This window comes from Meriones unguiculatus (genome assembly GCF_030254825.1).
Source record: "Meriones unguiculatus strain TT.TT164.6M chromosome 13 unlocalized genomic scaffold, Bangor_MerUng_6.1 Chr13_unordered_Contig_2907, whole genome shotgun sequence".
Taxonomy (NCBI): domain Eukaryota; kingdom Metazoa; phylum Chordata; class Mammalia; order Rodentia; family Muridae; genus Meriones; species Meriones unguiculatus.
Genome location: NW_026843582.1, coordinates 1 through 110,000, shown reverse-complemented (window position 1 = coordinate 110,000; position 110,000 = coordinate 1). Strand labels below are relative to the sequence as shown.

The window sequence follows — 110,000 nt, the reverse complement described above, 5'->3', positions numbered from 1 at the left end:
GGTCCCCCTATAATCGCCAGGGTCCCCCACGATCGCCAGGGTCCCCCACGATCGCCAGGGTCCCCCCACGATCGCCAGGGTCCCCCACAATCGCCAGGGTCCCCCCACAATCGCCAGGGTCCCCCCACGATCGCCAGGGTCCCCCACAATCGCCAGGGTCCCCCCACAATCGCCAGGGTCCCCCCTACAATTGCCAGGGTCCCCCCACGATCGCCAGGGTCCCCCACGATCGCCAGGGTCCCCCCACAATCGCCAGGGTCCCCCCACAATCGCCAGGGTCCCCCACAATCGCCAGGCTCCCCCACAATCGCCAGGGTCCCCCACAATCGCCAGGGTCCCCCCACAATCGCCAGGGTCCCCCACAATCGCCAGGGTCCCCCACAATCGCCAGGGTCCCGGCCCCCCGGGGCTTTCCCGCCCGGCTTTGGGGGTCTCCCCCCCAGAGTCGCGGGGGGCCGGGCTGGGGGCACCCGCCCCCCCACCCCCACCCCAGCCCGGGCGGGGCCGGGGGCACCAGCGACGGGGTTTCCCTGAACCCCAGCAGGGGCGAGGCGCGAACCATCAACCCACGTACAGTCATTTACATTCATTTAATACATGTTCTACGCTGTTTACATATTTATTACATATTCATATGTTCACTCATTTGCATGTACTTATTATACATTGTAGATCACATGTATTATGTATCATACGTGTTACATGTTCATATATTCACTCATTTACATGTATTATACATTATAGATCACATGTATTACGTATCATACGTGTTACATATTCATATGTTCATTTACATGTATTATACATTATAGATCACATGTATTACGTATCATACGTGTTACATATTCATATGTTCATTCATTTACGTGTATTTATTATACGTTATACATCACATGTATTATGTATCATACGTGTTACATATTCGTATATTCATTCACTTACATGTATTATACATTGTAGATCACATGTATTATGTATCATACGTGTTACATGTTCATATATTCATTCATTTACGTATATTTATTATACGTTATACATCACATGTGTTATGTATCATACGTGTTACATATTCATATATTCATTCATTTACATGTATTTATTATACATTATAGATCACATGTATTATGTATCACGTGTTACATGTTCATATATTCATTCATTTACATGTATTATACATTATAGATCACATGTATTATGTATCATACGTGTTACATGTTCATATATTCATTCATTTACATGTATTATACATTATAGATCACATGTATTACGTGTCATACGTGTTACATATTCATATGTTCATTCATTTACGTGTATTTATTATACGTTATACATCACATGTATTATGTATCATACGTGTTACATATTCGTATATTCATTCACTTACATGTATTATACATTGTAGATCACATGTATTATGTATCATACGTGTTACATATTCATATAGTCACTCATTTACATGTACTTATTATACATTGTAGATTACATGTATTATGTATCATACGTGTTACATATTCATATATTCATTCATTTACATGTATTATACATAATAGATTACATGTATTATGTATCATACGTGTTACATGTTCATATATTCATTCATTTACGTGTATTATACGTTATAGGTCACATGTATTATGTGTCATACGTGTTACGTATTCAAATATTCATTCATTTACGTGTATTTATTATACGTTATAGGTTACATGTATCATGTGTCATGCGTGTTACGTGTTCATATACTCGCTCATTTGCATGTATGTATTATGCATTACTTGTGGCACACGGAACTGCGTCGTGCATGTGTTACGTATTTGTCTTTTCCCTCATCGATGTTTGTTTGTGTTCATTCCCTACACGTCGCGTTCACGTGTTGTCCGTCGCATGTTACACGTGTGTGGGTTGGTGCGGGTTTCGTCATTGGTATGTTCGCGGCTTTCGACTTGTTAATCGCCTCTGTTAAGCGGGAGCTGCGGTTCTCGCGACGCCCCGTCTCCCCCTTCCCCTTCTGCTGTCCCCTCCTGTCCCCTCCTGTCCCCTCCTGTCCCCTCCTGTCCCCCCTCCTGTCCCCTCCTGTCCCCCCTCCTGTCCCCTCCTGTCCCCCCTCCTGTCCCCCCCTCCCTGTCCCCTCCTGTCCCCCCTCCTGTCCCCTCCTGTCCCCTCCTGTCCCCCCTCCTGTCCCCTCCTGTCCCCCCTCCTGTCCCCTCCTGTCCCCTCCTGTCCCCCTCCTGTCCCCTCCTGTCCCCCCTCCTGTCCCCTCCTGTCCCCTCCTGTCCCCCCTCCTGTCCCCTCCTGTCCCCCCTCCTGTCCCCTCCTGTCCCCCCTCCTGTCCCCTCCCTGTCCCCTCCTGTCCCCTCCTGTCCCCTCCTGTCCCCTCCTGTCCCCCCTCCTGTCCCCTCCTGTCCCCTCCTGTCCCCCCTCCTGTCCCCCCTCCTGTCCCCTCCTGTCCCCTCCTGTCCCCTCCTGTCCCCCCTCCTGTCCCCTCCTGTCCCCTCCTGTCCCCCCTCCTGTCCCCCCTCCTGTCCCCTCCTGTCCCTTCCTGTCCCCTCCTGTCCCCTCCTGTCCCCTCCTGTCCCCCCTCCTGTCCCCTCCTGTCCCCCCTCCTGTCCCCCCTCCTGTCCCCCCTCCTGTCCCCTCCTGTCCCCTCCTGTCCCCTCCTGTCCCCCCTCCTGTCCCCTCCCTGTCCCCTCCTGTCCCCCCTCCTGTCCCCTCCTGTCCCCCCTCCTGTCCCCTCCTGTCCCCTCCTGTCCCCTCCTGTCCCCTCCTGTCCCCCCTCCTGTCCCCCCTCCTGTCCCCTCTCCTGTCCCCTCCTGTCCCCTCCTGTCCCCTCCTGTCCCCTCCTGTCCCCTCCTGTCCCCCCTCCTGTCCCCCCTCCTGTCCCCTCCTGTCCCCTCCTGTCCCCTCCTGTCCCCTCCTGTCCCCCCTCCTGTCCCCTCCTCCTGTCCCCTCCTTCTGTCCCCTCCTGTCCCCTCCTGTCCCCCCTCCTGTCCCCCCTCCTGTCCCCTCCTCCTGTCCCCCCTCCTGTCCCCTCCTGTCCCCCCTCCTGTCCCCCCTCCTGTCCCCTCCTCCTGTCCCCTCCTGTCCCCCCTCCTGTCCCCTCCTGTCCCCTCCTGTCCCCCCTCCTGTCCCCCCTCCTGTCCCCTCCTGTCCCCCTCCTGCCCCCTCCTGTCCCCCCTCCTGTCCCCTCCTGTCCCCTCCTGTCCCCCCTCCTGTCCCCCCTCCTGTCCCCTCCTGTCCCCCCTCCTGTCCCCCCTCCTGTCCCTTCCTGTCCCCCCTCCTGTCCCCTCCTGTCCCCCCTCCTGTCCCCCCTCCTGTCCCCTCCTGTCCCCCCTCCTGTCCCCTCCTGTCCCCTCCTGTCCCCCCTCCTGTCCCCTCCTGTCCCCCCTCCTGTCCCCTCCTGTCCCCTCCTGTCCCCCCTCCTGTCCCTTCCTGTCCCCCCTCCTGTCCCCTCCTGTCCCCTCCTGTCCCCTCCTCCTGTCCCCCCTCCTGTCCCCCCTCCTGTCCCCCCTCCTGTCCCCTCCTCCTGTCCCCTCCTCCTGTCCCCTCCTCCTGTCCCCTCCTCCTGTCCCCCCTCCTGTCCCCCCTCCTGTCCCCCCTCCTGTCCCCTCCTGTCCCCTCCTGTCCCCTCCTGTCCCCTCCTGTCCCCCCCTCCTGTCCCCCCTCCTGTCCCCCCTCCTGTCCCCCCTCCTGTCCCCTCCTCCTGTCCCCTCCTCCTGTCCCCTCCTGTCCCCTCCTGTCCCCTCCTGTCCCCCCCTCCTGTCCCCTCCTGTCCCCTCCTCCTGTCCCCCCATGTCTCCCCTGTCCCCCCCTGCCCCCTCCTGTCTCCCCTGTCCCCTCCTATCCCTTCCCATTCTCCCTGTTCCCCCGTCCCCTCCTGTCCCCTCCTGTCTCCTCCTGTCCCCTCCTGTCTCCCAGTCCCCTCCTGTCCCCTCCTGTTCCTTCCTGTCTCCTCCTCCTGTCCCTCCCTGTCCCTCTCTGTCCCCCCGTCCCCTCCTCCTGTCCCCCTGTCGTTCCTGTCCCCTTTTGTTCCCCCTGTTACCCGTCCCCTGCTGTCCTCTCCTTTCCCCTCCTGTCCCCACTGTCCCCCTGTCCCCTCCTCCTGTCCCCGTCCCATCCTGTCCCCCATCCCCTCCTGTCCACCCTGTCCCCTCCTGTCCCCTCCTGTCCCCCGTCCCCTCCTGTCCCTCTGTCCCCTCCTGTCCCCTCCTGTCCCTTCCTGTCCCCTCCTGTCCCCTCCTCCTGTCTTCCCTGTCCCCTCCTCCTGTCCCCTCCTCCTGTCCCCTCCTGTTCTTCCCTGTCCCCCCTTCCCCCATCCTTTCCTGTCCTCCCCTGTTCCCATCCCCCTGTCCCCTCCTGTCTCCTCCTGTCCCCTCCTGTCCCCCGTCCCTTCCTCTCCCTTCCTGTCCCCTCCTGTCCCTTCCTGTCCCCTCCTGTCCCCCCGTCCCCTCCTCCTGTCCCTGTCCCCTCCTGTTCTTCCCTGTCCCCCCTTCCCCCATCCCTTCCTGTCCTCCCCTGTCCCCATCCCCCTGTCCCCTCCTGTCCCCTCCTGTCCCCTCCTGTCCCCCGTCCCCTCCTGTCCCCCGTCCCCTCCTGTCCCCTTCTGTCTCCCCTGTCCCCTCCTGTCCCTTCCTGTCCCCTCCTGTCCCCCCGTCCCCTCCTCCTGTCCCCGTCCCCTCCTGTTCTTCCCTGTCCCCCCTTCCCCCATCCCTTCCTGTCCTCCCCTGTCCCCATCCCCCTGTCCCCTCCTGTCCCCCTGTCCCCTCCTGTCCCCTCCTGTCCCCCCAGCCCCAGTCCCCTCCTGTTCCCCCCGTCCACCCCTGTCCCCTGCTGTCCTCCCCTGTGCCCCCGGTCCCCTCCCCCGTCCCCAGGGTCCCTCTCTGGGTGTGGCCCCGGGGCCTGTCGATTTTCCCGCCCCGCTGACTCTGTCTCTGTTTGCTTCCAGGGTCCCCCGGTGTCCCCGGTGCCTCCCCCCTCCCGGCCCGGGCCAATGGGCCACCCGTTAGCCACAGACTCGGAGCGATGGACCCCGTGAGGACCGGTATAGGGGGTCCCCCCGCCCCGCGCCGGGGGCCCCGGGCCAAGTTAGTGACCTCCCGTTGGGCCCCGCCTGGGGCCATGTCGATTCGATTCGGTCCGGTCCGGTCCGGTTCGGTCCGGTCCTTCTCTGGTGGGAAACCTCGGGGACCTCTAAATTGCCAGGGACACCGAAACCCGCCCAGAGAGCCCAAATTGCCAAGGACACCGAGCGCGCTCTGGGGTCCCCTCCCCCCCCGGCCTCCACGGAAATCTCACGGCGATGGCGAAAGATTTGTGTCGGGTCCCCGGGGGGTGGGAATGATGCCAGTCCCGGCAGTGTCTGCGACCCTGCCCTGGTGAGGCCTGGGCAGGACACGCCTGCCGGGACACGGGCCGTTAGCTTGTCAGTTGGTTGTTTTAATGGATGACTTGACTTTATTACTCTATTTTATGATCTTGCTTTATTTGATGATTTTATTATTTTAATTTATTATTTTAATTTATTATTTTAATTTGATTTTACATCATTTTACCTTATTTTAACTTAATTTTATATTAATTTAATTTAATTTCTATTGTAGTTTACTCATTTAATATTCTTTAATATTATTTTTTTTTAATTTAATTCAATTTCACTTTATTTTATTTTATCTTAATTTATTTTTACTTTCATTTTATTTTACTAATTTTATTTTAATTTATTTTTATTGTTTCAACTTAATGTAACTTAATTTAGTTTTATTTTAATTTAATCTTATTTTATCTTAATTTAATTTCACCTTAATTTAATTTTAATTTTGCTTTAATTTAATTTAATGTTTTATTTTATGTTATTTGAATTTAACTTTACTTTTTTATGTTGTTTAAGTTGAATTATGTTTAATTTTATTTTAACTGAACTTTATTTTATTGTTTTATTTTAATCGAATTTTGTTTTAACGTAATTTCGTTTTATTTTAATGTAATTCAATTTTACTTTAATTTTATTCTAATTGATTCTAATTTTATTCTAATTGATTCTAATTTTATTCTAATTGATTCTAATTTTATTCTAATTGATTCTAATTTTATTCTAATTGATTCTAATTTTATTCTAATTGATTCTAATTTTATTCTAATTGATTCTAATTTTATTCTAATTGGTTTTAATTTTATTCTAATTGATTCTAATTTTATTCTAATTGATTCTAATTTTATTCCATTGGTGTCCCTCTCGCAGGACGACGGTCCCCCGCACGCCGCCGGGGGCGGGGCTTGCCCCGTGTGCAGGGCCGGGGGCAGGCGGAGCGTCCTGAGGAGCTACCGGATCAGCTTCCGGGAGGCCGTGGTGCTGTGTGAGGACCCCCAGGTAGGGGCGGGGCCGCCGCGGGTGGCTGCCGGGCCCCCTGCTCGCTCGTCCTGGCTCGCAGGATCCCTCCGCCAGAGTTCCCCTTACTAGGACAGAGACGGTCCCCGTTCCCCTTACTAGGACAGAGATGGTCCCCGTTCCCCTTACTGGGTCAGAAACGGCCCCTGTTCCCCTTACTAGGACAGAGATGGTCCCTGTTCCCCTTACTAGGACAGAGACGGTCCCTGTTCCCCTTACTAGGACAGAGATGGCCCCTGTTCCCCTTACTAGGACAGAGACGGCCCCTGTTCCCCTTACTAGGACAGAGATGGTCCCTGTTCCCCTTACTAGGACAGAGATGGTCCCTGTTCCCCTTACTGGGTCAGAGATGGTCCCTGTTCCCCTTACTGGGTCAGAGACGGTCCCCGTTCCCCTTACTGGGTCAGAGACGGTCCCCGTTCCCCTTACTGGGACAGAGACGGCCCCTGTTCCCCTTACTAGGACAGAGATGGTCCCTGTTCCCCTTACTGGGACAGAGACAGCCCCTGTTCCCCTTACTAGGACAGAGACGGCCCCTGTTCCCCTTACTGGGACAGAGACGGCCCCTGTTCCCCTTACTAGGACAGAGATGGTCCCTGTTCCCCTTACTAGGACAGAGATGGTCCCTGTTCCCCTTACTGGGACAGAGATGGTCCCTGTTCCCCTTACTGGGTCAGAGACGGTCCCTGTTCCCCTTACTAGGACAGAGACAGTCCCTGTTCCCCTTACTAGGACAGAGACGGTCCCTGTTCCCCTTACTAGGACAGAGACGGTCCCTGTTCCCCTTACTGGGTCAGAGACGGTCCCCGTTCCCCTTACTGGGACAGAGACGGCCCCTGTTCCCCTTACTAGGACAGAGATGGTCCCTGTTCCCCTTACTGGGACAGAGACGGTCCCTGTTCCCCTTACTGGGACAGAGATGGTCCCTGTTCCCCTTACTGGGACAGAGACGGTCCCCGTTCCCCTTACTGGGACAGAGACGGTCCCCGTTCCCCTTACTGGGACAGAGACGGTCCCTGTTCCCCTTACTAGGACAGAGATGGCCCCTGTTCCCCTTACTAGGACAGAGATGGCCCCTGTTCCCCTTACTGGGACACAGATGGTCCCTGTTCCCCTTACTGGGACAGAGACGGCACCTGTTCCCCTTACTGGGACAGAGATGGTCCCTGTTCCCTTTACTAGGACAGAGATGGTCCCTGTTCCCCTTACTAGGACAGAGACGGTCCCTGTTCCCCTTACTGGGTCAGAGACGGCCCCTGTTCCCCTTACTGGGTCAGAGACGGCCCCTGTTCCCCTTACTGGGTCAGAGACGGCCCCTGTTCCCCTTACTGGGTCAGAGACGGTCCCTGTTCCCCTTACTGGGTCAGAGACGGTCCCTGTTCCCCTTACTGGGACAGAGATGGTCCCTGTTCCCCTTACTGGGACAGAGACGGCCCCTGTTCCCCTTACTAGGACAGAGACGGCCCCTGTTCCCCTTACTGGGACAGAGACGGCACCTGTTCCCCTTACTGGGTCAGAGACGGTCCCCGTTCCCCTTACTAGGACAGAGACGGTCCCCGTTCCCCTTACTAGGACAGAGACGGCCCCCTGTTCCCCTTACTGGGTCAGAGACAGTCTCCGTTCCCCTTACTGGGTCAGAGACGGTCCCTGTTCCCCTTACTGGGTCAGAGACGGCACCTGTTCCCCTTACTAGGACAGAGATGGCCCCTGTTCCCCTTACTGGGTCAGAGACGGTCCCCGTTCCCCTTACTAGGACAGAGATGGTCCCTGTTCCCCTTACTGGGTCAGAGACGGTCCCTGTTCCCCTTACTAGGACAGAGATGGTCCCTGTTCCCCTTACTGGGACAGAGATGGTCCCCGTTCCCCTTACTGGGACAGAGATGACCCCTGTTCCCCTTACTAGGTCAGAGACGGTCCCCGTTCCCCTTACTAGGACAGAGACGGTCCCCGTTCCCCTTACTAGGACAGAGACGGTCCCCGTTCCCCTTACTAGGACAGAGACGGTCCCCGTTCCCCTTACTAGGACAGAGACGGTCCCCGTTCCCCTTACTAGGACAGAGACGGTCCCTGTTCCCCTTACTGGGTCAGAGACGGTCCCTGTTCCCCTTACTGGGTCAGAGACGGCACCTGTTCCCCTTACTAGGACAGAGATGGCCCCTGTTCCCCTTACTAGGACAGAGACGGTCCCTGTTCCCCTTACTAGGACAGAGATGGTCCCTGTTCCCCTTACTGGGTCAGAGACGGTCCCCGTTCCCCTTACTAGGACAGAGATGGTCCCTGTTCCCCTTACTAGGACAGAGATGGTCCCTGTTCCCCTTACTGGGACAGAGACGGTCCCTGTTCCCCTTACTAGGACAGAGATGGTCCCTGTTCCCCTTACTGGGTCATACATGGTCCCTGTTCCCCTTACTGGGTCAGAGACGGTCCCTGTTCCCCTTACTGGGTCAGAGATGGTCCCTGTTCCCCTTACTAGGACTCCCCCCCCCCGCCCCGACCAGGACTCCGCTCCGAGCGAGCGCCGGGCCGGCCCGTCGGTGACCCTCTCTCTCGTCTCTCCTTCCCAGTGCATCTACCCCCTGGGCTCCCGGGCCCTGGCCAGCCTCCTCTCCCCGGGTTCGGATCCCGCCCGCCGCCCGGAGAGACCCCGCAAGAGGAGGAGGAGGAGCAGCGGGCAGGCCGCGCCGGGCCACCACCATGGCGACCACCATGGCGACCACCATGGCGACCACCACGGCCACCCGGCCCGGTCGCAGGGGGAGGCCCGGGGCCCGGGGGGACCCCCAGAGAGACCCCGCCACCCCCGGGCGCCCCCATCGGGGGACAGCGGGGCCCTGGGCTGGCTGCGCTGCCTCCTGGCCGTCCTGGCGCGCCTGGCCACGCCCCGGAGGGCCTTGGCCCACGCCCCCGCCGCTGTCCCCTCGCCAGGCTGCTGCGGGGCCCAGGTCAGTGGGCGGGGCCAGGGCGGGGGGCAGGGCCACCCCGGGGTCCTCCACTGTCCCCAGCCGCCCCCCGCTGTCCCCAGCCGCCCCCCGCTGTCCCCAGCCGCCCCCCGCTGTCCCCAGCCGCCCCCCGCTGTCCCCAGCCGCCCCCGCTGTCCCCAGCCCCCCGCTGTCCCCAGCCGCCCCCCGCTGTCCCCAGCCACCTCCACTGTCCCCAGCCACCCCCCGCTGTCCCCAGCCGCCCCCTCTGTCCCCAGCCCCCCCCGCTGTCCCCAGCCCCCCCCGCTGTCCCCAGCCGCCCCCCGCTGTCCCCAGCCGCCCCCCTCTGTCCCCAGCCACCTCCACTGTCCCCAGCCGCCTTCACTGTCCCTAGCCACCTCCCACCCCCGCTGTCCCCAGCCCCCCCGCTGTCCCCAGCCCCCCCCGCTGTCCCCAGCCCCCCCCGCTGTCCCCAGCCGCCCCCCACTGTCCCCAGCCGCCCCCCGCTCTCCCCAGCCCCCCGCTGTCCCCAGCCGCCCCCCGCTGTCCCCAGCCGCCCCCCGCTGTCCCCAGCCGCCCCCCGCTGTCCCCAGCCGCTCCCCCCGCTGTCCCCAGCCGCTCCCCGCTGTCCCCAGCCGCCCCCCGCTGTCCCCAGCCGCCCCCCGCTGTCCCCAGCCGCCTTCACTGTCCCCAGCCTCCCCCCTGTCCCCAGCCTCCCCCCGCTGTCCCCAGCCGCCCTCCACCCCCGCTGTCCCCTGCCGCCTCCCGCTGTCCCCAGCTCCCCCCACTGTCCCCAGCCCTCCCCGCTGTCCCCAGCCCCCCGCTGTCCCCAGCCGCCCCCCGCTGTCCCCAGCCCTCCCCGCTGTCCCCAGCCGCCCCCCGCTGTCCCCAGCCGCCCCCGCTGTCCCCAGATGCCTCAGACTGTCTTCATCCGTCCCCCCCACTGTCCCCAGATGGGCTCCTGCTGTCCCCAGCCCCTCCCCGCTGTCCCCAGCTGCCCCCCGCTGTCCCCAGCCGCCTCCCGCTGTCCCCAGCCCCCCCGCTGTCCCCAGCCGCCTCCTCTGTCCCCAGCCCCCCCGCTGTCCCCAGCCCCCCCGCTGTCCCCAGTTCCCCGCTGTCCCCAGCCCCCCCCGCTGTCCCCAGCCGCCCCCCGCTGTCCCCAGCCGCCCCCGCTGTCCCCAGCCGCCTCCCGCTGTCCCCAGCCACCTCCTCTGTCCCCAGCCCCTCCCCCGCTGTCCCCAGCCCCCTCCGCTGTCCCCAGCCGCCCCCCGCTGTCCCCAGCCCCCCGCTGTCCCCAGCCACCCCCGCTGTCCCCAGCCGCCCCCGCTGTCCCCAGCCTCCCCCCGCTGTCCCCAGCCGCCCCCCGCTGTCCCCAGCCGCCCCCCGCTGTCCCCAGCCGCCTCCCGCTGTCCCCAGCCGCCTCCGCTGTCCCCAGCCCCCCCGCTGTCCCCAGCCGACCCCGCTGTCCCCAGCCCCCCGCTGTCCCCAGCCTCCCCCCGCTGTCCCCAGCCGCCCCCCGCTGTTCCCAGATGGGCTCCCGCTGTCCCCAGCCCCCCACTGTCCCCAGCCCCCTCCTGCCGCCCCCCGCTGTCCCCAGCCTCCCCCCGCTGTCCCCAGCCGCCCCCGCTGTTCCCAGATGGGCCCCCGCTGTCCCCAGCCCCCCCACTGTCCCCAGCCCCCTCCTGCCGCCCCCGCTGTCCCCAGCCTCCCCCGCTGTCCCCAGCCGCCCCCGCTGTTCCCAGATGGGCTCCCGCTGTCCCCAGCCCCCCCACTGTCCCCAGCCCCCTCCTGCCGCCCCCCGCTGTCCCCAGATGGGCTCCCGCTGTCCCCAGCTGCCCCCCGCTGTCCCCAGCCCCCTCCCGCTGTCCCCAGCCCCCTCCCGCTGTCCCCAGCCCCCTCCCGCTGTCCCCAGCCCCCTCCCGCTGTCCCCAGCTACCCCCCCGCTGTCCCCAGCCCCCTCCCGCTGTCCCCAGCTACCCCCCCGCTGTCCCCAGCCCCCTCCCGCTGTCCCCAGCCCCCCCCCGCTGTCCCCAGCCCCCAGTGAAGGGGAAGGGGCCGGGTCGTGTTGGGGCCCAGCAGGGAGAGCTCTGTCAGGGCAGATCTGAGGCCGGTGAGGAAGCGCGAGGACCTGGCCTCGGTGTCCAGAACCCCACAGCGGCAGGAGACGGGTGGACGGACGGGTGGACGGATAGAAGGATGATGGTGATGATGATGATGATGGTGATGATGATGGTGATGAGGATGGTGATGATGATGATGGTGATGATGGATGATGATGATGGATGGTGATGATGATGATGATGATGATGATGATGGATGATGATGGTGATGGTGATGATGATGATGATGGTGATGATGGTGATGATGGTGATGGTGATGATGATGATGGTGATGATGATGATGATGATGATGATGATGGTGATGATGATGATGATGATGATGGTGATGATGGTGATGATGATGGTGATGATGATGATGATGATGATGATGGATGATGATGATGGATGATGATGATGATGATGGTGATGATGGTGATGGTGATGATGATGGATGATGATGATGATGATGGTGATGATGATGGATGATGATGATGGATGGATGATGATGATGATGGTGATGATGGATGATGATGATGATGATGATGGATGGATGATGATGATGATGGTGATGATGGATGATGATGATGATGATGATGGATGATGATGATGATGGTGATGATGATGATGATGATGATGATGATGGATGATGATGGTGATGGATGATGATGATGATGGTGATGATGATGATGGATGATGATGGATGATGATGATGATGATGATGGATGATGATGGATGATGATTATGATGATGGATGATGATGATGGTGGATGATGATGATGATGGATGATGATGGATGATGATGATGATGGATGGATGATGATGATGGATGATGATGGTGATGATGATGATGATGATGATGATGATGGATGATGATGATGATGATGATGATGGATGATGATGGATGATGATGATGATGATGGATGGATGATGATGATGATGATGGATGATGGTGATGGTGATGGTGATGGTGATGGAAGCGCGAGGACCTGGCCTCGGCAGGAGACAGATGGGCGGATGGACGGATAGAAGGATGGATGGATTGTCAGATAGAAGGATGGATGATGATGATGATGGATGATGATGATGATGATGATGATGATGATGGATGATGATGATGATGATGGATGATGATGATGATGGATGATGATGATTATGATGATGATGATGGTGATGGTGGATGATGATGGATGATGATGATGATGATGGATGATGATGATGGTGATGATGATGATGATGGATGATGATGGATGATGATGGATGATGATGATGGATGATGATGGATGGTCAGATAGAAGGATGGATGATGATGATGATGATGATGATGATGGATGATGATGTTGATGGAGGATGATGATGGATGATGATGTTGATGGAGGATGATGGATGATGATGATGGATGATGATGGATGATGACGATGATGGAGGATGATGGATGATGATGATGATGGATGATGATGGTGATGGATGATGATGATGGATGATGATGATGGATGATGATGATGGGTGATGATGATGGATGATGATGATGGATGGTCAGAAGGATGGATAGATGGATGGATGGATTGAAGGATGGATGATGATGGTGATGATGGTGGATGATGATGAATAATGATGATGGATGATGATGGTGATGGATGATGATGATGGATGGATGATGATGGATGATGATGATGGATGATGATGATGAATGATGATGATGGATGATGATGATGGATGATGATGATGATGGATGGATGATGATGGTGATGATGGTGGATGATGATGATGATGATGGATGGATGGGTTGATGATGATGATGATGGATGGATGATGATGATGATGATGATGGATGGGTTGGTGATGGATGATGATGGATGATGATGATGGATGGGTGGAAGGATGGATGGATAGATCGGTGGATGGACGGACGGACGGACGCATGAACAAAGCAATAGCGAAGCTCACGGCACGGTGCTCCCACGGTGTCTGCGAAGCTCAGTCCTGGTCTGGCAGATCCAGGGTCCTCCGGGACCCTTGTAACACTGGCCACAGCCCGGTGCGTCCCGGGGGTCGCTGGGCGCGGGCCCGTCCCCTGGGTTTGACGTCACACGGGGACAGCGCCCTGGGCCGCTGAGCCTTTCCGGTTCCGTTTCCTCCCCAGGCGAAGCCGGTGGCGACCCGGGGCCGGAAGTTGGCGCGGGGGTGGACGCCTGCCTGCGCGAAGCGGGGAGGAGATCTTCGCCAAGCTGCGGCCGGAGCCGGGGGCCACCTCAGGTGGGGGGGACCGACCCTGGAGGGGGGAGGGTGGGGTGGGGGGTGGGGGAGGGGCGGGGCAGGGAGGGAGCCTGGCACCCGCTGTGGCACCGCCGTGGTCCATGATGGATGATGAGGAGGAGGATGATGGTGGATGATGGGATGATGATGATGGATGGATGATGATGATGATGATGATGATGGATGATGGTGATGATGGATGATGATGATGATGGATGATGATGGATGATGATGATGGTGATGGATGATGATGATGATGATGATGATGATGGATGATGATAGAAGATGATGATGGATGATGATGATGATGGATGATGATGATGATGGATGATGATGATGATGGATGATGATGATGGTGGATGATGATGATGGATGATGATAGAAGATGATGATGGATGATGATGATTATGATGATGGATGATGATGATGATGGATGATGGATGATGATGGATGATGATGGTGGATGATGATGGTGGATGAGGATGGTGGATGATGATGGATAATGGTGATGATGATGGATGATGATGATGGATGATTATGATGATGATGGATGGATGATGATGATGATGATGGATGATGATGATGATGGATGATGATGATGATGATGATGGATGATGGATGATGATGGATGATGATGATGGATGATGGATGATGATGATGATGGATGATGATGATGATGATGGATGATGGATGATGATGATGATGGTGATGATGGATGATGATGGATGATGATGATGGATGATGATGATGATGATGATGGATGATGGATGATGATGATGATGGATGATGGATGATGATGGATGATGATGATGATGATGATGATGATGATGATGGATGATGGATGATGATGGATGATGATGATGGATGATGATGGATGATGATGATGGATGATGATGGATGATGATGATGATGATGATGATGATGGATGATGGATGGATGAATGATAGAAGATGGATGGATGGTGGATGATGATGGATGATGATGGATGATGATGGATGATGATGATGATGATGATGATGATGGATGATGATGGATGATGATGATGATGGATGGATGGTGGATGATGGATGGATGAATGATGATGGATGGATGATGATGGATGGATGAATGATAGAAGATGGATGATGATGGATGATGATGATGGATGATGATGGATGATGATGATGATGGATGATGATGATGATGGATGATGATGATGGATGATGGGTGGATGATGATGGATGATGATGGATGATGATGATGATGGATGATGGGTGGATGATGATGATGATGATGGATGATGATGATGGATGATGCTGGATGGAAGGGTGGATGGACGGATGGATGCAGTATGGAAGGGTGGATGGATGGATGCACGGTACGGTGAGCTGCGGTCCAGCCTCGGCTGTGTCAGGAGGAGCCACGTTCGGATCCACGGTCCCGCCTCACACGGTTGCTAGGCAACCGGAGGGCGGCTAGAGCAGCCCAGGGAATGTGGTCCAGGGAGGAGGAGGTGGGCACGCCGGACCAGGCCGCCATAGGCACGGGCCGCCCTGTGCTGGCCGGGACTCGAACCCAGGACCTCAAGAAGAGCACACGCCAGCGCTCTTCCCTTCCCTCCAGCCCCACCCAGGGGTGGGGGGGGAAACTGAGTCAAGCCCGTGGTCCTCCCCTCCCCCCCAGGCGAGATGGACAGCCCCGCGTTGGCCCTGGCTGCGCTCCTGCGGCTGGCCCCCGACGCCGAGAGCCTCTTCACCTTCTCCTTCTCCTGGCACTTCCGGTGTGCCCGCTGCGGGCACCAGGAGCGCAGCAGGTCGGTCCCTCCCCCTCCCTCCCCCTCCCCTCCCCCTCCCCCCCTCAGCCTCAGCCCTGGGACTCCCATGCCCCGGGGGGGGGCCTGGCCTCGAACTCGCGGGCATCCCCCTGCCTCCGCGCCCCCACCCTCCACCACCCCCGGCGCTGGGATCCCAGAGCGTGGGGGCCAGGACACTCTCTGGCCATCTCGGTCCCCGCGTTCCCACCACCTTAGACCGGGATAGCCCGGGAGAGCCCAGGATAGCCCAAGATAGCCCAGGATAGCCCGGGATAGCTCAGGAGAGCCCAAGATAGCCCAGGATAGCCCGGGATAGCCTGGGAGAGCCCAGGATAGCCCAAGATAGCCCAGGATAGCCCAGGAGAGCCCAAGATAGCCCGGGATAGCCCAGGATAGCCCAAGATAGCCCGGGATAGCTCAGGAGAGCCCAGGATAGCCCAAGATACCCCAGGATAGCTCAGGATAGCCCAAGATACCCCAGGATAGCTCAGGAGAGCCCAGGATAGCCCGGGATAGCCCAGGATAGCCCGGGATAGCCCAAGATAGCCCAGGATAGCTCAGGAGAGCCCAGGATAGCCCAGGATAGCCCGGGAGAGCCCAGGATAGCTCAGGATAGCCCAGGATAGCCCAAGATAGCCCAGGATAGCCCAAGATAGCCCAGGATAGCCCAGGAGAGCCCAGGCAGAACTCGCTGCGGAGCCCAGGTTGGTCCAGAGCGCGTTTTCTGCCCCGGGATCCAGAAACGGTGGCGGAGGAAGCCGGTGTCACCATTGCCAGGGCCCCGACCCCCCCCCATATGTATATATGTTTATTTATCATCTACATAGAATATGTAGTTATTTCCTATGTTTATCACATGATTGGCTACGTGTATTGTAGATTACACGTATTTATTGTGTCACCTATATGATCTCTTCATTGTTCTTCCATAATAAATATGTTCCTGTATAAACCTATTTATTAATTAATTATATTCAATAAGTATTTGTTGACTATAGACACAAACATATAATACACGCATATAAACAACATATCAATACGTTTATACATATTTATCAACACATTTATTATACATTTCTATACTGATGTAATGAATATATGTATTTATGGCGCATCATTTACGTAATAAACGCGTAAACGTTTTTATTTATTAATTGAACATATTAAATGATGTATTTATTAAAGATACAAACATATATAAAGATATGAACAAAATACATAAATATATTTATAACACATTTACATAACATATATGTACTTACATGTATTATATATATTTATTGTTTATAAATATATGTATATAAATGTATATAAATATGTTTTCTCTGGCTAAGATGGGGCCCGGCCCGGTAGGTTGGGTCAGGCAGCGTGGGCCCCTCCCCAGCCTCCACACGTTGGGCCCCCGCCGGGTCGCGGGTTCGATCCCAGCCCCAGCCCGGCCCCCCCGGCCCCCTCCCCAGCCTCCACACGTTGGGCCCCCGCCGGGTCGCGGGTTCGATCCCAGCCCCAGCCCGGCCCCCCCCCCGGCCCCCTCCCCAGCCTCCACACGTTGTGCCCCTGCCGGGTCGCGGGTTCGAACCCGGCCCCAGCACGGTTCCCCCCCCGCCACCCCCCCCCGTCCCGTCTCCGCAGGTGTCGCCAGAGCCTGGTCACCTTCCCCACGGTCTCCCCGGACTGGCACCCGCTCAACGCCGCCCACCTGAGGCCCTGTGACCGCTGCGGCAGCCAGGGCCAGCCCCGGAGGATGGTGCTGGAGAGGTGAGCCGCGCCCGGGGGCGCCCGCGGGTGCACGGGGCCGCCCTGGCCTCCCGCGCAGGGGTGACTGGCTGGCGGGGTGGGTGGGGGTCCGGGTTGGGGTCGGGATCGGGGTCAAGGGCCAGACCAGCCAGCATGGATGGATGGATGGAGGGATAGAGGGATGATAGAGGGATGATAGAGAGATGATAGATAGATGATAGATAGATGATAGATAGATGATAGATAGATGATAGATAGATGATAGATAGATGATAGATAGATGATAGATAGATGATAGATAGATGATAGATGAGAGATACATCGATGATAGATAGATGATAGATAGATGATAGATAGATGATAGATAGATGATAGATAGATGATAGATAGATGATAGATAGATGATAGATAGATGATAGATAGATGATAGATAGATGATAGATGATAGATAGATGATAGATAGATGATAGATGATAGATAGATGATAGATAGATGATAGATAGATGATAGATAGATGATAGATAGATGACAGATAGATGATAGATGATAGATAGATGATAGATAGATGATAGATGATAGATAGATGATAGATAGATGATAGATGATAGATAGATGATAGATAGATGATAGATGATAGATAGATGATAGATGATAGATAGATGATAGATAGATGATAGATAGATGATAGATGATAGATGATAGATAGATGATAGATGATAGATAGATGATAGATGATAGATAGATGATAGATAGATGATAGATAGATGATAGATAGATGATAGATAGATGATAGATGATAGACAGATGATAGACAGATGATAGATGATAGATAGATAGATGATAGATAGATGATAGATGATAGATGATAGATAGATGATAGATAGATGATAGATAGATGATAGATAGATGATAGATGATAGATAGATGATAGATAGATGATAGATAGATGATAGATGATAGATGATAGATAGATGATAGATGATAGATAGATGATAGATAGATGATAGATAGATGATAGATGATAGATAGATGATAGATAGATGATAGATAGATGATAGATGATAGATGATAGATAGATGATAGATAGATGATAGATGGTAGATAGATGATAGATAGATGATAGATGATAGATAGATGATAGATAGATGATAGATGATAGATAGATGATAGATAGATGATAGATAGATGATAGATAGATGATAGATGATAGATAGATGATAGATAGATGATAGATAGATGATAGATGGTAGATAGATGATAGATAGATGATAGATAGATGATAGATAGATGATAGATAGATGATAGATGATAGATAGATGATAGATGATAGATAGATGATAGATAGATGATAGATAGATGATAGATAGATGATAGATGATAGATAGATGATAGATGATAGATAGATGATAGATAGATGATAGATGATAGATAGATGATAGATAGATAGATGATAGATAGATGATAGATAGATGATAGATAGATGATAGATAGATTAGATGATAGATAGATAGATGATAGATAGATGATAGATAGATGATAGGTAGATGATAGGTAGATGATAGATGATAGGTAGATGATAGATGATAGATAGATGATAGATAGATGATAGATGATAGATAGATGATACATAGATGATAGATAGATAGATGATAGATAATAGATGATAGATGATAGATAGATGATAGATAGATGATAGATGATAGATAGATAGATGATAGATAGATGATAGATGATAGATAGATGATAGATAGATGATAGATAGATGATAGATGGTAGATGATAGATAGATGATAGATAGATGATAGATGATAGATAGATGATAGATGATAGATAGATGATAGATAGATGATAGATGATAGATGATAGATAGATGATAGATAGATGATAGATGATAGATAGATGATAGATAGATGATAGATGATAGATAGATGATAGATAGATGATAGGTAGATGATAGGTAGATGATAGATAGATGATAGATGATAGATAGATGATAGGTAGATGATAGGTAGATGATAGATAGATGATAGATAGATGATAGATGATAGGTAGATGATAGGTAGATGATAGATGATAGGTAGATGATAGATGATAGGTAGGTGATAGATAGGTGATAGATACGTAGATAAGTCAGAGACAGAGAGATGAGAGATGGAGACAGCTAGGTGATAGACCGACACCGCCCCCTCACGAGACCCTAAAGCAACCAGCTCACCCCGGGGCGGGGACTCACCCATAGAGCACCCTGAGCCCTCCCAGCCGCCGTCGGGAGACCCCGGGGCCTCGCCTCCCGCCCAGGCCACTCCCACCGGGCAAAGGCGCAGGAGGGTTGGGCCCGCCCCACGCTGCTGACGTGGCCCTGACCGCCAAGAGTCAGCCGAGGGCCTGGGTGACAGCAGGGACCCGCAGGGGGCCCAGGAGGCCCCGTGCCCCTGCTCGGTCACGCGTGGCCCCGGGCCTGGTTCCTCTTCAATGGCGTCTCTCTGGCTCTTGAGCCTCCTTGGTCTGGTGGTTGGAGTCTCCTGAGGATGCTCTTCCGGGCCAGAGCTCGTGGTCATCTGTTGTGGTCCTCTGGGTGGCATCATGGCGTCTCCTGAGGATGCTCTTCCGGGCCAGAGCTCGTGGTCATCTGTTGTGGTCCTCTGGGTGGCATCATGGCGTCTCCTGAGGATGCTCTTCCGGGCCAGAGCTCGTGGTCATCTGTTGTGGTCCTCTGGGTGGCATCATGGCGTCTCCTGAGGATGCTCTTCTGGGCCACAGCTCATGGTCATCTCTTGTGGTCCTCTGTGGTGGTCATCTAGGTGGTCATCATGGCGTCTCTGTGGCTCTAGAGCATCCTGGGTCTGGAGGATGGCGTCTCCTGAGGATGCTCTTCCTGGCCAGAGCTCGTGGCCCTGTGGTGGTCCTCTGTGGTGGTCATCATGGTGTCTCCTGAGGATGCTCTTCCTGGCCAGAGCTCGTGGCCCCGTGGTGGTCCTCTGGGTGGTCATCATGGCGTCTCCTGAGGATGCTCTTGGCCAGAGCTCGTGGTTATCTGTGGTGGTCCTCTGTTGTGGTCATCATGGCATCTCCTGAGGATGCTCTTCTGGGCCAGAGCTCGTGATTATGTTGTGGTCCTCTGTGGTGGTCATCATGGCGGTCATCATGGTGTCTCTCTGGCTCTTAAGCCTCAGGGGCCTGGAGGATGGCATCTCCTGAGGATGCTCTTCCTGGCTAGAGCTCGTGGCCCTGTTGTGGTCATCTGTTGTGGTCATCATGGAGGTCATCATGGTGTCTCTCTGGCTCTTGAGCCTCAGGGGCCTGGAGGATGGCATCTCCTGAGGATGCTCTTCCTGGCCAGAGCTCGTGGCTCTGTGGTGGTCCTCTGTTGTGGTCATCATGGCGTCTCCTGAGGATGCTCTTCCTGGCCAGAGCTCGTGGCTCTGTTGTGGTCCTCTGTGGTGGTCATCATGGCGTCTCTCTGGCTCTAAACTCCTGGGTCTAGAACATGTTTCTCCTGAGGATGCTCATGGTTCCATTGTGGTCATGTGTGGTGGTCATCATGGCGTCTCTGTGGCTCTCGAGCATCCTGGGTCTAGAGGATGGTGTCTCTGAGGACGCTTTTCCGGGCCAGAGCTCGTGGCCCCATTGTGGTCCTCTTGGTGGCATCATGGCGTCTCCTGAGGATGCTCTTCCTGACCAGAGCTTGTGGTCATCTGTTGTGGTCCTCTGTGGTGGTCATCATGGCGTCTCCTGAGGATGCTCTTCCAGGCCAGAGCTCGTGGCCCCATTGTGGTCCTCTTGGTGGCATCATGGCGTCTCCTGAGGATGCTCTTCCTGACCAGAGCTTGTGGTCATCTGTTGTGGTCCTCTGTGGTGGTCATCATGGCGTCTCCTGAGGATGCTCTTCCTGGCCAGAGCTCGTGGCCCCATTGTGGTCCTCTTGGTGGCATCATGGCGTCTCCTGAGGATGCTCTTCCTGGCCAGAGCTCGTGGTCATCTGTTGTGGTCCTCTGTGGTGGTCATCATGGTGTCTCCTGAGGATGCTCTTCCTGGCCAGAGCTCGTGGTCATCTGTTGTGGTCCTCTGTGGTGGTCATCATGGCGTCTCTCTGGCTCTAGAGCCTCCTGGGTCTGGTTCTCCTGAGGATGCTCTTCCTGGCCAGAGCTCGTGGCCCTGTTGTGGTCCTCTGCTGTGGTCATCATGGTTTCTCCTGAGGATGCTCTTCCTGGCCAGAGCTCGTGGCCCCGTAGTGGTCCTCTGTGGTGGTCATCATGGCGTCTCTCTGGCTCTTGAGCCTCCTGGGCCTGGAGGATGGCTCTCCTGAGGATGTTCTTCCAGGCCAGAGCTCGTGGCCCCGTGGTGGTCCTCTGGGTGGTCATCATGGCGTCTCCTGAGGATGCTCTTCCTGGCCAGAGCTTGTGGCCCCGTGGTGGTCATCTGTTGTGGTCATCTGTTGTGGTCATCATGGCGTCTCTTGAGGATGCTCTTCCTGGCTAGAGCTCGTGGCCCTGTTGTGGTCATCTGTTGTGGTCATCATGGAGGTCATCATGGCGTCTCTCTGGCTCTTGAGCCTCATGGGCCTGGAGGATGGCATCTCCTGAGGATGCTCTTCCTGGCCAGAGCTCGTGGCTCCATTGTGGTCCTCCTGGTGGCATCATGGCGTCTCCTGAGGATGCTCTTGGCCAGAGCTCGTGGCCCCGTGGTGGTCCTCCTGGTGGCATCATGGTGTCTCCTGAGGATGCTCTTGGCCAGAGCTCGTGGCCCCGTGGTGGTCCTCCTGGTGGCATCATGGTGTCTCCTGAGGATGCTCTTGGCCAGAGCTCGCGGCCCCGTGGTGGTCCTCTGGCCAGCGACCCGCCTGTCATTCGTGTGGGTCCTTCCTGTCGCTTTCAACCGTCCGCGGGCCCTCGGCCAGGGCCACTTCCGGCCCCCCAGCTCCCCCCCGGCCCCTGCCCCCTCACGTGGAGACCCCCAAGGGAGGACCACGCCAGAACCCGCACCCAGGACGAGCAAGGCCGGTCCTGGCTGGTTCTGGCTGGTCCTGGCCTGGTCCTGGCTGGTGCTGGCTGGTTCTGGCTGGTCTTGGCCTGATGCTGGCTGGTCCTGGCCTGTGTGTAGCCTGGTGCTGGCTGGTTCTGGCCTGCTTCTGGCCCGGTTCTGGCCTGGTTCTGGCCTGGTCCTGGCTGGTTTCAGCTGGTCCTGTCCTGGTCCCGGCTGGCTAAGGCCTGGTCCTGGCTGGTCCTGGCATCCTGGGTTCTGGCTCTGGCTGGTCCTGGCTGGTGCTGGCTGGTTCAGGCCTGGTCCTGGCTGGTCCTGGCATCCTGGGTCTGGCTCTGGCTGGTCCTGGCTGGTTCCGGCTGGTCCTGGCTGGCTAAGGCCTGGTCCTGGCTGGTCCTGGCTGGTTCTGGCTGGTGCTGGCTGGTTCAGGCCTGGTCCTGGCTGGTCCTGGCATCCTGGGTTCTGGCTCTGGCTGGTCCTGGCTGGTCCTGGGTGGTGCTGGCTGATCCTGGCTGGTCCTGGCTGGTCCTGGCTGGCTCAGGCCTGGTCCTGGCTGGTCCTGGCTGGTGTTGGCTGGTGTTGGCTGGTTCAGGCCTGGTCCTGGCTTGTCTTGGCCTGGTCCTGGCTGGTCCTGGCTGGTTCCGGCTGGTTCCGGCTGGTTCCGGCTGGTCCTGGCTGGTCCTGGCATCCTGGGTCTGGCTCTGGCTGGTGCTGGCTGGTGCTGGCTGGTGCTGGCTGGTGCTGGCTGGTTCTGGCTTGTCTTGGCCTGGTCCTGGCTGGTCCTGGCTGGTCCTGGCTGGTGCTGGCTGGTGCTGGCTGGTCCTGGCTGGTGCTGGCTGGTGCTGGCTGGTCCTGGCTGGTTCTGGCTGGTTCTGGCCTGGTCCTGGCTGGCTCAGGCCTGGTCCTGGCCTGGTTCCGGCTGGTTCTGGCTGGCTCTGGCTGGTCCTGGCTGGTTCCGGCTGCTCCTGGATGGTTCTGGCCTGGTCCTGGCTGGTTTAGGCCTGGTCCTGGCTGGTCCTGGCTGGTTCCGGCTGGTCCTGGCTGGTCCTGGCTGGTCCTGGCTGGTCCTGGCTGGTCCTGACTGGTCCTGGCTGGTCCTGGCTGGTTCCGGCTGGTCCTGGCTGGTCCTGGCTGGCCCTGGCTGGTCCTGGCTGGTTCCGGCATCCTGGGTTCTGGCCCTGGCTGGTCCTGGCTGGCTCTGGCTGGTTCTGGCCTGGTCCTGGCTGGTCCTGGCTGGTCCTGGCTGGTCCTGGCTGGTCCTGACTGGTCCTGGCATCCTGGTCACCGTGTCCCCGTGTCCCCCCGTGTCCCCGCAGGCCGTCGCCCCTGCTGGCGCTGCACTTCCCGGAGGGGCTGCCCAGCCCGGACCTGCCCCGCTACGGCTTCCGGCTGCCGAGCGGCCGCTACCGCGTCACCGCCCTGGTGCAGCGCCGGGACCCCGGCCGCCTGGTCAGCTGGACGGCGGCGCCCGACGGTGAGTGGCCCCGGCCCCGCCCCTCCCTCCCCGGCCCCGCCCTTCCTCCAGGCCCCGCCTCCTTCCTCCCCGGCCACGCCTCCTTCCTCCCCGGCCCCGCCTCCTTCCTCCCCGGCCCCGCCCCTCCCTCCCCGGCCCCGCCCCTTCCTCCCCGGCCCCGCCCCTCCCTCCCCGGCCCCGCCCCTCCCTCCCCGGCCCCGCCCCTCCCTCCCCGGCCCCGCCCCTCCCTCCCCGGCCACGCCCCTTCCTCCCCGGCCACGCCCTCCCTCCCCGGCCCCGCCTCCTTCCTCTCCGGCCCCGCCTCCTTCCTCCCCGGCCACGCCCTCACTCCCCGGCCCCGCCCCTCCCTCCCCGGCCACGCCTCCTTCCTTCCCGGCCCCGCCTCCTTCCTCCCCGGCCCCGCCTCCTTTCTCCCCGGCCCCGCCTCCTTCCTCCCCGGCCCCGCCTCCTTCCTCCCCGGCCCCGCCCCTCCCTCCCCGGCCCCGCCTCCTTCCTCCCCGGCCCCGCCCTTCCTCCCCGGCCCCGCCCCCTCCCTTCCCGGCCCCGCCCTCTCTTCCCCGGCCCCACCCCCTCTTTCCTCGGCCCCCGCCCCTCCCTCCCCGGCCACGCCCCTCCCTCCCCGGCCCCGCCCCTCCCTGCCCGGCCCCGCCTCCTTCCTTCCCGGGCCCCATCCCCTCCCTCCCCGGCCCCGCCCTTCCTACCCGGCCCCGCCCCTTCCTCCCCGGCCCCGCCTCCTTCCTCCCCGGCCCCGCCTCCTTCCTCCCCGGCCCCGCCCCTTCCTCCCCGGCCCCGCCTCCTTCCTCCCCGGCCCCGCCTCCTTCCTTCCCGGCCCCGCCCCTTCCTCCCCGGCCCCGCCCCTTCCTCTCCAGCCCCGCCCCTCTTTCCCCGGCCCCGCCTCCTTCCTCCCCGGCCCCGCCTCCTTCCTTCCCGGCCCCATCCCCTCCCTCCCCGGCCCCATCCCCTCCCTCTCCGGCCCCGCCCCTCCCTCCCCAGCCCCGCCCCTCTTTCCCCGGCCCCGCCCCTTCCTCCCTAGCCCCGCCCCTCTTTCCCCGGCCACGCCCCTTCCTCCTCGGCCCCGCCCCCTCTTCCCCGGCCACGCCCCTTCCCCTCCTACAGAGACACACACACACAGACACACACAGGAGGGCAGGGGGGCAGGAGGACAGGGGGGCAGGGGGGCAGGAGGCAGGGGGGCAGGAGGGCAGGAGGACAGGGGGGCAGGGGGGCAGGAGGCAGGGGGGCAGGAGGGCAGGAGGACAGGGGGGCAGGGGGCCAGGAGGACAGGGGGGCAGGGGGCCAGGAGGACAGGGGGACAGGGGGACAGGAGGACAGGGGGACAGGGGGGCAGGAGGACAGGGGGACAGGGGGACAGGAGGGCAGGAGGACAGGAGGGCAGGAGGGCAGGGGGACAGGGGGGCAGGAGGACAGGAGGGCAGGAGGGCAGGGGGGCAGGAGGACAGGAGGACAGGAGGGCAGGAGGACAGGAGGGCAGGAGGGCAGGAGGACAGGAGGACAGGAGGACAGGGGGGCAGGGGGGCAGGAGGACAGGAGGACAGGAGGGGCAGGAGGGCAGGAGGACAGGAGGACAGGAGGGCAGGGGGGCAGGAGGACAGGAGGGCAGGAGGGCAGGGGGGCAGGAGGACAGGAGGACAGGAGGGCAGGGGGGCAGGGGGGCAGGAGGACAGGGGGGCAGGAGGACAGGGGGGCAGGGGGGCAGGGGGACAGGGGGGCAGGGGGACAGGGGGAAGGGGGGGCAGGGGGGCAGGGGGGCAGGAGGGGAAGGAGGACAGGGGGCAGGGGGCAGGGGGCAGGGGCAGGGGGCAGGGGCAGGGGGGCAGGGGCAGGGGGCAGGGGCAGGGGGGCAGGGGGACAGGGGGGCAGGGGGACAGGGGGGCAGGGGGGCAGGAGGGGAAGGAGGACAGGGGGGCAGGATGGGAAGGAGGACAGGGGGGCAGGGGGCAGGGGGCAGGGGGCAGAGGGGCAGGGGGGCAGGGGCAGGAGGCAGGGGGCAGGGGCAGGGGGCAGGGGCAGGGGGGCAGGGGGCAGGGGGGCAGGGGGCAGGGGCAGGGGCAGGGGGCAGGGGGGCAGGGGGCAGGGGCAGGGGCAGGGGCAGGGGGCAGGGGGCAGGGGGCAGGGGGCAGGGGCAGGGGCAGGGGGCAGGGGGCAGGGGCAGGGGCAGGGGCAGGGGCAGGGGCAGGGGGCGTGCGGGAGGGTCTAACCTGCGGCCTCCCGCCCGTCCGCAGGCTCCTGGCTGGAGAGCGGCGGCCTGGGCTGCGGCCGTGCCCGGAAGCGCCCCGCGTGCCCGGCGCCGCCCGCCCAGATGCGGCTCGTGCTCTGGGAGAGGCAGCCGGGGGCCACCACCCCGGGGACCGTCACCCCAGAGACCGTCACCCCGGGGACCGCCACCCCGGGGACCGCCATCCCAGAGACCGTCACCCCGGGGACCGTCATCCCAGAGACCGTCACCCCGGGGACCGTCACCCCAGAGACCGTCACCCCGGGGACCGTCACCCCAGAGACCGTCACCCCGGGGACCGTCACCCCGGGGACCGCCATCCCGGGGGCCGCCACCCCGGGGACCGTCACCCCAGAGACCGTCACCCCAGAGACCGTCACCCCGGGGACCGTCATCCCAGAGACCGTCACCCCGGAGACCGCCACCCCGGGGACCGTCACCCCAGAGACCGTCACCCCAGAGACCGTCACCCCAGAGACCGTCACCCCGGGGACCGCCACCCCAGAGACCGCCACCCCAGAGACCGTCACCCCAGAGACCGCCACCCCAGAGACCGTCACCCCAGAGACCGTCATCCCGGGGACCGTCATCCCGGGGACCGCCACCCCAGAGACCGCCACCCCAGAGACCGTCACCCCAGAGACCGCCACCCCAGAGACCGTCACCCCAGAGACCGTCACCCCAGAGACCGTCACCCCGGGGACCGCCACCCCAGAGACCGTCACCCCGGGGACCGTCACCCCGGGGACCGTCATCCCGGGGGACGCCATCTCGGAGACCATCACCATCACCCCGGGGGACAGGCCAGCCGCGGGGGACAGGACAGTTGCTGGTGACACCACTCCAGAGACCATCATCCCAGGGGACAGGCCAGCCGCGGGGGACACCATCCTGGGCATCATCACCCCGGGGGACAGGTCAGCTGCGAGGGCCACCATCCCGGGGGCCACCATCCCGGGGGCCACCAGCCTGGGGGCCACCAGCCCAGGGACCATCACCATCACCCCGGGGGACAGGCCAGCCGCGGGGGCCACCAGCCCAGGGGACAGGCCAGCCGCGGGGGCCACCAGCCCAGGGGACAGGCCAGCCGCGGGGGCCACCAGCCCAGGGGACAGGCCAGCCGCGGGGGACAGGCCAGCCGCGGGGGACAGGCCAGCCGCGGGGGACAGGCCAGCCGCGGGGGCCACCAGCCCGGGGGACAGGCCAGCCGCGGGGGCCACCAGCCCAGGGGACAGGACAGTTGCTGGTGACACCACCCCAGGGACGCCCTCCCGGGGACCATCACCATCACCCCGGGGGACAGGCCAGCCGCGGGGGCCACCACCCCGGGGACCATCATCCCGGGGACCATCATCCCGGGGGCCACCACCCCGGGGACCATCATCCCGGGGACCATCATCCCGGGGGCCACCACCCCGGGGACCATCACCCCGGGAACCGTCATTCTTGGGGACAGGCCAGCCGCGGGGGACACCACCCCAGGGGCCACCACCCCAGGGACCGTCATCATTGGGGACAGGCCAGCCGCGGGGCCCTTGGTCCCTGTCCCCGCACATCTGGACGCCGTCCCTGTCCCCGCACATCTGGACAGCGCCCCCCGGGGCCCTCGGTCCCTGTCCCCGCACATCTGGACAGCGTCATCTTGGGGCCTTCGGTCCCTGTCCCCACACATCTGGACAGCGCTCCCCCGGGGCCCTCGGTCCCTGTCCCCGCACATCTGGACAGCGTCATCCCGGGGCCCTCAGTCCCTGTCCCTGCACATCTGGACAGCGTCATCCCGGGGCCCTCAGTCCCTGTCCCCGCACATCTGGACAGCGTCATCCCGGGGCCCTCGGTCCCTGTCCCTGCACATCTGGACAGCGTCATCCCGGGGCCCTCGGTCCCTCCCCCGCACATCTGGAAGCCGTCCTTGTCCCTGCACATCTGGACAGCGTCATCCCGGGGCCCTGGGTCCCTCCCCCCGCACATCTGGAAGCCGTCCCTGTCCCCGCACATCTGGACGGCGTCATCCCGGGGCCCTCAGTCCCTCACCCCGCACATCTGGACGGCGTCATCCCGGGGCCCTGGGTCCCTCACCCCGCACATCTGGACACCGTCCCTGTCCCCGCACATCTGGACACCGTCCCTGTCCCCGCACATCTGGACAGCGTCCCCCGGGGCCCTCGGTCCCTGACCCCGCACATCTGGACACCGTCCCTGTCCCCGCACATCTGGACAGCGTCCCCCGGGGCCCTCGGTCCCCGACCCCGCACATCTGGATGCCATCATCCCGCCCCCTCCGCCCCCGGGACGGTCCAGGGGCCCAGCGCCGCGCAGAGCGGCCTCCGCCACCGCCCGCCGGGCCAGCCTGGGCGCCTGCTGGAGGGGCAGCCTGGGCGCCTGGAGGACCATCCTGCTGCCCTGCCGAAGAGCCAGCCTGGGCTCCTGGAGGACCAGCCTGGGCGCCTGCTGGAGGGGCAGCCTGGGCTCCTGGAGGACCATCCTGCTGCCCTGCCGAAGAGCCAGCCTGGGCTCCTGGAGGACCAGCCTGGGCGCCTGCTGGAGGGCCAGCCTGGGCGCCTGGAGGACCATCCTGCTGCCCTGCCGAAGAGCCAGCCTGGGCTCCTGGAGGACCAGCCTGGGCGCCTGCTGGAGGGGCAGCCTGGGCTCCTGGAGGACCATCCTGCTGCCCTGCCGAAGAGCCAGCCTGGGCTCCTGGAGGACCAGCCTGGGCGCCTGCTGGAGGGCCAGCCTGGGCGCCTGGAGGACCATCCTGCTGCCCTGCCGAAGAGCCAGCCTGGGCGCCTGCTGGAGGGCCAGCCTAGGCGCCTGGAGGACCATCCTGCTGCCCTGCCGAAGAGCCAGCCTGGGCGCCTGGAGGACCAGCCTGCTGCCCTGCCAAAGAGCCAGCCTGGGCTCCTGGAGGACCAGCCTGGGCGCCTGGAGGACCATCCTGATCTGATGGAGGGCCAGCCTGGGCGCCTGGAGGACCATCCTGCTGCCCTGCCGAAGAGCCAGCCTGGGCGCCTGGAGGACCATCCTGATCTGATGGAGGGCCAGCCTGGGCGCCTGGAGGACCATCCTGATCTGATGGAGGGCCAGCCTGGGCGCCTGGAGGGCCATCCTGATCTGATGGAGGGCCAGCCTGGGCGCCTGGAGGGCCATCCTGATCTGATGGAGGGCCAGCCTGGGCGCCTGGAGGACCATCCTGATCTGAGGGAGGGCCAGCCTGGGACCCTGGAGGACCATCCTGATCTGATGGAGGGCCAGCCTGATCTGATGGAGGACCAGCCTCATGGCCTGCTGGAGGACCATCCTGATCTGGGGGAGGACCAGCCTCATGGCCTGCTGGAGGACCAGCCTGGGTGCTTGCTGGAGGACCAGCCTGCTGATCTGCTGGACCAGTTTACTGACGGGTGGGAGGACCATCCTCCTGGCCCGCTGGACCAGCCTGGGGGCCTGCTGGAGCACCATCTTGGCGCCCTGTTGGAGCACCATCCTGCTGGCCCGCTGGAGCACCGTGCCCCCTGCTGGAGGACCATCTTGGCGACCTGTTGGAGGACAAAGCTGCTGACCTGCTGGAGGACCATCCCCCCTGCTGGAGGACCATCCCGCTGCCCTGCTGGAGGACCATCTTGGCGACCTGTTGGAGGACCATCCCGCGCTGCTGGAGGAGCACCGTCTCCCCCTGCTGGAGGAGCACCGTCCCCCCTGCTGGAGGAGCACCGTCCCCCCTGCTGGAGGAGCACCGTCCCCCCTGCTGGAGGAGCACCGTCCCCCCTGCTGGAGGAGCACCGTCCCCCCTGCTGAAGCACCGACCCGCACTCTCCCCGCAGGCCTCCCCGGCCGCCTCCTCCCCGGCCGCCGGTTCGAGCCCCGCGTCCCTGCTGCCGGCCCCGGCCCCGGGACAGGCGGGCGGCCCCGAGCGGCCCCCGGTGGTGGCGGCGGCGGCTGGGGAGAGGGGGAGGAGGAGGAGGGGAGGAGGGCGAGGCCCGCGCCGGCCGAGGAGCCCGCCTTCCGGGGCCGCAGCTGGCTGCCGGGGCTGCTGGGCCGCCGCGGCGCCGCCCTCCTGCCGCCCCGCGCGCTCGAACCCGCGCCCGGCGCCAAGGGGGCCCGCGGCCTCGCGGGCTTCCGGGTGCGGGGGCGGGGCCGGGGCTGGGGGCGTGGCCGCCGGGGCGGGGCGGGGCGGGCGTCCGCCGTGTCCTATGGCCGCCCAGCGCGCTCCGGGAGAGGGCGTGGCCGGAGGAGGGGCGTGGCCTGGACTGGGGGGCGGGGCGGGCAGCTCGCAACTCCTGTCGCCGCCCAGCGCGCTGCTGGAGGGGGCGGGGCCGCGGGAGGGGGCGGGGCCGCGGGAGGGGGCGGGGCCGCGCAGGAGGACCAGGTCCGCCGGCTCCGCCTCCGCCTGCTGAGGACGCTGCGCGCCAAGAGGAGGCGCCTGGCCGCGCTGGGGGGCGGCCCCGGGGCCCGCGGGCGGCGCCGGACGCACGGACATCACTGACGTCACCCGACACACGGACATCACAGCCCCGGCGGACATCACGGAGGGCTTCCTGGAGGAGGCGGCGCCCCTCATGGACATCACGGCCCCCACGAGCATCACGGAGGGCTTCCTGGAGGAGGCGGCGCCCCTCATGGACATCACGGCCCCCACGAGCATCACGGAGGGCTTCCTGGAGGAGGCGGCGCCCCTCATGGACATCACGGCCCCCACGAGCATCACGGAGGGCTTCCCGGAGGAGGTGGCGCAAATCACGGACTTCACGGACATCACGGCCCCCGCGGGCATCACGGAGGGCTTCCCGGAGGCGGCGGACCCCGCGGTGGGCGCGCTGCTGCGGGAGCTGCGCAGGCAGGCGGAGCTGGCGGGGGCCGGGGAGGACGGGGAGGACGCGCTGGCCGAGCTGCTGGCGCCCGCGGCCCCGCCCCCACAGCCCTACTGGGAGCTGCGGGACTGCACGCCCGCGCCCTCGCCGCAGCCCCTCCCCCTCGACCCCGAGCCCCGCCCCCTCGGCGACCCCCTCAGTGTCCCCCTCCCCTCGGCCTCTCCCTGGGCGACAGCCTGTTCCTGACCTGACCCCGGAGTAAAGCCCAGACCCCACCGTCGCCTCCACAGCCTCCTCCGTGTGTGTGTGCGCGTGGGGGGAGGGGGAGAACTATCATCTATCTATCATCTATCTATCATCTATCTATCATCTATCTATCATCTATCATCTATCTATCATCTATCATCTATCTATCATCTATCATCTATCTATCACCTATCTATCATCTATCTATCATCTATCTATCATCTATCTATCATCTATCATCTATCTGTCATCTATCATCTATCTATCTATCATCTATCTATCATCTATCTATCATCTATCATCTATCTGTCATCTATCTATCATCTATCTATCATCTATCATCTATCTATCATCTATCTATCATCTATCTATCATCTATCTATCATCTATCTATCATCTATCTATCATCTATCATCTATCTATCATCTATCTATCATCTATCTATCATCTATCTATCATCTATCATCTATCATCTATCTATCATCTATCTATCATCTATCATCTATCTATCATCTATCTATCATCTATCTATCATCTATCTATCTATCATCTATCTATCATCTATCTATCATCTATCTATCATCTATCTATCATCTATCTATCATCTATCTATCATCTATCTATCATCTATCATCTATCATCTATCTATCATCTATCATCTATCTATCATCTATCTATCATCTATCTATCATCTATCATCTATCTATCATCTATCTATCATCTATCATCTATCTATCATCTATCTATCATCTATCATCTATCTATCATCTATCTATCATCTATCATCTATCTATCATCTATCTATCATCTATCTATCATCTATCATCTATCTATCATCTATGTATCATCTATCTATCATCTATCTATCATCTATCTATCATCTATCATCTATCTATCATCTATCATCTATCTATCATCTATCTGTCATCTATCTATCATCTATCTATCATCTATCATCTATCATCTATCTATCATCTATCTATCATCTATCATCTATCTATCATCTATCTATCATCTATCATCTATCTATCATCTATCTATCATCTATCTATCATCTATCTATCATCTATCTATCATCTATCATCTATCTATCATCTATCTATCATCTATCATCTATCATATATCATCTATCTATCATCTATCTATCATCTATCATCTATCATCTATCTATCATCTATCTATCATCTATCTATCATCTATCTATCATCTATCATCTATCTATCATCTATCTATCATCTATCATCTATCTATCATCTATCTATCATCTATCATCTATCTATCATCTATCTATCATCTATCATCTATCATCTATCTATCATCTATCTATCATCTATCTATCATCTATCTATCATCTATCTATCATCTATCATCTATCATCTATCTATCATCTATCTATCATCTATCATATATCATCTATCTATCATCTATCATCTATCATCTATCTATCTATCATCTATCATCTATCTATCATCTATCTATCATCTATCATCTATCTATCATCTATCTATCATCTATCATCTATCATCTATCTATCATCTATCTATCATCTATCTATCATCTATCTATCATCTATCATCTATGTATCATCTATCTATCATCTATCTATCATCTATCATCTATCTATCATCTATGTATCATCTATCTATCATCTATCTATCATCTATCTATCATCTATCATCTATCTATCATCTATCATCTATCTATCATCTATCTGTCATCTATCTGTCATCTATCTATCATCTATCTATCATCTATCATCTATCTATCATCTATCTATCATCTATCTATCATCTATCTATCATCTATCTATCATCTATCATCTATCTATCATCTATCTATCATCTATCATCTATCATATATCATCTATCTATCATCTATCTATCATCTATCATCTATCTATCTATCATCTATCATCTATCTATCATCTATCTATCATCTATCATCTATCTATCATCTATCTATCATCTATCATCTATCATCTATCTATCATCTATCTATCATCTATCTATCATCTATCATCTATCATCTATCTATCATCTATCTATCATCTATCTATCATCTATCTATCATCTATCTATCATCTATCATCTATCTATCATCTATCTATCATCTATCTATCATCTATCATCTATCTATCATCTGTCTATCATCTATCTATCATCTATCTATCATCTATCTATCATCTATCATCTATCTATCATCTATCTATCATCTATCTATCATCTATCATCTATCTATCATCTATCTATCATCTATCATCTATCTATCATCTATCTATCATCTATCTATCATCTATCTATCATCTATCTATCATCTATCTATCATCTATCATCTATCTATCATCTATCTATCATCTATCTATCATCTATCTATCATCTATCTATCATCTATCTATCATCTATCTATCATCTATCATCTATCATCTATCTATCATCTATCTATCATCTATCATCTATCTATCATCTATCTATCATCTATCATCTATCATCTATCTATCTATCTATCATCTATCTATCATCTATCATCTATCTATCATCTATCTATCATCTATCTATCATCTATCTATCATCTATCTATCATCTATCTATCATCTATCATCTATCATCTATCTATCATCTATCTATCATCTATCATCTATCTATCATCTATCTATCATCTATCATCTATCTATCATCTATCTATCATCTATCTATCATCTATCATCTATCTATCATCTATCTATCATCTATCATCTATCTATCATCTATCTATCATCTATCTATCATCTATCATCTATCTATCATCTATGTATCATCTATCTATCATCTATCTATCATCTATCTATCATCTATCATCTATCTATCATCTATCATCTATCTATCATCTATCTGTCATCTATCTGTCATCTATCATCTATCTATCATCTATCATCTATCTATCATCTATCTATCATCTATCTATCATCTATCTATCATCTATCTATCATCTATCATCTATCTATCATCTATCTATCATCTATCATCTATCATATATCATCTATCTATCATCTATCTATCATCTATCATCTATCTATCTATCATCTATCATCTATCTATCATCTATCTATCATCTATCATCTATCTATCATCTATCTATCATCTATCATCTATCATCTATCTATCATCTATCTATCATCTATCTATCATCTATCTATCATCTATCTATCATCTATCTATCATCTATCATCTATCTATCATCTATCATCTATCATATATCATCTATCTATCATCTATCTATCATCTATCATCTATCTATCTATCATCTATCATCTATCTATCATCTATCTATCATCTATCATCTATCTATCATCTATCTATCATCTATCATCTATCATCTATCTATCATCTATCTATCATCTATCTATCATCTATCATCTATGTATCATCTATCTATCATCTATCTATCATCTATCATCTATCTATCATCTATGTATCATCTATCTATCATCTATCTATCATCTATCTATCATCTATCATCTATCTATCATCTATCTATCATCTATCTATCATCTATCTATCATCTATCTATCATCTATCTATCATCTATCATCTATCTATCATCTATCTATCATCTATCATCTATCATATATCATCTATCTATCATCTATCTATCATCTATCATCTATCTATCTATCATCTATCATCTATCTATCATCTATCTATCATCTATCTATCATCTATCATCTATCTATCATCTATCTATCATCTATCATCTATCATCTATCTATCATCTATCTATCATCTATCTATCATCTATCATCTATCATCTATCTATCATCTATCTATCATCTATCTATCATCTATCTATCATCTATCTATCATCTATCATCTATCTATCATCTATCTATCATCTATCTATCATCTATCATCTATCTATCATCTGTCTATCATCTATCTATCATCTATCTATCATCTATCTATCATCTATCTATCATCTATCATCTATCTATCATCTATCTATCATCTATCATCTATCTATCATCTATCTATCATCTATCTATCATCTATCTATCTATCATCTATCATCTATCTATCATCTATCTATCATCTATCTATCATCTATCATCTATCTATCATCTATCTATCATCTATCATCTATCATCTATCTATCATCTATCTATCATCTATCTATCATCTATCTATCATCTATCTATCATCTATCATCTATCTATCATCTATCTATCATCTATCTATCACCTATCATCTATCTATCATCTATCTATCATCTATCATCTATCTATCATCTATCTATCATCTATCTATCATCTATCTATCTATCATCTATCTATCATCTATCTATCATCTATCTATCATCTATCTATCATCTATCTATCATCTATCATCTATCTATCATCTATCTATCATCTATCATCTATCTATCATCTATCTATCATCTATCATCTATCTATCATCTATCTATCATCTATCTATCATCTATCATCTATCTATCATCTATCTATCATCTATCTATCATCTATCATCTATCTATCATCTATCTATCATCTATCTATCATCTATCATCTATCTATCATCTATCATCTATCTATCATCTATCTATCATCTATCATCTATCTATCATCTATCTATCATCTATCATCTATCATCTATCTATCATCTGTCTATCATCTATCTATCATCTATCTATCATCTATCTATCATCTATCATCTATCTATCATCTATCTATCATCTATCTATCATCTATCTATCATCTATCTATCATCTATCATCTATCATCTATCTATCATCTATCTATCATCTATCTATCATCTATCTATCATCTATCTATCATCTATCTATCATCTATCATCTATCTATCATCTATCTATCATCTATCTATCATCTATCTATCATCTATCTATCATCTATCTATCATCTATCTATCTATCTATCATCTATCTATCATCTATCTATCATCTATCTATCATCTATCTATCATCTATCATCTATCATCTATCTATCATCTATCATCTATCTATCATCTATCTATCATCTATCTATCATCTATCTATCATCTATCTATCATCTATCATCTATCTATCATCTATCTATCATCTATCTATCATCTATCATCTATCTATCATCTATCTATCCTATCTATCTATCATCTATCATCTATCTATCATCTATCTATCATCTATCTATCATCTATCTATCATCTATCTATCATCTATCTATCATCTATCATCTATCTATCATCTATCTATCATCTATCTATCATCTATCTATCATCTATCTATCATCTATCTATCATCTATCTATCATCTATCATCTATCATCTATCATCTATCTATCATCTATCTATCATCTATCATCTATCTATCATCTATCTATCATCTATCTATCATCTATCTATCATCTATCTATCATCTCTCTATCATCTATTTATCATCTATCTGGGATGGTGGGAGGACCCAGGCTGGGGAGGGAGGACGCAGGGCAGGGAGGGAGGACGCAGGGCGGGGAGGGAGGACGCAGGGCGGGGAGGGAGGACCCGGGATGCGGAGGGAGGGAGGGAGGATGCAGGGCGGGGAGGGAGGACCCGGGATGCGGAGGGAGGGAGGGAGGATGCAGGGCGGGGAGGGGGGACCCCGGATGGGGAGGGAGGGAGGGAGGACGCAGGGCAGGGAGGGAGGACGCAGGGCGGGGAGGGAGGACCCGGGATGCGGAGGGAGGGAGGGGAGGATGCAGGGCGGGGAGGGGGGACCCCGGATGGGGAGGGAGGGAGGAGGCGTCCTGGCAGCTCCCGTCCCTCTGGGTCCTGCTGCTTTTTCCCCTTCCTCCGGACGCGGAGGGCCTTGTGGAGAAGGGTCTCCATGGAGACCTGGAGTGCTGGGGTGTCCTGGGGGGTGACGGCCCCCGCCGGGGTGTCCTGGAGGGTGACGGCCCCCCGGGGTGTCCTGGGGGGTGACTTTCCCCTGTCGGGGTGTCCTGGGGGGTGACGTCCCCCCATCGGGGTGTCCTGGGGGGTGACGTCCCCCCGTCGGGGTGTCCTGGGGGTGACGTTCCCCTGTCGGGGTGTCCTGGGGGGTGACGGCCCCCGTCGGGGTGTCCTGGGGGTGACGGGCCCCCGCGTCCGGGATGGCACCCTCAGCTGTGAGCTGGCCCAGTTGGCGGGGCCAGGGTCCCCGGGAGAGGAGGGAGGGGGAGGAGGAGGAGGAGGGGAGGAGGAGAAGGAGGAGGAGGAAGTGGAGGAGGAAGAGGAGAAGGAGGAGGAGGAAGTGGAGGAGGAAGAGGAGAAGGAAATGGAGGAGGAGAAAGAGGAGGAGAAGGAAGTGGAGGAGGAGGAGGAAGTGGAGGAGGAAGAGGAGAAGGAAATGGAGGAGGAGAAAGAGGAGGAAGTGGAGGAGGAGGAGGAAGAGGAGGAGAAGGAGGAGGAGAAGGAGGAGAAGGAAGAGGAGAAGAAGGAGAAGAAGGAGGAGGAGGAGAAGGAGGAGGGGGAGGAGGAGGAGGAGGTGGAGGAGGAGGTGAAGGAGGAGGAGGAGGAGGAGAAGGAGGAGGAGGAGGAGGAGAAGGAGAAGGAGGAGGAGGAGGAGGAGGAAGAGGAGGAGAATGAGGAGGAGAAGGAGGAGGAGAAGGAGGAGGAGGAGGAGGAGGAGGAAGAGGAGGAGAAGGAGGAGGAGAAGGAGGAGGAGAAGGAGGAGGAGGAGAAGAAGGAGAAGAAGGAGGAGAAGGAGAAGGAGGAGGAGTTGAAGGAGGAGGAGGAGAAGGAGAAGAAGGAGGAGGAGGAGAAGGAGGAGGAGGAGAAGGAGGAGAAGGAGGAGGAGAAGGAGGAGGAGAAGGAGGAGGAGGAGAAGGAGGAGAAGGAGGAGGAGGAGAAGAAGGAGGAGGAGAAGAAGGAGGAGGAGAAGAAGGAGGAGGAGGAGGAGAAGGAGGAGGAGGAGGAGGAGGAGAAGGTGGAGGAGGAAGAGGAAGAGGAGTGAAGGAGGAGGAGGAGGGAGAGGAGGAGGGGGAGGGCGGACCCAGGAACCCGCCTTCCTCCTGGCACAGGTACAGGGTTCCAGCAGCTGACCTGAGGGCCCCGACCTTGTGCCCCTTTGTTCTTGGCCCCTCCCCCGTCACCCTCCCCATCATTCCCTGTCCCTCTCCTGTCCTCCCTGTCCTCTCCTGTCCTCCCTGTCCTCTCCTGTCCTCCCTGTCCTCTCCTGTCCTCCCTGTCCTCCCTGTCCTCTCCTGTCCTCCCTGTCCCTCTCCTGTCCTCCCTGTCCTCTCCTGTCCTCCCTGTCCTCTCCCTGTCCTCCCTGTCCCTCTCCTGTCCTCCCTGTCCTCTCCTGTCCTCCCTGTCCTCTCCTGTCCTCCCTGTCCTCTCCTGTCCTCCCTGTCCCTCTCCTGTCCTCCCTGTCCTCTCCTGTCCCCCCTGTCCCTCTCCTGTCCTCCCTGTCCTCTCCTGTCCTCCCTGTCCTCTCCTGTCCTCCCTGTCCTCTCCTGTCCTCCCTGTCCCTCTCCTGTCCTCCCTGTCCTCTCCTGTCCCCCCTGTCCCTCTCCTGTCCTCCCTGTCCTCTCCTGTCCTCCCTGTCCTCTCCTGTCCTCCCTGTCCTCTCCTGTCCTCCTTGTCCCCCTCCTATCCACCCTGTCCCCCTCCTGTCCTCCCTGTCCCCCTCCTGTCCTCCCTGTCCCTCTCCTGTCCTCCCTGTCCCTCTCCTGTCCTCCCTGTCCCTCTCCAGTCCCCACCCCTCCTCCTCCTCTTCCATCCTCCTCCCCCATCCCCATTATGCTCCCCTCTCACATCCCCTCCCCCCTTTTCCCCTCCCCATCATCCTCCCCCTCCCCCTCCTCATCACCCTCCCCATCACCCTCCCCTCCTCATCACCCTCATCACCCTCCCCCTCATCACCCTCCCCCTCCTCCTCCCCATCACCCTCCCCTTCCTCATCACCCTCCCCCTCCTCATCACCCTCCCCTTCCTCATCACCCTCCCCCTCCTCATCACCCTCCCCCTCCTCATCACCCTCCCCCTCCTCATCACCCTCCCCCTCCTCATCACCCTCATCACCCTCCCCCTCCTCATCACCCTCCTCATCACCCTCTCCCTCCTCCCCCTCCCCCTCCTCATCACCCCATCACCCTCCTCCTCCTCATCACCCTCCCCATCTGCCTCCCCCTCATCACCCTCCCCATCACTCTCCCTCTCCCCATCACCCTCCCCCTCCTCATCCCCCTCCCCATCCCCCTCCCCACCCCCTTCCCTCTCATCCCCCTCCCGCTCCTCATCCCCCTCCTCATCCCCCTCCTCATCCCCCTCCCCATCCCTCTCCCTCTCATCCCCCTCCCCTCCCCATCCCCCTCCTCATCCCCCTCCTCATCATTCTTCTCTCCTCATCACCCTCTCCCTCATCCTCCCCTCCCCCTTCTCCTCCCCCTCCCCCACCCCCCTCCCCCTCATCCTCCCCACCATTCTCCCCCTCCCCCTCCTCATCCTCCCCACCATTCTCACCCTCCCCCTCATCACCCCATCACCCTCTTCATTCCCTCCCCCCATCACCCTCCCCCTCTTCATCACCCTCCTCCTCCCCTTCCTCCTCCCCCTCCCCCTCCTGCTCCCCCTCCCCCACTCTATCATTCTGATGGGAATGGGGAGGAGGGGGAGGGGGAGGAGGGGAGGGGAGGAGGGGGCAGGGGGCGGGGGATGGGAGGGGAGCCTGAGGGGGAGGGGGAGGGGGAGAGGGAGGAGCGGGAGGGGTCATCCCCAGCGGAGGGAGGAGGGAGAAGGGCAGCCTCAGGGGACACCGCCCAGGCCCCCCCCGCTGGAGGAGGCCACCCCAGCGCCGCCCCTCCTGAGGTCCCCACCCATCACCTCCATCACTGTCACCCGGGAGAGGGACGGGGGACATGGGAGGACAGCAGGGAGGACAGGAGAGGGACAGGGTGGACAGGAGAGGGACAGGGTAGACATAGGAGGACAGGAGGGAGGACAGGAGAGGGACAGGGAGGACAGGAGAGGGACAGGGTGGACAGGAGCGGGACAGGGAGGACAGGAGAGGGACAGGATGGACAGGGTAGACAGGAGAGGGACAGGGAGGACATAGGAGGACAGGGAGGACAGGAGAGGGACAGGGAGGACAGGAGAGGGACAGGATGGACAGGGAGGACAGGAGAGGGACAGGATGGACAGGGATGACAAGAGAGGGACAGGGAGGACAGGAGAGGGACAGGGAGGACAGGAGAGGGACAGGATGGACAGGGATGACAAGAGAGGGACAGGGTGGACAGGGTGGACAGGAGAGGGACAGGGAGGACAGGAGAGGGACAGGGAGGACAGGAGAGGGACAGGATGGACAGGAGAGGGACAGGATGGACAGGAGAGGTACAGGGAGGACAGGAGAGGGACAGGGAGGACAGGAGAAGGACAGGGAGGACAGGGTAGACAGGAGAGGGACAGGGAGGACAGGAGAGAAACAGGGAGGACAGGAGAGGGACAGGAGAGGGACAGGGAGGACAGGAGAGGGACAGGGAGGACAGGAGAGAAACAGGGAGGACAGGAGAGGGACAGGAGAGGGACAGGGAGGACAGGAAAGGGACAGGGAGGACAGGAGAGGGACAGGGAGGACAGGAGAGGGACAGGGAGGACAGGAGAGGGACAGGGAGGACAGGAGAGGGACAGGGTGGACAGGAGAGGGACAGGAGAGGGACAGGGAGGACAGGAGAGGGACAGGGAGGACAGGAGAGGGACAGGGAGGACAGGAGAGGGACAGGGAGGACAGGAGAGGGACAGGGTGGACAGGAGAGGGACAGGGAGGACAGGAGAGGGACAGGGAGGACAGGAGAGGGACAGGATGGACAGGAGAGGGACAGGATGGACAGGAGAGGGACAGGATGGACAGGAGAGGGACAGAGAGGACAGGAGAGGGACAGGGAGGACAGGAGAGGGACAGGGAGGACAGGAGAGGGACAGGGAGGACAGGAGAGGGACAGGGAGGACAGGAGAGGAACAGGGAGGAATGGAGAGGGACAAGGTGGACAGGAGAGGGACAGGGTGGACATAGGAGGACAGGAGGGAGGACAGGAGAGGGACAGGGTGGACAAGTGAGGGACAGGAGGACAACGTGGACAGGAGAGGGACAGGGTGGACAGGAGAGGGACAGGGTGGACAGGGTAGACAGGAGAGGGACAGGGAGGACAGGGTGGACAGGAGAGGGACAGGAGAGGGACAGGTTGGACAGGAGAGGGACAGGAGAGGGACAGGGTGGACAGGAGAAGGACAGGATGGACAGAAGAGGGACAGGGAGGACAGGAGAGGGACAGGGTGGACATAGGACAGGAGAGGGACAGGATGGACAGGAGAGGGACAGAAAGGAAAGGAGAGGGGCAGGAGAGGGACAGGGAGGGACAGGATAGCCCTCGTGTGGGCCTTCCGGCTCAGAGCGCCGGCTGCCCTTCCGGAGGCCCCGAGTTCGAATCCCGCGGCCGCCTGTGTGATGGGATCCGGCGCCTGCGGGGTGGAAACATCCCGGAGCCTGGTCGTCCCGGGTCCCGGCGCGATTAGCCTGGTGGTTCCCGGCTCTGGGGAGCAGCGGGGACCTTGTCTGCTGTGTGCAAGGCCAGGCTGCAGCGTGCAAACACAAGCTGCTGCACACATCAAGCTGCAGCGTGCAAACTCAAGCTGCTGCATGCATCCAGCTGCAGCGTGCAAACTCAGCCTGCAGCGTGCAAACTCAGGCAGCAGCATGCAAACTCAGGATGCAGTGTGCAAACTCAGGAGGCTGCATGCGAGGTCAGGCTGCAGCGTGCAAATTAGGGCTGCTCCATGCAAGGTCATTCTGCAGCGTGCAAACTCAGGCTGCATGCAAACTCAGGCTGCAGCGTGCAAACTCAGGCAGCAGCATGCGAGGTCAAGCTGCTGCATGCATCAAGCTGCAGCATGCAAAACCAGGCTGCATGCAAACTCAGGCTGCAGCATGCAAACTCAGGCTGCAGCGTGCAAACTCAGGATGCAGTGTGCAAATTTGATGCTGCATGCGAGGTCAGGCTGCAGCGTGCAAATTAGGGCTGCTCCATGCAAGGTCATTCTGCAGCGTGCAAACTCAGGCTGCATGCAAAATCAGGCTGAAGCGTGCAAACTCAGGCTGCAGCATGCGAGGTCAAGCTGCTGCATGCATCAAGCTGCAGCATGCAAAACCAGGCTGCATGCAAACTCAGGCTGCAGCATGCAAACTCAGGCTGCAGCGTGCAAACTCAGGCTGCATGCAAAATCAGGCTGAAGCGTGCAAACTCAGGCTGCAGCGTGCAAACTCAGGCTGCAGCGTGCAAACTCAGGCTGCTGCATGCGAGGTCAAGTTGCTGCATGCAAACTCAGGCTGCAGCGTGCAACCTCAGGCTGCAGCGTGCAAACTCAGGATGCAGTGTGCAAATTCGATGCTGCATGCGAGGTCAGGCTGCAGCGTGCAAATTAGGGCTGCTCCATGCAAGGTCATTCTGCAGCATGCAAACTCAGGCTGCATGCAAAATCAGGCTGCAGTGTGCAAACTCAGGCTGCAGCGTGCAAACGCAGGCTGCTGCATGCGAGGTCAAGTTGCCGCACGCATCAAGCGGCAGCGTGCAAACTCAGGCTGCATGCAAACTCAGGCTGCAGCCTGCAAACTCAGGCTGCTGCATGCGAGGTCATTCTGCAGCGTGCACACTCAGGCTGCTGCATTCAAGACCAGGCTGCAGCGTGCAAGACCAGGCTGCAGCGTGCAAACTCAGGCTGCTGCATGCATCAAGCTGCAGCGTGCAGGTTGCTCTTCTCCTTGGCCTCCCAGACCAGTCTGGGCGCGCACAGCAGCATCTCTTGTGTGTGCGTCTTGTGTGTGTGCGCGCGCGCGGGCACACGTGCGTGATCCGTCACGCACCGGAAATACCCAGGAGCGGGGTCGGGGCTGCCCCCGAGGGGTCGCGACCCACAGGCTGAGAACCGCCCGGGGGTCCGGGCGCCACAGAGCGCAGAGAGCCAGTCCCCGGCCTCAGCAGCTGCCGCCCGACCAAGCGCCTCAGGCTGGACGAGGGGAGGGAGGGGAGGGGAGGACAAGGGAGGGCAGGAGAGGGGAGGGGAGAAGGGGAGGGGACAGAGGGAAGGGGAGAGAGAAGGGAGAGAGGGGAGGGGATCATCATCATCCACCAACCATCATCCATCATCATCATCATCCATCTATCATCATCTATTATCCACCCATCATCCATCATCATCCATCATCATCCATCATCATCATCATCCATCATCATCATCATCATCATCCATCATCCTCATCATCACCATCATCATCATCATCCATCATCCTCATCATCCATCATCATCATTCATCATCATCATCCATCATCCTCATCATCCATCATCCATCATCATCATCCATCATCATCCATCATCCATCATCATCATCCATCATCATCATCATCCATCATCATCATCATCATCCATCATCATCCATCATCATCATCCATCCATCATCATCATCATCATCATCATCATCCATCATCATCCATCATCATCATCCATCCTCATCCACCATCATCATCCATCATCGTCATCATCATCCATCATCATCATCATCATCATCATCATCATCACCATCATCATCCATCATCTATTATCAATCACCATCCATCATCATCATCATCCATCATCATCCATCATCATCATCATCCACCACCATCATCATCATCCATCATCATTCATCATCATCATCCATCCACCATCATCCATCATCACCATCATCATCATCCCATAATCCACCATCATCATCCATCATCCATCATCATCATCATCCACCAACCATCATCCATCATCATCATCCATCATCATCCATCATCATCATCCATCATCATCATCATCATCATCATCATCATCATCCCAAAATCCACCATCATCATCCATCATCCTCATCATCCATCATCATCATCATCCACCAACCATCATCCATCATCATCATCCATCATCATCCATCATCATCATCATTCATCATCGTCATCATCATCATCATCCATCATCCTCATCATCATCATCCTCATCATCCATCATCATCCATCATCATCCATCATCCATCATCATCATCCATCATCATCATCCATCATCATCATTCATCATCATCCATCATCATCCATCATCATCATCCATCATCATCATTCATCATCATCATCATCATCATCATCATCATCCATCATCATCATCATCATCCACCAACCATCATCCATCATCATCATCCATCATCATCCATCATCCATCATCATCATCCATCATCATCATCATCCATCCACCATCATCCATCATCACCATCATCATCATCCCATAATCCACCATCATCATCCATCATCCTCATCATCCATCATCATCATCATCATCCATCATCATCATCCATCATCCATCATCATCATCCATCATCATCCATCATCCTCCATCATCATCATCATCCATCACCATCATCATCATCCATCATCATCATCATCATCATCATCATCATCCATCATCATCATCATCCATCATCATCATCCATCATCATCATCATCATCCATCATCATCACCATCATCATCCATCATCATCATCATCCATCATCATCATCCATCCATCATCATCACCATCATCATCATCATCATCATCCATCATCCTCATCATCATCATCATCATCATCCATCATCATCATCATCCATCATCATCATCCATCATCATCATCCATCATCATCATCATCATCATCATCACCCATCATCCACCCATGCATTCATTCACACATCATTCGTTCACCCAGCCTGTGTGTCCGCTCTTCTGCGCCCCATGATGTGCCCGATGGACTTTCCCAGTACAAGTGGAGAAGCAGAGGGACCAGGGGCCCAGGAGGAGGGAGGGAAGGGAGGGTGGGGGTGGGCGGTGACGGGGCGGGGCCGAGGGCGGGGCTACGAGGGGGGATAAACTAACGTAAAAAATGAAGAACAAAGGGAAGAAACAAACGAGAAACGGAGGACAGAGTCAGGACACGGGTGTTTGGGTGCTGTATTCTCCTCCCTCTCCTCCTCCTCCTTCTCCTCCTCCTCCTCCTCCTTCTCCTCCTCCTCCTTCTCCTCCTCCTCCTCCTCCTCTTTCTTCTCCTCATTCACCTTCTCTTCGTTCTCTTTCGCCCCTCCTTCTCTGCCTCTTCCTTCTTCTCTTCCTTCTCCTCCTCCTCCTCCTTCTCCTCCTTTTCCTTTCTTCTTCTCCTCCTCCTCCTTCTCCTCCTCCTCCTTCTCCTCCTTTTCCTTTCTTCTTCTCCTCCTCCTTCTCCTCCTCCTTCTCCTCCTTTTCCTTTCTTCTTCTCCTCCTCCTCCTTCTCATCCTCTACCTCCTCCTCCTTCTCCACCTTCCTCTCCTTCTCCTCCTCCTTCTCCTCCACATTCTCCTCCTCCTCCTCTTCCTTCTTCTCTTTCTTCTCCTCCTCCTTCTCCTCCTCCTTCTCCTCCCTCCTCTTCCTCCTTCTCCTCCTCTTCCTCCTTTTCCTCCTTCTCCTCCTCCTCCTCCATCTCCTTCTCCTCCTCCTTCTCCTCCTTTTCCTTTCTTCTCCTCCTCCTCCTCCTTCTCCTCCTCCTTCTCCTCATTCTTCTCTCCTCCTTCTCTGCCTCCTCCTCCTTCTTGTCCTCTACCTCCTCCTCCTCCTCCTTCTCCACCTTCCTCTCCTTTTCCTCTTTCTCCTTTTCCTCCTCCTTCTCCTCCACATTTTCCTCCTTCTCCTCCTCTTCCTTCTTCTCTTTCTTCTCCTCCTCCTTTTCCTCCTTCTCCTCCACCTTCTCCTCCTCTTCCTTCTCCTCCTCCTCCTTTTCTTTCTCCTTCTCCTTTTCCTCCTTCTCCTCCTCCTCCATCTCCTTCTCCTCCTCCTCCTTCTCCTCCTCCTCTCTTCCTCTTTTTTCTTCTCTTCCTTCTCCTCCTCCTCCCACCTCCTTCCTCCTCCTCCTCCTTGTCACCATCTCCTCCTCCTTTTCCTCCTTCTCCACCTCTTCCTCTTTCTCCTTCTCCTCCTCCTCCACCTCCTTCTCCTCTTCCTCCTCCTTCTCCTCCTCCTCCTTCTCTTCATTCTCCTTCGCCTCCTCCTCCTCCTCCTCCTCCTTTCTCCTCCTCCTCCTTCTCCTCCTCCTTTTCCTTCTCTGCCTCCTCCTTCTCCTCCACTTTCTTCTCCTTCTCCTCTTTCTCCTTCTCCTCCTCCCTCTTCCTCCTTTTCCTCCTTCTCCTCCCCCTCCTCCTCCTTTTCCTCCTTCTCCTCCCCCTCCTCCTCCACCTCCTTCTCCTCTTTCTTCTCCTCCTCCGCCTCCCTCCTCCTCCTCCTCCTCCTTCTCGTCCTTACCCTCCTCCTCCTCTTTCTTCTTCTCCTCCTTCTCCTTTTCCTCCACCTCTTCCTTCTCCCCTTCTCCTTCTCTTCCTCCTCGTTCTCCTCCTCCTCCTTGTTCTCCTCCTCCTCCTCCTCCTTCTCCTCTTTCTCCTCCTCCTTCTCCGCCTCCTCCTTCTTTTCCTCCTCTCCCTCCTCCTCCCTCTCTTTCCCCGCTTTCTCCTTCTCCTCCTTCTCCTTAACCTTCTCCTCCTTCTCCTTCTCTTCCCCCTCCTTCTCCTCCTCCCTCCTCCTTCCTCCTCCTCCTTCTCCTACTTCTCTACCTCCTTCTCCTCTTCCTCCTCCTTCTCCTCCTCCTTCTTCTCCTCCTACTCCTCTTTGTTCTCCTTCGCCTCCTCCTCCTCTTTCTCCTCCTCCTCCACCTCCTTTTTCTCTTCCTCCTCCTTCTCCTCCTCCTCCTTCTCCTCCTCCTCCTTCTCCTTCGCCTCCTCCTCCTCCTCCTCCTTCTCCTTCTCCTCCTCTTTCTCCTCTTCATTCTCCTTCGCCTCCTCCTCCTCTTTCTCCTCCTCCTCCACCTCCTTTTTCTCTTCCTCCTCTTTCTCCTCCTCCTCCTCCACCTCCTTCTCTTTCTCTTCCTCCTCCTCCTTCTCCTTCTCTGCCTCTTCCTTCTCCTCCTCCTTTTCCTCCTCCTTCTCCACCTCCTTCTCTTCCTCTTTCTCCTTCTACACCTCCTTCTCCTCCTCTTTCTCCTTCTCCTCCTCCTCCTCCTCCTCTTTCTTCTCCTCCTCCCCCTCCTCCTCCTTCTCCTCCTCCACCTTCTCCTTCTCCTCCTCCTCCACCTTCTCCTCCTCCTCCACCTTCTCTTTCTCCTCCTCCTCCACCTTCTTCTCCTCCTCTTTCTTCTTTTTCTCCTTCTCCTCCTCCACCTTTTCCTCCTCCTTCTCCTCCTTTTTCTCCTTCTCCTCCACCTTCTCCTCCTCCTCCACCTCCTTCTCCTCTTTCTTCTCCTCCTTCTCTTCTTCTCTTCCTTCTCCTCCACCTCCTCCTCCTCCCTCCTCATCCTCCTTCTCCTTCTTACCCTCCTCCTCCTTCTCCTCTTTCTTCTTCTCCTCCTTCTCCTTCTCCTACTCCTTTTCCTCCGCTTCTTCCTTCTCCTCCGCCTCCCTCCTCCTCCCTCCTCCTCCTCCTCCTTCTCCTTACCCTCCACTTCCTTCTCCTTTCTCCTCCTCCTTCTCTGCCTCCTCCTTTTCCTCCTCTTTCTCCTCTTTCTCCTTCTCCTCCACCTTCTCCTTCTCCTTTTCTTCCTCTTCTTCTCTTCCTTCTCCTCCTCCTCCCTCCTCCTCTTCCTCCTCCTTCTCTTCCTTCTCTTCTCCTCCTCCACCTTCTCCTCCTCCTCCCCCTCCACCTTCTTTTTCTCTCCTTTTCCTCTTCCTCCTTTTCCTCCTTCTCCTCCTCCTCTTGCTCCTCTTTCTCCTTCTCCTCCTCCTCCCCCTCCACCTTCTTTTTCTCCTCCTTTTCCTCTTCCTCCTTTTTCTCCTTCTCCTCCTCCTCTTCCTTCTTCTCCTTTTTCTCCTCCTCCTTCTTCTCCTCCCCCTCCTCCTCCTTCTTCTCCTCCTTCTGCACCTCCTTCTCCTCTTTCTCCTTCTCCTCTTCCTCCTTCTCTTCCACCTTCTCCTCCTCCTCCTTCTTCTCCTTCTACTCCTCTTTCTCATTCTCCTCCTCTTTCTCATTCTCCTCTTTCTCCTCCTCCTCCTTCTCCTTCTCCTCCTCCTCCTTCTCCTCCTTTTTCCCCAATGTAACACATGGTGGTGGCCACCCGTGGTGAGGAACAGCGCAGCCTGTGTCCCACAGATGCTTTCCTCTGGGTTCTGCTCTTCCTGGAAGGTTGAGGCCAAACCGCACATCCAGTCACTTTGTTGAATAATAATCAGAAAGGAAGGAATTAAAGAAAGAAAAAGAGGAAGGAGGAGGGGGGCAAGGGGAGGAGGGAAGATGCAAGGGGGAGAGAGGAAGAGAAGGAGAGGAGAAACAGGAGGAGGAGAAAAGGAGGAAGAGGAGGAGGAGAAGGAGGAGATAAAGAAGGAAGAGGAGAAGGAGGAGAAAAAGGAGGAGGAGGAGAAGGAGGAGGACAAGAAGGAGGAGGAGAAGGAGGAGAAAAAGGAGAAAGGAGGAGGAGGAGAAGGAAGAAGAGGAGGAGAAGGAGGAGGAGGACAAGAAGGAGGAGGCGAAGGAGGAGAAGGAGGAGGAGAAAAAGGAGAAAGGAGGAGGAGGAGAAGGAAGAAGAGGAGGAGATGGAGAATGAGAAGGAAGAAGGAGGAGAAGAAAAAGAAGGAAGAGGAGGAGGAGAAGGAAGAGAAGGAGAAGAAGGAGAACGAGGAAGAGGAGAAGGTGGAGGAGGAGGAGGAGGAGAAAGGAAAAGAAGAAGGAGAAAAAGGAGGAAGGAGGAGGAGGTGGAGGAGGAGGAGGAGGAGGAGAAGAAGGAGGAGAAGGAGGAAGAGAAGGAGGAGGAGGAGAAGGAGGAGGAGAAGGAGGAGGAGGAGGAGAAGGAGGAGGTGGAGGAGAAGGAGGAGGAGAAGGAGGAGGAGAAGGAGGAAGGAGGAGCAGAAGGAGGAAGGGGGAGGGGCCGCAGCCCTGAGTCATGGGCGGTGGTGATGGCGAAAGCCCAGCCCGGGCCGGGCACTTCCCCTTTCCGCAGTGGAGGCTGAGGTCCCGGCCAGGGCAGGTCGGTCTTGTTGTTGGAGGATCTCCTGTCGGGGGAGGGGACACCCAGGGCCAAGCATGGATCAGGAGGCCGTGGGCAGCGTGGTTCTCCTGGTCATCGTCACCCTCATCAGCGTGGTCCAGAACGGTGAGCCCTCCCCCGCCCCTCCGTGCTCCCTTCCCCAGGGCTTGGGTGGGGGGAGGGGAGGAGAGGAGAGCCCTGGAGGAGGAAGCTCGCCCTCCCCGCCAGGGCCTCCCTCTCTCCCCGCTTTGGAGGAGACATCAAGATGCCCCGGCCTCAGGGTGGGGTGGCCCTCCCCTCCCCTCTCCTCCTCCCAGCCGGGGAGACCTGGGAAGGGGGTGTCCGGGAACCCCTGCTCTGTTTATCTCTTGTCTGTCTGTCTGTCCGTGCATTCATCCATTTATCTATCATCTATCTGTCTATCTATCATCGATGTATCTCTCATCTATCATCTATCTATCATCTATCATCTATCATCTATCTATCATCTATCTATCATCTATCTATCATCTATCTATCATCTATCATCTATCTATCATCTATCTATCATCTATCTATCATCTATCATCTATCTATCATCTATCTATCATCTATCTATCATCTATCTATCATCTATCTATCATCTATCTATCTATCATCTATCTATCATCTATCTATCATCTATCATCTATCTATCATCTATCTATCATCTATCTATCATCTATCATCTATCTATCATCTATCATCTATCTATCTATCTATCTATCTATCATCTTTCTATCATCTATCATCTATCTATCTCTCATTTATCACTCATCTGTCTATTTATAGTCTATCATCTATCTATCATCTATCTCTCATCTATCTATCTCTCATCTCTCTCTCATGTATCTCTCTCTCATCTATCTCTTATCTATTTATCTCTCATCTATCTATCTATCACCTGTCTATCATCTATCTATCTATCTATCTATCATCTATCTATCATCTACCATCTATCACTCATCTATCTATCTCTCATCTGTCATCCATCTATCTATCATCTATATCTATCTATCATCCATCTATCTATCATCTATCTATCATCTATCATCTATCTATCATTTATCATCTATCATCTATCTATCATCTATCATCTATCTATCTATCTATCTATCTATCCATCAATCTATGTCTGCCCGTCCTGACCCGCAGGACTTCAATGGCTTCCTCAAGAGGGGGTTGGTGGAAAGAATGGGGCAGGGGTGGGGGTGGAGGGGAGGACAAGAGACCCGGGGAATGAAGCCGAGGCTGCTTGTCTGATCAAGGCCTCGTTCATTACAGACAGACAGACAGACGGACGTTCTCGCAGATCCATCCCCCGTGACCTAGGGTCCTAGGGGACTCTTTCACCGAATGGCTTTAGGTCCTCCACTCAATGGCTTTGGCTTCAGTAAATGGCTCTGGCTCCCGGCATCCGCCTGTCCCCTGTCCCCCGTCTGTCCAGGGAGTGGGGGTTGGGGGGAGGTCCCCATGTTGCCGTCCACCTCGTGAGGACCTGGGACAGACGCCCTGTCGCCTCGAAGGTTCCGCTCGCTCGGGGGCTCGGGGCTTGCCTGGCTGGTTTCGAACCCGGGCTCCTCGGGCAGCTGAGAGGCTGGGGTGTCCCTCCCGGGCCCGTGTGTGGACACAGAGGCTTGGGTCCTAGGGTGAGCCCGGAGCCAGGCTTCCCCTCGGCACCCCCCCCATCAGGGAGGCCCAGCGGGGCACCGCTTCCCTCCCCTCCCCTCCCCTCATCTATCCCCTCCCCTCCCCTCCCCTCCCCTCCCCTCCTCTCCCCTCCTCTCTCCTTTCCCCTCCCCTCCCTTCTGTCCTCTCCTGTCCTCTCCTCACCTCTCCCTTTCCTTCCCCTCCCCTCCCCACCTCTTCTCCCCTCCCCTCCTCTCCTCTCCCCTTCTTTCCTCTCTCCTCCCCTCCTCTCCTCTCCCCCTTCCCTCCCCTCCTCTCCTCTCCTCTCCCCTCCTCTCTCCTTTCCCCTCCCCTCTCCCTCCCCTCCCTCCTGTCCTCTCCCTCACCTCTCCCTTCCCTTCTTCTCCCCTCCCCACCTCTTCTCACCTCCCCTTTCCTCCCCTCCCCTCCTCTCCCCTCCCCTCCCCCCTCCTCTCCCCCTCCTCTTCCCCTCTCCTCTCCTCTTTCTTCCTCTCCCCTCTCTCCTCTTCTCTCCCCTCCTCTCCTCTCCTCTCCCCTCCTGTCTCCCCTCCCTTCCTCTCTCCCCTCCTCTCCCCTTCCCTCTCCTGCTCTCCCCTCCCCTCCCCTCCTCTCCTCTCCTCTCCTCTCTCCTCCCCTCCCCCTTCCCTCCCCTCCCTCCTGTCCTCTCCTCACCTCTCCCTTCCCTTCACCTCCTCTCCCCTCCCCACTCCTTCTCCCCTCCCCTCCCCTCCCATTTTCTCCTCTCGCCTCCCCCTCCCCTCCTCTCTTCCCTCCTCCCTTCCCTTCCCCTCCCCTTTCCTCCTCTCTCCTCCCCTTATTTCCCCTCCCCTTTCCTCCTCTCTCCTCTCCCCTCCTCTCCTCTCCCCTCCTTTCCTCTCCTCTCTCCTTCCCTCATCTCCCCTCCCCTTCCCTCCTCTCTCCCCTCCCCTCCTCTTCTCTCCCCTCCCCTCCTCTTCTCTCCTCTCCCCTCCCCTTCTCTCCTCTCCCCTCCCTCCTCTGCCCTGTCCTCCCCTCCTTCCCCTCCCCTCTTCTCCTCTCCCGTCCTCGCTCCCCTCCTCTCCCATCCCCTCATCTCCCCTCCCCTCCCCTCCCCTCCTCTCCTCTCTCCTCCCCTCATCTCCCCTCCCCTTCCTTACTCTCTCCCCTTCCCTCCTCCCTCCCCTCCCCTCCCCTTCCCTCCCCTCCCTCCCCTCCCCTCCCCTCCCCTCCCCTCCCCTCCTCTCCCTTCCACTCCCCTCCTCTCCTTTCCTTCTTTCTTCTTTTTTGTTTTGTTCTTCTGAGACAGGGTCTCTCCGTGTGGCCCAGGCCGGCCCCGAACTCATGGAGATCCCCCTGCCTCCACCTCCCCGAGCCCCGGGCCTGCACCCCGTGCCCCAGCACCCCCAACCCCCTAGCATGTTCTCTCCTCCCCTGCAAAGACAGTCAGAGGGACCCCGCCCATCTGCGGCTCCAGAGAGGAAAAGGCCACTTCCTGGGGCCGCCACTTCCTCAAGCCACTGTCCATCATCCTCCACGGGGCGGGGCCGGGGTCTGTCCATCATCCACGGGGCGGGGCAGGCGTCTGTCCATCCTCCACGGGGCGGGGCCAGCGGCCAGCACAAGCATAGCTGCACAGGGGAGGGGAGGGGAGGAAGAGGGAGGGCGGGAATCCTCCCTCCTGATCCTCAGCCGAACCCCAGGACCGCTCTGTGGGGCAGGGACGGGGCTCACTCCTCCATCCCTCCTCTATCCCTCCATCCCTCCATCCCACCTCTATTCCTCCATCTCTCCTCCATCCCTCCTCCGTCCCACCATTCCTCCATCCCTCCATCCTTTTCCAACCCTCCATCCCTCCTCCGTCCCTCCATACTTCCACCCCTCCTCCATCCCTCCATTCCTAAATCCCTCCATCCCTCCTCTATCCCTCCATTGCTCCTCGATCCCTCCATCCCTCGTCTATCACTCCATCTGTGCATCCCTCCATCCCTCTTCTATCCCTCCATCCCTCCTTTATCCCTCCTCTATCCCTCCACCCCTCCTCTATATCTCCATCCTTCCTCTCTCCCTCCATCCCTCCTATATTCCTCCATTCCTCCATCCCTCCTTTATCCCTCCTCTTATCTCTCCCCCATCCCTCCATTTCTCCATCCCTCCTCTATTCCTCTATTTCTCCTCCATCCTTCTGTCCCTCGATCCCTACTCCATCCCTCGTCTATCCCTCTACCCTCATCCATCCCTCTCTCCCTCCTCTATCCCTCCATCCCTCCTCCATCACTCCATCCATCATCTCTCCCTCCTCTGTCCCTCCATGTTTTCATCCCTCTGTCCCTCCCCATCCCTGCTCTATCCCTCCATCCCTCCCCCATCCGTTATCCCTGTATTTCTCCCTCAATTCCTCCGTCCCTCCATCCCTCCATTCCTCCTGTATTCCTCTGTCCCTCCTCCACCCCTCCATATCTCCTCCATCGCTCCATTCCTCCTTTATCCCTCCATCCCTCCTCTATTCCTCCATCCCTCCATCCTTCCTCCATCTTCCCATCCCTCTATTCCTCCTCTATCCTTGGATCCCTTCTCCATCCCTCCTCCATCCCACCATCCCTCCTCTATCTCTCCATCTCTCCTCAATCCCTCCATCCCTCCTCTATCCCTCCTCTGTCCCTCCTCTGTCCCTCTATCCCTCCATCCCTCCTCCATCCCTCTAACCCTCCATCCACCCACCCCTCCTCTACCCCTCCATCTTTCCATCTCTCCTCCATCCCTTCTCTATCCCTCCATCCCTCTGTCTCTCCTATATCCCTCCATTCTTCCATCCCTCTGTCTCTCTTATATCACTCCATCCCTCCATCCCTCCATTCCTCCTCCATCCCTCCTCTATCCCTCTATCCCTCTTCCATACCTGTGTCGCTTCATCCCTCCATCTCTCCATTCTTCGATCCCTCCATCCCTGGTCTATCACTTCATCCCTCCATCCATCCTTATTCCCTCCATCCCTCCTCCCTTTCTCTATCCCTCTAAACCTCCTCCATCCCTCCATCCTTTTTCATCCCTCCATCCCTTCTCTGTCCCTCCATACCTCCATCCCTCCTTCATCCCTCCATCCCGCCATCCATCCATTCTTCCTCTATCCCTCCGTCTTTCTATTCCTCCTCCCACCTTCTATCCCTCCATCCCTCTGTCCCTCCTATATCACTCTATCCTTTCATCCCTCCTCTATCTCTCCTTCCCTACTCCATCCCTACTCTATCCCTTCATCCCTCCATCCCTCTATCTCTCCATCCCTCCATCCCTCCTCTATCCATCCTTCCATCCATCCTCTATCTCTCCATACCTCTTCTATCCCTACATCCTTCCTCCGTACCTCCATCCCTCCATCCATCCTCCATCCCTCCATTTGTCCTCCATCCCTCCATCCCTGCACTATCCCTCCATCCCTCCTCTATACCTCCATCCCTCCTCCATCCCTCCATCCCTTCTTTGCCCCTCGATCCGTCCTTTCATCCTCCATTCCCCCATCCCTTCTCCATCACTCCATACATCTATCCCTCCATCCCTCCATACCTCTATCCCTCCATCCCTCCTCCAAACCTCATCCCTCCTCCATCCCTCCATCCTTCCATCCCTCCTCTATTCTTCCACCTTCCCATCCCACCTCCATCTCTATCCCTCTGCCTCTCCTCTATCCATCAATTCCTCCTTCATCCCTCCATCTCTTCATCCCTCCAACCCTCCGCCATCCCTTCTCTATCCCTCTATCCCTCCTCCATCCCTCTATCCCTCCATCCCTCCTTCATCCCTCCATCCCTCCATCCATCACCTATCCCTCCTCTGTCCCTCCATCTTTCCATCCCTACATCCCTCTGTCCTTTCTCTATCCCTCCATCTCTCTGTCCCTCCTCTATTCCTCCATCTCTCCTCTGTACCCCATCTCTCCATCCCTCCCTATCCCTGATCTATCCCTCCATCGCTCCTCCATCTCTCCTTTATCCCTGTATTTCTCCTCCATCCTTCGGTCCCTCCACACCTCCATTCCTCCTCTATTCCTCTGTCCCTCCTCCAACCCTCCATATCTCCTCCATCACTCCATCCCTCCATTTCTCTTCTATCCCTCCATCCCTCCTTTATTCCTCAATCCCTCCATCCCTCTATCCTTCCTCCATCCCTCCATCTCTCCTATATTCCTCTATCCCTCCTCTATTTCTTCATCCCTCCATCCTTCCTCCATCTTCCATCCCTCCATCCTTCCTCTATCCCACCATCCCTCCTTCATCTGACTATCCCTCCTCTGTCCCTCGATCGCTCCATCCCTCCTCCATCCCTCCAACCCTCCATCCATCCATCCCTCCTCTATCCCTCTATCCCTCCTCTATCCCTCCTCTATCCCTCCATCTTTCCATCCTTCCTCCATTCCTCCTCTAGCCCTCCATCTCTCTTCTACCCTCCATCCCTTCATCCCTCTGTCTCTCCTATATCCCTCCATTGCTCCATCCCTCTGTCTCGCCTATATCACTCATCCCTCCATCTCTCCATTCCTCCTCCATCCCTCCTCTATCCCTCTATCTCTCTTCCATACCTGCGTCTCTCCATCCTTCCATCTCTCCATTCATCCGTCCCTGCATCCCTGGTCTATCCCTTCATCTCTCCATCCATCCTCATTCCCTCCATCCCTCCTCCATCCCTCCATTCCTGCATCACTACTCTATCCCTCCATCAGTTCATCCCTCCATCTCTCCTCTATCCCTACTTCCCTCCCCTATCGCTTCATCCCTACTCCATCCCTCCTCTAGCCCTCTACCCCTCCTCCAACCCTACATCCCTCCATCCCTCCGTCCCTCCTCCATTCCTCCTCTATTCCTCTTCCATTCCTCCGTCCCTCCATTCCTCCATCCCACTGCTATCCCTCCACTCCTCAATCCCTCTATCCCTCCTCCCTCCCTCCCTCCTCCATCCCTCCATCCCTTCATCCCTCCTTGATCTCTCCATCCTTCCTCCATCCCTTCATCCCTCCTTCATCTCATCTCTCTTCTATCCATCCATCCATCCCTCCTCTATCACTCCATCCCTCCATCTTTCCATCCCTCTCCTATCCCTCCAATCCTCCATCCCTACTTCATATCGCCTCTATCCCTCCATCCCTCCATGGCTCCTCCATCCCTCCATCCTTCCATCCCACCATCATTCCTCTATCCCTTCATCCCTCTATCCATCCCTCTCTCCCTCCTCGGTCCATCCATCTCTCCTCTATCCCTCCATCCCCCCTCCATACCTCCATCCCTTCTTTATCCCACCTTTGTCCCTCCATCCCTCCATCTCCAACCCTCCACCATCCCTCTTCTATCTCTCCATCCTTCCAACACTCCATCCCTCCTCTATCACCCATTCACTCCTCTTTCCCTTCATCCCTGCATCCTTCCTCCATTCCTCTTCTATCCCTCCATCCCTCCATCCTTCTTCCATCCCTCCACTATCCCTCCATCCCTCCATCCTTCCATCCCTCAATCCCTCCATCCCTCCTCTATTCCTCCATCCCTCTACCCCTCCATCCCTCCTCCATCCTTCCATCCCTCCATCCCTCCTTTATTCCTCCATCCCTCTACCCCTCCATCCCTCCTCCACCCCTCCTTCCCTTCTCTGTCCTTCCATCCCTCTATCCCCACTCCATCCCTTCTCCATCCCTCCATCCCTCCTTCATCCCTCCTCTATCCCTCCTCCATCCCTATGTCCCTCCACCCCTCCATCTCCTCCACCCCTCCATATCTCCTCTATCTCTCCATCCCTCCTCTATTCCTCCATCCCTCCTGCATCCCTCCATCCCTCCATTCCTCCTCTGTCCCTCCATCCTTCCTCTATCCCTCCATCCCTCTGTCCTTCCTCCATCCCTCTACCCCTCCATCCCTTCTCCACCCCTCCTTCCCTTCTCTGTCCTTCCATCCTTGCATCCCTCCTCTGTCCCTCCATCCCTCCATCCCCACTCCATCCCTTCTCCATCCCTCCATTCCTCCTTCATCCCTCCTCTATTCCTCCATCCCTCCTGCATCCCTCCATCCCTCCATCCCTCCTCTGTCCCTCCATCCCTTTATCCTTCCTCTATCCCTCCATCCCTCTGTCCTTCCTCTATCCCTCCATCCCTCCTCTTTCCCTCCATCTCTCCATCCTTCTATTCCTCCTCTGTCCCTCTATCCCTCCATCCCTCTATCAGTCCTCTATCCCTCCATTCCTCCATCCCTCCTCCATCCTTCCTCTATCCATCCTGTATCCCTCCTCTGTCCCTCTATCCCTCCTCCATCCCTCCATCCCACCTCTGTCCTTCTATCCCTCTATCCCTCCATTCTTCCTCCATCCCTCCTCTATCCCTCCATCCTTCCCCCATTCCTCCATCCCTCCTCTGTCGCTCCATCCCTCCGTCCCTCCATTCCTTCTCCATCCCTCCATCCCGCCATCCCTCCTCTATCCCTCTGTCCCTCCATCCCTCCATCCTTCCTCTTCCATCCCTCCTCTATCCCTCCATCCTTCCCCCATCCCTCCATCCCTCCTCTATCCCTCCATCCCTTCATCCCTCCTCCATCATTCCATCACTCCTCCATCCTCCATCCTCCATCCCTCCGTCCCTCCATCCTCCCTGCCTGGCCTCTGTACCCCGAATGTACCCGGCATGGCTGCCCAGAGGACCATGCCCACCTCCCCTGCCTGTCGGAGAGGGCAGGAGCCTGGGAGGAGGAGGAGCCTAGGAGCCCAGTCCAGAGCCGTCCCCCGGCTGTGGTCCAGGGTCTGTAAGGGGCTGCATCTTCCTGATTGACAGTTGGTGGAGGAGGCCCCGCCCCCGTGGGCGGAGCGTCCCTGGTCTGTGGGCGGGGCCGTCCCAGGGCTGCTGTCCAGGGTCTGTAAGGGGCTGCGTCTTCCTGATTGACAGTTGGTGGATGAGGCCCCGCCCCCGTGGGCGGAGCCAGACCCGGGTTTGTGCAAGACATTCCTCCCCCAGTGGGCGGAGCCATGATGAATGTGGGATGGGCCCCACCACTCCTCTGTGTCTCTCTGTGTCTCTGTCTCTCTGTCTGTCTCCATCTCTGTCTCTGTGAGTGTCTCTGTGTCTCTGTCTCTCTGTCTCTATCTCTGTCTCTGTCTCTCTGTGTCTCTGTCTCTCTGTCTATCTCTATCTCTCTGATTCTCTGTTTCTCTCTGTCTCTGTCCCTGTCTCTGCCTGTCTCTATGTGTCTCTGCCTCTGTCTCTGTCCCTGTCTCTGTGTCTCTGTCTGTCTCTGTCTCTGTGTGTCTGTATGTCTACATCTCTGTCTCTGTGTGTGTCTCTGTTTCTCTGTCTCTCTGTTTCTGTTTCTGTCTCTGTCTCTGTGTCTATGTCTGTCTCTGTCTTTGTCTCTGTGTCTCTGTTTCTCTGTGTCTCTGTCTCTCTGTCTCTCTCTATGTCTCTGTGTCTCTGAGTCTCTCTCTGTGTCTGTCTCTCTGTGTCTGTCTCTGTCCCTGCCTCTGTCTCTCTGTCTCTGTCTCTCCTCGTCCGTGAATCCCCTCGCTGGCCCGTGGGGACCCGAGTTCAAGTCCCCCCACATCTCTCTGGGGCCGCAGCTTGGGGTTCTGGAGTGGGAACCGCGGTGCTGCGCACGCGCAGGGGAAAGACTCACGGACAAGAAGACTAAGAGCAAAGCTGCAGGTGCCAACACGGGACACATACAAATGTCACAGACACAGATCTACATATATGTAAATATAAATATTTAAATACGTAAACATGCAAATATAGTCTATAAAAATGCATAACTGTAAGCTGTGTATTTAAATATGCACAAATATAAATATATATAATATAAATAATATAACATAAATAATATAATATAATGTAATATAATGTAATGTAATAATATAATTGATATGATATAATATAATAATGTGATATGTAATGTTATGATATGATATGATACAGTAATACAATAATAAAATATGAGATAATGATAATATTATATAGCATAATATGATATAATGATATATAATAATATAATATCATGATGTAATGATATAATATACTATAACATAATGATAAAATAATATATGCTATAATAACGTGATATATAATATTGTGATATGACATGCTATGCTATAATAATGTGATATATAATATTGTGATATGATATAATAATATAATATAATAATATAATATGAGATAATGTGTGATAATGATATTATATAACATAATATAATAGGAGATAATGATATCATATAATAATATATGCTATAATAATATAATACACTATAATATAATGATAAAACAATATAATATGACATGATATAATAATGTGACATAGCATATGATATAATAATGTGATATGTGTTATGATATAATAATATAATAATACAATATGAGATAATATGTGATAATGATAATATATAACAATAATATAATATGAGATGATCATATAATATATAATATAATATAATGATATAATACTATAATATACTATAATATAATGATAAAATAATATGATATGATATAATATAATTTAATATAATATAACATATACTATTTATATTGTATAATAATATAAATATAATAAATATTAGTTAAATATTTAAATATATAAACATAATATACAAGCATATATAAATATAGTATATAAAATACATAACAGATATAATCTAAATATTATAAACATTAAAATAGATATATTCCTTATAATATACAAAGATATAGATATAAATATATGTAAATATAAAATATACAACATAAGCACAATCCATGCTACATGAATATGTAAATATGTAAATGTGACGCATAAATAAATTACATAATACGAATATAATCTCTGTATCGTAAATGTTTAAATGGACCTGTAAACGTCATGTGTAAATATAGAAGACTATAATGTTAATAAATATAGAATGTACATATGATCTACATGGCATACATATTCAAATATATTATAAATATATTCAAATATACCATAGAATATATTCGAATATTTACATATTCAAGCACATTCAAATATATTCGAACACATCTACATTCAAATATACATTCAAGCATATTCACACAAACATACATTAAATATACATTCAAGCATATGTAAACACATTTACATATCTGAATATATTTGCATATCTGAATATGTTTACATGCTCAACCGTATTTAAATATTTGAGTACATTTACACATTCAAGCATATTTAAATATATTTGAATATCCGAACACATTCCATACACACATATATTTGAATATTTACATATTCAAGCACATTTAAGCACACACGCACACTCACACATTCAAGCTCATTTAAATATATTTGAATGCATCTGGCTATATTTAAATTCATGAATATTTAAATAAAATTGAATACATTTAAATGCATTATGCGGCACAAATGAATGCTCTGCGGAGCTCAAAGGACGCCCTTCCGGGCCAGTCCCTCGCTGCTCCTCAGATGTCACCTCCTGGAGGTTGGTCTGATGCTGTGCGCTCGGCCCTCTGGGTAACCTGCCTGAGGGGTCCCACGGGGGTCTGTGTCCTGTGACCTGGGTCACGTGACGCCGCAGGGAGGACGGCAAACATGTTATTAGTAGGTTATAATGATAATGATGTGTTATCAGCTCCTTCCCTCTGGGCTCCGTCCACACGGCTGATGGACTTGACCCACTCATTCGTTCATTCATTCACTCATTCTCCTCCTCTTCCTCCTCCTTCTCCTCCTTCTCCTCCTTCTCCTCCTCTTCATTCTCCTCCTTCTTCTCCTTCTCCTCCTCCTTCTCCTCCTTCTCCTTCTTTTTCTCTTCCTTCTCCTCCTTCTTCTCCTTCTCCTCCTCCTCCTTCTCTTCCTCCTCCTCCTCCTTCTCCTCCTCCTCCTCCCCCTTTCCTCCCTTCCTTCTCCTTCTTCTCCTCTTCCTCTTCCTCCTTCTCCTCCTCCTCCTTCTCCTCCTCCTCCTCCTCCTTCTCCTTCTCCTCCTCCTCCTCCTCCTCCTCCTCGGCCTCGGCCTCCAGAATCCAGGAAGCATCTTAAAGTCTTGGGGAGACAGTTGAAAGGTCCGATCCCCGCCCCCGGTCCTCACCTCCACCCCTGGAGTGTGTCTGACTGTGACCCTCTTCTCACCTCCTGCCCCCCCCCACAGCGTTCTTTGCCCACAAGGTGGAGCATGAGAGCAGGACCCACAATGGCAGAAGCTTCCAGAGGACCGGGACGCTGGCCTTCGAACGCGTCTACACAGCCAAGTGAGTCCAAACCCGGTGGGGGCTGCTGGCTGGGGGAGGGAGGGGATGAGAGGGGTGGGGAGGGGAGGGAGGGGAGGGCGGTGAGTTGGTTCCTGCAGTGTTCTGGAGCTCGGGGAGGCATGAGTTCAAGGCCAGCCTGGTCCACAGAGCGAGTCTGGGACTTGGCCGGGGCCACACGGAGAAACCCTGTCTTAAAATAACTCACAAGCAATGGGGCAACCTGGGAATTCTTTCCCTCCCTTCCTTCCTTCCTTTCTTCCTTCCTTCCCTCCTTCCTTCCCTCCCTCCCTCCTTCCTTCCCTCCTTCCCTCCCTCCTTCCTTCTCTCCTTCCTTCCTTCCTTCCCTCCTTTCTTCCTTCCCTCCCTCCCTCCTTTCTTCCCTCCCTCTTTCCTTCCTTCCCTCCTTACTTCCTCCTTCCTTCCCTCCCTTCTTCCCTCCCTCCTTCCTTCCTTCCCTCTCTCCTTCCTTCCTCCCTCCCTCCTTCCTTCCCTCCTTCCTTCCCTCCCTCCCCCTCTTTCCTTCCTTTCCTTCTTCCTCCCTTCCTCCCTCCTCTCCCTCCTTCCTTCCCTCCTTCCTTCCTTCCTCCCTCCCTCCTTTCTTCCTTCCTTCCTTCCCTCCCTCCTTTCTTCCTTCCCTCCCTCCTTCCTTCCCTCTCTCCTTCCTTCCTTCCTTCCCTCCCTCCTTTCTTTCCTTCCCTCCTTCCTCCTTTCCCTCCCTCTCTCCTCCTATCTTTCTCTTTCTTTATTATTTTCTTCTTTTCTTTTAGTTTGCCAGACAGGGTCCCTTCGTGTAACCCGGACTAGTTGTTCCTGACTAGCTCTGTAGCCCAGGCTGGCCTCGAACTCACAGACATCCCTTTGCCTCCACCTCTCCGAGGGCCAGGGTCACAGGCATGTGATACCACTGCCTCCCAGTTTTTGAAATCTCGTGTGTCCTCACCAAGTGGTGACTGGGAACGAAGACAGGGAAGTCGAGAGCAGAGCTTCCGACCGGAAGGTCTGGAGGTTGAGCAGACCTGGCTGGGGGTCCCTTAGGGAGGCTGCATCCTCCTTTGCTCATGTGGAGGAGAAGTAAGAGGGGAAGGAGGAGGAGAAGGAGGAGGAGGAGGAGGAGGAGGAGGAGGAGGAGGAGGAGAAAGAGAAGGAGGAAAAGCAGAAGAGGAGGAGAAGGAGGAGTAGAAAGAGGAGGAGAAGGAGGAGTAGAAGGAGGAAGAGGAGAAGGAGGAGAAGGAGAAGGAGAAGAAGGAGGAGAAAGAGGAGGAAGAGAAGGAGGAGGAGGAGAAGGAGGAGGAGAAGGAGGAGGAGAAGGAGGAAGAGGAGAAGGAGGAGAAGGAGAAGGAGGAGGAGGAGAAGAAGGAGGAGAAAGAGGAGGAAGAGAAGGAGGAGGAGAAAGAGGAGGAAGAGAAGGAGGAGGAGAAGGAGGAGGAGAAGGAGGAGGAGGAGAAGGAGGAGAAGGAGGAAGAGGAGAAGGAGGAGAAGGAGAAGGAGGAGGAGAAGAAGGAGGAGAAAGAGAAGGAGGAGGAGAATGAGTAGAAGGAGAAGGAGGAGAAAGAAGAGGAGGACAAGGAGGAGGAGAAAGAGGAGGAGAAGGAGAAGGAGAATGAGGAGAATGAGTAAAAGGAGAAGGAGGAGAAAGAAGAAGACAAGGAGGAGGAGGAGAAGAATGAGGAGAAGGAGGAGAAGGAGGAGGACAAGGAGGACAAGGAGGAGGAGGAAAATGAGTAGGAGGAGGAGAAAGAAGAGGACAAGGAGGAGGAGAAGGAGAAGGAGGAGAAAGAGGAGAAGGAGAGGGAGAATGAGGAGAATGAGTAGAAGGAGGAGGAGAAAGAAGAGGAGGACAAGGAGGAGGAGAAGGAGAAGAATGAGGAGGAGAAGAAGGAGGAGGAGGAGGAGGAGAAAAAGGAGGAGGAGAAGGAGGAGGAGGAGAAGGAGGAAGAGGAGGAGAAGGAGGAGAAGGAGAAGGAGGAAGGAAACAAGATGTATTTAAAGGGTCACTTAATTTTTTTCTTCCTTTCTTTTTGCTTTGTGTGTTTTTTCCTGAGATTTGTTGTATTTATCTATCGTGTGCGCAGCGCTCCGACTGCGCGTGCGCCCGCAGAGGGCGCCGGATCTCTGGATCTCTCTCCAGACGGTCAGGAGTCGGAGAAAAACCGAGAGACAGAGAGATAGAGAGACAGACAGAGACAGAGAGACAGAGACAGAGAGACAGAGAGATAGAGGGGAGCAGATTTCTTAGATGGTCTGTCCCCCTCCCCCCACAGTCAGAACTGCGTGGATGCGTACCCCACTTTCCTCGTGGTGCTCTGGACGGCAGGACTGCTCTGCAGCCAAGGTAAGGGACAGATGGATGCCCTGGGGGAGGGCAGCCTGGGGTGGCCGACAAGGGTGGGGAGAGGCCACGCCCACTATGGGCGGAGCCATACCCAGGCTGTTGGGGAGACCACGCCACGGTGGGAGGAGCCATCCCCGGGCTGTGGTCCATGGTCTATAAGAAAGTAGCTGAGCTAGCCAGTGAACATCTTCTCAGTGATGGGTGGAGGCCACGCCCACTATGGGCGGAGCCATGATGGCTTCTAAGAAGCCACGCCCACTGTAGGCGGAGCCATTCCCGGGCTGTGGTCCTGATGCTGTCAGAAAGGAGCTGAGGGAGCCAGTGAGCAGCGCCCTCCCTGGGCGTCTTCTTAGTTAGTGATGGATGGGAGGCCACGCCCACTGTAGGAGGAGCCATCCCCGGGCTGTGGTCCTGATGCTGTCAGAAAGCAAAGGTGCCATAACAGGCAGCATCTTCTTGATTGATGACTGATGGGAGGCCACACCCACTGTGGGCGGAGCCATCAGTTTTTCCAGCCCCCCAGCACCCCTGTTCCCCCCTCGCACTGCATGCCGGGAAGCTGATGCGTGTCCATCCCCATGTCCTAGTCCCCGCCGCCTTCGCTGGACTCATGTACCTGTTCGTGAGACAGAAGTACTTTGTGGGCTACTTGGGTGAGAGGACGCAGAGGTAGGTGTCAGGAGGTGACGGAGGAGGGAATGGAGGGGGTGGAAGGATGGAGGAGGAATGGAGGGATAGAGGAGGGGATGGAGGGGATGGAGGGATGGAGGGGATGGAAGGATGGAGGAGAGATGGAGGAAATGGAGGAGGGATGGAGGAATGGAGGAATAGAGGAGGGGATGGAGGGATGGAGGGGATGGAGGGGATGGAAGTTGGTGGGAGGGGACGAAGGGATGGAGGGATGAAGGAGGAATGGAGGGATAGAGGAGGGGATGGAGGAGGGATGGAGGGATAGAGGAGGGATGGAGGGATGGAGGAGGAATGGAGGGATAGAGGAGGGGATGAGGGGATGGAGGGATGGAGGGGATGGAGGGATGGAGGAGATGGAGGGATGGAGGAATGGAGGGGATGGAAGGATGGAGGGGGTGGAGGGGGTGGAGGGGGTGGAGGGATGGAGGGTGGTGGGAGGGGATGAAGGGGATGGAGGGATGAAGGGGTGAAGGGATGGAGGGAATGGAGGGTGGTGGGATGGAGGGACTGGAGGGTGGTGGGATGGAGGGAATGGAGGGTGGTGGGAGGGGGTGGAGGGGTGGAGGGATGGAGGGGATGGAGGGGTGGAGGGGATGGAGGGTGGTGGGAGGGGACGGAGGTGATGGGATGGGGGGTCATGGAGGGGATTCCAGGGGATGGCAGGGTACCTGACAGCTGACCAACTTCCTTCCCCATCCCTCCCTCCTCCCTTTCTCTCCTCTCCCCTCCTTCCTCCTCTCTCTTTCCTCTCTCCCTATCTCCTCCCTCCCTCTCTCCTTCCTCCCTCCACCCTCCCTCTCTCCTCCCCCTCTTTTCTCCATCTCTCCTCCCTCTCTCCTCCCTCCTCCTCCCTCTCTCCTCCTTTGCCTGCCCCTCTTTCCTCCTCTTTTCTCCTTCTTCCCTCCTCCTTCTCTCCTCCCCCTCTCTCCTCCTTCTTCCCTCCTCTCTCTTTCCTCCCTCTCTCTCCTTCTCCTTTCCTCCTCCCTCCCTCCTCCCTCTCTCCTCCCTCTCTCCTCCCTCTCTCCCCCTTCTCCCTCCTCCCTCTCTCCTCCCCCTCTTTCTTCCCTCTCTCCTCCCCCTCTCTCCTCCTCCTTCCCTCCTCCCTCCCTCCTCCCTCTCTTCTTCCTCCCTCTACCTTCCCTCTCTCCTCCCTCTCTCCCCTTCTCCCTCCTCCCTCTCCTCCCTCCCTCTCTCCTCCCCCTCTTTCCTCCCTCTCTCCTCCCTCTCTTCTCCCCCTCTCTCCTCCTCCTTCCCTCCTTCCTCCCTCCACCCTCCCTCTCTCCTCCTTCTCTCCCCCTTCTCCCTCCTCCCTCTCCTCCCTCCCTCTCTCCTTCCCCTCTTTCCTCCCTCTCTCCTCCCTCTCTCCTCCTCCTTCTCTCCTCTCTCTCTCCCTTCTCCCTCCTCCCTCCCTATCTCCTCCCTCTCTCCTCCCCCCTCTTTCCTCCCTCTCTCCTCCTTCCCTCTCTTCTCCCTTTCTCCTCCCCCCTCTCTCCTCTCTCCTCTCCCTCCCCCTCCTCCCCCCAGCACCCCAGGCTACATTTTCGGGAAGCGGATCATCGCCTTCCTGTCCCTCATGTCCTTGGCCGGCGTCCTCAACCATTTCCTCGTCTCCTTCCTCGGGAGCGACTTCCAGGACTACATCCGAACCGTGACCACCACCGTGTCCCCGCTGCTGCTCATCCCCTGACGGGGACGGGGAGGACGGGGATGGGGAGAGGACAGGGATGGAGAGAGGATGGAGAGGACAGAGATGGATAGAGGCCAGGGATGGGGGAGGATGGAGACGGAGAGAGGACGGGGAGGCTGTGGTCCAGGATCCATCCATCCTGGTCCAGGGTCCATCCATCCTGGTCCAGGATCCATCCATCCATCCATCCATCCATCATCATCATCATCATCATCCATCATCATCCATCCATTTATCATCATCCATCATTATCATCCATCATCCATCCACCCATCATCCATCCATCCATTATCATCCATCCACTTATCGTCATCCATCATCATCATCCATCCATCCATCATCCATCATCATCATCATCCGTCATCATCATCAATCATCATCATCCATCATCCATCCATCATCATCTTCCATCATCATCCATCATCATCATCCACCATCCATCCATCCATCATCATCCACCCATCCATTATCATCCATCATCATCCATCCATCCATCCATCCATCCCCAGGCCCCTCCCGCCCCTCTCCCTGCCTGTCCCCCTCACACGCACGTGTCACCCCGAAAATAAAGGTCACAGGCGAAGTCCTGGCTGACGTTTCTGACCTCACGGCGAGAATGGAAATCGAGCGCGTGCGTGGGTTCATGAGGTCACGGCAGATCCTTGCGGTCACCTAGGTGGCCCCAGGGACAAGGTGGGGATCTGGAGGACTCGGGGACACTCAGATGAACCAGATGGGCGAGCAGGAGACGGTGTTCTTAATTAATTTATTTATTTATTTTTTGGTTAGTAGATTAGAGTTGTCTTAAAGAGGGCAACAGTAATAGAATTAATACAACATAATTATATAATATATTATTAATAATATAAACATATTTATATATTAATATATAAATATATGTTATATATTATATAATACATAAATATAATTAATAAATGTAAATATAAACAAATATAAACATATAAAATATATATTTATATATTTATAAATTATATATATTTATATATAACTATAAGTCATATATAATTATATATAAATATATAAATTATAATATATATGCTTTATATATAATTTATATATAAATATATAAAATTATATATAATTATATATAATTATTATATATTATAATATAATAGATATATAATTATATATTTTAATATATTTAATTATGTATATTATATATACACTTAATTATATATTAATATATTATAATATTACAATGTAATATATTCATAATACATATTATATCCATTCTATATATTCAGCATTAAGCGATATACGTCATATAAAAATTCTCTATATCCCTGTATATCAGTAAGATACGTAGGTGATGTGTGTGTTTGTGTGTGTGTGTGTGTGTGTATGTGAATACATACATATTTATGGGCAAATATAGGTGCGTGTAAGTATAAACATATATTTATAATAATATAGTATAATGCTATGATATTATCGATATTATAAACAGGTAAAGTATTTCCACAGAATATACGTGCGTTGTTAAATGTAGAAACTGTTTACAGATTGATAGATTATTATAATTGTGGTTTTGGGTCTCTCTGTGTGGCCCCCCCCCGATGTCCTGGATTCGCTCTGTGGACCAGGCTGGCCTCGAACTCGTGGAGATCCCCCTGCCTCCGGGGTGTGGCTTCACTGGAGGAGGCATGGTCTTGTTAGAGTGGGCGTGTCCTTGATGGAAGGGGTGTGTCCTTGTTGGAGGAGGCGTGTCCTTGTTGGAGTGGGCGTGGTCTTGTTGGAGGAGGCGTATTCTTGTTGGAGGAGGCCTGTCCTCACTATAGGAGGTGGGTGGAGCTCCTTAGGGGCGTGGTCTGGAGGATGGATTTCCTTAGGGGCGGGGCCTGGAGGATGGGGCTCCTTAGGGGCGGGGCCTGGAGGATGGAGCTCCTTAGGGGCGGGGCCTGGAGGATGGGGCTCTTTAGGGGCGGGTCCTAGAGGATGGAGCTCCTTAGGGGTGGGGCCTGGAGGATGGATTTTCCTAGGGGCGGGGCCTGGAGGTTGGGGCTTCCTAGGGGCGGGGCCTGGAGGTTGGGGCTTCCTAGGGGCGGGGCGTGGAGGTTGGGGCCTCCTAGGGGCAGGGTGTGGAGGATGGGGCTCCTTAGGGACGGGTCCTAGAGGATGGAGCTCCTTAGGGGCGGGGCCTGGAGGATGGGGCTCCTTAGGGGCGGGGCCTGGAGGATGGGGCTCCTTAGGGGCAGGGCCTGGAGGGTGGGGTTCCTTAGGGGCGGGGCCTGAAGGATGGGGCTTCCTAGGGGCGGGGCCTGGGTCAAGGCAAGTGGTGACATCATGGGTTGCTAGGCAACCTGGAGGCAGACTGTGGGTCCCCTAGACCAGGGTGGGTGATGTCACGGGTTGCTAGGGTGATGCCCGGCTGCACCGGTGTCCTCAGTCACTGAGTTCAAAGCCTAGCCCGGGCTCTTCCCGCCTGCCAGGGTTAGGCCAGGGTGTGGTCGTACACATCAGATCCTGTCACCTCCTTCCTCTCTCTCTGCGCCCTGTGCCTCAGACAGACCCTGCCCTCCTCACCCCCAAAATACGCCATCCCTTCAAGACCTCGAGCTCGGCTCCCCCAGGTTGGCGTCTGTGTCCTCGTGTGACTTTCCTTCCTTCCTCCTTCCTTCCCTTCTTCCTTCCTCCTTCCTTCTCTCCTTTCTTCCTTCTTCCTTCTTCCTTCCTACCTTCCTTTCTTCCTCCTTCCTTCCATCTTTTCTTCCTTCTTTCCTTCCTCCTTCCTTCCTTCTTCCTTTCTTCCTTCCATCTTTTCTTTTTCCTCCCATCTTTTCTTCCTTCTTTCCTTCCTTCCATCTTTTTTCCTCCTTCCTTCCATCTTTTCTTCCTTCTCTCCTTCCTTCTTCCTTTCTTCCTTCTTTCCTTCCTTCCATCTTTTCTTCCTCCTTCCTTCCATCTTTTCTTCCTTCTTTCCTTCCTCCTTTCCTTCCTTCTATCTTTCCTTCTTCCTTTCTTCCTTCTTTCCTTCCTTCCATCTTTTCTTCCTCCTTCCTTCCATTCTTTTCTTCCTTCTTTCCTTTCTCCTTCCTTTCTTCCTTCTTTCCTTCCTTCCATCTATTCTTCCTCCTTCCTTCCATCTTTTCTTCCTTCTCTCTTTCCTTCTTCCTTTCTTCCTTCTTTCCTTCCTTCCATCTTTTCTTCCTCCTTCCTTCCATCTTTTCTTCCTTCTTTCCTTCCTTCTTCCTCCTTCCTTCCATCTTTTCTTCCTTCTTTCTTTCCTCCTTCATTCCTTTCTTCCTTCTTTCTTTCCTCCTGCCTTCCTTCCTCCTTCTTTCTTTCCATCCTTCTTCCTCCTTCCTTCCTTCCTTCCTTCCTTCCTTCCTTCCTTCCTTCCTTCCTTCCTTCCATCTTTTCTTCCTTCTTTCCTTTCTCTGTCCTTCCTTCTTCCTCCTTCCTTCCTTCCCTCCTTCCATCTTTTCTTCCTTCTTTCCTTCTTTCTTCCTTTCTTCTTTCCTTCCTCCTTCCTTCTTCCTTCCTCCTTTCTTCTTCCTCCTCCCTTCCTTCTTTTCTTCCTTCTCTCCTTCCATCCTTCCTTTCTTAATTCTCTCCTTCCCTCCTTCCTTTCATCTTTTCTTCCATGTTTCCTTCCCCCTCCTTCCCTTCTTCCTTCCTTCTTTCCATCCTTTTTTCCTTCCTTCCTTCCTTCCTTCCTTCCTTCCTTCCTTCCTTCCTCCCTTCTTCCTTCTTACCTTCCTTCTTCCTTCCATTCCGGCATCCCCTGTGTTGGGGGCTGATCCCACCACGGTTCCTGCTCTGTGTCTGGGAACTCTCCCTCCTCAAAGCCTTTGTGTGCTCGCAAAGGGGGGGACACAGGCCTTCACCCTGCATTGATATCTCAGCCGGGTGAGGAGATCCCACATAGGCCCCGCGTGCCAGGCCACGCCTGTGATCCCAGTACTCGGGAGGTGGAGGCAGGGGGATCTCCATGAGTTCGAGGCCAGCCTGGGCTACAGAGCGAGTCCAGGACGGCCGGGGCCACACGGAGAGACCCTGTTTCAGATAGCAGGGCCTGGCAGCCTCCGTTTAAGCGACACTGTCAGTTTTCGGACCGGCTCTGACCTGGTTGAGAGGGACACATCTAGCCTGGCTTTCACAGGGACACATCTGGCCTGGCTTTCACAGGGAAATGAAACATCTGGCCTGGCTTTCACAGGGACACATCTGGCCTGGCTTTCACAGGGACACATCTGGCCTGTCCTTCGCAGGGACACATCTGGCCTGTCTTTCACAGGGACACATCTGGCCTGTCTTTCACAGAGAAACCTCTGGCCTGTCTTTCACAGGGAAATGTCCAGCTGGCTTTCACGGGGACACATCTGGCAAGTCGTTCACAGGGACACATCTGGTCTGGCTTTCACAGGGAAGTGAAACATCTGGCCTGGATTTCACAGGGAAATGAAACATCTGGCCTGGCTTTCACAGGGAAACATCTGGCCTGGCTTTCACAGGGACACATCTGGCCTGTTCTTCACAGGGACACATCTGGCCTGTTCTTCACAGGGACACATCTGGCCTGTCTTTCACAGAGAAACATCTGGCCTGTCTTTCACAGGGAAATGTCCAGCTGGCTTGCACAGGGACACATCTGGCCTGGCTTGCACAGGGACACATCTGGCCTGGCTTGCACAGAGGGTCTCTGAGAAACTCTACCCTGCAGGGTATCGAGACAGATGCTGAGGCTCAGAGCCAGACTCTGGGCAGAGTGTGGGGAATCTCGGGAAAGAAGGGGAGATAGAGAGACCTGGAGGGGACAAGAGGGGGAGATAGAGAGACCTGGAGGGGAAGAGGGGGAGATGGAGAGACCTGGAGGGGACAGGAGGGGGAGATAGAGAGACCTGGAGGGGACAAGAGGGGGAGATAGAGATACCTGGAGGGGACAAGAGGGGGAGATAGAGAAACTTGGAGGGAAAGAAGGAAGAGATAGAGAGTCCTGGAGGGGACAGGAGAGGGAGATAGAGAGACCTGGAAGGCACAGGAGGGGGAGATAGAGAGACCTGGAGGGGACAAGAGGGGGAGATAGAGAGACCTGGAGGGTCTCTCTAAGAAATCTGGGCCCAGGGGTCTCTTCTGAGACTGATTCTCCAACCAAGGAACAGGCATGGAGATGACCTAGAGCCCTGCACAGATGTAGCCCATGTCAGCTCAGTATCCAAGTGGGTCACCTAGTAAGGGGAACAGGGACCCTGTCTGACCTAGGAAGGGGAAGAGGGGCCATCTCTGATGTGAAGTTGGTTCCTCAGTAAGGGGAACAAGGACCGTCTCTGACATGACCTCAGTCACTGCTCTTTGATCACCTCCCTCTGAGGGTGGGAGCAACCTTACCAGTCCACAGAGGAAGACAATGAAGCCAGAACTGATGAGGCCTGATAAGCTGGGGGAGGAGGAGAGGAGAGGAGGACCCCCCTATCAGTGGACTGGGGGAGAGACATGGGAGGAGATGAGGAAGGGAGTGTGGGATTGGGAGGGGAGGATGGAGGGGACCACAGCTAAATGACTCTATGTACCAGTCAACCACAACAGAGATGACCAGTCAGTCCACCAGCCGGGCAGTGTTCCCTGGCTCCTGTGGTCTCATGGCATCGCGAGTACAGGTCATCGGCCATCAGGCCCGGAAGATGACAGAGTGTTGAGACAATGATTCTCCGGGTGTCCATGGTTTAGACTGGGCCCTTGAGGTGGGCCCCTTGGGACAGGCTTGTCCAGTGGTTAGCACCGCACAGTCCAGAGTCGGAGTCGTCTGTCGTTGGGCCTCAATCCTAGAACCCTGCCAAGATGTAGCCCATGGCAGTTCAGTCTACAAGAAGGTACCCTAGTAAGGGGAACAGGGACCGTCTCTGATGGGAACTGGGTGTCCTAGTAAGGGGAACAGGGACTGTTTCTTGCATGAAGTGGGTTTCCTAGTAAGGGGAACATGGACCTTCTCTGACTTAGTAAGGGGAATAGGGACCGTCTCTGTCCTAATAAGGGGAACAGGGACAGTCCCTGTCACAAAGTGTGTGTCCTAGGAAGGGTAAGAGGGACAGTCGCTGATGGGAACTGGGTGTCCTAGTAAGGGGAACAGGGACTGTTTCTTGTGTGAAGTGGGTCACTTAGTAAGGGGAACAGGGACCCTCTCTGACTTGAAGCGGTGCCCTTGGGGGAGCTCTTGCGTTTCCTTCATTTTTCATTTTCATCTTCCCCTAATCGAGCTTGAATGTCGCGATCAAACTCATTTAGGCAAAACCGCGTAACACGATGATACAAGACAGTTTCAAAACTGAGCTTGAATGACTTGGGCGATGCCGAACCCATGGGTCACAGGGAGAGAGAGAGAGAAAGAGAGAGAGAGAGAGCGCATCGATCCGTTCATTCGGGAATATCAGCCAGGCAGACCCACACATGTCACCCACCAGGGTTGAATGGCCCAACAAAACCCCACAACCCTGAATTTTACACATGTAAAGTCAATGAAATTAATAAAAAAATAAAATTTAAAAAAATAAATTAATTACTAAAAGAAAGTCAATTAAGATATGACTATAGGGCGCACGGTGGACTCCAGAATGCCCCATTGTCCCAGATGTGTCATAGAGAAGTAAACTCCTCTTGAGACATCAAAGCAAAGGACCCTCTCCCTAGGCGAACCCCACAGCTGATAATGACACTAATTAGGCCCTATTCACCTCGAGGGAGCGATTTCATGCACAAGCCATGGACAAAGGTCACCGACACTTTGGTTTGCCACGAGCAAATATTCTGTGTGCATGTTGGGTTTGTGTCCCACCGGCGTTCTCTGCTTCCTGCAAAGAGTCCATGTGGTCAGTTGGGGGGAGAGGCATGGGCAGAAATAAGGTGACCACAGTGTTTATTCCCGGAAGTAGAGAAGATCATCCCGAGCAAGGTGTCCCAGGAGCAGAAAGACACACGTGGTATATGTTCACTCATAAGTGGATATTAGACATGTAACATAGGATAAACATGCTAACATCTGTACACATGAGGAAGCTAAGCGGGAAGGAGGATGCTGGGTAAGAAGATCAATCCTCACTTAGAAAGGCAAATGGGTGGGCATCAGAGGAGGAAGAAAATGGGGAACAGGACAGGAGCCACCACAGAGGGCCTCTGAGAGACTCTACCCTGCAGGGTATCAAAGCAGATGCTGAGGCTCATAGCTAAATCTTGGGCAGAGTTCAGGGAAGCTTAGGAAAGAAGGGGGAGATAGAGAGAACTGGAGGGGATGAAGGAGGAGAGAGAGAGACCTGGAGGAGAACAAGGGAGAGATAGATACACATGGATGGGACAGGAGTGGGAGATAGAGAGACCTGTAAGGGAAGAGAGGGGAGATAGATCGAACTGGAAGGGAAGAAGGTGGAGATAGAGGGACCTGGAGGAGAACAAGGGAGAGATAGAGAGACCTGGATGGGACAGGAGGGGGAGAGAGAGAGACCTGGAGGGGACAGGAGGGGGAGAGAGAGAGACCTGGAGAAGACAAGAGCAGGAGAGAGAGACCTGGAGGGTAAGAGGGGGGGAGAGAGAGAGCTGGAGGGGACATTAGGTGAGACAGAGAGACTTGGAGGGGACAGGAGTGAGAGATAGAGAGACCTGGAGGGGACAGGAGGGAGAGATAGAGAGACTTGGAGGGGACAGGAGTGAGAGATAGAGAGACCTGGAGGGGACAGGAGGGAGAGATAGAGAGACATGGAGGGTCTCTCTAAGCAATCTGGGACTAGGCGTCTCTTCTGAGACTGATTCTCCAGCCAAGGACCATGCATGGAGATTATCTAGAACCTCTGTACAGATGTAGCCCATGGCATCTCAGTCTCCAAGTGGGTCACCTAGTAAGGGGAACAGGCACTGTTTCTGCTGTGAAGTGGCTGTCCTAGTAAGGGGAACAAGGACTGTCTCTGACATGAAGTGGGTTTCCTAGTAAGGGGAACAGGGACCATCTCTGATGGGAACTGGGTGTCCTAGGAAGGGGAACAGGGACTGTCTCTGGCATGAAGTGGGTCTCCTAGTAAGGGGAACAGGGACCATCTCTGATATGAAGTGGGTTCCCCAGTAAGGGGCAAAGGGACCATCTCTGAGGTGAAGTGGGTCCTAGTAAGGGAAACTGGGACCGTCTCTGACGTGAAGTGGGTCATCTTGGGGAGCTCCTGCGTTTCCTTCATTTTTCATTTTCATCTTCCCCTCATCGGGTTTGAATGTCGTGATCAAACTCATTTAGGCAAAACCGCGTAACACAATGATACAAGACAGTTTCAAAACTCAGCTTGAATGACTTGGGCGATGCCGAACACATGGGTCACGGGGAGAGAGAGAGAGAGAGAGAGAGAGAGAGAGAGCGCATCGATCCATTCATTCGGGAATCAGCCAGGCAGACCCACACATGTCACCCACCAGGGTTGAATGGCCCAACAAAACCCCACAACCCTGAATTTTACACATATAAACTCAATGAAATTAATAAAAAAATAAAAATTAAAAAAATAAATTAATTACTAAAAGAAAGTCAATTAAGATATGACTATAGGGCGCACGGTGGACTCCAGAATGCCCCATTGTCCCAGATGTGTCATAGAGAAGTAAACTCCTCTTGAGACATCAAAGCAAAGGACCCTCTCCCTAGGCGAACCCCACAGCTGATAATGACACTACTTAGGCCCTATTCACCTCGAGGGAGCGATTTCATGCACAAGCCATGGACAAAGGTCACCGACACTTTGGCTCGCCACGAGCAAATATTCTGCGTGCATGTTGGGTTCGTGTCCCGCCGGCGTTCTCTGCTTCCTGCAAAGAGTCCATGTGGTCAGTTGGGGGGAGAGGCATGGGCAGAAATAAGGTGACCACAGTGTTTATTCCCGGAAGTAGAGAAGATCATCCCGAGCAAGGTGTCCCAGGAGCAGAAAGACACACGTGGTATATGTTCACTCATAAGTGGATATTAGACATGTAACATAGGATAAACATGCTAACATCTGTACACATGAGGAAGCTAAGCGGGAAGGAGGATGCTGGGTAAGAAGATCAATCCTCACTTAGAAAGGCAAATGGGTGGGCATCAGAGGAGGAAGAAAATGGGGAACAGGACAGGAGCCACCACAGAGGGCCTCTGAGAGACTCTACCCTGCAGGGTATCAAAGCAGATGCTGAGGCTCATAGCTAAATCTTGGCCAGAGTTCAGGGAAGCTTAGGAAAGAAGGGGGAGATAAAGAGTTCTGGATGGAACAGGAGGGGGAGATAGAGAGACCTGGAGGGAAAGAATTGGGAGATAGAGAAACCTGGAGGTGACAGGAGGGGAAATAGAGAGACCTGGAGGGGAAGAGGGAGAGATAGAGAAACCTGGAGAGAAAGAAGGGGGAGACAGAGAGTCCTGGAGGAAACAGGAGGGGGAGATAGAGAGAGCTGGAGGGAAAGAAGGGGGAGATAAAGGGACCTGGAGGAGAAGAAGGGGGAGATAGAAAAACCTGGATGGGACAGGAGGGGCAATAAAGAGACCTGGAGGGAACCGAAGGGGGAGATGAAAGGACTGGAGGGGACAGGAGTGAGAGATAGAGAAAGCTGGAGTGGACAGGAGGGAGAGATAGAGAGACATGGAGGGTCTCTCTAAGCAATCTGGGACCAGGAGTCTCTTCTGAGACTGATTCTCCAGCCAAGGACCATGCATGGAGATTATCTAGAACCTCTGTACAGATGTAGCCCATGGCAGCTCAGTCTCCAAGTGGGTCACCTAGTAAGGGGAACAGGGACTGTCTCTGCCGTGAAGTGGGAGTCCTAGTAAGGGGAACGGGGACTGTCACTGGCATGAAGTGGGTGTCCTAGTAAGAGAAACAGGGACCATCTCTGATGGGAACTGGGTGTCCTAGGAAGGGGAACAGGGACTGTCTCTGGCATGAAGTGGGTCTCTTAGTAAGGGGAACAGGGACCATCTCTGATATGAAGTGGGTTCCCCAGTAAGGGGCAAAGGGACTGTCTCTGAGGTGAAGTGGGTCCTAGTAAGGGGAACTGGGACCGTCTCTGACGCAAAGTGGGTCACCTTGGGGAGCTCCTGCGTTTCCTCCATTTTTTATTTTCATCTCCTCCTAATCGTGGTTGAATATCGCGATCAAACACATTTAGGCAAAACCGTGTAACACGAAGATACAAGACAGTTTGAAAACAGAGCTCGAATGACTGGGGCGATGCCGAACCCATGGGTCACAGGGAGAGAGAGAGAGAGAGAGAGAGAGAGAGAGAGAGAGAGAGAGAGAAAGAGCAAGAGCGCATCGATCCATTCATTTGGGAATGACAGCCAGGCAGGCCCACACACGTCACCCACCGTGGTTGTAAGGGCCCACCAAAAGCTCACAACCCTGAATTTTACACATATAAAGTCAATTTAATTCATAACAAAATAAAAATTAAAAAAATAAATTAATTAATAAAATAAAGTCGATTAAGATATGACTATAGGGCGCACTATGGACTCCAGAATTCCCCATTGTCCCAGACCCGTCATAGAGAAGGAAAACTCCTCTTGGGACATCAAAGCGAAGGACCCTCTCCCTAGGCGACCTCCATGCCGGATAATGACACTAAGTAAGCCATATTCACAACTCGGGAGTGATTTCACACATAATCCGTGGAGCAAGGTCAGGGATGCATTCATAAGCCACAACCAAATGTTCCGCAGGGGTTTTGGGTTCATGTCCCTTGGGTGTTCTCTGCTTCCTGCATAGAGTCCATGTGGTCAGTTGGGGGAGAGGCATGGGCAAAAGTAAGATGGCCACAGTGTTCATTCCAGAAAGTAGAGAAGAACATCCCAAGCAAGGTCTCCCAGGAGTAGGAAGACACACATGTTATATGTTCACTCATAAGTGGATATTAGACATGTAACATAGGATAAACATGCTAACATCTGTACACATGAGGAAGCTAAGCGGGAAGGATGATGCTGGGTAAGATGCTCGGTCCTCACTCAGAAAGGTAAAGGGGTGGACATCAGAGGAGTGAGAAAATGGGGAACAGGACAGGAGCCACCACAGAGGGCCTCTGAGAGACTCTACCCTGCAGGGTATCAAAGCAGATGCTGAGGCTCATAGCTAAATTTTGGGCAGAGTTCAGGGAAGCTTAGGAAGGAATGGGAGAGAGAAAGACCTAGAGGGGCAGAAGGGGGAGATAGAGTGACCTAGAGGGAAAGAAGGGGGAGATAGAGAGACCTGGAGGGGAAAGGGGCAGATAAAAAGACCTGGAGGGGAAGAAGGGGAGATAGATAGACCTGGAGGGAAAGAAGGGGGAGATAGAGAGTCCTGGAGGAAACAGGAGGGGGAGATAGAGAGACCTGGATGGGAAGAGGGAGAGATAGAGAGACCTAGAGGAAAAGAAGGGGGAGATAGTGGGACCTGGAGGAGAAGACCGGGGAGATGGAAAGACCTGGATGGGACAGGAGGTGGAGATAGACCTGGAGGGGATAGGAGGGGGAGATAAAGAGACCTGGAGGGAACAGGAGGGGGAGATGAAAGGACTGGAGGGGACAGGAATGAGAGATAGAGAGACCTGGAGGGAAAGAAGGGGGAGATAGAGAGACCTGGAGGGGACAGGAGGGGAAATAGAGAGACCTGGATGGGAAGAAGTAAGAGATAGAGACCTGGATGGGACTGGGGGGATAGAAAGTGCTGGAGGGGAGGAAGGAGAAGATTGATAGACATGGCGGGGTCAGGAGGGGGAGATAGAGAGACCTGGAGGGGACAGGAGGGGAAGATAGAGAGACCTGGAGGGGAAGAAGGAGGAGATAGAGAGACCTGGAGGGTCTCTCTAAGAAATCTGAACCCAGGCCTCTCTTCTGAGACTGATTCTCCAGCCAAGGATCATGCATGGAGATAACCTAGAACTCCTGCACAGAGGTAGCCCATGGCAGCTCAGTGTCCAAGTGAGTCACCTAGTAAGAGGAACAGGGACAGTCTCTGCCATGAAGTGGGTCTCAGTAAGGGGAACAGGAACCATCTCTGACATGAACTCAGCGGCATCTCTTTGATCACCACCCTCTGAGGGGGAGCAGCCTGACCAGTCCATAGAGGAAGACAATGAAGCCAGAACTGATGAGACCTGATAGGCTGGGGGAGGAAGGAAGGGGAGGAGGATCTCCCTATCTGTGGACTGGGGGAGGGGCATGGCATTAGGTGAGGGTGGGTGGAGTTTGAAGGGGACCTGGGAGGGGGCTACAACTCACAGCGAAGAAGCAGTAATGAGTAAAAAATAGAATAAAATTATGACTAAATGTAAAGAGAGAAAAAGATTAAAGACAGAGACAGGGAGGTTTTAAGTGAAAGATGGGACAAATTCTTTTTCTCCCATCACCTCTTTGTCCCCAACAGCCCTCACTCGGGCTTTTTGCAGGAAAATGATTAATACAATAATAAAGTCGAAGCCAGGATGAACAAGTGTATACAGAAGAGTATACAGAAAGCCAACTGACCTTCCCCGTGGTGCATCTCAAAGTCCACGCAGCCTTCAACCTGGACTTTCCCGGGCAGCAAGAACAGGTCGGGGGTTGACCTCCTCACGTGTGTAGGCGAGCCATTCGCCAAGGGTTTCGTTCCAATGGCTTCCAACAGTGTCTTCGTCCATGTCTTGTCCTTCTGATTTTTAGCGTTCAAAAGAGTGAGCGATGCACATTACTTGTGTGAATGCGACCGTGACTTTACTTCTTGTGCGTGACAGCAATTGGTCTGTTCATTCCCGCTAAGATTTTAAAGACAGGAACAGAGGGCGGTCACTCTAGAGTGAGGTGACACACGTGACAGCCAGATAATCAGTGTTCTTGTCCTGTGCGCTCCGTGACGTAAATTTGATTCCCAGAACTCGCAGAAAGGTGAACAGAGTGTGTCAAACAAGATGGCCTCTGCCTTGTCCAATATGACCGCCACCGCTCACACCTCCTTCATGCTCACACCTCGTAGCACACTCACACCCCCTTGCATGCTCACACCTGCTACTACACTCATGCTCACATCTTGCACTCTGGCCCATGTAGCCCATGGCAGCTCAGTGTCCAAGTAGATCACCTAGTAAGGGGAACAGGGGCCATCTCTGGCGTGAAGTTGGTCACCTAGTAAGGGGAATAAGGACCATCAATGATGTGAAGTGGGTCCCACAATAAGGTGAACAGGGACTGTCTCTGCCGTGAAGTGGGTGACCTAGTAAGGAGTACAGGGACCATGACGTGAGGTGGGTCTCCCAGTAAGGGGAACAGGGACTGTCTCTGACGTGAAATGCGTGACCTTGGGGTGCTCCTGCGTTTCCTTCATTTTTCATTTTCATCTCCCCCTAACTGGGTTTGAACATTGCGATCGAACACATTTTGGCAAAACCATGTAACACGATAATACAGGACAGTTTCAAAACTGAGCTCGAACGACTAGGGCGATGCCAAACCCATGGTCACAGAGAGAGAGAGAGAGAGAGAGAGAGAGAGAGAGAGAGAGAGAGAGCATCGATCCGTTCATTCAGAAATGGCAGCCAGGCCCAAACACGTCACCCATCGCGGTTGAATGCCCCCCAAAACCCCCACAACCCTGAATTTTACACATATAAAGTCAATTAAATTCATATAAGAAATAAAAATTAAAAAAGAAAATAAATAAATTAATTAATTAAAAAATAAAGTCAATTAAGATAAGACTATAGGGCACACGATGGACTCCAGAATGGTCCATCGCCCCAGACGTGTCATAGAGAAGGAAAACTCCTCTTGGGACATGAAAGCGAAGAAGCCTCTCCCTAGGCGACCCCCACTGCCTGATAATGACTCTAATTAGGCCATATTCACAACTCGGGAGTGATTTCACACATAATCCGTGGAGCAAGGTCAGGGATGCATTCATAAGCCACAACCAAATGTTCCGCAGGGGTTTTGGGTTCATGTCCCTTGGGCGTTCTCTGCTTCCTGCAAAGAGTCCATGTGGTCATTTGGGAGGAGAGGCATGGGCAGAAGTAAGATGACCACAGTGTTTATTCCTGGAAGTAGAGAAGATCATTCCGAGCAAGTTGTCCCAGAAGCAGGAAGACACACACGGTATATGTTCACTCATAAGTGGATATTAGACATGTAACATAGGATAAACATGCTAACATCTGTACACCCGAGGAAGCTAAGCAGGAAGGAGGATGCTGGATAAGATGCTCAATCCTCACTCAGAAAGGCAAAGGGATGGACATCAGAGGAGAAAGAAAATGGGGAACAGGACAGGAGCCACCAAAGAGGGAATCTGAGAGACTCTACGCTGCAGGGTATCAAAGCAGATGCTGAGGCTCATAGCTAAATTTTGGGCAGAGTTCAGGGAATCTTAGGAAAGAAGGGGGAGATAGAGAGAACTGGAGGGGATGAAGGAGGAGAGAGAGAGACCTGGAGGAGACAGGAGTGTGAAATAGAGAGACCTGGAAGGGAAGAGCGGGGAGATAGATAGAACTGGAAGGGAAGAAGGTGGAGATAGAGGGACCTGGAGGAGAACAAGGGAGAGATAGAGACACCTGGATGGCACAGGAGTGGGAGATAGAGAGACCTGGAAGGGAAGAAGGGGGGAGATAGAACTGGAAGGGAAGAAGGTGGAGATAGAGGGACCTGGAGAAGGACAAGGGAGAGATAGAGAGACCTGGATCGGACAGAGGGGGAGAGAGAGAGAGACCTGGGGGGACAGGTGGGAGAAATAGTGACCTGGAGGGTACAGGATGGGGAGATAGAGAGACCTGGAGGGGACAGGAGGGGGAGAGAGAGAGACCAGGAGGGGACAGGAGGGCAGAGAGAGAAACCTGGAGGGGACAGGAGGGAAGAGAGAGAAACCTGAAGGGGAAGAGGGGGAGAGAGAGAGACCTGGAGGGGACAGGAGGGCAGAGAGAGAAAGAGAACTGGAGGGGACTGGAGGGGGAGATAGAGAGACTTGGAAGGGACAGAAGGGGGAGAGAGAGAGACCAGGAGGGGAAGAGGGGAGATAGACAGACCTGGAGGGGACAGGAGGGGGATAGAGAGAGACCAGGAGGGTAGGAGGCTGAGATAGAGAGATCTGGATGGGACAGGAGCAGGAGAGAGAGAGAGAGAGAGAGAGAGAGAGAGAGAGAGAGAGAGAGAGAGAGAGAGACCAGGAGGGGAGGATGGGGAGATAGAGAGACATGGAGGTGACAGGAGGGGAAGATAGAGAGACCTGGAGGGGAAGAAGGAGTAGGTGGAGAGACCTGGAGGGTCTCTCTAAGAAATCTGAACCCAGGCCTCTCTTCTGAGACTGATTCTCCAGCCAAAGACCATGCATGGAGATAACCTAGAACTCCTGCACAGAGGTAGCCCATGGCAGCTCAGTGTCCAAGTGGGTCACTAGTAAGAGGAACAGGGACAGTCTCTGCCATGAAGTGGGTCTTAGTAAGGGGAACAGGGACCATCTCTGACATGAACTCAGCGGCTGCTTTTTGATCACCTCCCTATGAGTGGGGAGCAGCCTTGCCAGGCCACAGAGGAGGACATTGCAACCAGTCCTGATGAGATCCGATAGGCTGGGGGAGGAGGGAAGGAGAGGAGGACCTCCCTATCAGTGGACTGGGAGAGGGGAATGGGGGAGATGAGTGAGGGTGGAGTTTAAAGGGGACCTGGGAGGAGGCTACAACTGGGATACAAAGCAAAGAAGCAGTAATAAACAAAAAATAAAATAAAATTATGATTAAATGTAAAGAGAAAAAGATTAGAGACAGAGACAGGGAGGTTTTCAGTGAATGAGGGGACAAATTCATTTTCTCCCATCACCTTTTTATCCACAACAGCCCTCACACGGGCTTTTTGCAGGAAAACGATTAATACAATAATAAAGTCGAAGCCAGGATGAACAAGTTTATACAGAAGTGTATACAGAAAGCCAACCGACCTTCCCCGTGGTGCATCTCAAAGTCCACACAGCCTTCACCCTGAACTTTCTTGGGCAGCAAGGACATGCTGGGGGTTGACCTCCTCACGTGTGGAGGCGAGTCATTCACCAAGCGTTTCGTTCCAACAGCTTCCAACAGCGTCTCCCTCCACGTCCTGTCCTTCCGATTTTTAGCCCTCAAAAGAGTGAGCGATGCACATTAATTGTGCGACTGTGACCGTGACTTAACTTCCTGTGGGAGACAGCAACTGGTCTGTTCATTCTGACTAAATGTTTTAAAGACAGGAACAGAGGGCGGTTGCTCGAGATGACACGCATGACAGCCAGATAACCAGTGTTCTTGTCATGCAAGCATGGTGATGTAAATTTGATTCCCAGAACCCACAGAGAGGTGAACAATGTGTGTCAAACAAGATGGATTCTGCCTTGCCCAATATGGCCGCCATCGCCTTGTGCAAAGACACCATGAGGTTAACTGCTTGGACAAGTTGTGTGATGGCAAAGCACAATCCGAGGAGTGTATTTGAAGGGCATGGGATGGTGGTGGATGAACCCGGGACCTCCTGAAGGAAGCAGCTACCAGTTTCCCCCAAGGACGACCCCGACAACCCCCCCGAAAGTTTTACTTTTTACCCTTTCAGCTGTCCTTCCTTGGAGGGACTCACTGCCATTCACAAGAATCGTTTCACACAGAAGTAGATGTAAAAAAAAAAAAATCAGATTTTCTTGTGTCTATTGGATGCTCGTTCTAAATTAGTGTGGATTAATATGGAGATACCAAGAGATATTATAGCACTTCATGTAAATTAGGGGCCTCTGGAGGTCAGGTGATTCATAGAATTTTGATCAATGCCCAACTTGCAATAGGTCCAGGGTCCTCTACCTCATTCAATGGTTATTCACCCAGTTCTAGAAGGTTTAATTAGGGTAGATTACATAAAATGTGGCAGAATTTTCACACTGGCACCTGGACCTGGGGAGGTGTTGTGGGTTCGGGAACAGCCATGCCCTGTCCACTGGAACACCAGACCCAGACTGATGGAAGTCTGTCGGATGCTGAGCTCAAACTGACAGGTCAGGGCCGTAATCTGGACCCAAGATCCAGACTGTGATGTCACTTTGTTTCTAAGTTAGGTTTTTTTATTAAAAAAAAAAAAAAAGAAAAAAAAACCTTACCCAGATAATCACATGTAGGAAGCAAGGGACATAGCTTTCCTTTATTTGACTTGCTAAACATAATCAGTTTTGTTCTAATTATTATTCCAAGTGGATTGTAGCTAGACAAAACAAGTTGAGTTAATTGGCTGGGATTTAGGGGAGGGGAGCTTTTAAGGCCTCTCCAGCTTTCTAGGAGGAAGGAACACAGCTGAACGTTATGCTCTCAACCCTAACGCTTTTCTCTTTAACTCAAGCAAAACACGCATTTATCGTCTATTGTGTTATTCCGAGCAGCGATTACTGAACTATGGAATTGGATCCTACCCTCAGGCACGTGGGGGTTTCTCGGGACTTGAACTTAGTTTCACCTTAGGACCAACATGGAGACGGGGAGGCAAAATGGCCTCTGCTATGCCAAAGGCCACAGCAAAGGAGCCACAGTTATGCTGAAAATTAAAATAAGTCTCAAGGGAGGGGGCTATAGAGTTTAAGCAGGTTGTGAGGGTCAGAACAGAGTGAGGGTTATCATGTTTGAGAGTGATCAATGGCAGATTTTAATTGCCCCTGCCAATGAATGCGACATAAAACAAACAAACAAACAAACAAACAAACAAACAAACAAAAAACAGCATCACATTTGTCAAGAAAGAGCTGAGATTAGTCCCAACATCAAGGACTCGAGAGATTCCAGAAGTATTTGTTCCATGTGGATTGTAGATAGACAAAACACTTTAAGGGAATTTGCTGGGATTTAGGGGAGGGGAGCTTTTAAGGCCTCTTAACATACTTTCCCAGCACATCTACCGTTAACGCTCTTATGCACCTTTCCATGGAAGATGACAGATGCACCTAGGACAATGACCTTGGATTATCGAAATCTCAATCAGGCCATGGCTCTGCTCAGAGCTGCTGATAATACCAGATGTGACATCCCTCCTGGAAGAGGTGAACGAGTCTGGTATGTGGCATGCAGCTGTCGAGGTGAGAAATGCCTTTTTCTTCTTCTTCTTCTTCTTCTTCTTCTTCTTCTTCTTCTTCTTCTTCTTCTTCTTCTTCTTCTTCTTCTTCTCCTTCTCTTCCTTCTTCCTTCTTCCTCCTTCCTCCTCCTCCTCCTCCTCCTCCTCCTTCTTCTTCTTCTCCTCCTCCTTCTTCTTCTTCTCCTCCTCCTTCTCCTTCCCCTTCTCTTCCTTCTTCCTTCTTCCTTCTTCCTCCTTCCTCCTTCCTCCTCCTCCTCCTCCTCCTCCTCCTCCTCCTCCTTCTTCTTCTTCTTCTTCTTCTTCTTCTTCTTTTTCTTCTGTACATGGACATAAGGACCATCAGGGGACAGTTCTCTCCCCGTTGGCAAGGCAACCGGTGTACTTTTACAGTTCCACCTCAAGGATATAGCAACTTTTCAGGCCTGAGTCATCATCTGGTTGGAATGGATCTCTGCAATGTCTCCCAATCTCTGTGCGTGGGTTGCTGTCCCCCATCCCTTCTCTGGAGGTCACAGCCGGCCCTAAGATGTAGCCACCTCTTCAGGATGCTCATCTGTGATCCCTCATCTGCTCCAGATCTCGGCTACCATCACCTCCACAGACTCCCTGGTGCCTCCCTCATCCTAGGGACAGATGGACTCCCATCTGTCTACAGTCCCCATCCCACCATCCTCCCCTTTCACCACAAATGATCCCCAACCCATTCTCTCCTCCATCTCCATCTCCATCATTCTATTTTTCCCCCTTCCGAGTGAGATTCGAACATCCTCCCCTGGGCTTTCCTTGTCCCTCAGCGTCTTCAGGTTCATGGACTATAGTGTGTGTAGGTTGTTCTGTTTAATATCTGCTTACAAATGAACACATACCATGCATATGTCTCTCCGAGGCTGGGTTACCTCACTCAGTATGTTTTCTAGTTCCGGCCATTCTGCCTGCCAACTTTCTTCAAAAATAAATAAATAAATAAATAAATAAATAAATAGATAGATAGATAGATAGATAGATAAATAAATAAATAAATAAAAATGATGTTTTGTGTTCAATAGCCAAGCAGTATTTTATTTATTTTATTTTAATTTAATTTATTTATCTGTTCTTTGGGCGAGGGACGTCTGGGTTGTCTACAATCACTTACCTTTCAATGCAGCCACTCCTGAGGAGACCTGATAGACCAGGGTCAGAAGGAAGGAGAGGAGGACTTCCCTTATCAGTGGACTTGGAGAGGGGCATGGGAGAAGGGGGAGGGAGAGTTGGACTGGGAGGGGAGGAAGGAGGGGCTTATGGGAGATACAAAGTGAATAAAGTATAATTAACGAAAATTATAATAAAATATTTAATAAAACATGAAAAAAAAACTTTTATGACTTAAGTTGCTCTGGACGTAGTTGAACCCGAGTCATTCGGAGTGGGAGAGCTGCCTTTTGAAATTAGACTCTTCCCAGTTTTTTTTTTTTAAGAAACCACCAGAATGATTTCCACAGTGGTTGTGCAAGTGGGCATGGCCACCAGCAGAGAAGAGTGTCCCTTTTGCTCCACCTCCTCTCCAGCATGGACTGTCCCTTGAGTCCCTGATCTCGGCCACGTTCCGACAGGCTCAAGATGGAATGTCAGGGTCGTTTCGCTTTGCCACTTCTCTAAGGACTGAAGATGTTGGGACTCAAGCACTCGTCCTCCATCAGGGATTCCTCAGTTGAGAATTCTGTACCCCATTTTTTAAAATAAGGTTATTTGGTTTATTATTGTTTAATTTCTCGGATTTCTTATATTTTTAGGGTATTAGCCCTCTGTCGGATGGAGGGTCGGGGAAGATTTTTTCCAGTTCAGCAAGGATGCCGTTTTGTCCTCTTGACAGTGTCCTTTGCCTTACGGAAGTTCTCCTGTTTCATGAAGACACATTTATTAATTGTTAATATTTAATAATTTAATTAATAATTAATTATTAATGTTGGTGTCCTGTTCATGAACTTGTCTCCTCTACCAATGGGTTCAAGGCCCCTTCCACTTTCTCTTCTGCTGTATTTAGTGCATCCTGTAGCATGGTGAGGTCTTCTAGATTTCATTTCTGTGCGGGGTGATGAATATAGATCTATTTCCATTCTCTACATGCGGACAACCAGCTAGATCAGCACCATTTGTTGACGATGCTTTTTCCTCCCACTGTATGGGTTTTTGTCTTCTTTGTCCAGAAATCAAGTGTCCGTGGTTATGTGGTTTTATTTTTTGGGGGGGTCTTCGATTCCATTCCATCGATGGACCTATCTGGTTCTGTGCCAATGCCGTGCAGTTTTTATGATTATCGCTCCATAGTGTAGCTTGAAATGAGGGATGGTGATACTCCCAGGAGTTCCTTTATTGTAGGGGATCATTTTAGCTAAAAGTGGGTTTCAAATTTTTCCACATGGGGCTGAGAATTGCTCTTCCAAGTCTGTAGAGAATTGCGCTGGAATTTTGGTAGGAATTTCCTTGAGTCTGTAGGTTGCCTCTGATAAGATGGCCATTTTTACTATGTTAACTCTGTGGATTGACCCGTGAGTGTGGGAAATCTTTCCACTTCCATTTTTATTTTCTTTATAGACTGAGGGTTCTTGTCATACATGGCTTTCACTCGCTTGGTTAGAGTTACAGCAAGGTATTTCATTTTATTTGTGGCTGTTGTGAAGGGTGTTGTTTCCACGATTTCTTCCTTAGCCTGTTCATTTTTTTGTGTACGTTTGGGCTACTGATTTTTTTTTAAAATTTAATTTGGTATCAACTGCTTTGCTAAAGATGTTCATTAGCTGTAGGAATTCTCTGGTAGAGTTTTGGGGGGCTTCATTTATTTATACTGTCATGTCATCTGTGAATAGCAATAGTTTGACTTCTCACTTTCCAATTTCTATCCCCCTTAGTCTCCTTTAGTTATCTTACTGCTTTAGCTAATTTTGTCTATTGAGCTGTCTTCGTACCCACAGACTCTTTTTTTCACTTTTTAAAACATTATGTATATTTTTATAAATTACAGTTTATTCACTTTGTCTCCACGCTGTATCCACCTACCTCATCCCCTCCCAATCCCACCCTCCCTCCCTCATCTCCTCCCAGGCACCTCCCCATGTCCACTGATAGGGGAGGTCCTCCTCCCCTTCACTCTAACCCTAGTCTATTAGGTTTCATCAGGACTGGCTGCATTGTCTTCCTCTGTGGCCTGGTAAGGCTGCTCCCCCATCAGGGGGAAGTGATAAAGAGCCAGCCACTGAGTTCATGTCAAAGACAGTTCCTGTTCCCATTACTAGGAAACCCACTTAGAGACGGAGCTGCCATGGGCTACATCTGTGCAGGGGTTCTATTTTATCACCATGCATGGTCCTTGGCTGGAGTATCAGTCTCAGAAAAGACCCCTGGGCCCAGAATTTTTGATTCGTTGCTCTCCTTGTGGAGTTCCTGTCCCCTCCAGGTCTTCTAATCTCCCCCTTCATTCATAAGATTCGCTGCACTCTGCCCAAAGTTTGGCTATGAGTCTCAGCATCTCCTTTGATACCCTTCTGGGTAGAGTCTTTCAACAGCTCCCCATGGTAGGCTCCTGTCCTGTTTCCTGTTTTCTTCCTTTTCCAATGTCCATCTCATTCACCTTTCTGAATGAGGACTGATCATCTTACCTAGAGTCCTCATTCTTGCTTAGCTTCTTTAGGTGTACAGATTTTAGTATGTTTATCCTATGTTACATGTCTAATATCCAACTATAAGTAAGTATATACTATGTGTATCTTTCTGCTTCTGGGATATCTCACTCAGGATGATCTTTTCTAGGTCCCACCATTTGCCTGCAAGTTTCATGATTTCCTTGTTTTTAATTGCTGAGTAGTATTCCATTGTGTAAATGTACCACAATTTCTGTATCCATTCCTCAACTGAGGGACATCTGGGTTGTTTCCAGGTTCTGGCTATTACAAATAAAGCTGCTGCAAACATGGTTGAGCAAATGTACTTGTTGTGTACTTGAGCCTCTTTTGGACATATGCCTAGGAGTGGTATGGCTGGACCTTGAGAAAGCACTATTCTTAATTGTCTGAGAATATGAAAGAAGGGAGAGGACAGGAGCTCCACAAGGGCCAAATATATCTGGACCCAGGGGTCTTTTATGAGACTGTTTCTCCAAACAAGGACCATGTATGGATATAACCTAGAACCGCTGCTCGGATGTAGCCCATGGTAGCTCAGTATCCAAGTGGGTACCCTAGTAAGGGGAACAGGGACTATTTCTGACAGGAGCTCAATACCGGGCTCTTTGACCACCCCCTGGATGGAGGAGAAACCCTGCTAGGCCACAGAGAAAGACTTTGCAGCCAGTCCTGAAGACATCTGATAATCTAGGATCAGGTGAAAAGGGGGAAGGTCCTCCCCTATCAGTGGACTTGGAAAGGGACAAGGAGGAGATGAGGGAGGGAGGGTAGGATAGGGAGGGGATGAGGGAGCAGGATACAGCTGGGATACAAAGTTAATAATCTGTAACTAATATTAAAAAATAAAAAATTTAAAAAAAGAAAAGGAAAGGGAAAGGAAGGGAAGGGAAGGAAAGTAAAAGAAAGGGAAGTGAGTGAATGGGAAGGGAAAGAAAGTAAAAGAAAAAGAAAGGGAAGTGAATGAATGGGAAGGGAAGGAAAGGAAAGGGAAATAAAATGGAAGGGAAAGGAAGAAAAGGAAAGAAAGGGAAGGAAGGGAAATAGGAAAGGAAAGGAATGGAAATGGAAAGGCAGGAAAGGAAAGGAAAGTAATGTAAAGGAAACTGAAAAGAACAGAAAGGCAAGTGAAGGTAAAGGAAGGAATAGGTTATGAAGGGAAGAAAAAGGAAGGGAAAGAAATGGAATGAGAGGAAATAGGAAAGAAAAGGAAAGAAAAAGAAAGGGAAATGAAAGAAAAATGGAAAGAAAGAAAAATGGAAGGGAAGGGAAAAGAAGGAAAGGGAAAAGAAAGAAATGGAAGGGAAGGAAAGAAAAGTAAAAAAGAGGAAAAAAAGGAAAGGAAAGGGAAGGGAAGAAAAGGAAAGTAAAAAAAGAGAGGAAAAAGTAAAGGAAAGTGAAGGGAAAAAAGAGAAACAGGGAAAATAAGGGAAAGTGAAGGAAAGGAAAAGGAAGTAAAGGGAAGGAACAGGGAAGAGAAGTTAAAAGGAAAGGAAAGGAAAGGAAAAAAGAAAGGAAAGGACAGTAAAGAAAAGTAAAAGGATTTGAAGGAAAAGGACAGGACTGGCGAGACAGAAAGGGAAGGGAAGGGAAGGGAAGGGAAGGGAAGGGAAGGGAAGGGAAGGGAAGGGAAGGGAAGAAAGGTAAAGGAAAGGAATGGAAAAAGGAAAGAAAATGAAATAGGGAAGCCATGGGAATGGAAGGAAATGAAAGAGAAGAGAAGGAAAAGAAAGGAAATAAAAGGGAAATGAAAGAGAAAGGAAAGGGAATGGAAGAGAAGAGAAGGGAAGGGAAAGGAAGGGAATGGAAGGGAACGGAAGGGAAGGGAAGGGAAGGGAAGGGAGGGAAGGGAAAAAGTAATGAAGAGAGGAGTAGGGAAGGGAAGGGAAAAGGAAAGAAAGGAAAGGAAGGAAAAAGACTGAAAAGAATGGAAAAGGAAGGGGAGGGGAAGGAAGAGAAGAGAAGGGAACGGAAAGGAAGCAAAAAAGAAAGGAAGGGAATGGAAAAGCAAGGAAAAAGGAAAGGGAAAGTAGAGGAAGGGAAGGAAAAGAACAGAAAGGAATAAGGGAAGGGAAGGGAATGGAAGGGAGGGGAGGAAAGAGGGGGGAAGGAAAGGAAAATAATGGGAAGGGAAGGAAAGGGAAAGAATGGGAAGGGAAGGAAGAGAACAGAAAGGAAAAAGAAAAGGAAAGAAAAGGGAAGGTATGGGAAGGGAAATGGAAAGGAAAGGAAGCTAAGGGAAAAGGAAGGAAAGGAAAAGGGAAGGGATGGGGAGGAAAGGGGAGGGAATTGAAGGTTAAGGAAATAAAGAAAAGGAAAGAAGGGAAAGGAAAGTATAGAAAATTAAAGGAAAGGAAAAGGATAGGGAAGACAAGGAAAAAGATAAGGATAAGGAAAGGGGAGAAAAGGAAAGGAAGGCAAAGGAAAAGAAAGGAAAGGAAATAGGAAAGGACAGGGAAGGGAAAGATAGTGAAGGAAAGGGGAAAGTAAAGGTTAGGGAAAGGGAAGGAAAGCCGAGGGAAAGGAAAGGAAAAGAAAGAAAAGGAAAGGAAGGGAAGGGAAGGGAAGGGAAGGGAAGGAAAAGGAAGGGAAGGGAAGGGAAGGAAAAGGAAGGGGAGGGGAGGAAAGAGAAGGGGAAGGAAGGGAAGGGAAGGAAAGAAAAGGAAGGGATAGGAAAGAGAAAGAAAGGAAAGGAACATAAACAAAACTGAATCAGGTAAATTAATCAAATCGGCCTATACCCCCTTAGGGAATAGAAGCTGTTGTCAAAAAACTCCCAGAAGGTGCTGAAAAGAAGGCATACTCTTTCGAATTGGGGTGAAAAGTGATGTCCACATCTATTAGGTCCATTTGATGTAGTCACCCGGCATGTGCCTTTATTTCCCCATTTAGCTTCTTTCTTGATAGTCTGTCCCTTGGTGAGAGTGGGCTGTTGAAGTGTCTCACTATGAAGGTGTTGGGATCGATGTGTGATTTGAGTTTTAGTAATGTTTCGTTCACACATGTAGGCGCTCCTGTATGTGGGGCATAGACGTTCAGAAGTGTGATATCCTCTGGTGGATTTTTCCTTTTGATGAGAAGGAAGTACCCCTCCTCATCTTTTTTTTTTTTTTAATTTTGGTCGAAAGTCTGTTTTATTAGATAACAGGATACCCACCCCACCTTGTTTTCTGGATCCCTTTGCATGAAAAAAAAATGTTTTCCCTGGCCCTTTACTCTGAGGTAGTGTTTGGTTTTCTGGCAGAGGTGTGTTTCTTGCGCGCAGCAGACTGTTGGATCGTGTTTCTGCAAATGTTCTGTCAGTCCCCTTCATTTTATTGGAGAGTGGATTCCGTTGATGTTGACGGATGACAGTGATCAATGAATGTTGGCTCCTTCCGATGCGGATTTGGCGGTGTTACTGTGTTTCAATGCTTGTTTTCCTTTAATTTTTTTTTTCTGTTGTGAGAATTATCTATATCCTATGTTTTCTTGCATGTGGTTGTACATTTGTCTTAGTTTCCTTCTAGTATCTTCTGTAGGGCTGGGTTTCTGGGTAGAGATTGTTTAAGTTGAGCTTTGTCATGGAGTATATTGTTTTCTCCATCTATACTGATTGAAAATTTTGCTGGGTTGGGTAGTCTGGGTTGGCCTCTGTGGTCCCTTAGAGCCTGCATGACATCTGCCCAGGCCCTTCCTGGCTTTCATACTTTCTGTTGAGAAGTCTGGTGTGATCCTGATAGGCCTACCTTTATGCGTTCCTTGGCTGCTTTTAATATTTTTTTCTTCGTTCTGTAGATTTAGTGTTTTTGACTATCATGTAATGTGAGGAGTTTCTTCTCTGGTCTAGTCTATTTGGTATTTTTTTTGCAGGCCCCTTGTACGTGTATAGACATCTCTTTCTTTAGTTGGGAAATTTTTCTTCTGTGATTTCTTGAAACTGTTTTCTGGACCTTGGAGCCTGGGATAGTCTTTTAATTTTATCCCTATGATTCTTAGATTTGTGTCTTTTCGCGGTGTCCTTCATTTCTCGGGTGTTTGGGTTTGGAACTTTTCCAAGTTTACTTTTTCTCTGAGAGACGTGTCAGTTCCTGCAAGTTTATCTTCAGCCCTTGAGAGTCTCTCTTCCATCTCTTGTATTCCGTTGGCGATGCTGACCTTTGTGGTTCCTGATCTTTTCTCTAAGTCCTCCAGCTCCAGGGTTTTCTCTGTTTGTGTTTTCTTTGTCGCTTCTAATTCTGTTTCCATGTCTTGCACCATTTCCTTCATCTGTCTGAATGTGGATTCCTGTCTTTCCATGAGGGCATCTATTTTTGTTTGTTTGTCACATCTCTATAGGTCAATAATTGTGCCTCTACCCGGGTCTTTATTTGTTTGGCTGTATTTGCCTGTATTTCCTTGAGAGCTTTGTTCATTTCCACTTTATTTGTCCTCCATGTGTGAGTATTCCTTTGAGAAATTGGTTCGTTTCCTCTTTATTGTGCCTCTAATGACTGGGCAAGCCCAGCTTTAAGATCATTTCCCGTGTTTCCGATGAATTAAAACATCCATGGATTTGGAGGGTCGCTGGTGAAGCCATGATGTCCTCATGTCTGTCGGGCATGTTCTTAGGCCAACCTCTAGCCATCTGCCTATCTGTAACCTTAGCCGTTTGTCCCTGGAGTCTGGACTTCAGACTGGGTCCATCTTTCTCCCACATCTGGAGCATTCTTTAGGAAGATGAGAAAGGTCCACCGGTTTGAGAGTGTGTGTTGGTGTGCGTGGAAGTGTGCCTTGAGGGACAGGGTGCTAGAGCACGTGGATGCCTGGAAAATGGGGCTTAAGAGCAGGAGGGGATGTGGGTGCTGGCACTGTCCATGGGTGCAATGCGTGTGTGCCAGTGCCCTGAATACCTCAGCGGCCTACAGGTCCGTCTCACTGTCCTTCTGTCTGGGCTTCAGGTATTGTTGCCTGGACTCCACTGGCCGACCCAAGGACCCCTGTGTCACCCACATGGGGTGTGTGGGTGGGCAGGATCCGATGTCTGGCTGCCAGCACAGTGGGACCCTGGTTCGGGGCTCTGCAGGCCCTCCAGCAGGCCTAATCGAAATGCACGGGGTCTCCCCCTTCTCTACTCTGAAGGGGCAAATGAGGGTGTAGGAGATCCGTAAGCTCAGCGGCATCCACCGTTTGTCTGCTGGGCGGGGAGACCCTCACCTGGAGAGGATGGGGACTCTGGTCCCACCTCAGCCACAGAACTGGGAGGCCAGTCCAGAAACCCACTGGGAGGTCTCGGGAAGCTCGTGGACCTGGGAGGCCCATACAGCCGCCTGTTGCTGTGGAACTGGAAGTCCTGACTCCACTGTCTGAGTTACCTGCGCTGGGCTTGGAGCAGTTCGGAAGCACGGAAGTGCAGGGGGTTGACTATCAGCCACTCTCGGTCCACGGTGACCTCCACGGGTGACCTGGGGCAGGAAGCCTCAATGTTGAGGTTCTGGCTTCAGCTGCCCCCTCCACTCACCAGTTTTGGAGTTCTGGCTTTCGAGTTGCTCAGATCATGTTGTGTGCTGGCCACCGCCATCTTGGATCTCCCCTATTGACTACTTTCGACTCAAAGTGCATTTTGTCAGACCACAAAAAAAATATTGTCAGACGATAGAATATGGTTGTTTTCCGGTTCCACCTCTTTGTGATTCTTTGCAACCTGTGACCACAAGTCAGTTTCTGTGTTTAATGTCGAGGGGAGGTTCACGGAGGTAGAAAACACATGGATCCTGTCTCTTAGACTATCTGGTAGTTCGTGTGGTTTTTATTGAGAATTTGAGGCTACTTATTGAGTCATTGTCAAAAGATGTATGCCGGTTCCTGTCATGTTCATGATCTCGTGCTGTTTTCTCGGGCTGATTCGACCACCAAACGTTGCAGGGGAACGTCTTTAAGTCCCTCGTGACGTCTTGGATGTGTTTATTCTTCTCCTTAGGTGGAAGCGTAACTCCTCATTTTCTCTGCAGACCGTCTCTGGACACATCAAATCCTTTCATATGTGTTTATCCCAAAAAAAGCATCCGTCCTTCAGTTTGAATACATACCATTGTGGATGATGACCTCTTGGATAAGAATGATGGTGTCCAAGGAGTCAGGGTCTATGTTTTGATTTCCTTCTGAGTTTGAAGTTGATGTCGTATTATTCTAGCAGGCTCACCACCTTTGTAATCTCGTTCATCTTTCTCCATTCAAGTTTTGATAACATTTTTAAATTCGTATTTCTAATGTCTTAACTACAATACATTGTTAAAATTCGTGTAACAATCTCTCTCTCTTTCTCTCTCTCTCTTTCTCTCTCTTTCCATCTGCTTTGGGAGGACTCCATGGTTCAAGATAATACTAGGGACAGGACATTAGCTCTCGGGTCACCAGCAACTGATCAGGAAGTATCACCAGGAAAAAAAAATGAAATAGGGGAGGGAGCCTAGGATTCTCCTCTAGGAATAAGTAAAAACAAGCTTCTGGCCCAAACTGGAAAGGTTCTTTGATCTGAGATTAGCTCCTGTGAAGGAGAAGACCGCTGCAGAGTCCTCCTTAATAAACTCACTTATTTGTGGATTGACAGGAAAAGAAAAAGAGGAAAGTGAGCAGAGACGGTTCATACACACTCAAGGGAAAGGGTGATGAAATGAAAACCTCAAAGTTCGACTTTGACACATTTTAACAAGTTTGTATATGACGATGATATTTCTTTTAGAAACTAAAGCTAACTTGTAGTTTCAGGTAGCCGGTTTGACAGTATCCGACCACACATACACAGAAAAACAATCAGACATACAGACCGTTCATAGTCCTACACACACTCCATGGATGATATAACTGGAGCTCCTTACGTACAAACAATTGACATGCACCCACACAAAATCATGAATCTCCAAACCTCATGTATTATCTGTTTATACTTTAATGCTTTGGAGACAAAGGAATTACATCATAGTAAAAAAAAAAAAAAAGCAGTTAGTCACAAAAACAACTGAAGTCCAAACTACAACAGGTTACGTATTTTAAAACTAAACATTTTTTATCTATGTATCCATGACATGCATTCATGATGAGTTGAGAAAGACGAAGATTGACCAAGGTCTCAAAGTTACAAGCATATATGTCTTTTCAATCAGGACCGACCTGGCTACTCATGTTTCAGCTATCTCTAAGTTTATAGTGAGCTCAGGACAATAATTTTATCTCTCTCTCATTCTAAGGAACGAGATTAATTTAAAAGGACAGTATATGATGCCATTAGCTGACTTGTTATAAGGAATTACAATGAAACGTTTTGAATTTAACGATTTCAAGACTCATACTTAATTTACACATTTCTTGGTAGCCCCATGATATTTTGGGTTCGTGGGAAGTTTAAACCAACTTGCCTATATTCATGGTGTATACCAGGATTCATGGTGCCATCTGCAACGGAGGTTATCCGAGGTCACAAATGTGCCTCATACCCGTCTCCTACTGAGGCCCAGGGAGGACCACAAAGGTATTTATTGCAGCCATATATTTGCTAAGGTTGTTTTAGAAGTTCTAAAGCAATTGAACTTGCATCAGGAATTCCGACTCAGGAATTAATCCATGTTTGAGAAGATCCTCTAGGAAGTTTATCAATCAGAGTGGGTAAATGCCCAGAGAGCGACAGTTCACACCACACCAGATTTTAGTGAGTTGCAGCAGCAGGCTCATGATGGTGCTGTCAGGGGTTGGAAGCAATTCTGGGGTGCATCACAGATCACCTTCAAGAAGGCCCCCTTGCCTAAAGAGCTCCTTTCACGAAAGGGATGGCGACAATACACCCTGGAGAATTTGAGTTCGAAGTCTCAGGTAATCGGTGTTAGGTAGTTCTGTTATAGTTGATAGGCATCACTTTTAGGAGCTTTTGGAAATTTTCTTCACCGCTTTTACTGGAGATAATTTCTGTGCCTCTGCTAACATTTTCTCCTCTTTCTATGATCATAATTTAGGGATTTGGGTATTTTCTTGGTATCCACCAACCCTTTCATGCTCCACTTATATATACTTGCAAGTTTCTCCATTTCTGTTATTGACTATTATTGGACTTTTTTCCTCAACTCTTTTAAAAAATTGTTTTTTATTAATTACACTTTATTCACTTTGTATTCCCCCCTGTGGTTCCCTCCCTCCTCCCATCCCAATCCCTCCCTTCCTCTGCCCTCTACATGCATGCACCTCCCCAAGTCCACTGATAGGAGAGGTCTTCTTGTCCTTCTGATCCTAGTCAATTAGGTCTCATCAGGAGTGGCTGTCCTGTCCTCGTCTGTGGCCTGGTAATGCTGCTTCCCCTCAGGGGGAGGTAATTAAAGAGCAGGCCAATCAGGTCATGTCAGAGACAGTCCCTGTTCCTATCACAATGGAACCCACTTGGATACTGAACTTCCATGGGCTACATCTGTGCAGGGGTCTTAGATTATCTCCATGCATAGTCCTTGGTTGGAGTATCAGTCTCAGGAAAGAAGCCTGTGTTCAGATTTTTTGGTTCTGTTGCTCTCCTTGTGGGGTTCCTGTCCTCTCCATATCTTACTATTTCCTGCTTCTTTGATAAGATTCTCTGCACTCTGCCCAAAAGTTGCCCATAAGTCTAAGCATCTGCATTGATATTCTTCAGGGCAGAGCCTTTCAGAGATCCTCTGTGTCAGGCTCCCAATTTGTTCCCTTTTTTCTCCTTCTTCTGATGTCCAGCCTTTTTGCCTCAACTCTCTGTTTTCAACACGATCAATTCTGTTAATGCGGTCTTACACTGGGGTTTATCTTTGCTTTTTAGATTTTTTTTCGCTTTTTTTTTCACAATTTTCATTAGATAGCCAGATTGGAGCCCCCTTTCCATTTTACTAGCAAGATTAAACTAACTACACATTCCCAAGCTTGCAACGCCATCTCCCACTCAACCCCTTGAAACATTTTCCTAATTGTCAGTTAAGTGGTGAAACTTGCTGTTCCCTTAACCAATGTGCCTAAATTGCAAAAATATATCACTTACAAAGCCCTGCCTTATTACGGACAGAGCACTCATGTCTTTGTTTCTTTATCACCTTGAGCTCCAGAACACATGTCAAGGGATATAAATGAAGGGCCTTGGAATCCAGACCAAATGTCTTGGAAAACAGTTAAAGACCTTGAGCCCAGTGACCTGGATCAACACAGCCTCCAACAGAAACTCCCTTGCCTAACCCACAATGTTAAAATTTGATTGGATGACCCCAGGACTCACCAAGGGGCCCTCCCCTTGTGGATTTAACTCTTTAAATATACAATAAAGCTTAATCTGGGTCACCGTTCAGATCCTGAACTGGCTGCCTCCCTGAGCTCAGAAAATAAAGATTTCATTTTAACCTTCTGTTCCGGAAATGAGTTTTCTCTGCTCCCAACCAATATAGTCAAGATATTCAGATGCTCTGCTCTGTTCAGGGCTAGGAAAAGGAACATCTCCCATGGCTGATTCTGGCTGCTGGTTCCCACCCAGCCTAATGAAAGACCCTACACAGCAGCTCCTGTTGTTCAGCCTCCTGCTCCACCAGGATGGGGGCACTGACGACAAACTCACCACGTTGCATCTTTGGAAATTGTCTGAAATCCCCTCACAGCACACAGCAGCTGCGCTCATAACAGAGCCCACCAGCCATTCAATTCAGCTCAGCTATAGAGAGAACATGCACCATGGTGCCAGGAAGAACCAGCCTTTTCCTCAAATGGAGCGATGGAAGATCCTGATTGGCCAGTGAGTCTTGAGTGACATGAGCACCTCCCTTAGGTTTAGACTGTACTGAAGGGACAAGGCTTAGTGATCTATGGCTCAGGCTTTCCTTTCAGTACCAAATCTTCAGATCTACAGAGATTTGCATTTCATCATCATTTGTGTCTGTCCTCCCCTAGCTTACCCTATGTCTTCCAGCACTCAGGATGCAATATCCCTCTTCCTGCTGGAATCAAGGTGGATATTGCACAACTGTTATTCAACCTGTAGCAGAATGAACAGTCTGTCCCACAGGTGGAAGGGTGCTAAGAGTATTAAGAATTTAGAGAGAGATTTTAGAAAATGCAAGGAGATTTTTGTTCTGTGAATTCATGCTGGGGTTAGGTAAACTGCAGCCACTTTTTTCCTGGAAGATAAGAGACAACACAGGAGAAAAGAAAGAAGGAAAAACCTGACACATTGGAGTACTAGTATCAGGTAAAAATTCTTCAATGGGAAGATGAAGAAAACAGAAAGCTGTACTAGTGAAGGCTCTACGCATAAAAGGAACTGACAGAATAAATTTCTCTGTGTATGTATACAGCTAATACACACACACACACACACACACACACACAAACAGAGAGATATATATATATTATGATTTGATATTTTGAGACAGGGATTCTATTTTAGCCTTCGCTGTCTTGGACTAGATCTGTAGACTAGGCTGACCTTGAACTCACAGAGACTGGCCAGCTTCTTCCTGCCAGAGGACTGGGATTCAAGGCCTGTGCCACCAAATCCGTCTCAGATTTTTTGTTTTATTTTTTAAGACCGAGTTTCATTATGTAGGCCTGTCTGTGTTGGACTCTCTTTGTCAACCAGGCCAACATTGAACCCACAGAGAAAAGCCTGTGTCTGCCTTTCATGTGCCTAGATTATAGGCTTGCCCAAGCATGGCTGGCAAGACCTTAGGCTTTTAAGTATTTGTTTAAGGGAGGGTTTCTTATGTAATTAACTTTTTATGAGATTTCTGAGGGGGTGGATGAGGGGACCTCTGATTATTATTATCTGTGTGTATCTGCATGCACAGTCATTAAATCAGACATTGTTGCCATCCTCACAGACCTTAGATCAGAGCTTTTATTCTTATGCTTAAGAAATTTTATTTTATTTCTTTAGAAAAACATCTTCCAAGGCAGTGAGTTCTGTGCTGAGCATCACTTGCACTGTGGGTCTGGTCCTCTGAGGACAAGGAATCATATGAAAAAAAGAGAGAGTATTACCTGGAGATTTGATCACAAGGACCAAATACATCTGGGCACAGGGGTCTTTTATGAGACTGTATCTCCAATCAAGGACCATGTATGGATCTAACCTAGAACCCCTGCTCAGATGGAGCCCATGGTAGCTTAGTATCCAAGTGTGTTCTCTAGTAAAGAGTACAGGGACTATTTCTGACATGAACTCAATGGCTGGCTCTTTGAACACCCCCACACCCCCCTGAGGGAGGAGCAGCCTTGCTGGACCTCAAAGGTGGACATTGCAGCCAGTACTTAAGATACCTGATAAGCTAAGGTCAGATGGAAGGGGAGGAAGACCTCCCTTATTGGTGGACTTGGAAAGGTGCATGGAGGAGATGAGGGATGGTGGGATTGGAAGGGAATGAGGGAGCAGGCTACAGCTGAGATAAAAAGTTGATAAACTATAAATAATATTAAAAAATAAAATAAATAAAATAAAATAAACAGATTGTAGATCTCAACAGAGAATTCTCAACAGGAGAATCTCAGATGGCTGAGAAACAGTGGTTCAGCATCCTTAGCATTTAAGGAAATGCAAATGAAACTGACTTTGAGCTTTAATTTTACACATCAGAATGGTGAAGTTTAACAGGACAAGAGACAGCTCACTCATACTGACAAGGGTGTTGGAGAAGGGGATAACTCCTCCGCTGCTGGTTGGAGGGCAAAGAAATACACCCAACATTGTATTTTCTCAAGCAACTGGGTTGTTGTCCCAGAAGGTCGTATGGAGATGCCTAAAAGCCCAGGCTCATGTTAGGCAGAGCCTTGCTCTCTGAAAAATAACAGGGCCAACTGGGGAGGAGAGCTCACACACAGTGCTTTGAAGGTTGAGAGGTGGACCAAATGCAGGCTGAAAGACTTCTTCCTTATGTTTTATTCTCTTTGGGGTGAGAGTATTGTACAGGCTACAGAAAGAGAAACCTAGACATGAACCCAGGATAAAAACCCTTCCACCTAAAATCTGTACTGCTTGCAAGATGTAAAGGGGGCATGGTGGCACCAAACTTGCTTGAGTGGTGGCAAGCATTTGTATGCATGTGTCAGCACCAGGTCCTCTGCTGAGATGTCATGGCTTTTAGCTCACTACTTCTGTGGGACTCCTAACATTAGGAACAAGTGTAGCTTTGACTCTCTCACCTGCTCTTGAGATTCTTTTTCCCCTATTAGGTTCCATTTCCATCCTCAGTGTGAGGTCTGTTTGTCTTGTCTTTTTTGTATCTTGTTTGGTCTTGTTTGGCAGTCCTATTTTGGAAGCCTGTTCTTTTCTGAAAAGGATGCAGAGGTGAGGGAGTGGATCTGGGGAAGAAAGGAGGTATGCCGGAAGTGGGAGAAGTAGAGGGAGGGAAAACAGTGGTCAGACTATATTATATGAAGGAATAATCCTTTTCAATTAAAAAGCATTAAATCACTTTTCCTACCTAAAAATGCAAAGAAGAGAAGCAATCAAAGAGAAGTGAAATAGTGACGACAAGGAAAACACAACCATGACATACAGTTATTGTTCTGTGTGCATAGAGGGAAAGCATCACTCAGGAATTTAACAAGCTTATTCTTTAGTCCAATCTAGATCTGTGAAATCAGAAATTTTGCTCTCACCAATGTGAAATATATATCATGCATGTGAAAAAAAAAGGTAATTTTCTGTTGTCATGTGGAATTACAAGGGTCTCTGCTCACTTAATTCCAAAAGAGTACTCTTTCTTCTCTATAATAAAAACCAAAGATTGCAGCTGGAGAGATAGCTCGGCAGATAAGTACACTCTGTTTCTTCAGAGGTCCTGAGTTCAATTCTCAGCAACCACATGGTAGCTCACAACTATCTATACTGAGATCTGTTGCCCTCTTCTGGCATGCAGGCACAAATGCAGACAGAACATTAATTAAATCAATAAAATATTTTGAAAAAACAAAACAACAACAACAAAGTTTGTATAATATTCACAATAATAGAAATAAATACATAATGTTATACACTATACATTAACTATATAATACATTAAGTATATACAAACTGATATTTTAAAATGTTAAGTGTTTAAACATGTTTTACCAATAAAAATAAAAGTGTTACCATCTAAGGTAGGTTAGCTGATCAGAACAAAACTATGAAAAGTGTCACTTGTCTAAGACTATTACATTTTTATTCAACTATAATTTATTGTCATTATTTCAATCCAAACAAAACAAGTCTGTCTGTTTCTTAAACTCATTTTCACTTCATGCAGCATGACTCATTGGCAGAAAGCTCTCATACCATCAAAATAAACCACCTGCTGCATTTTTATAGTATGCAATTAAAGCACATTTGCTTTTTATTCCTATAACAACTTTTTCTCTAAAAAGCCTGATATTTGATATCCCTTCTCCACATACCAACTAAACATATGTTTAAAAAATTCAGATAGGTTGTGTTGTTTCTGCCTTTCATTTTCTATTGTGAACTTTAAGGCAGACAAGATGACTGAAAGTCTCCTACCCAATGGACAAAAAGGAATGCAGCAAGAGTGAAACCAGAGAGAGGGTTTGTTGATTTGACACTGCTTACGCTGTAATTATACACTGTTTCATGACCAATAATACAGCACTGACTGTGAAAGTCTTTTATAAGTGTGTAATGCTTTAACCATTGATATTGTTTTCATTCATTTATCATACTGTCCTTCTGAGGCATCAAGCGTGACTTCAAAAAATAAGGAATTAGTTTATTTTAAAAGTTGTGCCACCAGGAATATAAATGCAATAAGCATGAGAATTCAGATACTTCCTTAAAAGTAATACAAAGTACATGAAAAACTACTGAGAAGACTGTTGGGATCCATAGCAATTCTGTCATTTTATGAGAGCTCCATGCAATGGAGGCACACATAAACATAGATGCAATGAGAATGTGTGAAAACATGGTTTATTTTGTTGTTTTTGGTAATGAGAGGATGTGGGTGTAGGTATTATCTGCAAATGCATCAGATTACAAACACTAAATACTTGCAGTTTTACATGAACTATAACAACACAACGTAATGTTACCTAATTTTAGTTTGTATTTGTGGGAAATCCCAAATTCTTCTATCAAGAGATTATTTTGTATGCTAATACACGATCCCATATCACATTCAAATTTATTGTTCAATTCTGGACCATTTTTTATTTTCACATTTTTGTCTTCTCAAATTATACTTAGTGGGAGAGCTTTCATGACCATAATAATGTATTTTGTGTCAGTAAACTCTATTCTGAAGTCTTCTTTCTATGGCTCTGTAAATTATTTCATATCACTTTCAATTTTATATACTAACTGCAGTTTGCTAAACAAATAGTCATGTAGGATATCATTTACCTTTTTATACTCAACAACACCAATGGAATGATGTATTTAAAAAAAAAAAACTAAGACGTTGGCTATTTTCTATTTCAACATGAATTTAACAGAATCCAAAGAAAATTTCTATGAATTTCTAAGAGGAAAGCTGATTCCAAAGCTATGTGCAATGAAAAACAACACAGAATTCCCAATAGGATTATGAAATAAGAGTACACACATGGGCAGCTGTGACCTCAGAATGTATCTCAGAGCTACAACTATCAAGAATGTGTAAAACAGTTGTGACAAAATTGGGAGATGAAGAGAAAAAGCCAAAATCGTAAGCCTAAAAAGATATTCAAATTTTCCTCAAAATACCCAAGTAAACTCTGCCAAGAAAAATGTGTACTTGACCAAGGTTACCTATAGTTATATGTATATAGAAATTACATAAACAGACTTCAAAATTCATACAAAAGCAACTCAAACTGACCTCTAAAGTATAATACTGACTCACCAGCTACTGTATATCAATTCCAAAAGGAGAGACCACATGCTCTATGCTCTGGAGCGCTCTGTGGAAAAAAACTGATCAAAAAGTGAGCTATGATTCTACAGCCCCTACAGCTTTCTTGTGGTTTCAGGCAAATCCAGCCCTACTACTGAAAGCCACACATTAACCAATGTGTTGAGTGTTTTCCTGTTTGCTTACTTCCACATGGATTGTGCCACAAGATGTGGAAACTGCCTTATCTACTTACCCAACCCCATGCACACCTTAAAAACCTCTGCATCTCAGAAATCCCTTTTGTGTCCTGAAATTAAATTTTCCTGAAACACATCACTGTGGTTGAAAGTTGCGCAGATAAAGTTTCTAAACAAAAATGGCTGAAGAATGTACTTTGCCCCATTTCTATCAGCTTCAAAACTATTTATAAAAATTGCCACACAAACCTGAATGTGGAATGCAAGGTTCAGAACTTCTAGGGAGCAGACCATCAGTTTTCCAATCTGTCTTCCCACCACACACCAAAAGCAATGTGCATGTGGACACTGGACAGTGATATTTTAAGCATCACAGCTTTAAACTGCCAGGGCTACAGAGGAATTCTACCAGCCCACCACCAACCACCCCTAAGGAATCCACACTCAAGGGAGAATCAGCAACCAAGGACTGCTCCCCAAGCCACCACATAGATCAACAGAACGACAGTTGACCCTCGGTCTCAGCACCAACATATCAGACTCTGAGATCTTAGCAGACCTGTTCCTCCTGGTTTTGGGAGAGTGATTCACATACTCAGCATTGCATGCTTTGTGGTACCCCTCACAGTTCTCTTCAGATGCATCAGAGAAGAATCCTGGAAAGAAACTATGAGCTACCTCACACTGGTGCTACTGATTGGCAGGTCTGCCCAGGGTCCCTCATTCCCTCATTTCCTTTGACCACCCAGCTGTGCTTAAGGACACTAGCAGCTACTCTACTGGGGGATCAGATAAAATGACTCAGGCAGCTGAGACCTTCCCAGCTGGGCCCACACCTTAGGCACACACAGGGCCCTACTCTAAGAAATCTGTATTTTAGTACAACGTTCTAGTCTCCAAGACACAAGGAGACAGTTCCTCATCCAAGTCACAGGGTCCTTTGTGTGCACATTCCAACACACAATCAATGTTCAGTGCAGCAATCTCTACCTCATAGCTGAGAAGTCCTGAAGCCAAACCAAAGTAAAAGAGTAACAACAATTAAAGCAAAAAGTGACCATGAATTTGAAAGTGAGGAGTGGTAACTGGGAAATGTATGAAAAAAAAAAAAGGAAAGGACATAGATGATTCTCGGTATGAGAGGGTAGAAAGTTTATTATACATAAAAGGGACAGAATAGCCAGAGGCAGGGACATCAGGGAGAGTCTAGAGGGTACATGACTGTGAGCCTTATGAGGAAAGGGAGGAGGGGACAGGGTAAAGTCAGACCAAGCGTCCAGGATAGTAAATGATACATGAAAAAGACCAGGTAACCAAAATGGCCTGTTAGGCTTGGCCACACCAGTTTGTCCAGAACTGTGTTTGTTGAACCAATGTAACTACAGAAATTTGGTTTCTAGAAATGAGTTTAGTTCCTCTTCCAGAATCTTGATTGACTTGGTCTGTGAACTCCAACTATTGCTAGTTTGTACTTTTCCTAACCATCTAAAATTGAATAATTGACACTTCCTGTCCAAGCAGGAAAGCTCTCAACATCCTTCTTCTCCATCCCTTTCTGTGTTTTGATGACATCAACTTCGAAGTTGGTCAGTGAACCCGATTCATACACAGATCCCTCTTTGTTTGTAATTGCCCACCCTAGGAAAGCCAGGGATGTTTGAGGAATCTCATTCACTGGTCTCTTTTCACTGACCAGGTTAAGGTCCAGCCTGAAATGAGTGGCAAGACATTGGGACACAGAGGCAAGATTAGGTATTCAAAGAAAGGCATCTGGAAAGATATGCCCCAGGTCCGGCCAAAGGCCCTGACTGGACAGAGAGTCTTGAGTGACAGGAGTGACAGGAGCCCCTTACTTAGGGTTAGGGTATCTCCCTTAGGTTAGAGTGTGCAGAAGGGACACAGCCAGTTAGTCCCTGACCCTGGCTCCCAGGCCAGGACCGTGCCTTCTCCAGATCTGCAAAGGTTCACATTTCAGCAGTGCTAGTGCCTGTCGTCCCATAGCCTATGTCTGCCTTCACACCCAGTCTCGGGACCGCCCAGCCCTCCCACTCTGGCTGCTCAGGGACTTGCTGCTCCCCTCTGTTGGAAGGGGCCCTAGGCTCCCCAACTCAAAAACTCAGGGCATGCCTAAGCTCCCCCACAGCACTCAGTAGGCAGTTCTACTTCTTCCTCCTGGTGGATCAGGCTTCCACAGCCCATTACTCAACTGCAGTGGAGTTACCCATCTGTTCCACAAATGGAAGGGATCCTAGAATAATAACAAGTAAGGAGAATGTTTTAATTATTCATACATTTTATAATTAAAGAACAAACTACAAATTAAGCTGACTTCTCTATTAAATTAGCATGGTGTTTAAATGCTTTAGCAGTAATATGCATATATGTATATAATATAAAATATAAAAGGTAGGAATCACATACTCCAAAAAGCCCATTCCTGTGAGATGATTAACATGTCTAGAGAACATATTTAGTACAATCAAACAATACTGATGAAATGATTGCAGGATTCTTAATTTAGGCTAAATCATATTCATCTTTGGAGGAATGTCAAGTTATTTATAAGTTATTTACAAGTATTTCAGAGGAATTTGTTAAATTTTATAAATGACTCTCACAGGAGTTATATACTCTTCTAAAAGAACAATAGGCACTGTATTTTGCAATAAATGCAAAATGCACTCTTGGCAAAAAGTATAAAAGCTGCTAACAGAATTTTGATTGGGACTGTGTGTTCCTTATACATTTCATTTCTGAATATTATGATTTTCTTTTAATTTTATTTTTTATATTAATTAAAGTTTATTCACTTTGTATCCCAGCTGTAGCCCCCTTCCTCATTCCCTCACAATCTCACCCATGCTCCCTCATTTCCATCCATGCCCCTCTATGTCTCTTTTGAGACTGATACTCCAACCAAGGACTATGCATGGAGATAACTTAGAACCCCTGCACAGATTTAGCCCATGGCAACTAAGTATACAGTAGATTTCCTAGTAAGGAGAACAGGGTCTCTCTCTGACATGAACTCAGTGTCTGGCTCTTTGATCACCTACCCCTAAGGGGTAATCAGCCTGACCAGGCTACAGAGGAAAACAATGCAGCCAGTCCTGATAAGACCTGATAGGCTAGTGTCAGATGAAAGGAGAGGAGGAACTCCCTATTAGAGAAATTTCAAGAAACAAGATTTTTGTTTTGTGGCTTCATGCTTGGTTCAGATAATTGCACCTACATTTCACCGGGTACCTGTGAAAACCTTGGGAGAAAAAGCAGTTAACAGATGACAAACCCTGTGGAACACTGTTTTTAGCAGCCACATCTTCCCAAATGGGAAGGTAAACAAAACAAAAACAAAATAAAACAAAACATCTGTATTAGTAAAGATTCTCTAGATGAACAGAACTGATAGAATGAATGCACATGTGTAGAAAGTGGGTTTATTAGAATGGTTCACACGATGTGTTCCAACTATTCCAACAATGACTGTCTAGCAATGGAAAGTTGAAGAATCCACGCTGAAGGATTATTTGATCATACTGTGAACCCTGAGATGGTGTCCTGGAAAAATCTGTCTCTAGTTGTGATATGGCTCAGCGCAAGCCCACACCTTTAATTCATGAAAGCTCTATTAAAACAGGCTTAAATAAACTCAACCATAGGTCAAGAGACCAAGCAAGGTTGAGTAAGAAGGTAGGCTGGGTGCTTTCTATGCCTTTCTGAGCTAGTAAGTTTTCACCTAGGCATCTGACTCCAGCATCTTTATTGGTGACATCAAATGTTTTAGATTCTGCTTAAAAACAAAACAAAACAAAACAAAACAAAACAAAGCCAGTAATGGTTCAGCCAGTGTGGCTGGATGTCTCAGCTTAATGCCAGTTTTAATAAAATTAGCTTGCCAGCCAGAGGTAGGGCCAGCAAAGAGAAAGAGCTACCATCTCCAATATCATATGTTATCATCAGAGACTGTGGCCAAGATTAAAGGTGGATTTTATCACATCAAAAATCTAGATTGAAGAAAGAGTTTTTCCACTTTCCCAACAGTTTGGGTTTTAGTTAATTCCAGACATATAGTCAATTTGGCTGCCTAGAATAGCCATCATAACAGAAGAGAAAACAGCAGAGCTGAGAAAGACTTTTTTTTTCCTGTCGCAGGCAAGGAGAGCATGGGAGTCTTTTCTAAAGCATGATTTTCTTCAACAAAGGAAGCTTTGGGGTTTTACTTAGGGAATCTGGGTAAGTTCAAATATAGGTTTGCCTACTTTAAAGCATGCTAAGTTAAATTCTTTTCTTAACATGGTAATAGTGTACAAGGAGAGATATTTAAATGCATCTTAGCTCAAAGTCATGCAGAAACATATGTAAATTATAAAAGTAATGGACAGAAATGCCTTGTAATGTTCATCTTGTACCACAAGGTCTTAGATGAAAATAAGGAACGCTAAAAATCATTTGCATGCAGCCTGTACTTTCAATCATGTTGTATGATTTCACAGATATACGTATCAAGACCATTTTCTCACACATACAAAGATAGAGAATACAAATTCAGAAAACATCAAGAAAATCACTTATCAGCACCATGGATACTATTCTTAGTGGAACAGCTTTGTTGAGCTAGACTAACCTCACAATGAGCCTGTTTTTGCCTATGAGATGGTTGGTTCAGAGGAATGCTGCAGCTACTTTCATACAGGAGCAGAAAGAGTTCATTTTAAGTAGCCCTGGCTGCTGTCTGTCTCACTGCTGTGATATCCCTGTAGAGATTACTACAATTTTAAGCTTTACTTTTATTTCATATACATGGGTGTTTGCCTCCATGTGTCTATGTTCAGTAACAACAGAAGCTAGAAGATTGCAGTAGATGCCATGGACTGGAATTAGAGCAAATGGTTAGCTACCATGTGGTTTCTGGAGATGGAAACTGTATTTTCTGTATCAATATCCATTGTTCTTAACTGCTAAACTATCTCCCTAGCCACGTTTTAATTTAAAATGTATAACATTTTAATTAAAGTATATTACATTGCTTTCCCCATTTTTTGTCCTCTTCTTTTTTTATTTTTATTTCATTTTATTATTTTTCCCCAAAGACTCATGCCTGACCCTCCCCGGGCACAACCCTGTGACCTGGTTCATTTACACACATGTCCACCCCAGATGGTGACCAGCTCGACCCTATCCACTTCGTCCTCCTGAGGAGACTAGGATTGAGGGAGGTGACAGGAAATGGCTCTGCCGGATGCCCCTGTTGTAGTCATGGCTATGATAAGGGATCTCTCTGTAGCTGCATCTGGCTGTAGGTTCCCACCCAGCCCCAGGAAGGACCCACCACAGCAGGTCCTGCTGTTTAGTCACTTCCTCCACCAGGCTGGGGGAAGCAGCTGCAAACTCACCATATTGCAACTTTGGACCTGGCCTGAAATCCCGTCACAGCACACAGCAGCTGTGCTTAGACCACATCACACCAACCCTTAACCTCTTCTCAGTTACAGAACTGCAGCAAGGTGGTGGGAAGAACCTTCCTCTTCCTTTGACTGAAGGGAAGGAGGGTTCTGATTGGACAGTGAATCTTGAGTGACATGAGCACCTCCCTTAGGCTTACAGTGTACTGAAATGAAAAAGTACAGTGATTCCTGGCCCAGGCTTCCATTTCAGATTTTTCCATATCTGCAGAGATTTGTATTTCATCATGATTTGTGCCTGTCCTCTCCTTGCCTACCTTCTGTCTTCCAGTACACAGTAGGCACTTTCCCTCTTCCTCTTAGAATCAAGACAGATAGCTATACAGTCCATTATTCAACCTGCAGGGAGTAAACAAACTTTCCCATGGGTGAAAGGGTGCCAAAATATTAAGAATTGAGAGATTTTAAAAAATGCAGAGAGATATTTGTTCTGTGTTTTCATGCTAGGGTTAAATGAACTGCAGCTATTTTTTCAATGCTAAAACCAATGATGTAGAAACAAAGGCAACAATACAAAGAATCATTGTAACTAAGAGCTGTTTGTTTTTTATTTTGTTTTTTGAAAAAAAATCAACAAGATAGACAAACTTTTAGCCATAAGAAAAAGACAGACAGACAGTATCCAAAGAACCAAAATCAGAAATGAAAAGGTGGACATAACAATAGACCCTGTGGAAATCCAAATAATTATTAGGCCTTATTTCAAAATACTATAGTTAACAAAATTGAAAAATCTGAAGAAAATTGATGTTTTTCCTGATAAATTTCACTTATCAAAGTTATCAGGGAAGCATGTCAAACAGTCTTATCATCCCAAAGAAAATAGAAGCAGTCATCAGAAGTCTTTCAACCAAGAAAAAAAAAGGAAGAGTGAAAAACACTCATTCTGTGAAGCCACAGTCACACTGATACCTAAACTGCACAAAGACCCAACAAAAAAAACACAAAATTTTAGACCCATTTTCCTTATGGATATTGATGCAACAAAATACTCAATGAGATACTGGAAAACTGAGTCCAAGAAATCATCAAATACACCATTCACCATGATCAAGTAGGCTTCCTCTCAGGGGTGCAGGGATGGTTCAGCATACTTGCTCCATCACTGTGTTACACCATTTAAACACAGAAAAATATCACATGGTCATCTCATTAGATGCAGAGAAATCCTTTGATAAAACCTAGCATCACTTTATGGTAAAATCATGGAGAGATCAGGGATACAAGGCCCATACCTAAACATAATAAAGGCAATATATAAAAAGTTGACAACCAAAATCAAATAATATAGGGAGAAATTTAAAGCAATTTCACTAAAATCGAGGATAAAACAAGGCTGCCCACTCTCTCCATATCTTTTCAATGTAGTACTGGAAGTTCTAGCTAGAGCAATTAGAAAACTAAAGGAGATCAAGGAATGGAGACAGAAATTGAGGTATATTTATACAACTGAATACTATTCAGCAATTAAAAAGAAGGAAATCGTGTAATTTACAGGAAAATTATGGAAAAGATCATCCTGAATGAGGTAACCCTGAAGGAGAAAGACATACATGATATACACTCACTTATAAGTGATTACTAGCTATATAATATAGGATAAACATATTAAAATCTATAGCCCTAAAGAAGCTAGGAAAGAGGCTGAAACCTCACTCAGAAGGGAAAACTGGATAGGCATCAGAAGTAGGAGAAGACAAGGAACAAGACAGGAGCCTGCCACAGTGTGCCTCTGAAAGACTCTACCCATCAGGGTATTGAATGAGATGCCTAGAACCATAACCACACTTTTGTAGAGTGCAGGAAACCTTATGGAAAAAGAGGGAGATAGAAAGACTAGAAGGAGACAGGGACTCCACAAGGAGACCAACAGAGCAAATAAACCTGGGTCCAGCGGGTCTGCAGAGACTGATAATCCAGCCAAGGACCCTGCATGGAGACGACCTATCCCTTAGATAGGCTGCCAAAAAGTTCCCCAGTAAGGGGAGAAGGGCTGTTTCTGACATGGAATCAGTGGCTGGTTCTGTGATCATCTCCCCCTGGGCAGAGTGGTGCGGCCCTGGCATGCCTCAGAGCAAGATGAGTAGCTAGCCCTGATAGGCTTTGGTCAAATAGACGAGGAGGAGGTCCTCCCCTATTAGGGACTAGGTAAGTGGCATAGGGGGAGAAGAGGGAGGGTGGGACTGGGAGGAGACAAGGAAGGAGGCTACAGACAAGATATAAAGTGAATAAATTGTAATTTAAAAAAAGAAAAATAGATCTGCCATAGCATTCTTCATATCGTACCACAATACAATTTCTTTTTGTGAAAAAAAGAACTTACTAACATCAACTGTTCAACCAAAGTGTATAAATTGCAAAGGTTATGAAAGTCTATTCATGATAAC

At 51.1% G+C, this 110,000-nt stretch overlaps 2 protein-coding genes across 4 annotated transcripts; both read left to right on the top strand.

Annotated features, from left to right (window-relative positions):
- The first annotated feature begins 8,944 nt into the window (after positions 1–8,944).
- LOC132650529 (collagen alpha-5(IV) chain-like) lies at positions 8,945–29,957 on the top strand. 3 transcript variants are annotated; one of them, XM_060375858.1, is made up of 8 exons: positions 8,945–9,321; positions 13,537–13,649; positions 15,312–15,441; positions 17,074–17,199; positions 23,475–23,632; positions 25,876–27,243; positions 27,304–28,787; positions 28,830–29,957. In XM_060375858.1, exons 1-8 carry the CDS (start codon positions 9,074–9,076, stop codon positions 29,655–29,657), a joined length of 4,455 nt encoding a protein of 1,484 aa, XP_060231841.1. In that variant the 5' UTR covers positions 8,945–9,073; the 3' UTR covers positions 29,658–29,957. The 3 variants fall into 3 exon arrangements, with proteins under 3 accessions (XP_060231841.1, XP_060231842.1, XP_060231840.1); XM_060375859.1 differs by having other exon boundaries at positions 27,304–28,464; positions 28,576–29,956; XM_060375857.1 differs by having other exon boundaries at positions 27,304–29,957.
- Positions 29,958–48,858: 18,901 nt separating this feature from the next.
- Positions 48,859–66,073, top strand: Alox5ap (arachidonate 5-lipoxygenase activating protein). The gene is made up of 5 exons (XM_060375888.1): positions 48,859–49,035; positions 60,661–60,760; positions 63,022–63,092; positions 63,680–63,761; positions 65,307–66,073. Exons 1-5 carry the CDS (start codon positions 48,966–48,968, stop codon positions 65,467–65,469), a joined length of 486 nt encoding a protein of 161 aa, XP_060231871.1. The 5' UTR covers positions 48,859–48,965; the 3' UTR covers positions 65,470–66,073.
- The last annotated feature ends 43,927 nt before the right edge of the window (positions 66,074–110,000 follow it).

What these genes read in the sequence shown, in the direction of transcription:
- LOC132650529 (XM_060375857.1), top strand. Translation starts at nt 9,074, where the DNA reads ATGGCGACCACCATGGCGACCACCATGGCGACCACCACGGCCACCCGG. An exon ending in GGAGCCGGGGGCCACCTCAG is followed by an intron (nt 13,650 to 15,311) that starts GTGGGGGGGACC and finishes CCTCCCCCCCAG; the next exon opens with GCGAGATGGACAGCCCCGCG. An exon ending in GGGCACCAGGAGCGCAGCAG is followed by an intron (nt 15,442 to 17,073) that starts GTCGGTCCCTCC and finishes CCGTCTCCGCAG; the next exon opens with GTGTCGCCAGAGCCTGGTCA.
- Alox5ap (XM_060375888.1), top strand. Translation starts at nt 48,966, where the DNA reads ATGGATCAGGAGGCCGTGGGCAGCGTGGTTCTCCTGGTCATCGTCACC. An exon ending in AGGACTGCTCTGCAGCCAAG is followed by an intron (nt 63,093 to 63,679) that starts GTAAGGGACAGA and finishes CCCATGTCCTAG; the next exon opens with TCCCCGCCGCCTTCGCTGGA. An exon ending in TTGGGTGAGAGGACGCAGAG is followed by an intron (nt 63,762 to 65,306) that starts GTAGGTGTCAGG and finishes TCCTCCCCCCAG; the next exon opens with CACCCCAGGCTACATTTTCG.